Source organism: Heterodontus francisci, chromosome 5, assembly GCF_036365525.1.
Source record: "Heterodontus francisci isolate sHetFra1 chromosome 5, sHetFra1.hap1, whole genome shotgun sequence".
Taxonomy (NCBI): Eukaryota; Metazoa; Chordata; class Chondrichthyes; order Heterodontiformes; family Heterodontidae; genus Heterodontus; species Heterodontus francisci.
The window spans coordinates 182,918,021-183,062,199 of record NC_090375.1 but is presented as its reverse complement, the minus strand read 5'-3'; the positions used below and the strand labels follow the sequence as shown (position 1 = coordinate 183,062,199).

The window sequence follows — 144,179 nt, the reverse complement described above, 5'->3', positions numbered from 1 at the left end:
TTATGGGATCTTAGGTGACTGAATAGATCAATTCTGGATCCGCACACTCTGCTACAGGTGGGGCAGGTGGTACTTGGTGAGGTGAGTGAATGAGATGCTTGAAATTCCGAACGCCCCTTCTGCTGTTTGTACTTGCTCGCTGTCTGGGCATGTCAGCATTGTTTGAACTGGCTGGCACCGTCGTGGATAATTCTTCTCCATTTTGGGTGGTCTCGGGCAAGAGATTCCCACGAATCAGTGAAGTGTCACATTTTTTCAGGGAGGCTTGAAGGACATCTTTGTAGTGTTTCCTCTGCCCTCCTGGTAGCCTCTTGCCGTGACAGAACTCGGAGTAGAAAGCTTGTTTTGGGAGTTTTGTATCAGGCATGTGGACCATGTGGTCTGCCCAGCGTAACTGATTAGCCATGACTAGTGTCTCGAAACTGGGGATGTTGGCCTGAGAGAGAACACTAATATTGGAATGCCTGCCCTGCCACTGGATTTGCAGGATCTTGCGGAGGCACCGCTGGTGATACCTCTCCAAGGCTTTGAGATGTCTGCTGTACAGTGTCCAAGTTTCTGGTGCTTACGGGAGGGCAGGTAACACTGCGGCCCTGTAGACCATGAGCTTGGTGCCAGATTTGAGGTCTTTGTCATCAAACACTCTTTTCCTTAGACGACCAAAGGCTGCGCTGAGACACTGGAGGCGATGCTGAGTTTCATCATCAATGTCTGCCCTTGCTGAGAGGAGGCTCCCAAAGTATGGGAAGTGATCCACATTGTCCAGGTGGTTTGCCATGGATCTTTGATGGTCAGGGGACAGTGTTGCAGTGCAGGAGCAGGCTAGTAGAGGATCTTTGTCTTCCGGATGTTTAGCTTAAGGCCCATTCTTTCATACACCTCCATGAATGCATCGACGAGGGTTTGAAGCTTGGTCTCTGAGTGTGCACATACGCAAGCGTCGTCAGTGTGCTGCAGCTCGATGACAGGTTGGAGCAACCTTGGTTCTGGACTTGAGGCGACGTAGGTTAAATAGTTTCCTGCTCGTCCTGTAGAGTAGATCTACTCTGGTAGGGAGCTTCAAGGCGATGAGGTGGAGTGTTGCAGCGAGGAAGATGGAAAAGAGCGTTGGTGCGATGACACAGCCTTGCTGGATCCCAGCTTGCACTCGGATTGGGTCAGTGGTAGATCCGTTGGAAAGGATTACAGCTTGCATGTCGTCGTGCAGCAGGTGGAGGATGGTGATGAATTTCTCCAGGCAGCCAAATTTGAGGAGGATGTTTCATAATCCCTCCCGGTTGATAGAGACGAGGCCTTTGTGAGGTCAAAGAAGGCCATGTAAAAAGGTTGCTGTTGCTCCCTACATTTTTCTTGGAGTTGTCTTGCTCTGAAGATCAAGTCCACTGAGCCTCTTGATGGACGGAATCCACATTGTGTAGGAGCTCTTCAGCCATGGAGAGGAGGCGGTTGAGAAGGACTCTTACAATGATCTTCCCTGTGACGGACAGCAGGGATACCCCTCTGTAGTTACCGCTGTTGGTCTTATTGCCTTTTTTGAAGATGGTCACAATTACGGCATCGCAGAGATCCCCTGGCATACTCTCCTCCTTCCAGATAAGGGAGATGAGACCATGTATTTGTGTCAACAGTGCTTCTCCGCTGTATCTTAGAATTTTGGCAGGAATTCCGTCCACGCCGACAGCCTTATTGTTTTTTAGCTGTCAGATGGCCTTTTCAATCTCATGTCAGGCTGGGGTTGTGCTGAGGTTGTGGCAGGAAGCATGCTATGGAATGTGGTCAAAGGTACTCGCATCAAGGACTGAGTTGTGATTGAGGAGATCTTCGAAGTGTGCCTTCCAACAAGCTCTGACTGCCTCTCTGTCCTTGATCAGTGCCACTCCATTCTTTGCTCCCAGTGGGGTGGGTCCTTGGGTACCTGGGCCGTAAATAGTCTTGACTGCGGTGAAGAATTCACGCATGTCGTGGCTGTCAGCGAGTTGCTGCACTTCCTGCGCTCTTTCAGCCCACTAGCTATTCTTTAGGTCACGAGTTTTGTGTTGGACCTCGGCCTTCAATTGTCTGTATACCTTCTTTTTTTTCCCTCGAATTTTGGTGATGCTTCCAGTTAAAGAACGCCTTGTGCTTACAATTTATTAGCTCCTGGATCTCCTGGTTGTTTTCATCAAACCAGTCTTGATGTTTCCTGGTCGAGAAACCAAGAGTATTCACGCCTAATTCACCCTAACCCAGAAAAAGCACGCCACAGCCATCAGCGTGTACACCCCAACCCCAGAAGCAACAGATGAGGCCAAATAGGAATTCTATTCCAGCCTTGATCACTTGCTGTCCCATGTTCCCAAGGACGACAAGCTGATCCTCCTCGGAGACTTCAATGCCTGAATTGGGAGGGGCACAAACCTTTGGAAAGGTGTGATTGGCAAGGAAGGTATTGGAAGGACGAACACCAACAGAGTCCTTCTTCTGATGAAATGCCTTGAACATGGCCTGATCATAACGAACACCCTATTTCGTCAGAGAGACAAATACAAGACCTCATGGCAGCACCCTCGCTCCAGACATTGGCATTTGCTTGACTATATCATCATCCGAGTGAAGGACTGCAAGGATGTCCGCATCACCTGTGCCATGATAGGAACCGATGACTGCTGGACTGACCATCGCCTAATCCGAGCTACTATTTCCATAAACTCAGTCCAAAAACAGCAGCAGCAACAGAATCATTGCCACAGGAGAATCAATGTCGATGGTATCAAGAACTCTGCAGAGAAAGACCGATTCAGGTAGCGTCTTACAAGTAACTTGATGACGCTCAATGAACAGGAACCACAGAATGACCACAATGCCTGATCTACCATAATGAGCCCTTGTGAAAAGATGTACCTGGAAAAGGTGTGAATGACAGAATCATGAACAGCTGGCATCCAAAAGCAAAACAAAGAGTGAAAAACAAGAATGCAAAACCAAAACCAGCAAAGAAAAAGGAAACAAAATGGAGGAGAAGGTTACAATCTGAAGTGCTGAACTCAATGTTGAGTCTGGAAAGCTGTAAGGTGCCTAATCGGAAGATGAGCTGCTTTTCCTTGAGCTCGCGTTGAGCTTCATTGGAACACTGCAGCAGGCCAAAGGAGAGAAAGGTCAAAGTGGGAGCAAGGTGGACAATTAAAATGACAGGCGACCAGAAATTCGGGTCGCGCTTGCGGACTGAATGGAGGTGTTCCACAAAGTGGTCAACCAGTCTGTGTTTGATCTCCCCAATGTAATGGAGACTGTATCATGAGCAGCGAATAACGGTCCTGAATTTTGCAACATAACACTTCTGATTTTCACCTGCATGAATGAAAATAATCCCTTTACAAATTTCAAAGGTGTTTTTCCAGCAAAATGAACTTTACAAGTTTACTAATAAAAAAGTTTACAAGTAATAATACTGCCCTTAGATTGAATACCATTTTCCACATCCACCCAGCCCTACAGTTATTAACACAAAATATTGCAGCTGAATGATTTTTAAACTTGGTTAGTGTTATAATTTACTTCCAGTTCACCACATGCCATTTTGTCTTCTGGCATTGTACACAAATTCTGCATAAATTATGCACCAGGTGCTGAAAGCAGCTAGATATTGTCAATTACGCCATCACACATGCACTGAAAACTCCTCATGCATTCTTCACCCCTGCAGTTTGATTTACGATAATTAAATTTACAGCACAAATTTAATATAGAAAAAGTATTTGGTTTGTTGCCTGAAAGTGGCCATGTCCATGGGGATACATTTGAACACCATGGGGTATATTTTCATCGTACTACTTGGGCAAGTGATCTGTCAGAACTGATCATATGCCCAAAGTGGGAACTGCCTGTTTTCGCTCCATTGATATCAATTAAAATCAAGGGTGTACCAAAACAGACGGGTGATCCACTTACCAGCCAGGTGGTGATAACAAAAATTAGCCCTGAAGGGCTGTATTTTATGGACTCCCCTGAGGCAGGGTTGGAGGCAAGGGGGCCCATAGAATCGCAATGGAGGGTGGGGGCAGAGGGCCTGTTGCTAGGCGATTTTGCCAGGGATAGGCTGATGATGACGTTCCTGGCCAGAAACCAATTGAGGAACTTGTGGCCTATTCATGACCACTTAAGGGCCTCTTCCTGCCGCCGCTGGGATCTAACCAGCGGTGGGGCGGTGCCTCATCCACGCGGGGAAGGCGCCTTGTAAAGTGAGGCACCCTCCCTGCAGGCTTGGAAGGGGGCTCCCTCCTTCATGGGCAATCTGTGGCCCCTTTAAAGATGGCAATCCCGCCTCCAGGAGCTGCTGGCTAATCACCGGGCCAGACATTGCCCATGAAGGAGGGAGCCCCCTCCAAGCCTGCAGGGAAGGTGCCTCACTTTACAAGGCCCCTTCCCCACATGGATGAGGAACCCCCCTCACTGCTGGTTAGATCCCAGCGGCTGCAGGAAGAGGCCCTTAAGTGGTCATTGATAGGCCACAAGTTTCTCAATTGGTTTCTGGGCAGAAAAGTCATCAACAGACTATCCCTGGCAAAATCGCCTAGCAACAGGCCCTCTGCCCCCGCTCTCCATTGCGATTCTATGGGCCCCATTGCCTCAAACCCTGCCTCAGGGGAGTCCATAAAATACAGCCCTTCAGGGTCATTTTTTGTCATCACCACCTGGCTGGTAAGTGGATCACCCGTCTGTTTTGGTACACCCTTGATTTTAATTGATATCAATGGAGCAAAAACAGGCAGTTCCCACTTCGGGCATATGATCAGTTCTGACAGATCACTTGCCCAGGTAGTACGATGAAAATATACCCCATGGTGTTCAAATATATCCCCATGGACATGGCCACTTTCAGGCAACAAAACAAATACTTTTTCTATATTAAATTTGTGCTGTAAATTTAATTATCGTAAATCAAACGGCAGGGGTGGAGAATGCATAAGGAGTTTTTCAGTGTATTGACAATATCTAGCTGCTTTCAGCACCTGGTGCATAATTTATGCAGATTTTGTGTACAGTGCCAGAAGACAAAATGGCATGTGGTGAGCTGGAAGTAAATTATAACACCAACCATCTTTAAAGGGACGGGGATCCCGGCACGGGACACCTAGGCAGCAAAACAACTGAGGACTGCTCTGGGATGGGGGGCGGGGCACAAAAAGGCCAAGGCGGCGTTTTCCCTACCTTTCTGGCCAGGCGCCAGGTGCCCCGATTCCTCCACAAAATCCAGCCCCATGTTTTTCTAAGGATAAATTGGAGGTAGTCAATTCTGGTGAGGTAAGCAACTACCTACGAAATGAACTAAATAACAGGCAAAATACTGGATGATGAAATTCAACGTGGAAAACTCTAAGATGTTGCACTTTGGGGGAAAAATTGGGCAACATGTGAACTCTATGCATAGTGTCAAAAGACTTAAATATGAAGTTGAAGGAGATTTAGGGATGTCAGTAGACTTTTAACTTAACATGGGCTGCATATAGTGACATCACTATTCCCAAAAGAATGGAGATGATTGGGTAATTCCCCCATCCATCATTCTGAGGACTGCACTGCTGTAAGTGGCTAGGATTGATTTTAAGCACATAATGTGTATGTAAATATCCTCCACTCATTGCGTTTAGCTTGGAAAAAAATAATCAATTTGTATTATATAACCATCCTCCACTCAGTGCATTTTGCTGCAGAAATAATTAATTTGTATTATGTAACTATCTTCCACTAACTGCATTTTGCTGGAGAAATCATTGTGTTTTATCGGGAGGACTTGCCGTAGTTTCCATCGTGAGCTCTGTGCTGCAGAGTCTTTCTAAATAGACTTTATTTGATGTGTTGGTTGCTGACTCAATAGTGTGATGGAAATCACACCTGCCAAATGGAAACATATTAATTTTGTCATATGGGACACTACCTGAACTTTGTTTTACTGGACATTGCACAGAACTTGTTTAAATAAAACAGAACTGAGCCGCTGTAAACACGGTTGCATATTTGCATTCTGAGAGACAGTTGATTAGAGAGACAATGGAAGCGCTTACTGATTCAATTAACAAGTCTGGTCTGGGCAACAGTGATGATCCACATCTTGTCTGTGTAAGAGTTAGCACTCCACCCCCCACTGAGTGTGTCTAGTAAGCTTTGAAGTCCAGCAACCACCATCCCCCCCAACCACCACCCCCCCCCACCCCACCCAAGAGCCTGCTGGCCAACCTGGGGACTGTTTGAATTATGCCACACAGAAAGGTATCAGACTGCAATTTGAAGACCAAAGAGAAGGAAGCTCTCTCTTTCCCTCTCTCTCTCTCTCTCTCAAGCAAAGTCCCAGGGATCCATGGAAGCAACTTAATCCTCAAGACAGAGGACCTCTTCAGCCTTCTGGTACCAGAGAAGCAGGTTGAAAGTGTGCACTGGGCCCCAGCAAGAACTGCAAGATCTCAACTTCAATCAAGGACTTTACATCCAAACTGAATGACAGCAACTGAATTCTATTCATTGCCAACCCTACTTAAGCCTCCCCCTTTAATTCTTTCTCCCCCTCTGCATCTATTTGTGCGTGTATTTTTATCTTGTATGCATGCTAGTGTGGTTGTGTCACGTAGTTTAGTCATTTTAACCGAGTTAGAATGATAAGGCTAATAAACTTACATCTTTCTTGTTTAAACCTGAGAAAACCTGTCTGGTTGTTTCATTTACAATTACAATTAGAGAGTAGTGAGCAAGGACTCATTGAGGTGTTAAGCTAAAAACACTGTGCTTTAAAAGATAAACCCTGTCATGGCCAAAGCAGGAAAGGGGCAAGAGGGGAGCCTGAGACCCCTTCCTCACCCACTCTTAAAAATAGACTTTGTTTGCTGTAAAATATATTGTTTGCTGTAAGTCCGCTCCTGCAAGATATTGGCTGACACACTGGGCTAGATTTTAAGGAGTCCCCAACTTTAGGATCCATAGGCAGGGGGGGCCTGAAGATGGCCCTGGATGAGGCCCGCCATGGACTTTGAGGCCAACAGGGCCCGGCCCGATATTACCGGCGACGGCGAGGCTTTGTGGTGGCCCACCCCACCCCTTGGTGACTGGACCGCTATTTAAATATTTAAATAAGTTAAAATACCTGAATTAATTACTCTCCCATCACCTCCTGATCTCCCGCCACGATCTTCACCCCGGCGGCTGGCACAGCCGCTCCTTCGGATCCTCGTCTGGGGAAATGAGGCGCAACACTGTTGGGGAGGGAGGAGAAGGTAAGTTTCTCAGTGCAGGGGGGAGGGGGAATGGGGTCAAATTAACACTATGGGTGTAGGGATGGGGGGAAAGGTTATAGATTAAAGTTTGTGCTATTGGACGGGGCAAGGTGTTACGAGAGTTTCCATTTTTTGTTAAAATTTGAGAATCTATATTTTTAAAAACTGGAAAGGATCTCATGGACATTGAATCATCTGGAGATTGCTGAACTTGGTGGGTGTTTTTTTTTTAAAGGAAGGGCAACAGTAAACCAGTACTGGAAAACACATGATTTCAAGTAAAAACAGCAGGTATTCTAACCTGAAGGGACAGATATTTACAAGGAAATGATGGACCACGATATATAGCTGTCACAGGATTGTTGCTGAACTGCTTTTAGTTTCATTTCGAACTGTTAAAAGCCAGCTGTTTTTTGGAGTAAAAGAGGCAGTTGGAATTGGTTTATGGACCTGCCAGGAGATCAGAAGAAAATCCAGACAACTGTTACCTCTCTTTGAAGAATTCCTGCTCTTGAAAAGCAAAAGCCTGTATCAAGTTGTATTGTTGCTTCCTGTACTTTGATGAACTCCTGAATGTTTGCACAAACCTTGCAACTTTAAAAGAATTTTGCATCGAATGTGTGGGAACTGAAACCTTTGTGGCTACACACCTGATGGAAGACCTATGTGAAGACTTCTGTAGTTAGATTTCTTTGAACACCTACCCAAACAGACTGTTCATCATCATTACCTGGGAAGATTCCTAGTGGCAGCCATCTATTTGACTTTGGGACACTTCACCAAAACAAAGGACTTCCATCTCTTCTCTTTTTCATTCCTTCTATTTCTTTGTAATGGCTGGAAACAAAAATCTATATTTTTCCCCAATTAACTGGTTGTGTATGTGAGTGTGTGTGCGAGGGCTAGCATAAAAATAAGGGGCTTTAATATTTCAATTTGCGTAGATATTTACTTCATTATTGGTTAAGACTTAGTTTATAATAAATGGATAATTTTCTTGTTTATTAAAGAAACTTGGTTGGTGTGCTTTATTCTGGGCACAAATAGAGTATCTAATTGACTGTTTCGGTAAGTGGTAAAATTTATTGATATGTTGTGACCTATGGAGAAGTGGGACTAAATTAACAGTGTACTGCTCCCGCCTCAGTCGTAACAAAGGTCAGATGGTAAAGGTAAGTGTTTGAGGTGGGGGGAACAGGGCAAATAATTAATTTATTTGTTTCTGGGGGGTTGGGAGAGTGGAAAAAGAGATGTCTTCATTTCTTTCAATTCCATTTCACTTTAAATATTTAAATTTCCCAGTAGGGCTGACAGTCCTTTAAAAATGCATCAGTGCCTGCGCACAGGCAGGTGACTCCATTGTTGGGGACGGACAGCCCACCCCTCCACATGATTGGGGGCGGGGGCAGGAGTGGCCCTTCCCGGCTGGTGAAATGAGCCACCGCACTTGGATTCGCAGCGGCTCTTTGGCGTGCGGCCCACCCATTTCAACGGCCTTATAAAATTCAGCCCAGTAACTCATTGACTGACACAGTGGTGCCAATAGACCCTCCACTTAGCATTTCCGGTCACTATGGAGTAACAATCAACAAAGTAAATAGAACATTGAAATATACTGTTAACTTAGTAGAGTTTATGTCAGAGGATATCATACTAGTAATGCACAGTGCTCTGGTCAGACTACACCTTGTGTGTTGTGTCCTGTTTTGGTCAATGAGACACAGTAAAAGCATTCGAGCCACAGAACTAGAGCACAGGAGAGCCATGAAATTCGACTCCTAGCATCAGAGGATCGAGTTATGTGCAAAGACTACCTACATTGGCTCCTGGTCTGGCAACGCCTCAATATTAAAATTCTCTAACTTGTTTTCAAATGCCGCAATGGCCTCGCCCTTCTCTAGCTCCACACCCTCTTCCAGCCCGACAACCCTTTCAGATCTCTGCTGCCCTACAAATCTGGCCTTTCACACATCCCCATTTTAATCACTCCTCCGTCGGCAGCCGTGCCTTCAGCTGCCTAGGCCCTAACCTCCTGAATGCCCTCCCTAAACCTTTCCTCCTCTCTACCTCTCTATCCTATTTTCAGACACTCTTTAAAACCTACCTCTTCGATCAAGCCCTGTCCTAATATCTTCTTCTGTCGCTCAATGTCAAATTTTGTTTGATAAAGCTCCGGTGAAGCCCTTTGGGATGTTTTACTACACTAAAGGTACTATCTAAATGCAAGTTGTTGTTGTTGGTGGTGAGATGCGTCTGGGGGTTAGAGAGTTGTTAAAGGATACTGAGGCAAACATGCCAGGTCAGAAAAGCTAAACTGCTAAAAGGCTCTATTCTTTTTCCTCTAAGTAGCGTTAGCATTTAAAAAATACTTAACAGCCTGTTTGGCTTACTCCAGTTTCCATGACTTCAAGCTGTAGCTTGCGTTTTGCCTGAGGAAGAGAGCTTACATGTTTTTTTTTCTCCTGTTCTGGGAAGCAAAAAACATGACTGACTGGTTTCGACCTTAAGACTATGCTTGGCAGCATTTTACAGCCACTGCTGCAACAAAACCCAGAGGCAGTTTCTTAGGAATTCATTTCAAAAACTTACTACAATGATGGCTGAATGCTTCAGCTTTAGATCCCAGTGGTGACAAAATTAGTAAAAGTCTATCATCTGTGACACCTGAAGAATGTTGCCCATCTCTTTCTGTGTTACTCTCTTTTTGGGCACAATCCTGCATTAGCTGAAACTTTTCTGACCCATTATGGATTGTATAGCTTGCCAACCTTTTTAAACCTGTCACACTGAATCTATCAGTACAAGGGGCCAATATAATCATACTCAAAATGAGTGACAAGCTTGCAACATATAAGGAGAAAATTGAAATTTGAAAAACTAGACCGAGCAATGGGGTTTCAGATATGTTCCCGCAACTGATTGAGTTTCTGGACGTAAACACAATGGCAGCTGACTGTGTGAAGGAATGTTTCATCGCTCGTCTTGCATAGTTGGCAAAGCATTTCAGTGTTTATTTTGAAAATATAAACACAAATAAGTACGATTGGGTTTGGGATCCATTTCAACGCTTGCTATATCATTTTGTTGCCTAAGTGAAGCTGGTGGAACTGTCCTGTGACTGCTCGCTGAAAATTACGATTCAAGAACAAACACCTTCCCAGTTTTGGCCATCTGTTGCTTCAGAGTATCCAGAATTGGTAAAAGAAGCAATGTAAGTGTTGCTACTTTTCCCAACAATGTGCATTTCTGAAGCACCATTTTCTGCTATGGCAGAAATGTAGACAAAGCAAAGGTCCATCTGGAAGTGGAGAGCGATTTACAAGTGTCATTGTCAAACATCACACCAAGAATAGACAGAATCTGCAGTGAGAAGCAGTCATACATATTTCACTGATATGGGTAAGTGAATACCCATTTTCTTAAAAGAATTATTAAAACACTCTTTTTATACAGCACTTATGAGTATTATATAGTACTATAAATTAGATTGGGGGGGGTGCGTGATTACTAATCCATTTGAAAGAAGGTTCCCTCAACCAAAAATGTTTGACAACCACTGTTTTACGTCACCATTGATTTAGATATTAGGCAGAATAGGTCTGGAATAATTTTAAATCAACAATCCTATTTAAAGTGTATTACTCCCATCCCAGTTAGTCATACTAGGTGCTCACTGAAAGATGATGTCGTATCTAAAGAAGAGACAGAGCAATTGCAAAGCTTAATTGGTCAGTTGAACTGGTTAGGCACTCAGACTAGACCACATGCTAGCTTTGCTGTGTTGGAGTTAAGTACTACAATGAAACGCCCTAAAGTAGAGAATGTTTTAAGGGCCACTAAAACATTAAAAAAATAAATCTGGAGAAATGCATACTTAAGTTCCCATGCTTAAGTGACCCAAGGAACATGAATCTAGCCATTTTTTGTGATGTTTCACATACTACTCTTCCTGATGGGTATTCGAGTGCAGCTGGTTCAGAATATTTCAGAAAATAGGAAATGTCATCCTTTAGCTTGGGAAGCTAAGGAAATAAAATGGGTTTTTAAAAGTGCGCTGGCTGCTGAAACACTGGCTGTTGTGGAGTCAGTGGATATCACATTCTATTTACTAAATATTTAAAATGAGATCCTATACAATGGGCATACTGAAGATAGTATACCCATTGAATGTTGCTGAAGATAGTATACCCATTGAATGTTGCTGAAGATAGTATACCCATTGAATGTTGCTGAAGATAGTATACCCATTGAATGTTATGTAGATCATCATTCATTGTGGGATAATGTACATGCTATGAAAAATGTGAGTGGGAAAAGGTTATGAATTGGCATTGCTGCCTTGAAACATATGCTGAAGATAAAGGAAAGCTCAAAAATTAAATGAGTGGATGCAAGTCATCAACTGTCTGATTGTTTTACAAAAAGAAATGCATATATGAAGACATTGTTAGGAGTCTGCAATATAAATGCTTTGTACAAAATATGAAGCTTTTTGATTTAATTTGTTTTGAAATTTTGGTTGTACATATTAGCTTTAATTTTATATAAAGAGAGAAAGGGAATCTGTTAATTGTACATTAATTGTGTTTCATTGTATGCAGGTGGTGGGCATTAACTGGTGATTCACTTGAGTCCCTATAAATAGACATAGACTGAAACTGTTGTTGTGTTAGTATGTGCTTGCTTGTAATGTGTAACTCTGTAAATAAATATAGAAGTATGTAAAGAATGGTTCAAGTTTTATCCTTCATCAACTGGCTTTCTGGAATAAAACAATCCAGGCCATGCATCAGCTCAGATATTCACTCTTTGTGGGACTGTTAAGGTTGATAGTCGGGTTTTCACCTGGCTAAGTTACGGTGACATAGAGGGAGCAGAGATTCTGGGTCACACTCTGTTAATAAGAACTCCTTTCTGCTCTGAATGCCTAATAATTGCTAGGAGAAAGACTGCAATGTTAAAGTCACCACAATACTCAAATTTTTTTTTCTTTGGCCTCCTTATCTCGAGAGACAATGGGTAAGCGCCTGGAGGTGGTCAGTGGTGTGTGGAGCAGCGCCTGGAGTGGCTGTAAAGGCCAATTCTAGAGTGACAGGCTCTTCCACAGGTGCAGCAGAAAAATTTGTTTGTCGGGGCTGTTACACAGTTGGCTCTCCCCTTGCGCCTCTGTCTTTTTTCCTGCCAACTGCTAAGTCTCTTCGACTCGCCACACTTTAGCCCCGCCTTTATGGCTGCCCGCCAGCTCTGGCGAACGCTGGCAACTGACTCCCACGACTTGTGATCAATGTCGCAGGACTTCATGTCGCATTTGCAGACGTCTTTAAAGCAGAGACATGGACGACCGGTGGGTCTGATACCAGTGTTGAGCCCGCTGTACAATGTGTCCTTGGGGATCCTGCCATCTTCGGCTCACATGGCCAAGACATCTCAAGCGCCGCTGACTCAGTAGTGTGTATAAGCTGGGGATGTTGGCCGCCTCGAGGACTTCTGTGTTGGAGATATGGTCCTGCCACCTGATGCCAAGTATTCTCCGGAGGCAGCGAAGATGGAATGAATTGAGACGTCGCTCTTGGCTGACATACGTTGTCCAGGCCTTGCTGCCATAGAGCAAGGTACTGAGGACACAGGCTTGATACACTCGGACTTTTGTGTTCCGTGTCAGTGCGCCATTTTCCCACACTCTATTGGTCAGTCTGGACATAGCAGTGGAAGCCTTTCCCATGCGCGTGTTGATTTCTGCATCTAGAGACAGGTTACTGGTAATAGTTGAGCCTAGGTAGGTGAACGCTTGAACCACTTCCAGAGCGTGGTCGCCAATATTGATGGATGGAGCATTTCTGACGTCCTGCCCCATGATGCTGTGGTTCAAACAGTTAATTATACCATTAATACACTTCAAGAAAACAAAACACAGGTAATTGAAACTTAATTCTGTAAGACTAGAACACCCTTGCCCGAAGCTATATTGAAGAGTTTTCCTAGCTTGTTAAGAAACAAGAAACCCAAGAAGTTGCTGATGCAGGTTTTTTCTGTGAATTTATTTATCTATTAACAGTGAAAGCCTTGACAAGCAGGGAAGGGCACAGTGAGTCAGTATGACACTGCCAACACATTATTTTCATAAACGCATAACTGCTTGATCTTTCAACAATACAGATCAAACTGATAAGAATGTTGACAGGTTTTTCTCCTATCTCAAAACTTTCACTGTTTAATGTTTCTTCACTGAGGAATCTAGGGGATGCTTCAGTGGATTCCGTAATAGAGGCCGTACAGGGGTTTTTTAAGGCACGTATACTGAATGTGAAAGTTGGAGGGAGAGAAAACCTGGGGAGGTGCCAGATTTACTAACTTGATCAGAGCTCATGATGAGGTAACCAAGGACTTTCTGGTTGGTTACTCAAAGGACTTACTGTCTTGCCTTAGTGAAAAAAATCTGTCCAGAGACTCTTCAAAAGCTGATTAGTATTATATAATTTTGAAGTAACTGTAACAATAGGTAATGGCCTATTCCTGTTCCTACGTTCCTACTGTCTAGTTATTACAGCAGTTTATCACTAGAAACTCAAAAGGGCTGAATTTCTTCAAGCGTTTTCAATACATTATTGCTGCCCAAACAACAAAGGAAATTTTCAGAGCAAGGAATACTGAGTCAAAGTTGTTTCCACCCATTTTGCACCTTTGAAATTCTTCTTCTGAGTTCTCTGGTGCTCTGAACCTTCGCACAATCCCCCTGCCAAGTCCCCACTGGCCTCATTAGGGTTTGTCGGAGTGAGAACCAGTGGTGGTGTGTGCCAAGTTTCCTGGTTTTTCACTGCTTGTTGGTGAAGAACAATTTTGCCTCCCTGAATTCTTGATAGCTTGAGGTTAATATGTGCATGAGTTACACAACTCAGGAGGTGGGTTGGCATTTTAAACTTGTTAATGAGGCTGAAAGCCTTGGATTGACATGCTTAGCAGTTTTAACCGTTGTCAGCCAGGTTTCCTGGGCCTTGGGCAACTGAAGAAAGGTGAGGCCAGCCTTACAGAAAAGGTAAGTTCCTTCAGAGCTTGTGGGCCAGTCGTAGCAGGTGTGCTTCCTCCAGGAACCCCCACCTCCCCACCAAGCTCACCACCATCAGACCCCCCTCCACCCATAAAAAGGCCCTACCCCAGGGTCAGACCGCCATTGAGATCAGGGATTGGACCCTCCTCATATCTGGGATTGGACCCTCCTTCGGGATTGAATGCCACCGGGGTTGAGGATCAGACCCCACCCTCTACCTCGTGGTCAAGGATTGAACCTTCCTGATTCTGCGACCTCCTCTAGAGTGCTCCCACCTGACTGGAAGCCAAACCTGTCAACCAGGCAGACAGGGAACCTGCCAGGATGAAAACTCTGCAGCACGTGGGGAAAACCCAGCCTTTCAGCTTTCCGGTATGCTCCCAGACCACCCACCTATCCCAGTTCCAGCACTTGAACAAGTAACAATTCACGCTTTTGACTTCTCCTTTCATGTCCCTTCTGTCTGTGAAGAAGAGTCTGGAATGTGCGCATTGCCTCCCATTGCCAGAACTGTTGAAATTAGAAGAAAAGGAAAGAGAAAAAAAGAATGACTTTCATTTACGTAGCACCTTTCACAACCTCAAACTATCCTAACACTCATGACAGCCAATGGAAGTACTTTAGAAGTATAGTACTGATGCAATGGAGGAAATGCAGCAGTCAATTTGCACACAGCAATGTGATAATGACCAGATAATCTGTTTTTTTTGAGTGAATCCATGTTCTACTACTTCAACATATTGGATCCCCATGCTAGCAGTAGTATAGAATATGAATTGGCAGCCACACTTGGATCATGCCCTCTGCAGGAGTTCTCCACTGACCCCACCAAGATCGCATAGTAATTGGATCAAGGTCAAGTTTTTGGTGATGTAGCACATGCGTGCACCCTCTCCTGTTAAAGACTAGCATTTGCTGGCTGGTCTGCAAGAAGGGGTTGGCTTTAGGTTCACCCCTTCCCCTCCTCCCCACCATAGTACACTCTAGTTACCTGAGAAACCCCCTTACAAAGAAGGCTGCTTCAACCCCACTCTCTCCTAACAGTGTTTGGGCTCCTCATCTCCAGGATCCTGCCCCTGCCCTTCTTGTTTTATAGGACGTGAGGCTGACAAACTGCTGAGAAGTAAAAATATCTAATTTACATGCAGCAGGTTTTAATCGCAGTCTTAATGAAAAGCCCCAAAAGCAACACCTCTATTCGCAATTTTATGGAAGTGTTACCACAAAGGAATAAAATGAACTATAAAAATGATGTTGGCTAAAACCGTTGTCTAATTTACACATATATTTATATTCATATTTCCAAGTTATAAGCATTTCTGTTTGTTGTATTAAAATATACATTTGAGATGCATGCAAAGAGAAGAGAACAATAAGTCTGGTTAAATGAGCTATCAATGTCTGTGTTGCCCGCACCCTGCACAGGAAGTAAACAAGCAGAACACCAGTTTTAAATGACAAAATGTGAGAAAGCAGCTGCAAAATAGAAAAAAAGTGATGTAGAATGCGAAAGGGAGAAAATTACAGGTTGACAGCTAACGTCTCAAATTGCTAAAGCTAATGTTCAGACTGGTACTAGCACACAGCCAGGCAGATGAGGAGATTATACTATCTGCTTGCTTTTCCTACGATTGAAATGTTGCATTTAACATTATTGAGACTTTTTTTCATAGTTGTGAAATGCAATGCATTCTAAGCAGGCTGAAAGAGGACAAAGTATGTTGCTTTACCACTCAGTAAGCTAAAGAAAAGCACTCTTCATACTATAGTTAAATGCTGCTGAGACACAACTTTCAGAGCAATATTTTATAACTTTAAAACTTGTTTGAGCTCGTTTGGTATTCCTTTGCATGCCGCAGGCACACTGAACTAGAAACAGAAAGCTGGTCCCTCTCCACTGAAAGCCTGTTCTTGAAGGCCCCATTAACTGGCCCCAGGTAAATCGCACTATTGTGCTTCATAACGATGCTACATTTCATTTTCATTCTCACTCTCAGGACTGTCTCTCTTCCCCTACCTCTGTTTCAACCCACACACACATACACAAGCACACATACACAGAGGTGTACAAAAGGAGGGCACGAAGGAAAGGAAAATCAATGGCCCTGAATTTCTTCATTGTCCTCAGCACTTCTGTTGTAGTTATGCCATTTTAGCATGCGACACCACTCAGATGCTGTTATTACGCTAAGCACAAATCTTATACCTGTCAAAGTTCCTTGGGGCTTATTTGTATAGCTGAACTGGAGCTTTCCTGGATTTATGCAGCTGCTGCCATCGGTGTTACTTTACACCCAAAACTAAGTGTCTAACAGCTTCCCTTCACACAAGTGTAAGTGAGGAGTTGTTAATCTGAAGAGGCACTAACTTCACGTCACTGATTACAGATATCCAAGGAACTGTTTTTAAACTTCTTCCTTCATAAAGTTTTTTAATCATTGACTCCTGCACTTCATTTTACAGTAACTCTTTCCCCTCTTCCCAGAATGTTTTTGACGCTGATTTTAGGGCAGATGACCAAAAGCTTGGTTAAAGAGGCGGGTTTCAAGGAGTGTCTTAAAGGAGGAGAGAGAGCTAGAGAGCTGAAGAGGTTTAGGGAGGGAATTTCAGAGCTTGAGGCTTAGACAGTGTGTCTAGGTTCGGGGACACAAACTCACCTGGTACCACCCTCCCTAATTTATGTACAGGTCTCACTGGCCCTATGAAGAGAGCTTTGACAATGCCATCGAGCATCGCTGCCAACTTCATCACAAAGATATACAGGGCTGGATTTTACCACCCTCCTGATGTCTGGGTCGTGGCAGCGGTGTCTAGAAAATACCTCCAGGATAGGTCTGCCACAGTAAAGGCCTGCTCAGACCCGAACCCGACTGAACCACAGCGGACCGAAGCCCGATTCAGCTCAAGTCCCTCCGATTTTGCCCCAAGCCTGACCCGACCCGAGCCCGACTCGACCCGACCAAAGCCCGACCATCCCTTTACCTACCTTCAGACTCGGAACCTCCAGGAAGCTGCAGCGCATGCGTGATGACGTCATAGTGACGTCACTCGCTCACAGCTCAGACTCAGTATTGTCCTCGACTCCCAGCTCAGGTAAGTTTTTTAATTTCAATACTTACCAGCAGAGCACTTACCCGACCCAAGCCCGAAAGACGGATCCGGAAGAGGGACCTGACCCGACCTGAACCCGTTGTCGGGTCCCGTCGGGTTCAGGTCGGGTAGCAGGCCTATATGCCTCGGGCCTTGATGCCAAGAAGGCCCCGCCCCCTATTACCGGCAGCGCGAGGCCTCGTGGTCACCCCACCCCCAGTGCTGCTCGGCAACAGAAACTTAACTTAAAGATCTACATAAATGTTAATTAATGCATAATTACTTACCTTGTCGTGACGGCCGTCCCATGCCGATAGTCCGGCCGGTTGTCCGAACTCCCGCACCTTCGGATCTCCATTCGGAGATCTGAGGTGGAACACTGGTGGGAAGAGGGGAGGAGTGAAGTTTTCAGGGCGGGAGGAAGGGGAAAGGGGAAAACTCTTGCCATTGGTTGAGGGGATAGTAGGAAGGGGTTGTAGGTTAAAGTTAATAAAGTTCGGAGGGGAAAGTTCAGGATTGGAAGAAATGTTTTTTGGGAGGAGAGGGCAATTAATAAACCGATTAGTCATTGGGGCGGTGGGAAAGGGGATTGGAACTTTGACTAGAATTTTAATTGTAATTTCTTAAAAACTGTCACTTTAAAAATGTAAATGCTTCGGAACGGCCTGAAGCCCTTTAAAAATGGCTCTGTTGCCATCATGGTGGTGCCATACTCCGTTGCCGGGGACAGAGCGCCCGTCCCCATGACATCATCAGAGGTGAACGGTCCGCCCTGGATATGGAAATGAGCTGCCACGCGAAATATCGCAGCGGCTCCACAGCACACATCTCGTGTGTACTCCGAGCCGTATTTGAAGCTCGCTTCCGAGATTAAGTAGCGCATTGACCTGGTCAAAGTAAAATATATGATTAATTCACACAAATAATCTAGGCTGGTACATCAGAACAATATTGAGGGAGTCCAACTAGGGATGGGGCCATTCTGGACCTGGTATTGGGGAATGAGCCTGGCCAGGTGGTCGAAGTTTCAGTGGGGGAGCATTTCGGGAGCAGTGACCATAATTCCATAAGTTTTAAGGTACTTGTGGATAAGGATAAGAGTAGTCCTCGGGTGAAGGTGCTAAATTGGGGGAAGGCTAATTATAACAATATTAGGCAGCAACTGAAGAATTTAGATTGGGGGCGGCTGTTTGAGGGTAAATCAACATCTGACATGTGGGAGTCTTTTAAACGTCAGCTGATTAGAATCCAGGACCAGCATGTTCTTGTGAGGAAGAAAAACAAGTTTGGCAAGTTTCGGGAAGCTTGGATAACACGGGATATTGTGAGCCTAGTCAAAAAGAAAAAGGAAGCATTTGTAAGGGCTGGAAGGCTAGGAACAGATGAAGCACTTGAGGAATATAAAGACAGTAGGAAGGAACATAAGCAAGGAGTCAGGAGGGCTAAAAGGGGTCATGAAAAGTCATTGGCAAACAGGATTAACGAAAATCCCAAGGCTTTTTATACATATATAAAGAGCAAGAAGGTAACCAGGGAAAGGGTTGGCCCACTCAAGGACAGAGATGGGAATCTATGCGTGGAGCCAGAGGAAATGGGCGAGGTGCTAAATGAGTACTTTGCATCAGTATTCACCAAAGAGAAGGACTTGGTGGATGATGAGCCTAGGGAAGGGAGTGCACATAGTCTCAGTCATCCCATTATCAAAAAGGAGGAGGTGTTGGGTGTCTTGCAAAGCATTAAGGTAGATAAGTCCCCAGGGCCTGATGGGATCTACCCTAGAATACTGAGGGAGGCAAGGGAAGAAATTGCTTGGGCCTTGACAGAAATCTTTGCATCCTCATTGGCTACAGGTGAGGTCCCAGAGGACTGGAGAACAGCCAATGTTGTTCATTTGTTTAAGAAGGGTGGTAAGGATAATCCAGGAAATTATAGGCCGGTGAGCCTTACGTCAGTGGTAGGGAAACTATTAGAGAGGATTCTTCGGGACAGGATTTACTCCCATTTGGAAATAAACTAACTTATTAGCGAGAGACAGCATGGTTTTGTGAAGGGGAGGTCGTGTCTTACTAATTTGATTGAGTTTTTTGAGGAAGTGACGAAGATGATTGATGAGGGAAGGGCGGTGGATGTTGTCTATATGGACTTTAGTAAAGCCTTTGACAAGGTCCCGCATGGCAGACTGGTGCAAAAGGTGAAGTCACATGGGATCAGAGGTGAGCTGGCAAGATGGATACAGAACTGGCTCAGTCACAGAAGACAGAGGATAACAGTGGATGGGTGTTTTTCTGAATGGAGGGATGTGACTAGTGGTGTTCCGCAGGGATCAGTGCTGGGACCTTTGCTGTTTGTAGTATATATAAATGATTTGGAGGAAAATGTAGCTAGTCTGATTAGTAAGTTTGGGATGACACAAAGGTTGGTGGAGTTGCGGATAATGATGAGGATTGTCAGAGGATACAGCAGGATATAGATTGGTTGGAGACTTGGGCGGAGAAATGGCAGATGGAGTTTAATCCAGACAAATGTGAGGTAATGCATTTTTGAAGGTCTAATGCAGGTGGGAGGTATACAGTAAATGGCAGAACCCTTAGGAGTATTGACAGGCAGAGAGATCTGGGCGTACAGGTCCATAGATCACTGAAAGTGGCAATGCAGGTGGATAAGGTAGTCAAGAAGGCATACGACATGCTTGCCTTCATCGGTCAGGGCATAGAGTATAAAAATTGGCAAGTCATGTTGCAGCTGTACAGGACCTTAGTTAGGCCACACTTAGAATATTGCGTGCAATTCTGGTCGCCAGACTACCAGAAGGACGTGAAGGCTTTGGAGAGGGTACAGAGGAGGATTACCAGAATGTTGCCTGGTCTGGAGGGCATTAGCTATGAGGAGAGGTTGGAAAAACTCGGATTGTTTTCACTGGAACGACAGAGGTGGAGGGGCGACATGATGGAGGTTTACAAAGTTATGAGCGGCATGGACAGAGTGGATAGTCAGAAGCTTTTTCCCAGGGTGGAAGAGTCAGTTACTAGGGGACATAGGTTTAAGGTGCGAGGGGCAAAGTTTAGAGGGGATGTGCGAGGCAAGTTTTTTACACAGAGGGTGGTGAGTGCCTGGAACTTGCTGCCAGGGGAGGTGGTGGAAGCAGATACGATAGCGACGTTTAAGAAACATCTTGACAAATATATGAATAGGAAGGGAATAGAGGGATACGGGCCCCGGAAGTGCAGAAGGTGTTAGATTAGGCAGGCATCAAGATCGGCGCAGGCTTGGAGGGCCAAATGGCCCGTTCCTGTGCTGTACTGTTCTTTGTTCTTTGTTCTTGAGTGTTGCATTGTCAGATGAGACATTGAACCAAGACCTTGTCAACCCTCTCAGGTGTCACAAAAGATTCCATGGCACTATTTCAAAGATGAAGAGGAAAATCCTCTTGGTGTCCTGGCCAATATTTATCCTTCAATCAATATCTGGCTGTTGATTTAGTTGCTGTTTATGGGAGTTGCCATGTGCAATTTGGCTGCTGGGCATATAAGTTACAACTATGACTACACTTCAAAAGTACCTCATTGGCTGTAAAACGCTTTGGGGCATCTTGAGGTTGTGAAAAGCACGTGATAAATGGAAGTTCTTTTTTGATTACGTAGAATTACATAGACATGTGGACATAGGATGAGAGCAGTATCAGGGTCAGTTGTGATGTCCTACACGCTCAAACAACCTGCCAACACTCACTGTCTTAGCTCGCACTTGGGTGAGGTACCCAAGGAAGAATTAAAATTTGTGGAGTTGGATCACAGCACGTGTGTGCGCCTTCAGGAGGGGAACGTAATATGCATTACAACTTTCCTGAATTGTCCTGGAGTTTCTGGGAATGACAGGTTAATGTTCCGGGCACTGCTGTGAATAACCCAGGAGAAAACAGTGAAGTAGAGTTGATGGGCAGTGCCAGTGCACCAATGAGAGGAGATGGAGCTTTGATGAACGGACATAGCAGAGCAATTCTCAGTGGGTCAGAGAGCAACTCTCGGGGAGTCAGGGAGTAAATCTCAGGGGTTAAAGAGTAACTCTGGGGGTTGGTCAGAGAATAACTCTTGGGGGTGGGGGCAGAAAGTAACTCTTGGTGGTTCAGGGAGCAACTCTCCCTGGGGTAATACTGTTTGCAAACTGCAGGCAAATGTCATATGATCAAGTGCAACGTTTTGAAAAGTCACGTTATCAAACCTCAAGGAATAAGTCCAACCAGAGTTGGCAACCCTAGTACTGGAGGGACAAACAACACCACTGAAAATTTACTGAGCCTGCAGGAGTTTATCATAAAGTATTCCATCAGTAGACAATATTTGAAATACCACAAATAACATACACAGGCAACTTCCTATGATGTTCTCACAATGACCCACTTGTATTCTATTAGTTACTGGTGCTACAGGTTTATTATCCTTCATCTAGATAGCATTAATGCTAACTATCCCTGCCTATCCCCACCCATGTTTCCTTGGTTACATCTATGTATCAACCTGATCGCCCAGCCAACAAAGCTAAGTCAAATTTGTCACCTCGTAAATCATAAATTGCAGTGAAATATCTCAAGTTCTCTTCAGGTCAAAATTATTGCTTGACATGACCTTTAGTTTTGTTTGACTCTGACTTTATCTGTAAAACAGCTGCCATTGAGCTGAACAGTAATTTAAGGACAAAAATTCTCTCAGTCAGGATAAAAAGTTAAATCTTTCTGGCTCCAGATCTCTGTCTCTGCTGAACCTAGTGACTGATGCCAGGATACGGTTTTAATGGTTCTTTGCTGGTATCTTCTCCAAGTAGTCATTTTCATATGCAAGTCTAAATAGTGAGTGTTGGTAGGCTATTTCGCTGCCAATCCCAATTCTGTGCTCACACAATGTTCACTTTGTAGCAGGAATTACTAGATGATCATCAGGAATAACATTTTTGGCTAGTGTTCCCCACCCCTCCTCCCCACCCCACCCCCTCCCCCAGTTCAGGTGTACTGAGACCAATTGTAGTGCCCCATATCTGCCCTTTTTGAGACTAGCTAATTCATCATAGCTCAGGATTTGAATAGGGTGGCCTTCTTAGTCCCTGCGTTTCAGTACTGCACAACAACAACCAGCATTTATATACTGCCTTCAATGTAGTAACACATCTCAAGGTGCTTAACAGGAGCATTAACAAACAAAATTTGACATCAAGCCACCCAAGGAGAGATTAGGACAAGTGACCAAAAGCTAGGTCAAAGAGGTAGGTTGTAAAGGGTGTCTTAAAGGAGGATAGAGAGGTGGAAAAATTTAGGGAGGGAATACCAGAGTTAGGGCCTAGGCTGATGAAGCCAATGGTGGAGTGATGAGAATCAGGGATGCAAAAGAGGCCAGAATTGGAGACGGGAGTCACAAAGACAGAATACATCCACAAAACTACTAGGGGAAGATCAAAGGAGTGAAGTGTGAATGACTTTATAAATATACATAACATTTTCTACATCTTATATTTTCACAATAATGGAAAACAATAATACTTAGTGAAGAGATCATACATATAATTTAAAGGCTGTACCATAAGTCAAGAACTGATGCTGGTTGTCTTTACTAAAGGAATCAATCATCAATGTGCATTTCAATATGAAATTATTCCCTCATTACATCAATTATCTCAGGCTGGGGTTCCCCAGTTATAAGTTACCCTTTTTCTGGATGAGCTCTCAGTCTTCTGGCTGTTCACTTGCAGTTACTCCTACAACAACTCCTCAATGGTACACCAAACTGATGCAGTCATGCCTTTTAATCCCCAATCTCTTCCATCAATCTCTTCCTCATAAAAGATGTCATGCAGGACATAACCATGTTCCTAAGAGTCAGTTCCGAAGAAGGGTCACTCTGCTTCTCTTTCCACAGATGCTGCCAGACCTGCTGAGTGAATCCAGCATTTCTTGTTTTTGTTTCAGATTTCCAGCATCCACAGTATTTTGCTTTTATTCCTAAGAGTCAATGCTTGGGCTGTTCTGGGGATTTACTACCCATCTTCTAGTCGTGTCTGAACAATAGTGTTTGAGAAATGTGCAGGGAACCATTCCACATTCCTGGCTTTCACCACTACTTCTGTAATTTTCAACTGAAAATGATGTTCTTGTTTTGAATCTTCACACTCTCCCCTTGTAAAATAGTATGAAGTAGTGGAAGGATTTGTCGGCCAGTTAACAGTCTGACAGGCCACAAAGTAACCTTCCTATGCTGTAACCATCTTTATACCAGTCCATAGGGTTTTTATTCCTGAATGGCAGAAGGATTTTATTGGTTCCCACAGCCCATACGATGGGGAAAGGGCCACCCACACCCACCAGATGTGAGTAGCACACTGGTTTATTAATACAGCATTCAGAGCTGGAGCTCTCGTCACCATTCATTGGGACAGTCCAGAGTAGGGTATGAACCACCAAGCCAAAAGCTCATAGCCCTGGAAGTGATGGCAGATGCTGATTACACCTGTCTATGCTTGGGCAAGTGAGGGATATGCCATTCAATGTTGATATCATTGACGTTCATGGGGTAACAGGAAAACATTTAGTTCCTAGTGTTCAGTATTGCTTAGGGAGCAGAGGGGAGTTTAAAAATCATAGGCTGCAAAGCAGGAGCTATAAATAATAATGTAACTTTTTTTCTTTTTCTGATGGTGCAGTTATTATCAATCCCCTCCAGTTGGAGTGGAGACCTGGTGGGACTGGATAAACATTTGGGAACCCGTCAGAAAAACTAAAATACCCCTGAGATAAGGGCTAGGATCAGAGAACTGACAGACAGGTAATTCCCATTGGCTCAGAAAATCTAGGTTAATGAATAAAGCAGCGAGGTTTCGAGGAGCCAATTTCGTATCATAAAATTCCTAGTCACAAGATAATCATGGGTGAGATAGGTCATTTCGGCCATGTTAGCTCATCAATGCAGAATGACCCCTCACGGTGGCACCCAGTTCCTTAAATCATAGAAATCATAGAAATTTACAGCATGAAAGGAGGTCATTCAGCCTATTGTGTCTGTGCCAACAACAAGTAGCCATCCAGCCTCATCCCACTTTCCAGCTCTTGGTCCATAGCCTTGTAGGTTACGGCACTTCAAGTGCATATCCAGGTACTTTTTAAATCTTCTGAGTGTTTCTGCTTCTACCACCCTTTCAGGCAGTGAATTCCAGACCCCCACCATCCTCTGGGTGAAAATCGTTCCCCTCAAATCCCCTCTAAACCTTTACATTTTACCCTAAGTCTATGCCCTTGAGTTATGGACCCCTCAACCAAGGGGAATAGGGAATTCCTATCCACTCTATCTGGACCCCTCATTATCATACTTCAATTAGGTCTCCCTTCAGCCTCCTCAGTTAACAAGAAAACAACCCAGGCCTATCCAAACTTTCTACGAAACTAAAATTCTCCAGTCTAGGCAACGTCCTTGTAAATCTCCTCTGTACCTTCTGTGCAATCAGATCTTTCCTATAGTGCGGTGACCAGAACTCCAGTTGTGGCCTAAACTAGCATTTTATATATTTCCAGCATAATCTCCCAGCACTTATAGTCTGTGCCTTAGCTAATAAAGGCAAGTATCCCGTATGCCTTCTTGACCACCTTATCTACCTGTCCAGCCACCTTCAGGGATCTGTGGACATGCACTCCAGCGTCCCTCTGTTCCTTTATATGTCTCAGTATCCTAACATTTATTGTGTATTCCCTTGCCTTGTTAGCCTTCCCTTAACTATTTGCGGGGTCTGTTCCATGTACTGATCACTGTTTGTATGAAGAAGAATGTCCTAGTATCAGTCCCATGTTTGCCATTTACTTAATTGTGTCTGTGTCCAATTGTCCTACTCAGAATTAAGTTTGAAGTAATTTTCTAGATTTATCTTTTCCATACATTATCTTTTCCATACATCTTATATACCTCTATAAAATGTCTCCAGATACCTTCTTTCGAAGCTAAAGCGTCCAAGTTCCCCAGTTGTTCCTCAGAACTTAGGACCCTGCCCCTAGCGATTAGTCTCTTCAATGCACGATCTCTAGTGCTTGAATGTCCCTCCTGTGCCTTGACGTATAGAACTGGACACAGTACTCAAAATGTATTTTCAGCAGCAGAGTTATTAGAAATTTTTAATTTCTTATTATATTGCTTATAGACTTGAGGATTCTATTAGTCTTCATCGGGATCATTCTCATTGTCAGATTGTAAATTTGAAAGTTTCAATAAAGAGGAACAATGCTCCCAGAAACAATTTATCAGTTTTGACCAAAAGGCTCCAATTTTGCCAGATAACTTTTAATTTATTCAAGTCGGCTAACACAACGAGACACAACCTACAGCAGCCACAGCTTGGTTTAAACAATTTATTGTACCAAATTCGGAATAAATAATGCATTAGCATTAATTTATAATTAATGATGAGACAATTTAACCTCATCCATACTGTCAATCATGCAACAGTTTATGGGCTGCACTGTGCTTACTTCCACATCAACAAACTCTACAAAAAGCTAAAAATAGTCTGGCTTTGAGACTTAAGACCACCAAATAACAGGAGGATCATCCAGAAACAAATTCTTGCTAACACCACTTGTAGTAAAATATTTAAGAGTGAACTTAATTTATTTAGAGATACAGCACTGAAACAGGCTCTTCGGCCCACCAAGTCTGTGCCAACCAACAACCACCTATTTATACTAATCCTACATTAATCCCATATTCCCTACCACATCCCCACCATTCTCCTACCACCTACCTACACGAGGGGCAATTTACAATGGCCAATTTATCTATCAACCTGCAAGTCTTTGGCTGTGGGAGGAAACCAGAGCACCCGATGGAAACCCACGCAGTCACAGGGAGAACTTGCAAACTCTGCACAGGCAGTACCCAAAACTGAACATGGGTCACTGGAACTGTGAGGTTGCGGTGCTAACCACTGCGCCACTGTGCCGCCCATCATATATTAAATGTACCGCACCCATGTAAACTTCACAGATACTGCCTCTCTATATGTCATATTTTAAATATAAACAGAAAATGCTGGAAATACTCAGCCGGTCAGGCAACACAAGTGGAAAGAGAAACAGAGTTGATGGGCTGAATTTTGTTAGTGTGCTGCACTTCGCGGCAGCACTCTTTGTACTTGGCGGCCTTCCGACACAGAAGTACCGCCGCTAAGTCCCCGCGACATTTCGAGTAGGGTCTCATTTAAATGGAGGGGCGGAGTGGCCGCCCCCGATGACGTAGAGGACATTCCCAATGACATCCGGTCCCACCGCGCAGGCGCCGGCGCCATTTTTAAAGGGCTTCAAGCCCTTCAGTATCATTTAAATGTTTAAAGGGACAGGGATGTGCAAAAATGTAATAAAACTTTATCGACATTTCCAACCCCTTCTCCCACCCCCCTTCCACCAAAAGAATAATTGGATGATTTATTGTCCTATCCCCCCCAGAAAAGTGAGTTTCACTCACGACCTTTCCCTCCCGAACATTATTCCCTTTGACCCTAAACCCCTTCTCACCATCCCCACAACCAATTGGAGCGGTTTTCACCGCTCCCCCCTTTCCCACCAGTCTCGCCTTGGAACTCTGTACGGAGTTCCAAAGGCACGCGAGTTGCGGCTGTAAAATCAGCGCGTGGGATGACTGCCGGGGCCAGGTAAGTTCATTTGCATTTATTTGAATTGATTTTAATATTTAAATGAAGGGGGGGGCACACTGAAGCCTCGCCACTGCCGGCGATATGCGGTGAGGCCTGCTTGGCGTCGGGAGTCGTGGCGGGCCGCTCCCGCAAATATTTTATGGGCCTCCCCGCCATGATCTCTGCATCGAGGGGCTGGTAAAATTCAGCCCGATGTTTCAGATGAATGAACTTCTGTGAGAACTGGAAGAAGTTAGAGATGTAAGCAAGCACTTGGCATGGAAAGAAGGTGGGATGGGAGGAAACAAGAAAAGGGAAGGTCTGTGATCGGGTGGAGGGCAGGAGTGATTAAATGACAAAAGGGATGATGGTGCAAGGAAAAAGGGGATGGTAATGGGACAAATAAAGAAACAAAAGATGGGTCTAGAGGTGGTGTAAATGGTTACATCAGAATAGCAGAGGGGAGGGAAGCATGGAAAATCTGACTCTGGAATGTGGAGAAACATTTCCCTATCCCTTCCCTTTCAGCATTCCAAAGGGACTGTTTGTTCTGCAACACCCTGGTCTACATTTTCATCACCCCCAATGCCTACACCCCTTCCACAGCACCTTCCCTTGCAAGCACAGGAGATACGACACCTGTACTGATTCCAGGTTCCATATGATTCCATAAACGACTTTAAAAGGAAGTTAGACCAGTGCTGAGGATGAGAAACTTACAGGATTATGGATAAAATGTGGGCAGTGGGTGTAATCAAGCAACACCATTCTTTCAAAGAGCCAGCACAGGCACTATGGGCTGAATGGCCTCCTTTCTGTGCTGTAAGATTCTATGCTTCTAAGATTCTATACATCCTCAGAGTCCAAAAAATGTAGCATAAAAGAGGTATTAAAATAATCATTTTGAGATGTATTCTGCAGATCAGACAGATGCATTTTTTGAGGCTGTAACTAGCAGGGTAGATAAGGGGGAAATCAGTGGACATATTTCGATTTTCGAAAAGCATTCAATAAGGCACCACACAAGAGGTTATTGTGCAATAATAGGGCTCATAGGATTAGAGTAATATATTAGCATGGATTAAGGATTGGTCAATGGGCAGAAAACAGGGAATAGGAATAAACAGGTCATTTTCAGGTTGCAGGCTGTAACTAGTGGTCAGTTCTTGGGTCTCAGCTATTTACCATCTATATGAATGACCTAGGTGAGGGGACTGAGCGTAATGTATCCATGTTTGTTGATGATACAAAGTTAAATGGGAAAGTGAGCTATGAGGAGGACGCAAAGAGGCTGCAAAAGGATTTAGACAGGTTAAATGAGTGGGTAAGAACACGGCAGATGGAATATAATGTGGATAATATAATATAACCTCATATAAATGTGAGGTTATCCACTTCAGTAAGAAAAATAAAAAAGGCTGATTTTTTTTTAAATGGTGAGAGGCTGGGAAATATTGGTATTCAGAGGAACCTGGATGCCCTTGCACACAAATTACAGAAAATTAATGTGAAGGTACAACAAGCAAAGAGGAAGGCAAATGGTATGTTAACCTTTTATTACAAAGGGATTGGATTATGAGTAAAGAAGTCTTGCTTCAATTATATAGAGCCTTGGTGAGATCACAACTGGAGTATACTGTGTACAGTTTTGGTCCCCTTACCTAAGAACGGATATACTTGGCTTAGAGGATATGCAACAAAGGTTCAATAAACTGACTCCTGGGATAAGAGGATTGTCCTGTGAGGAGAAATTGAGTAGACTAGGCTTATATTCCCTAGAATGCAGAAGAATGAGAGGCGATCTAATTGAAAAATATTAACTTCTTGAAGGTTTTTTTTTAAAGTTCTTTTTTATGGGATGTGGGCATTGCTGGCAGGCCAGCATTTGTTGCCATCTCGAATTGCCCTTGAACCAAGTGGCTTGCTAGGCCATTTCAGAGGGCAGTTAAGAGTCAACCACATTGCTGTGGAGCTGGAGTCACTTTTAGGCCAGACCAGGTAAGGTGGGCAAATTTCCTTTCCTAAAGGACATTAGTGAACCAGATGGGTTTTTACAAAAATCAATGATAGTTTCATGGCACCAAGACTGAGTCTAAACTTTCAATTCCAGATTTTAAAAAATTGATTAATTGAATTTAAATTCCACCAGCTGCCGTGGTGGGATTTGATCCTGTGTCCCCAGGATATTAGCCTGGGTTTCTGGATTATTAGTCCAATGCTATTACCACTATGTCATCATTCTCCCCACCCCCTATTGGCTAGATGCTGGAATGATGTTTCCCCTGGCTGGGTTATCTAGAACTAGGGGGGTCACAGTCTCAAAATAAAGGGTCAGCCATTTAGAATTGAGATGAGGAGAAATTTCTTCACTCAAAGGGTTGTGAATCTTTGGAATTCTCTACCCCAGAGGGCTGTGGATGCTCAGTTATTGAGTATATTCAAGACAGAGATTGATAAATGTTTGGGTACTGAGGGAATTAAGAGACATGGGAATAGTACAGAAAAGTGGAATTGAGGTAGAAGGTCAGCTATGAACTTAGTGAATGGTGGAAGAGATTTGAAGGGTTGAATGGTTTACTCTTGCTCCTATTTCTTATGTTTTTCTGTATTCCCTCGACTCTCCTCATAACACTTCAGGAAACCAGTTGTACTCCGCAATGTTATTTGTACCCCTCAAGCGCTGTCAAAAAATGGCACAGACTATAGACATTAAGCCACAAGGAGTAAGTTGATCTTGCCAGCCTGCAATATATTTTGAAATTTTTATTGAATAAATAAACAAGATTTTTAACTCTGAAAAAGGTACTTCATGAAAATTTCAAAAGCTTGGCGGGTTAGTAATTAAGATTTTGTAGTCAGAGAAAGTTGTTGCTGCAACACTATATAGGATCCTGTTTTTGCTGTTTATTGCCTTCCTTTTAGTATTTAGTTGAGGTTTTATTATGTGTTATTTTGCTTATAAACATTAAAACATTGTATCCTACTGTTATGGATAGCAGTTAATTAACGTTGCACATTGCCACCCTTCCATGCTGCAAGAAATGATTCCTGGGATTCATGTCCATATTTACTCTAGTTTCAAATACTACTGAAAGCGAGCTATTGTGCTTTCTGCAGCAATTCATTGTCAGATCTGACATATTCCAGGTGTGTCTGGTGCCATGGTTACCGCACTAAGATAAACAAAGCATGATAAGGGACTTCGGACTAGGAGAGAGCATTAACATAGTTTATTGATAACCTTTTTAAATTGTAGCTGATTTTATTGGAAATAATATGAACCACAACCATCAGCTTTGGCTGAAATATAAACAGCTTCACTTTCAACATTAACAATGCAAGGAGTAGTTAAGATATCCTCAGCCACTCCCTGGCAATAAGCATTTAAAAGTAGTATCATTTCCCTTTTTATTCTGGCGAACAGGAGTTAGATTCACTGAGGCTACATCACAGAAATTTGTTTTTAAACAAGCTGCAGTAAAATAAATGGATGCCATTTGAATATATTATCTATATATTCTCCTGTTTTCAACTTAAGATAAACTGATTTATTCTAATTTTGCCCCTCTGCCTGAAGGCAATGATTCATAATAGGTGCAGCTCAATAGGCACTGGTAACCCTAAGGTATCTCACCTAAGTGCCTATTCTCTACAGACAAGTCCGGACATTGAACATATTCAAACATGCTGGTGGGAATTACAGCCATACCTGCTATAGTTCTCACATGATATCCACCCATGCATTTGTCAGCAGAAGTCATTGAACAGTGCTCACAAGTGTGAACCCAAGCCAAAATTCTTCTTTCCCACATTTAGGTCACTGAAGCCAATTGCAGAGCCCAGCAAAGATCAGATAATTGAGCACAGACCAAGAATCAAACCTGGAACTTGTCTGTGTGGCCAAATACAATACCAGATCATGCATTTACCTAATTACCTATCAGATTGGAAGTGTGAGGCTTAGCTTATTCAACAAGAATTGCATTAAGGGGAAATGTTGCATCTTTTCCTTTTTTCTACCTGAGAATGAACCATAGTTAGCACAGTAGCATTGAGCATTCGCACATGAATACACAGAGTCCAATGTTGAGGCATATAGGTTTCATTGTCTCATTTGGCTGAGTTCGCAGTCTGAACCGCACCTGCACAGGGAGGGGCTGAGAAAGGATCAGATGTCTCCTCGTTCAGGGAAGAAAGGTCAAAGGGTGTGTCACTGCCAGACTAACTCACAGGTGGAAGCCAGAGCAAATCAGCTGCTTACAATCTGAGCTGCATTTGGTACAAGACCTGATTAGACTTGAGCAAGGAAATTGGAATTAAGATAGATTTTCATCTAGTATGCATCTTTCAAATTTCAGTTGCCACCCTTTCAGTATGTCTGATGAGGAGTAGAAAAAAAGCAATTCATTTTTTTATGCCTTTTCTACCTTAACAACTTTATTTCTTCTCAAATGTATACGCTGAGGTTTTATAAGCAGCTTCAAATCTACAAATACTTTTCTCAGCAATCAGGATGCACCTATTTCTATATCTTATCCATGGTTCAGTGGTCTAATACTTGCATATGTTGTTGGTTCAAGTCAGAGACTTGAGTACATAATCCAAGCCGACATTCCCAGTGCAGTATTGAGGGAGTCCTGCACTGTTGGAGATACCGCCTTTTGAATGAGATGTTAAATTGAGGTCCTGACTCCCCTCTCAGGTGAACGTAAAAGATCCTATGGCACTATACAAAGAAAAGAAAGGGAGCTTCCCTTGTGCCAATATTTGTCTTTCAACCAATATCCTTGGAAACATTATCTGGTCATTTTTCTCATTGCTATTTGTGGGAGTTTGCTGTGTGCAAATTGACTGCTGCATTTCACTACATTACAACAGTGACTGCACTTCAAAAGTACTTAATCGGTTGCAAAGCACTTACAGATCGTCCTAAAGTCGTGAATGACACTTTATAAATACAAAGTCACTCATCTAAAGTAAAAATGGAAAATACACCATAGGAGATTTTTATGGTGTAACTGATGGAGAACAAGAGGTTTAGGGGAGGCAAGAACAAAGATATTTGTATCTGAAGCAAGTTTAATAAAGTGATAGGCAAATAGTAGGACAAGAATAAACTTCAATATAGATAAGTACGAGGTGGCTCATTTTGGTAGGAAAAAGAAGGAGGCCACATACTCCTGGGCAAATAAGTGTCTCAATGGGGTAGAGGAACAGAGGAATCTGTGGGTACAGGTACACAATCACTAACGGTAGTGATGCAGATTAATAAGGCCATAATAAAAGCAAACAAAACACTGGAGTTCATTTCTGGAGGAATAGAACATAAAGGCAAAGAAGTTATGTTTAACTTGTATAGAACCTTGGTTAAACTACATTTGGAGTATAGTGAAGAGTTCTGGTCTCCATATGATAAAAAGGATATAAAGGCTCTGGAGAAGGTACAAAAAGTGGGGATGGCTTGGCCATGTGAGCCGCATGGAAGATGGCAGGATCCCCAAAGACACATTGTACAGCGAGCTCGCCACTGGTATCAAACCCACCGGCCGTCCATGTCTCCGTTATAAAGACGTCTGCAAACGCGACATGAAATCGTGTGACATTGATCACAAGTCGTGGGAGTCAGTTGCCAGCATTCGCCAGAGCTGGCGGGCAGCCATAAAGACAGGGCTAAATTGTGGCGAGTCGAAGAGACTTAGTAGTTGGCAGGAAAAAAGACAGAGGCGCAAGGGGAGAGCCAACTGTGCAACAGCCCCAACAAACAAATTTCTCTGCAGCACCTGTGGAAGAGCCTGTCACTCCAGAATTGGCCTTTATAGCCACTCCAGGCGCTGCTTCACAAACCACTGACCACCTCCAGGCGCGTATCCATTGTCTCTCGAGATAAGGAGGCCCAAAAGAAAAGAATGATAAAAAGGATATAAAGGCTCTGGAGAAGGTACAAAAAGATTTACTGGGATGACACCAGACTGAAAAGTTATACCTATCAGGAAAAATTGAACTTTCTCAAGAAAAGAAAAGACTGAGGGCTGACCCGATAGAGGTCTTTAAGCTAATGAAAGGGTATGATAGGGAAAACAAAGGGAAAACACTTGCACTTGCAGTTGAGACCAGAAGTAGGGCTGTAAATATAAGATGGTCACTAATAAATCCAATAAGGAATTCAGAAGAAACTTCTTTATCCAGAGAGTGGCTGAAATGTTCAACTCGCCACCACAAGGAATACTTGAGGCAACTAGTACAGATACATTTAAGGGGAAATATGAGAAAGGAATATAAGGATATGTTGATGGAGCTAGATAAGGAAGGGTGAGAGGAGGCGCTTGTGGGGCATAGCCACTGGCATGGACTTCTTGGGCCGAATCGCCTGTTTCTGTGCTATAAATTCCACGTAAATCTTTCTTTCTAATTAGACCAGTTTCCCACAGAGAGTACCTGGATAGTGTCATAAAGGGACAGTTCCAGTTAAATATGCTATCTCGGAAGCTAAGTATTGTGACGATTATCTAGACTGCTCATAAGCAACACTTAATTACATCAGTTATTAAGCTTAAAGGAAAAAGAGGGATTTGTATCTCAGTAAAAATGTAAAGTGAGTCAGGGACTGAAAGGTGCATTGTTAACCACTGACCTAGGTTTGATTCTTGGTTCAAACATGGACTAAAGAGCTGAACTCCAGAGGTGAGGTGAGCGTGACTACCCTTGACATCAAGGCAGCATTTGAGCGCAAAGGAAGATGGTTGTGGTTGTTGGAGGTCAATCATCTCAGCTCCAGGACATCACTGCAGGACTTCCTCAGGGTAGTGTCCTAGGCACAACCATCTTCAGCTGCTTCATCAATGACCTTCCTTCAATCATAAGGTCAGAAGTGGGGATGTTCGCTGATGATTGCGCAATGCTCAGCACCACTCGCGACTCCTCAGATACTGAAGCAATCCGTGTAGAAATGCAGCAAGACCTGGACAATATCCAGGCTAGGGCTGATAAGTGGCAAGTAACATTCATGCCACACAAGTGCCAGGCAATGACTATCTCCAACAAGAGAGAATCTAACAATCTCCCCTTGACATTCGATGGTATTATAATCGCTGAATCTTCCACTATCAACATCCTGGGGATTACCATTGACCAGAAACTGAACTGGAGTAGCCATATAAATACCATGGCTACAAGAGCAGGTCAGAGGCTAGGAATCCTGAGGCGGGTAACTCACCTCCCAACTCCCCAAAGCCTTTCCACCATCTACAAGGCACAAGTCAGGAGTGTGATGGAATATTCTCCACTTGCCTGGATGGGTGCAGCTCCAACAACACTCAAGAAGCTCGACACCATCCAGGCCAAAGCAGCCCGCTTGATTCGCACCCCATCAAGAAACATTCACTCCCTCCACCACTGACGCACAGTGGCAGCAGTGTGTACCATCTACAAGATGCACGGCAGTAACACACCAAGGCTCCATAAACAGCACCTTCCAAACTCATGACCTTTACCATCTAGAAGGACAAGAGCAGCAGATGCATTGGAACACCACCACCTGCAAGTCCCCTCCGAGTCACACACCATCCTGACTGGGAACTATATCACCGTTCCTTCACTGTCGCTTGGTCAAAATCCTGGAACTCCCTTCCTAACAGCACTGTGGGTGTACCTACCCCACATGGACTGCAGCGGTTCAAGAAGACAGCTCACCACCACCTTCTCAAGAGCAATTAGGGATGGGCAATAAATGCTGGCCTGGCCAGCAATGCCCACATCCCATGAACAAATAAAAAAAAGACCAATTGAATGAAAGTCTCCTCTTTCAGGTGAAAGGTTCCAAGTGAAACTGTTTGATAGTATAAATCCTGTTTTCAGTGAGCATGGGCTTATGGCACAAAACTGCTTAATTCTGCATTAAAATGTGTGAAATGTAGAAATATCACAGTAAGGGTGTTCTTGTTGTGGCATATTATTGGACCAGAGTAGAGGGAGATTTACTCTGCAATTAATCCCTACAGAACAGTCATGCTGACACTGGGTGTGTACAATGGAAAATGCTCCCTGCTCCAAAAGCAACATTGCTCATTTTAATGAGCACAGAATTCACCAAGAAGTAAAAGCAAGTCACAATCTAACTAGATTAAATTTCACCATGAATACATGTGAAGAGCACTGAAGTGTTGAATCATCAATATTCTTAGCACAGTTTCATTTTTTAGGAAAGGCTTTTAGAAGAAAAAAAATTGCCTTCATTAAGAGACTCATGCTGTTGTTTCCTTCAAATGACCACAATATTCAAAATAAAATCTGTTCTGATTACTGAAGGGGGAAATTTTGCAGGGCCATGGAGAAAGAGCACTGAAGTGGCACTAATTCGATAGCTCTTTCAAAGGGCTGGCACAAGCACAATAGGCCAAATGGTCTCCTTCTGTACTGTATCATTCAATGATTCTCAATCCTAACTGCCTAACCTTTGGCCAGCCATTTGCCACAATACTTTTGCAGCTGTTGATCTGCTTATCCGTTCCCTCATGTCCACCTTTGATGTCAGTATTCTCAGCAAAACCTTTACTCTCTCCCATCTTGAATGGAGAGACACCCGCTGCCCATGCCCCTCCTATCCCCCATCCCCATCCCCCCTCCCCCCCTCCACCGCTGAACCAGCCACTCTCATTCCCTCAATCCAAGGGGAGCAGACTTCAGTATATCTAGTGCACAACTGATATAGGCATGCATTACCAGATCTATCTGGACCACATCATCCACACGTGAGCCTCATTCTCCTCTGCCACTGCTCCAGGATCACCCTGGAGAAGAAAGATAACCCCCAGCCTCTACTGCTTCCCCTTACCTCTGAGCCAAGCCTTTGTCTCAGGCTCCTCTCTATCCCAGACTTGAACCCATGTCTTTCTCCACGTTCTCTCCTCATAACTACTCTGAGCTCATCTTATTCACAAGAATCAACTCCTGCTCCCTTGCAATTCCCACTAAACCTCTTTCTGGCATTCCTCCATCCCTTCCCCTGATGAATTTTAACTGTGCCTTCAACTATCTGAGTCTCATGCTCTGGAATTCCCCCTAACCTCTCTACCTCCTTTAAGACCTTTTTTGAAACTCACCTCTTTGACCAATCTTTAGGCCACTCCTCCCAGTACCTCCTCTTTGTCTTGTCCATTTTTGTCTTATTATGCCTTTGTGAAGTGGCTTGATGTGCTATGTAAATTTCCATTGTTCAATCTCAAAAGAAGCGGATGTAGAAATGTCTGAACCAACACTGCCACGTTGTGGCCTCGAATATTTAGGCAATCCACAACCGCATACTATTCTCATCACGTCCTAGAATATAGAGCTGTTCACTTTTTTCCCAATATCTAGTGTATGGATTAGATATCTATAGAGAGATGAAAAAGTCATTTGTTCCAGATGAAAGCTAACATGAAGGTGCAGCAAGCAATTAAGAAGGCTAATGGTATGTTAGCCTTTATCACAAGAGGATTTGAGTACAGCAGTAGTGAAGTCTTGCTTCAATTGTATAGAACTTTAGTTAGACTGCACCTGGATTACTGTGTGCCGTTTTGGCCCCCTTACCTTAGGAAGGATATTATTGCCACAGAGGGAGTGCAACGAAGGTTCACCAGACTTGTTCCCGGGATGGCGGGACTGTCCTATGAAGGGAGATTGGGGAAACTGGGTCTGTATTCTCTAGAGTTTTGAGGAATGAGAGGTGATCTCATTGAAACCTACAAAATACTTAAAGGGATGGACAGGGTAGATGCAGCTAAGATGTTTCCCCAGGTTGGGGAGTCTAGAACCAGGGGACACAAATCAAAATAAAGGGGAAGCCACTTAGGACAGAGATGAGGAGAAATTTCTTTACTCAGAGGGTTGTGAATCTTTGGAATTCTCTAATCCAGAGGGCTGTGGAAGCTCAGTCAGAGTATGTTTAAAGCAGAGATTGACAGATTTCTAAATACCAATGACATAAGGCGATATGGGCTTCGTGTGGGAAAAAGGCATTGAAGTGGATGATCAACCAGGATCGTATTGAATGGCAGAGCAGGCTTGGTGGGCTGAATGGCCTACTCCTGCTCCTATGTGGAACTAGTTATTTTTGTCAAACCAGCAGAAATGCTTCCTTGGTCATTCAAAGTGGAGCAGGTTGGGCAGAGTGAAATGGTGAGAATGTAAAATATTGTGGCCAAATTAAACACAATGGGTGCTAGAAATGTAGAGATATATCCCCCTCAACCAAAGCTCAAATGTGTGGCAGGAGAAAAAAACAGAAAAATGCTGGAAAAATTGAAATTTTGTGGTGTTCCAGTACTGCATTTTAATGGAGTTTAATCCAGACAAATGTGAGGTAATGCATTTTGGAAGGTCTAATGCAGGTGGGAGGTATACAGTAAATGGCAGAACCCTTAGGAGTATTGACAGGCAGAGAGATCTGGGCGTACAGGTCCACAGGTCACTGAAAGTGGCAACGCAGGTGGATAAGGTAGTCAAGAAGGCATACGGCATGCTTGCCTTCATCGGTCGGGGCATAGAGTATAAAAATTGGCAAGTCATGTTGCAGCTGTACAGAACCTTAGTTAGGCCACACTTAGAATATTGCGTGCAATTCTGGTCGCCACACTACCAGAAGAACGTGGAGGCTTTGGAGAGGGTACAGAGGAGGATTACCAGGATGTTGCCTGGTCTGGAGGGCATTAGCTATGAGGAGAGGTTGGAAAAACTCGGATTGTTTTCACTGGAACGACGGAGGTGGAGGGGCGACATGATAGAGGTTTATAAAGTTATGAGCGGCATGGACAGAGTGGATAGTCAGAAGCTTTTTCCCAGGGTGGAAGAGTCAGTTACTAGGGGACATAGGTTTAAGGTGCGAGGGGCAAAGTTTAGAGGGGATGTGCGAGGCAAGTTTTTTACACAGAGGGTGGTGAGTGCCTGGAACTTGCTGCCAGGGGAGGTGGTGGAAGCAGGTACGATAGCGACGTTTAAGAGACATCTTGACAAATATATGAATAGGAAGGGAATAGAGGGATATGGACCCCGAAAGTGCAGAAGGTGTTAGATTAGGCAGGCATCAAGATCGGCGCAGGCTTGGAGGGCTGAATGGCCTGTTCCTGTGCTGTACTGTTCTTTGTTCTTTTGTTCTTTGCATTTGTTCCAGAAGTGATAAAGTACTACGAAGGTGATATTGATTCATCCCTCCTTGATTTAGATTTGAAATTTTTCAGCAAATATAGCTATATATTTTCAACTTTTGATGTAGTACTTTAAACACTGCTGTGTTTTCTTTTGAGAAACGAAAGGAAGGACCCATCGGACAGGACATCACCAAGGTTAAAAATAGTAAAAATATACTAGAAAGTCTTCTTCTCGAGAGACAATGGATAAGTGCCTAGAAATGGTCAGAGATTTGTGAAGCAGCGCCTGGAGTGGCTATAAAGGCTTGTTCTAGAGTGGCTGACTCTTCCACAGGTGCTGCAGATAAAATTGGCTGTCGGGGCTGTTACACAGTTGGCTCTCTCCTTGCGCTTCTGTCTTTTTTCCTGCCAACTGCTAAGTCTCTCCGACTCGCCACATTTTAGCCCCGCCTTTATGGCTGCCCGCCAGCTCTGGCGATCACTGGCAACTGACTCCCACGACTTGTGATCAATGTCAGAGGACTTCATGTCGCGTTTGCAGACGTCTTTAAAGCGGAGACATGGGTGGCCGGTGGGTTGGATACTAGTGACGAGCTCGCTGTACAATGTGTCCTTGGGGATCCTGCCATCATCCATGCGGCTCACATGGCCAAACCATCTCAAGCGCCGCTGACTCAGTAGGGTGTATATGCTGGGGATGTTGGCCACCTCGAGGGCTTCTGTGTTGGAGATACGGTCCTGCCACCTGATGCCAAGGATTCTCCAGAGGCAGCAAAGATGGAATGAATTGAGATGTCGCTCTTGGCTGACATACATTGTCCAGGCCTCGCTACCGTAGAGCTTGATACACTTGGACTTTTGTGTTCCGTGTCAGTGCGCCATTTTCCCACACTCTGTTGGCCAGTCTGGACATAGCAGTGGAAGCCTTTCCCACGCGCTTGTTGATTTCTGCATCGAGAGACAGGTTACTGGTGATAGTTGAGCCTAGGTAGGTGAAATCTTGAACCACTTCCAGAGTGTGGTCACCGATATTGATGGATGGAGCATTTCTGACGTCCTGTCCCATGATGTTTATTTTCTTGAGGCTGATGGTTAGGCCAAATTCATTGTAGACAGCCGCAAAGCTGTCGATGAATCTCTGCAGACACTCTTCAGTGTGGAATGTTAATGCAGCATCATCAGCAAAGAGGAGTTCCCTGATGAGGACTTTCCATACTTTGGTCTTCGCTCTAAGACGGGCAAGATTGAACAACCTGCCATCTGATCTTGTGTGGAGGAAAATTCCTTCTTCAGAAGACTTGAACGCATGTGAGAGCAGCAGGGAGAAGATGATCCCAAACAGTGTAGGTGCGAGAACACAGCCCTGTTTCATGCCACTCAGGATAGGAAAGGGGGTCTGCTTGAGTTGTGTATCTATCACAACCTCTGCATCACCAACTCGTTCTTTCATACTAAACCCTGTCACCAGGTTTCTTGGAGGCACCCAAGACCATGTCGTTGGCACCAGCTGGACCTCATTGTCACAAGGCGAGCCTCTTTAAACAGCGTTGAAATCATACGCAGCTTCCACAGTGCAGACTGTGACACCGACCACTCCCTGGTGTGCAGCAAGGTTATACTCAAACCAAAGAAGCTGCATCACTCCAAGCAGAAGGGCCGCCCACGCATCAACACTAACAGAATTTCTTATCCACAGCTGTTACATAAGTTTCTAAATTCACTTGAAAAAGCCCTTCAAAACACTCCTACAGGGGATGCAGAGGCTAAGTGGGCCCACATCAGAGGCGCCATCTATGACTCAGCAATGGCCACCTATGGCAAATGTGTGAAGCAGAATACAGATTGGTTTCAATCTCACATTGAAGAGCTGGAACCTGTCATAGCCGCTAAGCGCATTGCACTGTTCAACTACAAGAAAGCTCCCAGCAAGTTAACATCCATAGCACTTAAAGTAGCCAGAAGCGCTGCACAAAGAACAGCCAGGCACTGCGCAAATGACTACTGGCAACACCTATGCAGTCATAATTCAGTTGGCCTCCGACACCGGAAACATCAGAGTAATGTATGATGGCATTAAGAGAGCTTTTGGGCCAACCATCAGGAAGATCGCCCCCCTCAAGTCTAAATCAGGGGACACGATCACTGACCAACACAAGCAAATGGACCGCTGGGTGGAGCACTACCTAGAACTGTACTCCAGGGAAAATTATGTCACTGAGACTGTCCTCAATGCAGCCCAGTCTCTGCCAGTCATGGATGAGCTGGACGAACAGCCAACAAAATCGGAATGCCATTGATTCTCTAGCCAGTGGAAAAGCCCCTGGAAAGGACGGCATTACACCTGAAATAATCAAGAGTGCCAAGCCTGCTATACTTTCAGCACTCTACGAACTTCTTTGCCTGTGCTGGGATGAGGGAGCAGTACCACAGGGCATGCGCGATGCCAATATCATCATCCTCTATAAGAACAAGGGTGACCGCGGTGACTGCAACAACTACTGTAGAATCTCCCTGATCAGCATAGTGGGGAAAGTCTTTGCTCGAGTCACTTTAAACAGGCTCCAGAAGCTGGCTGAGCGTGTCTACCCTGAGGGACAGTGTGGCTTTCGAGCAGAGAGATCGACCGTTGACATGCTGTTCTCCCTTTGCCAGCTACAGGAGAAATGCCGCGAACAACAGATGCCCCTCTACGTTGCTTTCATAGATCTCACCAAAGCCTTTGACCTCATCAGCAAATGTGGTCTCTTCAGACTACGAGCAAAGATCGGATGTCCACCAAAGCTGCTAAGCATCATCACCTCATTCCATGACAATATGAAAGGCACAATTTAGCATAGCAGCACCTCATCAGACTAGAAAGTAATGACCAGGTAATACTAAGCTTGAATTTCAAAAGTATTGCTTCACATGCTATGTTCTCGAGCACTGTAACTGAATGAATCTTCTACTCTGCTGATCATGCAGTGGTTAAAGCAACTGCCTCCAATTTCTCTTCACAGCAAGGCTTATTTTTGGAATCAATGCTTCGCTATGTCATACATTTGGCTCTTCTTAGCATTTTGGATTGCCTTTTGATAATGCCATTCCATGTAACTTGTCATCATTATTCCTGCCCATTGCTTTTCTTCTCTTCTGAAGTCAGTAACTCACACTGAGAAACAATTCCCCAGATGAAGATAGCTCCTTAGCAGCTTGGCCAAATATTTGGGTGGTGGGCAAACATTAAAGTCAAGCCTTCTCTTATCTTCTTCCAATTTTAAGACATGAACGCTTTCCAGCTTGGCCACCTGGTAGGAAATTAGGAGGAAAATCCAAGTAACTCAAGCACATAGCAGGAGTCAAACCTGAGATTTTTCTGGTCTGTCCTATGCAATGTTATGCTTGTACTCAATTGGGGGAATTGGTAATTGGGTGAAGCACTATAATTTTTGATCATTTAATTTTTTTTCAGCATAGACAAAATATGATCAACAAAAAGAAACATCTTCACAATGCGTTTATTAGATTTACAAATCACCAATGTATCAGCCTTTTCACATTAGACACAATTGTCCAATTAAAATTGGTTACACATTAAAGACTTGCAGGTTGATAGGTAAATTGGCCATTATAAATTGCCCCTAGTATAGGTAGGTGGTAGGGGAATATAGGGGCAGGTGGGGATGTGGTAGGAATATGGGATTAGTGTAGGATTAGTATAAATGGGTGGTTGATGGTCAGTACAGACTCGGTGGGCCTGTTTCAGTGCTGTGTCTCTAAATAAATAAATAAATAAATTATTAGGTTTATATACTGCTGCTTTTAAAACAACTTATATTTATATAAACATAGAAAATAGCAGGAGTAGGCCATTTGGCCCTTCGAGCCTGCTCCGCCATTCATTATGATAATGGCTGATCATCCAACTCAGTAGCCTGTTCCGGCTTTCGCCCCATACCCTTTGATCCCTCTAGACCTAAGAGCTACATCTAACTCCTTCTTGAAAACATAAAATGTTTTGGCCTCAACTGCTTTCTGTGGTAGTGAATTCCACAGGCTCACCACTCTCTGGCTGAAGAAATTTCTCCTCATCTCAGTCCTTAAAGGTTTACCCTGTATACTTGGGCTATGACCCCTGGTTCTGGACTCCCCCACCATCAGGCACATCCTTCTTGCATCTACCCTGTTAAGTCCTGTTAGAATTTTATAGGTTTCTATGAGATCCCCCCTCACTCTTCTGAACTCCAGTGAATATAATCCTAACCGACTCAATCTCTCCTCATATGTCAGTCCCACCATCCCAGGAATCAGTCTGGTAAAACTTTGCTGCACTCCCTCTATAGCAAGAACATTCTTCCTCAGATAAGGAGACCAAAACTGCACACAATATTCCAGGTGTGGTCTCACCAAGGCCCTGTATAATTGCAGCAAGACATCCCTGCTTCTGTACTCCAATCCTCTCGCTATGAAGGCCAACATACCATTTGCCTTTTTTACCGCCTGTTGCACCTGCATGCTTACCTTCAGCGACTGGTGTACGAGAACACCCAGGTCTCGCTGCATATTCCCCTCTCTCAGCTTATAGCCGTTCAGATAATAATCTGCCTTCCTGTTTTTGCTACCAAAGTGGATAACCTCACATTTATCTACATTATACTGCATCTGCCATGCATTAGCCCACTCACTCAACTTGTCCAAATCACCCTGAAGCCTCTCTGCATCCTCCTCACAACTCACCCTCCCACCCAGTTTTGTGTCATCAGCAAATTTGGAGATATTACATTTAGTTCTCTCGTCTAAATCATTAATGTATATTGTGAATAGCTGGGGCCCTAGCACTGATCCCTGCGGTACCACACTAGTCACCGTCTGCCATTCGGAAAAAGACCCATTTATCCCTTCTCTTTGTTTCCTGTCCGCCAACCAGTTTTCTATCCATCACAAAACACAACCCCCAATCCCATGCGCTTTAATTTTACATGCTAATCTCTTATGTGGGACTTTGTAGAAAGCCTTCTGAAAGTCCAAATAAACCACATCCACTGGCTCCCCCTCATCAACTGTACTAGTTACATCCTCGAAGAATTCTAGATTTGTCAAGCATGATTTCCCTTTCGTAAATCCATGCTAAATCTGTCCGATTCTACCACTGTTCTCTAAGTGCTCCGCTATAAAATCTTTGATAATGGACTCTAGAATTTTCCCCACTACCAACGTCAGGCTGACTGGTCTATAATTCCCTGCTTTCTCTCTACCTCCCTTTTTAAATAGTGGGGTTACATTAGCTACCCTCCAATCTGTAGGAACTGTTCCAGAGTCTATAGAATCTTGGAAGATGACCACCAATGCATCCACTATTTCTAGGGCCACTTCATTAAATACTCTGGGAAGCATACCATCAGGCCCTGGGAATTTATCAGCCTTCAATCCCATCAATTTCCCCAACACCATTTCTCTACTTATACTGATTTCTTTCAGTTCCTCTATAGCACCTTCAATGTAATGAAACAGCCCAAGGCACTTCACAGGAGCATTATAGAACAAAATATGACACCAAGCCACATAAAGAGATATTAAGTCACATGACCAAAAGCTTGGTCAAAGAGGTAGGTTTTAAAGAGTGTCTTAAAGGAGGAAAGCAAGGTAGAGGCAACGAGGTGTAGGGAGAGAATTCCAAACCTCAGTGCCTAGGCAATTGAAGGTACAGCCACCAATGGTTGAGCAATTAAAATTGGGAATGCTTAAGAATCCAGAATTAGATGTGTGCAGATAATTTGGAGTGTTGTGGGGCTCGAAGAGGTTATAGGGAGGGGTAAGGCCATGAAGGAATTTGAAAATCAAGGTGTTGCTTGACCGAGAGCCAAGGTATGTCAACAGGGACAGGGTGATAGGTGAACGGGACTTTGTGCAAGTTAGGCCACGGGCTGTAGAGTTTTGGATGACCCCAAGTTTACTGAGGGTAGAATGTGGGAGATCAGCCAAGAGTGTTTTAGGAATAGTCAAGTCGCGGGGTAACAGAGGCATGAAAGAGTTTCAGCAGCAGATGAACTGAGGCAGAGCAAAGTCAGACAATGTTACGGAGGTGGAAATAGGTGGTCTTAGTGATGGCACAAATAACATGCTCAGAAGCTCATCATGGGATCAAAATTGACTCCAAGGTTGTAAATAGTCTGATTTAATCCCAGATAACTGCCCAGGAGAGGGATGGAGTCAGTAGCTAGAGAACAGAGTTTGGAGTGGGGTAAGAAAACAATGGTTTCAGTCTTCCCAATATTTAAATGGAGGAAATTTCTGCTCATCCAGTGCTGGATGCCGAATAAGCAGTCTGATAATTTAGCAACAGTGGAGGAGTCGAGAGAGGTGGTGGTGAGTTAAAGTTGGGTGTCATCAGGGTACATGTGCAAACTAACGATGATGTCGGCTAGTGGCAGCAGGTAGATGAGAAATAGGAGGGGGTCAAGGATAGATTCCTTGGGGGACACTAGAAGTAACAGTGCAGGAGCAGGAAGATAAGCCATTGCAAGTGAGACTTTGGATATGGTTTGATAGATCAGAATGGAACAGCTGGACAACAGTGGAGAGGTGTTGGAGGAGGATGCTGTGCTCAACCTCGTCAAAGGCTGCAGACTGGTCAAGACGAATGAGGGATAGTTTACCCAGGTCATAATCACATTTTATTTAATTCATTCAGGGGACGTAGGCATTGCTGGCTAGGCCAGCATTTATTGCCCATCCATAATTGCCGTTGAGAAGGTGGTGGTGAGCCACCTTCTTGAACCGCTGCAGTCCATGTGGTGTAGGTACACCAACAGTGTTGTTAGGAAGGGAGTTCCAGGATTTTGACCAAGCGACAGTGAGGGAACAGCAAATATAGTTCCAAGTCAGGATGGCGTGTAGCTTGGAGAATTTGCAGGTGGTGTTCTGCTGCCCTTGTCCTTCTAATTGGTAGAGGTTGTGGGTTTGGAAGGTGCTGTCAAGGTAGCCTCGGAGAATTGCTGCAGTGCATCTTGTAGATGGTACGTACTGCTGCCATTGTGTGACAGTGGTGGATGGGGTGCCAATCAAGCAGGCTGCTTTGTCCTGGATGATGTCGAGCTTCTTGAGTGCTGTTGGAGCTGCATTCATCCAGGCAAGTGGGAAGTATTCCATCACACTCCTGACTTGTGCCTTGCAGATAGTGAGCAGGCTTTGGGCAGTCAGGAGGTGAGTTACTTGCCACAGAATTCCCAGCCTCTGACCTCAACTCTTGTAGCTACAATCCTTATAATGGCTGACTCCTCCACTGGTCAACGATAACCCCCAGAATGTTGATAGTGGGTGTTTGAGCAATGGTAATGCCGTTGCATGTCAAGGGAAGATGGTTGAATTCTCTCTTGTTTGAGCTGGTCAATGCCTGGCACTTGTATGGCACAAATGTAACTTGCCATTTATCAGCCCAAACCTGACTGTTGTCCAGATCTTGTTGCAGACATTGGATATCATTTGTGACTGTTCCCGTATTGTGGCAGGCGTGGAAGCCAGATTGGAGGGATTCAAACATGGAGCTTCTGGGACAGATGGGCATGGACTTGGGAGACAACAGCACGTTGAAGGACATTGGCGAGGAAAGGGAGGTTGGAGATAGGACACTAGTTTGCAAGGACATGGGGTTAAGAGTTTTTTCTTTGAGGAAAAGGGTGATACCAGTGATTTAAAGGACAGAGGAGCAATACCTGAAGAGAAAGAACCATTAACAATACTGGCTAACAGGGGGACCAGGAGGGAGAAGTTGGGTGGTCAGTAGTTCAATGGGAATAGGGTTGAAGCAGCAGGAGGCAGGTCTCATGGAATAAATGAGCTCAGAGAAGGAATGCAGTGAGATAGGACAGAAATTGGAGAAAGATGCGAGTTCAGGGCTAGGACCGGAAGAAACTTTAGAAGAAGTTTGGCTCGGTGAGCTAGTGGAAGGGAGGGATGCAGCACAGATCAGATGGTCTCGATCTTGGAGGAAAAGAAGTCCATGAACTCCTTGCACTTATTGTTGGAGATGGTGAAAAATAGAAATAGCAATATAGTTCATTTTACAAAAGGAACAGATGCACTTTTGGTGATCACTATCTGTAATTGTTTAAGTTAGCTCTGCAAAACAGACTAGCCTTGTTCATTATGGCTCATTTCTTTTCTATATCTTGCATTAGCCAGCTTTGAATAGTTATAGTTTAAACGCATCCTGTAAAACCAGCTGTTAGAAGTTCTTATCTGAATTTTTAGCATGATATTCATCTACTTGGTACAGTTGCCATAGTTACAGTCTTCATAGAGGCAACTTTGCAAAGGTTTTAGAAAAGAATTGGGTGGGGTGGGTCATCATCTCATTCAATTGAAGAGTTAAGAAGCTGTTATGAACTGAGCAAACAAAGTTTGTGAACAGTCCAGATCTGGAGATTGAATTACAATTTTGTACCTCAATTGCACATTCCATACTTTCTGCTATAAAGCTGGGGCAATGAGGCATAGCTTACAAGAGATCTCACATTCAAACAAAAGAGACAGAGATGCTCTAATATTAAGTTTTATTTTGCACAAGCATTGGTTTAACCTGTAAACTAAGAAACTCAATTGGAAATGCATATAAAGTGAGAATTAAGTTTCCTATATTCTGCATATAAAAATGCAGCATATAGTCAATTAATTCATACCTTATAAACATTTGAAGTGTAGAATGTATGTTGGAATTCAAAAATAAATCACATTTTTGTTTCTATAAGCACAAGATTTACCAAAACATGTTGGAAATTCTTCTGTAGTTATAATGGCTGGAAATCTTGCTGAGGAGTTTAACAGTGAACAAGGATTTGCCGTGGGCTCAGAGACATTATAGCGACGGCACCATACAACAGCTTCAACAATGGAAGAAAACTGGATACACATTATTATTAATAATGAGCCTTGGTTATCCAAAACAATTTGGAACAATCTGTTCTCTATTTTTTTTTCACATGTGCACCAAGCAAAGGGATGTCAGTGATGTGGAAAGGTATCTTGCTACTTTTTAACACATGTTAGCACTAGACACTCCAAGGGTAGCTACAACATAGCCAAAAGCTGAGTAAAGAACTCCCGCTATCTCATCCAAATAACATGATTAATCTCAACTTCAAAAGGCAATTAATTCCCCATTAGAATTTTTAACATTCCAATCATCTCTGCTTAAGACTCTCTGAATGTGGTCATCAATTTGTGTTGAATTTTAGGAAGTTCAGTGCCATTGACCAGTATCTTTCAAAAACGGAGTTTAAACTGATAAATTTGATTTAGGATAGAGCAGCCATCCTCTCAGTTTAGGCTTAATTTGAACCCAGCTCTCCCTCCGACAACAATGCTCCTAAATGTTGTTTCCTGCAATCATATTCTATTTACTTAAATCATTTGCTGATTGAATAGGTTTTCCAATACATGCACTGCATCAAAAAGTCAGGTAGTTTAAGTTTTGGGGAAAGTGCAATCAAGACGCCTAGTGTTTAGGGCCCACAACATCATAAAAGGTTTGTTGCTAAATTCTGATAGCAAGTGGCTTTTCCAACCAGTTAGCTCAATTTCATATTCCTTCAATTTACACATGCATAATGCTGACATTACATGCTGCTCATTCATTAAGTCATGGATAAAATATAACTTACCTCCCTCATTTGGTTATACATCAAGAATATATTATTTTAAATTGCTAGATTAGGATAAGTGGGCACAGGATCAACTGGTAAAAAAGGTAAATTTAGGACAGGTATCAGAATGTTCACGCAAAGAGTAATGAACATGTGCAATGCACTTCCAGATTGAGTAATGGAGGAGAAAACACAGGAATTATTTAAAAAACAATTAAGCATTGCAATGTGGGGAGCTGAAGGGTTTTCCTGAATGGTAAAAAACAAGGGGCTGCATTTTTGTGAAGACACAGAGACGGTAACAGGAGGTGGGCATGCTGGCAACTTCCTGCAACCAGTTGGCGAGCTGCTCTGCCACTACGGTCCTGTCTCTGGGCTATTTTGAGGGAGGCTGCATTGGGGCAGATGGGGTAGGGTGGAGAATGTGTCTGACAGCTATCCGTTTGCCAGCGGCCCCTCCTCCACAATGATGGTCTGGCAGCTGTGGCTACTTCTTATTTTTAAACTTTGAAAATTCGTCAATGGGCAACTCCATCTTGAGGTATCCTCTCGTTCCCCTACCTACACGGCCGAACTCACCTCTGACGATGGGGCTTTCAATCTTCCAGTGCTGGACGGCATCCTATTGGCCCTCCTTAATTGGACAGGGCTCCGGGAAGCGGACACTTAATTGGCTGCCTCCTCCAAAATCTCCCAGAGTCCCGACACTGGCATTTGTGGGTTCCCAGCCCACATTTCATCCGATGATATGATGGGGACCCATAAATGAAAATCCTGCCTAAAATCTGCCAGATGGCGTTCCTTATTTTATAATCTTGTGAATGGTTGTCAAACAATAAACTCTGTAGTCACCAACAGCTTTAATACAAAGCACAATTCCAATTTCTATGCTTTCCCTTTTTTCATTTTAGCAACCTTTTCTTTTCTTTTTTTGACATGTTTAGGCACTTTGTTTTTTCGTTTTTCTCGTTGGGCTTCTTTAACTATTCTTTTTCTGTCCTATAAACAGAAACAACATTGTTCAGATACATGTCATTAATAAAATAAGATAAATCAATAATACATTACTTTTGTTTTTAAAAGTGTATTCCATTCTATGTAACTTATTGACAATTTACATTACTTCATTCTCAACAGCACAAATAATGCAGTTGATAATTACATCTACAGAAGTAATATTTACAGGAATACAAGTTTACTGCCAAAAAAAGGCACACCAATTATAAAAGCTAACACCCCAGTACTTGCACTATTCCCCACAATCAAAATAAACCTCTGTCATGGCTCATTGGTGATCGGGGGCCCAGCTCCAAAATGGTCCTGGAATGTGATTGGACCCTGAACATATGTAAAAGGGAAAGAATCAGGCCCATCAAACCCACACAACCAGTCAGTGGTGTATTCTTTAGCAACACTAACAAACCCATGCCCCACAAACCCTGAAACTCCTTAGTCCTGATTGCACAAAGCTACTTTCTTCTGGGTGGATAGAGAGGGGGTTGGGGTAGAGTCCAGTTATTCTAGGTCACTTTTTTGTGTTCTCTCAAAATCCCCCTCTAACATCTCCATCACTGTAGTTCGTGCTCATTCCTGGTTGAGTTATACCTTGCCTCTAACCACACTTGGACTGAATCCTGGTTTTCATCTTCAAAGTGATTCCTGACAACGCACCGGCCCACTGACGTCATCAGGGTGCACCAAGCTGTGCATATGCACAGCGACATTTTGCCAGGACTTAGTGGCGCATGCTTGGGATGACCTCATTGCGCAGTGCCAACATCATTGCATATCCGTACAAAGTCCATGTTCGCTCATGCGCGATAAAGCGTCATTGGGTATCCAGCCCCCCATTCGGCTGTAGGAAGCCACTGAATGGCAGACTTTGAGGCTGGAGTTTTCTCCCCTTACCAACTCGCTCCAGGCCTCGACGCTTCCTCCCCTCAGCCGCTTGCTGCAGACCTTGCGGCTCCCCTCCACTCCCCTGGCCAACTGTTTCTCACTTCGCGCCACCCCGCTCTCTGGCTGCTCGCTCCCCCCTGCCCCCACTTCTAGGCCGCGCCGCTTCTCTCCTCTCGGCCACTTGCTCCTACGTCGACCCATCATCCCTTGCGGCCCACCTGCTTCTTTGGACAGTGCCTGGTGACTGATGAAACGTGGGAGCGAGTGACCGAGTGGAGGGAAGTGGTGCTGCAAGAGCTAGCGGCTTTTTGGGGGGGGGGGGGGGGGGGGGGGGTGGGGTGGTGGAGGGCAGGGAGCGAGTGAGCGACCAGACAGTAGGGTGGCGTGAGCGGGAAATAATCAGCCAGGGAAGTGGGGTAGGGAGAGCGTTCGGTAGGAAGGAGGGGGAGAAAGCGAGTTGCTGTGGGGGAAGAGCAGCCGGTGGGGCGGGTACTAGTAGCTGCGTTCAGCTGAAATCAGTCCTGGTCAGTCATATAAACGAATCACAATAACGAATTGGCAGCACATTTTGTACTCTGCCCGATTTTCCTTTCCATCGATCGGGGTGCTAATTCACTATATTCCAATAGAAATTCAATCATAAAATTCCTTTTGTATTTAATAGGATTACTGGAATGTTAAATGGATCTGAGGATTATAGTCAGTATCCCGTGACTACATAGTAGCATATTACTGGGCTTCCATCCAACTTACTGTAAGGTTAGTTGCTGGAACGATCTAGCCATGAGCATTTCCTGTGATAAATTGAGCAGCGCCATCTTTAAGCCTGGCAACTGCCTAAACGTTGTAGACACTGACGTTCCAGTTGAAGAGCCTGCATTTGCGCATGTGCAAGTACTGCGCTACCTAGTGGTTGCATTGTCAGCAAACACAGCCTTTCATCTTTACTCTCCATGGTTGTCAACTAGTATTAATAAATCACAAAGTAATAAATTGTTCAAGGTTTCTAAATACTAGTTAGTTCAAGTTTGCTTTGCACAGCTGCATTGTACAGTGCACAACAGCACTGAAACCTAATTTGCTGCACTTAACATAATAATCAAGTACAGCAAAATTAATCGGCAGTTGGAAACTTTAATGCTAAAACCACAGTCTGCATCTTAAATGCTTGGACACCAATAAGCCTAACAAGCTGCTCATTCAGCCATGAAATTGCATGATTTCTAAAGGTACCTGACTGACAAATGAAAACTAACCTTTTTGGTAGTTTTGTCTTCTTGTGTATGTTCTTTAGTTTGGACCATTTCTCGATCTTCTTCAGAATCAAGCTCTGAGCCAGAGCTATCATGTTCAGAATTAGATTTTTCTTCAGTTTCTTCCAAATTCTCAAGAAGAGCAGGTACCTAGTGTAAATAAAAAAGAATTAACTTTTTGAATTAATGGAATATAATCTGCCATCCACAATCTACACAAATTAACAATTTACTGACAGGTTCATTATGTTGCAGCCAAGTGTACAGTAATTATTCAATTTCTATGATTTTTTTTTGAACAACAGGAAAAGGCAAATTGGCTTACAAAGCCCAAATATCTTGTCTCTAGAATTAGATTCAATCAGCTCAAATCCAAATGTTTTATTTATTTAATAGCCTTTGTGGAAAGTTAGTCCTCCCCCAAAATGAACATTTTTCCCAAATCAAATTTGCCAATCCCCTTTATAACCTCGAAAACTTGATCTTCCCATTTCCATATAAAATAAGCCCAACTTCCTTAACCTTCCCTCACAATTTAAACCAGATCCTGGGATCCCCTTCAAAGAATTACTGGACATACAAGATTTTTGACTTCTGAATATATTTGGCATAATAAGCACAAATCGTACCTGTTGTACACCAGTCAAGTCTTTCTTCATTCCTGTTACTGTCTGGTACAGAATCTAAGCAAAATAAAAGTTCAGATTTGTGAATTAAATCTATTAATGTAAAACATTTGTAAATATTATGCTTTTCTGATGGTATACATTATAATAAAGGATGGCTATAAACATATACAGAGCCTTTTTTCATATACAGTTATTTTCTAAACAAAACATTCTGATCTATTAAGTATGCCATATAAGTCAAAGAAAGGTGCAGCTGGCATTTGTAAGCAGACATATTTTAAAACAGCAATTAATTTAGAATGTGTATAACCAGCACTAAAGGGGCACATTTGCACAATACAGCATTAGCTTGGAACTATTTGAGAATAACTTGAAGGCCACAAAGGCAGTTTATATCAGATATGGAAACGTTACATTTTGTTAGGTCAGAGTGGAGGAAGTTTCACTCTTCAGCTGGTGGTCTAATCCTGCTTGATGCTGACATGGGTGCCTGAAGTAGGAAGGTGCTCCATACTAACGCACCACCTTCCGCGTTGTTTCAGTCGCTGTGAGGCAACTATGGAGTGACCTCTCCATGGTGCATGCCTGGGCAAGTTTATGGAGGTTGAGAGTTGCCCAGTCGTCAAAACCCCCCTCTCGGTCTTTCTGGTGGGGTCCAAAGGAGCGCAGGGCACGACGTTTGGCACCAATATGGCTTCAGGAACTGCCGGAAACATGCCAAAGGTGACACATGACCGCCTACGGGGTTCCGCTCCGGATTATCTGTTAGGGTTTACTCCCTTAGCCTTGGTCTCTCCCGAGACGCCCACAAGGCAGTGGGGTTGTTGGGGCCCCTACACAGGTGTAGGATGGTGCCGGTGGGAGGAGGGGATGCGAGGGGGAGGGGTAGAGGGAGGGGGGTGCGAGGGGGAGCTGGGAAGGGGGCTGTAAGGGGGTGGGGGGGTGCAGGGGAAGGGGGTACAGGGGGAAGATGGTGCGAGGGGAGGCGGGCTGGGACGGGGTTGTGAGGGGGTGAGCTGAGAGGGTGGAGCAGGGAAGGGGACGGGGGGTGGAAGGGGGGAAAATGGGGGGGTGGGGGGAGGGGGGGAAAGCGGGTGCAGGTAATAAGCCATTTCCTCAGTGCCCACCATCGACGTCCGGAAAGCTCATCCACGTCCTTCGGGAGGTGAAGCATCTTTTGGCAGACTTACAGAGGTGGTTACATTCGCTATGGGTTTTTTTTTTGCAGTGGTTTAAATAAAGGCATGCAGCATTGCCGACAGTGCGCTGCAGATGCTCTCCGAGCCATCTCCCACGGGCACTTTGAAGTTGCGGCTGGGGGGGCCGTTCGTGGATTTTTTGGGTGATCGGGGCACCTTTTCTCAAGACTTCCCTAGGGTTCCGCTGCTCCTTCTTCACCTCAATGGACTTACCGCACGCCATGGCTGCTGACACTCTGGGCGGTGAAGCACCACCACACACAAACTTAACACATACACATAATTTGTAACATAATAGGTGGCTTGTTTCTGAAGCCAGGTGTAGAAACATAATTTTCTTTTGTGGATTTCCTCATACTTAATCGATTCATCTATGTCTCTCAGCATTTTAAGTACAATGACCCCATTTTTCTCTCCGTGCTGTTCATGTTGAGTATAGTTGCCCACAGACTTTTTGCAGGCTTGTCAGTTTTCTGCTAATTCAATGTCTACTTCAATGTGGCGCACTCTACTGCTATCTGTGAGCAGAACAAGCAATGCGAGACATTTCAACTAATCAGGTTGAAGTATCCTCACCAAGACACACAGATTATAAACCAATAAGTTAAAAAAAAATTCAAATTACAAGTAAATTATTGTACAGGAAGCAAAATAAAGATTGGGCTATAAAGGTGGGATTAAGGATGTGAGATAAGAGAAAAACAGAAAAATTATTTTTTTTAAAAATGTGCAACATTAATTTTCTTCTGAGGGAATGAGACTCATTTGTAAAAAAATTTTCAGCGCCATATAGGTTGTTTAGCAGTGATCATCACTTATTACGCTGTTCAAAACCTCACTTAATACTGAAGGCACTAGCCCCAACTTTTTAAAAAATCTGTCTTTAGTGTGGAACTAGTGGGTAAGTACCACATGCTTATGCCATTACAGTGACTTCAATGCTGAGTCTAACTGCCAGTATTGCAACATCGCACCCCGAGGAGGAGCAGGATATCTCTAACAGTAACCACTGGATCTCCGCACTTAGCTGTGCATGTGTGGATGCTAGAAATTGCTGTCAGAACTGGGCGTAATAATAGTGAGCAATGATAGCCTCGTTATTACAGAAAAAGCCAGACCAGTGTGTTCACACCCACAGCCAAGCAGAACAAAAAAATTCAGTGTTCCAGCTGAAAATCTGTGAAAATTACAATTTCTGTTAGAAGAACTACTTGGTGATAGGAACTTGGAGAATTCATGAAAAAAAACTGATGAGGTGGTGTCCACAAATACACAAGGATAAGGCCAATATCTTTCTATGCAGCATTCTTTTAACCAGCAGCATAACATTGGAATATTTTCACAAACTCAATCTATTTTCCCAAAGCAGATCACACTGACTATCACTCACATTGTCATGCTGTCTATCCGTAATTACATTTTCTTTCTTGAGCTTCATCATTATGTCAACATCTCGTTCATAATGTTTCACTTCATTCAGGGTCCTGGGAATGTAGGCCTTTTTGAAAACCTACAGAAAGAGTAATAAATATATTTAAAAATAACCTGAACCATTGGACAGAATGGACAGGAAATATCCAATCCAATATAATTCCATACCAAATTAAGTTGTTGGTGTCAAAATGCATTCTTCTACCTCTCCCCATTCTAATACTCATTGCAATTGTTAGAAATAATATTTAATCTAGAAACCAAAATATTGAGGATAATTCAATGCAATAGTTTCTTTAAAAAATGCGTGTTTATTTTATTGATATTTATCAACACTTTTTTTCCAAATTTTGTTTTATAAAAAATTACAGTGCCAGCTTGATCAGCAGGTAGTGCTCTCACCTCTGGGTCAGAAGATTGTAAGTTCCAGGCCCACTTAAGTACTGTGAGAGTGCTGCATTATTAGAGGTACTGTATTTCAAATAAAATGTTAAACTGAGGCACCACCTCAAATGTAAAAGTTCCCATGAACAGTACAAAACAGCAGGGAGTTTCCCAGTATTCTGCTTATCACCAGAAATTGGTGTTTTGTAACATATGCTGTTTGTGAGATCTTGCTGTGTGCAAACTGCCTGCTTTGCTTATCAATGTAATAACAGTTACTACACTGCAATAGTAATTCATTGAATGTGAAGTTCTTTGAAATTTCCCAGGATGTGCTAAGGCACTATAAAAGTACTAATTCTTTCTTACTTATGTAGTTTATTTTTCAGTGTACTAAAACAAAACACTATAGCCAACATCACACACTATTTCCATGTATATACAGTTCAAAGTATACAAAAAAAAGAGACACAGCACCAAATGTCATGAGATGCGCAGAACAGTATTAAATTTGTAAGTCTGCAAATTTCCAGGTGAAAACTATAAATTGGTTAAGAACATTAAGTTGGCAGAAATTATCAATGAGAAACTAAATCAAAACTGAAAGCAAAGAACCTAGAATTTAATTCACTTTAAATTTTAAACAAGAAAAACTTGCATTGATATAGCAACATTACTATAGAAAAACAAAAAGCGGGGAGAGGCTTCACTTCAAAAAGAGCGCGAAGAGTGGGGAGAGGCTTCACTTCAAAAAGAGTGTGGACAGCTGGGTAGATTCTTGATTAGCAAGGGGGTGGATGGTTATCAGGGGTAGGTGGTAATGTGGAGAAATCAGTTCAGCCATGAACTTATTAAATGGTGGAGCAGGCTCCAGGGCCCACTTGCCTACTCCTGCTCTTAATTCGTATGTTTGTAAAATAAAGTGCTTCACAAAGGCATAAGGAAAGAATGAAAGCTGAGCCACAAAGGGATATGTTAGGAAAGACCAAAAACATGGTCAAAGATGTGAGTTTTAAAAAAGAAAGGTGGAGAGGCAGAGGGCTTTATGGAGGGAATCTTGGAGAATGGCCTAGGTGGATAATGGTGGAGGTGAAAGGATGACAGAGTGCACAAAAGGCCAGAGGCATAGCAGCAGATTCAGTAGGAAGGGAAAGTTTCAGCGAGGGGCAAAATACATAAGAATTTAAACAGAATTTTGAACATTTAACATTTGAGGCATATGGGGCAGGGAACCAAATGTAGGCTTGCAGGACAGGGATAATGAACAAATGACTGGTGATTGGTGCAGGAAAGGATAAGATTCACCTCAACCAAAACTCTGCTTATGAATAAGGATGGTGAATATGAGGCCCTCCAGGAAAGCACTGGAGTGCTGGAGTCGACAAAGGCATGGATAAGAGCTTACGAACATAAGAATTAGGAGCAGGAGTAGTCCACTCGGCCCCTCGAGCCTGCTTCGCCATTCAATAAGATCATGGCTGATCTGATTGTAACCTCAACTTCACATTCCTGCCTAACTCCTTTTCACCCCCTTGCTTGTCAAGAATCTATCTACCTACCTCTGCCTTAAAAATATTCAAAGACTCTGCTTCCACCGCCTTTTGAGGAAGAGAGTTCCAAACACTCATGACACTCAGGGAAAATGTTTTTCCTCATCTCTGTGTTAAATCAGTGACCCCTTATTTTTAAACAGTGACCCCTAGTTCTAGATTCTCCCACAACAGGATACATACTTGCCACATCCACCCTGTCAGGACCCCTCAGGATCTTCTATGTTGCAATCAAGTTGCCTCTTACTCTTCTAAACTCCAGCGGATACAAGCCTAGCCTGTCCAACCTTTACTCAGAAGACAACCCAACCATTGCAGGTATTAGTCTCGTAAATCTTCTCTGAACTGCTTCCAAAGCATTTACATCCTTCCTTAAATAAGCAGACCAATAGTATACACAGTACTCCAGATGTAGCCTCACCAATGCCCTGTATATCTGAAGCATAACCTCCCTACTTTTCTATATTCAATTCCCCTCGCAATAAACAATAACATTCTATTAGCTTTCTTAATTACATGCTGTACCTGCATACTGACTTTTTGTGATTCATGCACTAGGACACCCATATCCCTCTGCATTTCAGAGCTCTGCAATCTCTCACCATTAGATAATATGCTTATTTTTTATTCTCCCTGTCAAAATGGACAATTTCCCATAATTATACTGCATTTGCCAGATTTTTGCCCACTCACTTAACCTAGCTATATCCCTTTGTAGCCTCCTTACGTCCTCTTCACAAATTACATTCCTACCTATCTTTGTTCCATCAGCAAATTTAGCAACCATACCTTCGGTCCCTTCATCCAACTCATTTATATAAATTGAAAAAAATTGAGGCCCCAGCACTGATCCCTGTGGCACACCTCTTGTTACATCTTGCCAACCAGAAAATGATCCATTTATACCTACTCTCTGTTTTCTGTTAGCTAGCCAATCTTCTATCCATGCTAAAATGTTACCCCCTACACCATGAGCTTTTATTTTCCGCAATAACCTTTTTGGCAGCAGATGGACTGAGGCAGAGATGTGATGTTATGCTGGTCTTTGTAATGGAGAGAACATGGGTTTGGAAGCTCAGCTCAGAATAAGATTGCAAACTGTCTGGTTCTGCCTAAAATAGTGACCGAGGAGGAGTAGGATTAAGTTAGTGGAACAGTTTGTTGTAGGTACAGAGACAATGGCTTTAGTCTTCCCAGTGTTTAACTGGAGGAAACTGTGGCTCATTGAAGTACTTGCTCAGGCAAGTAGTCCAACAGCATGAAGGCAGTGGAACAATGGAGAGATAGAGCCAGGTGTCATCAGCATACATGTGAAAGTTGATCCTACGGTCACTGATGATGTCATCAAGGAACAGCATGCATGAGGAAAAGGAGGGACCAAGGACAGATCCTTCAGTGCTCCTGAGGTGACAGTGCAGGAATAGTTTTCTATGGATGCCATTGCTAGAGATACTCTGGCTAAGATTAAATAGGCATAGAATATAAGAGCTGGAACTGTATAAATCATTGATTAGGCCACAGCTTGAGTACTCTGTGCAGTTCTGGTCACCTCATTACAGATAGGATGTAATTGCACTAGAAAGAGTAGAGGAGATTTATGAGGATGTTGCCAGGACTGGAAGAATACAGATATGAGGAAAGATTGGATAGGCTGGGTTTGTTCTCCTTGGAAGAGAAAGCTGAGGGGAGATTTGATTGAAATGTACAAAATTGTGAGGGGCCTGGATAGAGTGGAGGTGAAGGACCTATTTACCTTAGCAGAGAGGTCAGTGACTGGGGAACAGAGATTTAAAGTGATTGGTAGAAAGATTAGAGAGGAGATGAGGAAAACATTTTCCACCCAGAGGGTGGTGGGCGTTCCGGAACTCACTGCCTGAAAGGATAGCAGATATAGAAACCCTCAACTCATTCAAAAGGAGTCTGGATATGCACATCAAGTGCCGTAACTTGCAGGTCTAAGGACCAAATGCTGGAAGGTGGGATTAGGCTGGGTGGCCCGTTTCAGCCGGTACAGACACGATGGGCCAAGTGGCCCCTTTCTGTGCCGTAAACTTTCTATGATTCTAACAGTGTTGGAGGCTATGGAGGTCAAGGAGAATGAGGAAGAATGATGTATCAATTACAGAGAGGATGCTAGCATGACTTAAAATTAAGATTTCTGCTCCTCCCATGGCTTTGAAAATAGTTTAATCAAAGCAACAGTTACGTGACCAATGGGCAGGATGTGGGAAACATCAACACATTCAAGGACTCTGGCAAGGAAAGAAAAATTGAAAATGGTGTGATAGTTTGCAAGGAAAAGGCTAAGGGTGCTCTTTTTGAGGAGTTATGTTTTAACAACAGTTTAGAAAGGAAGGCCAGTCCCATAGAAGGGAAGGCATTTACAATGTCAGCTACACATGGGGATCTGGAAGGTAAATTCCTAAATTTAAGCTCTCGCTTTAAAAAGTTAATTGTTTCACATTTATTATCTCCAGCTTTTGTGCAGCTTTCCTTACTTTTCTACTGTGACAAAGTATTCAGAACCTGTTTAATTTTTGTAAGTAGTGTGAGCGAGGAGCTTCCTCACAGGCTTCCTTTGTTCTCCCTTTTCACCACATTTATATACCTGTGGTAAGTTGGGAAGGCAGTCGTGTACATTTGTGCAAACGCAGATGGAGTACTGCTTACCGATATTCAACTCAATGTGAGATTAGGAACTGAAAAATTAGTTTGTACCTTTTGACCTTTACAGAGCATTCATATTCCACAATCTTTGCATTAGTGCAAAGTAGAAACTACTTTGCAACACTAAGCTTGGAATACAAATCAGACACGAAGATCTGACCTGTCTCCAAAGTGGAATGGAGTGAGATTATTTTCTCCAGGAACTCTTGTTCCATTTCGATTATGAGGTTAGACCCGACACTGAATTCAGATTGCACTGGCACTGTAAGTGCAGCATTGGCCCACTATGCTGCAGTTGTGGTGTTAATGCACCCTAAAATGCAAATGAGGGTTACTAGAATTTATCAAACGAAATCTTTTAAGCAGTTAACCACAATGGCTATTTTTGCACTGAAGCTAATGCACACCATTATGTGTATGAAATCACCTCATCCAGATAGTCATACTAAAAGCACACTAACTATCCAATTTATTATGCATTTTTGGTGTCATGATGTGCCCAAGAGGAAACTACAATGGTACTGGAAATACATACGAAAACCTGTGCAAGAAAAATCCAAAACACAGGCAACAACATTCCAATAGAAGATACATACCTCTTCATCTACTTTGTCCTGGTTGGATCGTTCTTCTTCTGTTCTCTCTGCAGCTATTTCCATTGCCTGATTAATATAAGTACAACAGTGGTGACGTTCGAGATATAAAATAAAAAAATAATCTTTTAACTGCTCAATTATTTATACAGTAAATTTTCATTTTTATTTTTGGAATGCTATCTTGCAACACATTTGTTTGTTCAGTAAGGTTATTCATGACTGAAAGGATTTTGCACCAATTATCCAAAGTCCAAAATTTGTCATCAGTTACACTTCTTTGAAAAGACAAAGAGAAAAAAGGCCAGTAGTCATCAGAGATAATAATTCAAAGAAGCAACGAAGCAATAAAATGTATTAAATAGTGAGGAGGACATAGACTGGTGAAATAGGCAGACACATGGCGGATGAAATTTAACACAGAGAAGTGTTAAGTGATGCATTCTGGAAGGAAAAATTACTATAGGCAATATAAAGTAAATGGTTCAATTTTAAAAGTGATGCAGGAACAAAAAGACGTTGGGGTTCAAGGTGGCAGGTCAAGCTGAAAAAGTACAAGGGGTTCTGCATATCTTCTGAGAGCAGGTGTCCCCTCTCTCTCTCTCCCTTGAGATTGCCATGGCTGGTTTCCTTCTTACAGCCTGGCTGCCTGCAGAAAATCTGGAATCGCAAGTGAATAGCCTATTGTCCTTTTCCAATATGCAAAGTCCATGGCCGGAATTTTTCGTTTGGCGGGACGCCCCGCCCACCTGCCAAAAAGTCAGTGGCGAGCCCGCCACCACTGGGCCTGGGGAGCCAGGCTGGGTTTTTTTGCTCCCCAGGCCTTTAATTGGTTTTGGGCGGGACTTCCACCTCCTCGAGGCAGGATGTCCCACCTAATGGAGCACTCAGTCAATCAGCAGGCCGAAAGATCTTAGTTCCAGCCACGTCGTGAGTGGTGGCCACTGCTAGGACTACACAGTGGGCGGCACAGTGGCGCAGTGGTTAGCACCGCAACCTCACAGCTCCAGGGACCCGGGTTCGATTCCGGGTACTGCCTGTGCGGAGTTTGCAAGTTCTCCCTGTGTCTGCGTGGGTTTCCTCCGGGTGCTCCGGTTTCCTCCCACATGCCAAAGACTTGCAGGTTGATAGGTAAATTGGCCATTATAAATTGCCCCTAGTATAGGTAGGTGGTAGGGAAATATATAGGGACAGGTGGGGATGTGATAGGAATATGGGATTAGTGTAGGATTAGTATAAATGGGTGGTTGATGGTCGGCACAGACTCGGTGGGCCGAAGGGCCTGTTTCAGTGCTGTATCTCTAAACTAAACTAAACTAAACTAAACTACACCCATCCATCAAAAGCGAGGTGAAGCACAGCCCCGGAAGTCAGCTAAGTTTTTAGGGCCTTGCCGGGGGACAATTGGCCAGGCTCCGGCGAGGCAAGCGGGGGCGGGGGGTGGTTGGCAGGGGGTGTGTTGTGCATTGGGAGCTGTTGGGGCTTCGGGGCCGGCCCTCCGTGGGGCACAGGGCGCCCGATCAACAGGGCCATCCCCCCGTCTGCAAGAAGGGTGGGGCTCGAGGCTTTTGCTATGCGGCCACCGAGGATAAAATACCCTCGACGGTCGGAGGAGGCCCTTAAGTGCCAGTTAATTGGCCTGGGATGGGCAGGCCATTTCTCGGCACCACTGCCCCGTGTAAAATTGCAGCGGGGATGGGAGGGGCCTCCCCTCCACTCAATTTTACGTCCCTCCCCCATCCCCACCACCAGCCTGCTTGTTTGGGGGCTGTAAAATTACAGCCTACAAGTCTGACTTCAGCAACGCTACCTAGGCTTTTTATTGAGTCCAGGTGTTAGCAGCTGCCATGTACATTTGCATCCTCAGAATCACTGACTCCTTGTTTACAATCTGAAAGTCTGGGAGGGTGAAACCCATTGCTCTTCAGGTGTTATACCCCCCAGTCTCTGCTTTTCAAAATATGTCTTTGACCTGTGTTCTCTGTTGTCCTGGTAACCAAGATTTCTGTCTTGTCGTTAAGCAGAATTGATGCAAGATCACATGACTTCTCAGATTCCATGTTAAACCTTTAACAATCACAGTTTTTAAAAACATAATCGTGTTACAAAGTCCAGCGTTAATCACAGTATAATTAAAGATCAATCTCCCTTTCAGGATCTTGCTGCTCAAAGAAATACAGTTTCATTTTATGAAAGTACAAGTGTATAAAATCTTACCTTCTGAAGGTAAGCATCAAGATTATCTTCCATAATTGAAGGGTCCGTGACAAATTCAAAAAGTTCTCGCACAGTCATCACAGCAACATCATGTTTACGGAAAAATTCTAACAGAGAATAAAGGGTGCAATGATGAACGACATTTCTATATTGACAGAAATCACACAAACTTCTTTAAATCATTATGGATCATTATCAGTTATAAAGTCCAAGCATGTAAATCCAGAAAAATCTACAAATCTATGAGGTCTGATTTAAATTTCAGATAAGAAAAGTTCTTTTCCTGTATATCTGACACAGTCCACTGTTAATGGGCAGTTGATAGATGAAGATAGGGTAAATACAGAACAAGAGTACCGTGGAATAATAAATACCTCAAAACTGCCCACTTAGAAATGACCAAATTAGTAATAATGTGAACATGTTGTCCATTGAATACATAAATGTTACATTTTTTAAACACTTTCAGTTTTACAAAGTATACCAAATTGCAGCCTAGACTAAACCAATAAAAATAGTGAATAATAAAACAATTACATCATGAAAATCGCATCAGTTTAAAAAAAAAGATATCCTGGGTTGAGACACTCCGGAATAAAATATCTAGTTAATTGGACAATCTTTGTTTAAAATAACCACAATTTTGAGCAAATCTCAAAAATGATTTTGATAGTGACAGTTTTAACATACCACCACTGAGCAGTGCAACACTGGACGCACATTAGACAATGTTTTTAATTTTATAAACATCATCAAATAGTAAATGGATTACCATTTGGCACCAAGGACAAGGTATCAACTTATTGTGCACTCTCAATTTATGGATGGTAGTTTGTTTGTTCTCACATTCAAAACTCCAGCCAGTTACATTAGTGGCTTTATGTATATTCAATGTTCAACTTACATAAATATGACAGATTTATTATGTAACCATTGATCATGTTCACAGACTTAGCAAGGAAAAGTTCTGAGCAAAAGCAAAAATAATTGTGGCTTTTGACTCACCATTAATGTTGAGACAGTCTTTTCGGAGAAACTCCAAGGCACTCGGATGATCATGTTCCACCGACTGTGATACATCAATTATATAAATGCCGCCATTGTGGTACCTGCAGGATGGCAGAAAAACAAAGTTCATACAAATGACCTCCTTCCTCAAAGTCTTGACTATACCAAGATAATTTCACTTTTAAATAAATTTACTTTTACAGGCAAACTAAGTCATTCTGAAATGAATTTTAGCATACATACAGCAAACATTGTAAAAAGTATCCCATCAGTCTCTTATATAACCATCCATACATTTATACATACAAATCCATAATAGTTTGTCAGTCACACTTTTCTGATTGGTCGGTGGGCTGACTTGGTGGACAGAGCCTGGTGCACATGGAGGCAAATGGGACGTGTGGACGACTGGAGCACATGATGCACAGTGGCTGCCAATGACTGGTGGCAGTGGCAAAACACCATGAGAGGGACGGTTGGTGGCAGCTGCAGCATGTGAGGGGTTAGTGGAGCAAAAAAACAACAGCGGAAAGTAAGGGGAGCCCAACAAAGTTACCCTGACTGGAGGGACTGGGGACAAGGGGGCAAATTGTATGGGATGGAGGGAGGGAGCAACATGGGGGTGGCGCAGTGACAATATGGTGGGATGGAATGGGGGATGGGACTGGCATAGATTAAATGGAATGGGGATGATGAGAGGGATGCAAAGGACAGGTATGGCATGAGAGGGATAGCATGGGATAGGGATTTAAAGAAGTACTGTTGCAATGCCAACAGTTGGTGTGTCACTGTCGCCATACAAAGATAGAGTCTGTGCATGCGTGAAGTGGTGCAGAATCTCCCTGACAGTTATGTAGGTCGGTTGTTGTCTTTTTCAAAAGCTAGGGTGGAAATCAGAGAGAAGCATCAGGACTCGTCCTTTCCTCTCACTGGTGGTGAGAACGTACAGTAGCTGGGTATGTGCAAGCATTACTTAGAATCACGTCGACAACATTGGCTGGCTTGATCTGCAGCTCTGCACTGGCCATGATCAGCAGTCAGGATTGCAGCAGGACTGATCCTTGAAGGTACACCCCCCACCATCCCCCTCCAACCCAGAAATGAAGCTGAGATCCTGTTCCACTTTGTGAGTCAGCACAGTCTTGTGTTTAGCTCATGCATAATCTATCCTACTGAATTTTAATTAGGTGATTTTCAAAATGTTAGCCAAGGAACTGCTGCCTGTGGGGGCTGGAGGTGGGTGCGGGGTCAATACGGAAATGTGGTGGGATGGGGATGGCATAGGAAGGAAACAAAATTTACATAATTCACAATCATGTTGAACCCATGAACTATTTCCCCAAGTTTCATTGCTTCCAGGTCATCCATTTCTACTATATTTGTGTGCAATATACAATGAATATTGGATTATCATGTGGCAATCATTATGGCCACATTTCGCTCTCCACCATTAACACCCTCCTTAAAACCCATGCCTGACTAAGCTTTTAGTTACCCATCCAAATATTCTACATCTGCTTCTTTGGTTCTGTGCCAATTTTGATTGATTGCATCCTTGTGAAATATGTGGTTATGTTTTCCTACATTAAAACCACAATAGAAATGTAAGTATTTGCTATTTCAGTTACTATACATTTCAAAATATTTCTGTAACTTTTGGTGTAAAAGTTTACAGCTAAAGTCTAATATTTACAGAATTACATACTGGTGTTGCTCATTTCAGGATAGGTAAGTGTTATAACATTAAGGTAACATGATAACAATTGGCATTATAAAGTGCTTTTAAAATAGAAAATAGCCCAGATTGCATGTGGGTGAGGTGTTGGGAGGGAAATTGAGAGGAATAGATAAAAGGTATAAAGTAACAAATGCATTAAGAATCACTAACCACTATCAAGATTCATCAAGGTAGCAACTTACAGCAGGTTAAATTCACTGAGATCAGCATGTACCAGCCTGGCATCCTTGTACATTCTTCGCATGTACTGAATAACAAATAGGTATAGTTCACGGGCCTTGGATTCAGACAAGTGAGCATTCTTCAACAGTGGTGCCGGCCTAGAGAATCAAAGGAAAAACAATTAAAGCACAGGATATTAGTTCCCTTACATCAAAATATGTGTGTTCTCTAAAGCAAAAATGGAACTGAAAGAATTCAAACCTTCAACAATTTTTATCTAAACTAGATGAAGAAATTTTGAAGTTTTAAAGTGAGACCTTGGCATATACATTGCCGTGAACTTACATGTCCACTGACATTTTTATTACTCTAATATAACTACTTAAATACAGATAGGTATCTGCTATTATTTTTCTGAATAGATTCTAACAAGCAGTCTTTAAAAACTGAGTAGCTTAAGAAATGAAACAAAAATTTATATAATTTTCTTATATAGAGTGTCTGGCTGCGCATCTAACACATGGTGAATCTAAATGACATGATCAACAGGGAAAATGAGATTAGCAGTTTATAGACTTTTGAATTTTGGGATTGTGTTCAAACAATTAATTTATTCATGATGTACAATATCTCTGATTAGTCTTCATTCACGAGCATTTTGATTATGTTTTTGTATTGTCTCTCAATACTGCGAAGTTTTACAAAATGTTTTTACATTTTTAAGTAAGGTTATCATACAAGAGGGTTGACTTAATGTCAATTAACTTAGTGAATAGATAATAAAAAAAAATCTCGAAGGCATCTATTCCTTTTTGGAACTGTTTCAGGTGCCATACACTCTGCTACATTGCTCCATTATCCATGTTTCAGCAGTGAGCATAGGAAGCTCTTCAACCAATAGGAGCCTCTCAGATGAGCTTACCGAGACCACACATGTTGAACACTCTGGTAAGTGATCAAGCGCAAGTATCATTTGCTGATTTTTCCCTCCTAATGTCTCAAGGACCGAGGCTAATAATAGCGCCTTGTTGTGGTCCTAGCTGAAATCAGCCTACTTGCTGCGGGCTGAGATCAATCCTGGAGCTTTCCTGATTTGTGTAGTTCAGCTACTCACTGAATAAATTCACCCAGTCTTTGGCTGAGCTAGACTGCTGAATTAAAAATAAATGGGGTATCCAAATGCCGGTAAAAGTTGCACTTAATTCAAAATAATTTATCAAGAATCAAATGCAGATTATACACAGATCAGGGAAGTTACAGTAATAGATTTGTTTCAGAATTTTATAGCAATATAAAAATTAAAATAATAAAGTAGAAAGAAATATAGGAAGTACATTTGGTGTATAACAAATTTTGGGAAGGAGGATAGGCCTTTAGGTCCATTAAGCTGGTGCCTTTCTAGAAAGTAAAATCAGCATTCTCCACCCTTTCTCAGCATATTCCTTTATCTCCATTGTCAATTTCCTTTTGAAGCCACTTATTTTGTTCTATTACCCATAGGATGAAAATGTTCCAATGACATTTTAATGATTAATCTTTGTACTGTGCAGCTGAGCAGGACTGCCCTCGCCCGATTCCACTCAGCTATCCACTCACGGTCAGATAATCTCCTGAAATGGTTTCTCTTCGCGGCCCTGCAGTTACCTCTGGAGTACCCATGGGTATAACCTTATCCTCCTATTTCTGCTGCTCACCAACACTGAAGACAACAAAGCCACGTTCTGTATGTAAGCCGATGAAATCCAGCTCTATCTCACCACCACTTCTTTCAACCCTTCCACTGCCTCTTTGTCAGCCTGTTTGTCCGACATCCAGCCCTGGATGAGCTGCAATTTCCTCCAATTAAATATGAGGAAGGCCTTCACCACAATCTCCATTCCCTTGCCACCAATTCCATCAACCTCCTTGACCACTATCTCATCTGAACCAGATGGTTTGCAACCTCAGAATCCTATTTGACCCAAAGTATAGCTTCCAACTCCTCTCCTTCACAAAGACCTCAATAACATCAACAATCTCCACCCCTACCTCAGCCCATCTGCTGCTGAAATGCTCATTCATGCTATTGTTACCTCCTGACTCATCTATTCCAATTCTCTCTTGGTTAGACTCCCAGCTTCCACCCTCCATAAACTTGAACTCATCCAAAACTCTACTGCACAGAACAAACCAACCCCATGTTCCACTCACCCACCACCCTTGTGTTCACTGACTACACTGAGGTGTTGGTGAACCAGTAGTCAGTTAAAATTTGCATCCTTATGTTCAAATCCCTCCATGGCCTCACCCCCCACCCCGCCATCTCTCTAACCTTCTCCAGCCTTACAACTCTCCAAGAGCTCTGCATAATTCTAGTCTTTAGTGCATCGTCCACTTCCTGCTCCCTACCATTGGTGGCCATGCCTTCAGCTGTCTAGGCCCCAAGGTCTAGAGTTCCCTCCCCAAACTCCTCTGCTTCTCTACCTCCCTCTCCTCCTTTAAGCTTACCTCTTTCACCAAACTTTCAATCACTTGCCCTAATATCTCCTTTGCTTGGTGTCAATTTTTATCTGATTACGCTCCTCTGCAGCACCATGGGACATTTTCCTACATTAAAGTCTATGTAAGTCCAAGCTGCTGTATTAAACTTGTGCTCCCTGTTACTTAAATCCTTTGCCACACTAAATAATATTTATGAATCATTTTTGTATTTCCTTTCATAACCATGCTACATGTATTTGAAACCACCGAAGGCTGCATTAACAATTTCCATAAAATTAAGGGTTTGTTCCATGATACGCAAACACAATCACCACCATAATCCAGTTTAAATATAGAATGTTGCCTCTCGGCTTTCTTTTCCTTTTAACCATTTTATCTTTTTCCAGTCCTAGAAGATCAGTACAGTACATTCATGACATATAGCTTTGTTAACTAAATTATTCCTTTCAGAATGCCTCTTAAATAAAAGTACTGGTTTGAATTCCACAAAATGAAAAAAAAACTCACATATCATCTTTACCAATAAAACCCATAACAAGCACGTGACTCCTGAGCATGATTGGCTTTGGACAAGGTATTTCCGCTGTTTGCAACCTACATCCAAAATAAACAGCATTACATTTTTATTGTATTAAAATATATGACTCAGCATTTCTGTTGTGCTATCAAACAGTTAGCATGTTTCCATTGGATGCCATCCTCTATTTTAGCAGATAATAAAGGCTGCGTTTGCTGACAATGCAACCGCTAGGTGGTGCAGTACTTGCACATGCGCAAATGCAGGCTCTTCAACTGGAACATCAGTGTCTGCGACATTCAGGCTGTTGCCAGGATGCAAGATGGTGCTGCTCAATTTATCACAGGAATTGCTTATGGCTAGATCGTTGTAGCAAACTAGCCTTACATTAAGTTGGATGGAAGCCCAGTAATATGATACTATATACAATACTAAATGTAATCCTCAGATCCATTTAACATTCCAGTAATCCTACTAAATACAAAAGGAATTTTATGATTGAGTTTCCATTAGGATGGTGAATTGGCACCCCGATTGACGGAAAAGAAAATTGGGCAGAGAATAAAATGTGCTGCCAATTCGTTATTGTGATTCGTTTATATGACTGACCAGGACTTATTTCACCACTGGCCGCTCTCTCCTCTCGGCAACTCGCATTCTCCCCCTCCTTCCTACCAGCCGCTTCCCATCCCCCGCCAGCCACTTGCTCCAGACCTCGCTGCTGCCCCCCACTCCACCGGCCGATTGTTCCCTACTCGCGCCACCCTGCACTCCGTCCGCTGGGTCTCGCTTCCCCCCCTCCCCACGCTAGCTCTAGGCCGCACTGCTTCCCTCCTCTCGACTACTAGCTCCCGTGTTTCATCAATCACCATGTGCCGAAGAAGCAAGGCGGGCTGCAAAGGGTGACGGGATGACATAGGATCAAGTGGCCGAGAGGAGGGAAGCGGCACGGCCTAGAACTAGTGGCTGGAATGAGAGTGGGGAGCGAGCGGCCGGAGAGCAGGGTGGTACGAAGCGAGGAACAATCGGCCAGGGGAGTGGGGGGAAGCAACAAGGTCTGGAGCGAGCAGCTGAGGAGAGGAAGCGTCCAGGCCTGCAGCAAGTTGCCAAGGGAGGGGGGGGGGGGGAGAAGAGCAGCTAATGGGGCGGGAGCGAGTGACGGGGATCGAGCTCCAGCCTCAAAGTCTCCCATTCAGCCGCTTCCTCCAGCTGAGTGGGGGGCTGGAAACCCAATGATGCTTTATCGTGCATGTGCGAAGATGGACTAGGCACGGATACGCGATGACATCGGCGCTGCGCCATGACGTCATCTCATGCATGTGACACTTAGTACTGGCAAGATGTAGCTGCGCATGTGCACAGCTTGACGCACTCTGATGACGTCAGCGGGCCGCTGCGTTGTCAGGAGTCACTTTGGATATTAAATTTATTTTAAACAAGCTTTATGGAGATGCAGTCAAGTATTCAAATGCTAGTATCCCACAGCTTAATTATCAGGTCAAGAGAATACATAATTTAAGTGACAATAATGTGCATTAGCAATTATTTCTTCGTAATTCAGATTTTAAATCATTCTTTGACATCCAATGGAACATTGATGGTGTGGACAAATAATTAACTATTTCCTTTAAGGTTGAGAATTATATTGGTTTCTTATTTTCAATCACCAAAATCATATTTACTATATTATCATTATATACAACTGTTGGAACAATTAGTTGATCTGTCTAAAACAGGTGTCCAAAGAGGGGGGCCAAATCATTCAATTCAAACATCTTTTGGAAACTGTTTCAAATATGTTATGACTGTCAATTCCTTTTTGAAATTAAGTTATTTAAATTTGTTTGGTTCCAGTTTCTTTTTTTGAAGCTATTTATCGGACTTCTTCCAAATCAGGAAAATCTGTAATGTGAAAAGTTAGTCAAACCATATATTTTCTGTAGGTGACAGTAAAAGAACTTCCACATAAAAATTACATGGATCACAGTTTATCACAATAGTTGCAAACTGCTTAAGGAGCTATCTAAGCTTAACTACTTTTAAAAAAAGTCACATTACCATTTTAATTCACTTGTTTTGTTAAATTTGTCTAGCCTATGATACAATCTACTGCAGTGTTTTCTGCCACCTTCTGATGACAATGATGATCACAAAAGGGGGATGTGATAAAACGAGTAGCTAAACTAAATTGGAACACTTCCAGTTTCCATCATGGTCCTGCTACAAATTCAGCTTAATACCTGGGCACCCCATAAGACCATCTGAGACATGGAAGCCATATGCGTGCAAGTATTGCCTTTTTAAAAAGTGCTTCATGAAGGGAAAACGATCATACAGGATTTAAATCTTGTATCTTAAAAACAAGTAATTGGGGATAAACTACCTGCATGCTTAACCAGATGGATCAATGCTATAACATGAATATCACTAAAACGTCTAAAAATATCCTATTTCACTATTTAAAAATGCAACAGGATTCTACTTGTATCCTAACATCTATCCCCTAACCATGTTTATCTTACTGTTGTCTGAGAGACCATGCCGTGTGCAAATTGGCTGCCGTGTTGCTTATACAACAGCAATGAGTACAGTTCAAAAGTAATTTTCTCATTTTGTGCAAGATATTGAAAAGCTGGACCTATTCATCACAGGGATATTTAAACTAGCAACAAACCTAAGAATTGAGGGAAATTATAATTCTTTGCTGTGAACACAAATGTGTTTTTTTTACTAGTATGCATTTCTGACTCTAGCCTTAAAGAGTTGGCCAGCCTGAGGCAATGAGATTGTCGCAGCATTAATTTGTTTGGAGAATCAATTTTGTGTGGGCTGTACTTCATAGGAAATAAGAGGAGTGGCCCATTGAGCCTGCTCTGCCATTCAAACAGATCATGGCTGATCATCTACCTCTACACCATTTTTCTCCACTATCCCCATATCCCTTGATGTCATTAGTATCCAGAAATCTATCCATTTCTGTCTTGAACATGCTCAATGATTGAGCTTCCACAGCCCTCTGGGGTACAGAATTCCACAGATTCACCACTCCCTGAATAAAGAAATTCCTCCTCATCTCATTCTTAAATGGCCTGCCCCTTATTCTGAGACTGTGTCCCCTTGTTCTAGGCTCACCAGCCAGGGGAAACATCCTATCCACATCTACCCTGTCACGCCCTGTAGAATTTTGTAAGTTTCAATGAGATCACCTCTCATTCTTTGAAACTCGAGAGAATACAGACCCAGTTTCTGCAGTCTCTCCTCGTAAGACAATCCTGCCAGCCCAGAGATTAGTCTGGTGAACCTCCATTGCACTTCCTCTATGGAAAGTATATTCTTCCTTAGATAAGATGACCAAAACTGTACACAAAAATCCAGGTGTGGTCTCGAGGCTTTATACAATTGCAGCAATACATAATTACTCCTGTACTCAAATCCCCATGCAATGAAGGCCAACATACCATTTGCCTTCTTAATTGCTTGCTGCACCTGCATACTAACTTTTAGTGAATCATGAACAAGGACACCCAAGTCCCGTTGGACATCAACACTTCCCAACCTCTCACCATAACAAGAAATACTCTGCCTTTCTGTTTTTTCTCTATCAAAGTGAATCACTTCGCACTTATTCACATTATATTCCATCTACCTTGTTTTTACCCATTCCCTTAGCCTGTCCAAATCCCCTTGAAGCCTCCTTGCATCTTTCTCACAACTTACATTCCCTCCTAGTTTTGTGTCATCAGCAAATTTGAAAATATTACAATTGGTCCCCACATCCAAATCATTTATATAGATTGTGAACAGCTATGGCCCAAGCACTGATCCTTGCGATATGCCACTAGTAACAGCTTGCCATCCTGAGAATGACCCATTTATTCCTACTCTCTGCTTTCTGCCTGTTAACCAATTCTCAATCCATTGCAATATATTACCCCCAATCCCATGTGCTCTATTTTGTTTCCTAACCTCCTGTGTGGGACCTTATCAAAAGCCTTCTGAAAATCCAAATACTCCACATCCACTGGTTCTCCTTTATTTATGCTACAAGTAACATCCTCAAAAGAAAACTCCAACAGGTTTGTCAAACATGATTTCCCTTTCACAAATTCTTGTTGACTCTGTCCAATCATATCACTACTTTTCAAGTGTCCAGTTATCTCATCCTTTATAATAGATAAAAATTTTGAAAAATATAGGCCTAGGTTTTGTGGTCAGTGGTGAAGCAACGGTACCCACCACTGACTTCAAAGTAAGTTGTCCACAAAGATCTGGTGAATCTGGCAGGAAGTCCGGGAGATCTCCAGGCATCCAGCAACCATGATGTCATCAAGTAGGGTAAGTAGCCAATCACACTGAAGAATTCTCACAAGACAGCAGTCCAGGAACTTAAAAAGCACTTCACTTTTTAATATAATTTTAGAGTAAAATAAAGATTTGGTGTACACACAGAATTAAGGTGAAAGCTGAAATATCAAACTTTAAATTTTTTTAAATATAAAAGCGAATTTTTTTTTTAAATCACAGCAGAGAAATATGACAGTTTTTCACAGCCAGAGAGCTTGTTTTGCAGCAATTATAAACTTAATGCACCGTTTAAAACAGTTACAAGGTATAACTGTTTTCAAGGATTTTTACAGTATGACTAATAGCATAAAAATGGAAGTTCTCATCAGTTTAATGATTTCTAATTGATTGCAGTCCATGTGGACTTCAACAGCACAACCTACGGAGAAGCATAGAATCACTGATTTCTGTGTTTAAGTGCATACGTACAGACTTCAGCAGTTGCTATCAGTTTCAGAGCAGTAATGACAGTGAACGCTAACATTTTTGCTGCCATTACCCAGGCAAAATCTGGGCCACAATGGTGAGGAGAAGGTTACATTTTCTAATCAAGTAGATGAATAGTGACATTGGGGAATGGAATATTTCCTTTGCCACTATGACAATCAAGCATTCCCTGGACAGACACAGCACAAACTGGATGCAGCTTATAATACCAAAGTGGCAATGCATGTTGGAGCACCAAAGCACAGCACTGTGGGAGAACCACAGTCCAATTTCAAGTCTGCTTAATTCACAGCAGAGACAGGAAACACGATTGATATTGGAAGAAAATTTGCAAAGCTGCCATAACTGCAAAACTTTCCAATTTAGTTACAAAAAGCATTAGGTTTATTTTCTTATACATGACTAAGGTTCTAAGGTTCAGGCACTATATAAAAAATAGCAAAGCGATCTGAAAAGTACCTGATTAAATTTCTCATCTCCTTCTCTGCCCAAGTCCTCACCATTTTTCTCGGATTTCCCTTACAGTATCCATGACGGAATCTAAAAAAGAGTTACTGTTCCTTTCAACAATTTTTTTAAAGTTTAAAAAGCACTATAAATACAACACGTCTTAGTAAAAAGAGATCTTTTTTTTAAAAAAAGTTATTTCCAACTGCATTATTTAACCTTTGTCAAATTAATTTCTTTTAAATTTTTCTATAACTAATAACAGTCCTGCTGCAAGTTTTAAAACATTAAAATGTTCTTGATGTATTTCATGTTAGTCAAGAAATAGTGAACAATAAATAAAGCTTAGATCCTGCCTGTAATATTACCGGCTTTAAACGGTGAAAATGCACTAGATTCATAGATTGTAAGCAGCTGTGAGAAATACTGCACGTCTAACCACTTGGATGGCACTGAAGATGATCTGGGAAGGACAGGAGACTTACCTTGATCAGGTGGAAGACACTGATGATAACAATTACTATGTGATCACTGAGCATGACAGACATAGTCAACGTGCAGACTCAAATTAAAAGTCCAATGATAACTTTGAATTTGCAGCGTTCACAAAGTTTTTAAACATCAATAAACTATTACTGATTTTTTTCTGCATTACCTCCTGTACTTCCACTGCTTTAATTCATAAGTTATACTTTAAGTAGCTCAATGAAGGCTGGTTTCTCCATTTTAGAGTTCCTTACAAGTAGCTTCCACTTAAGTATTTGTGTATGACATGCAGCAATTACTTTAGGAATTTTTTTTGGGTGGCAAGAAGTGGCTACAATAATTGAATGTTACGGTATGCAAAAATAAAATTAAAATTTGGATCTACCTAAGTAGATGCAATTCATGAAATGTTGCATATGACTGCGAGGCAATAAACATTCCTGCAGTTTCTACAGTTTCCAAATCACATTTAGGATACTGTACCTATAAATTAGGAGATCTAATATAGAAAAAAAAAAGTACATATCAGAAAATCTTACCTGAATTCACCACTAACATATTTATCACGATCTTTAAAAATTAAGATTGAAGTTTTGTAGATCTTTATTGCTCTGCTTTCTCCAGTGTTTGTAGTTGCATGATATACATTTGCCTGTTAGCAAATAGAGACAAAAACTGAACTGTTGAAGGAGGCTTGAAACAACAACATAGATCATAGATCAGTTTAAAAAAGTTTATAAACCTGTATTCTTTTAAGGAGAAATGCAATGGGACTATAATTTCCTATATTTTAGCTAAACGCTGATACTTTAAAGTATAAAGACAGGCTGTTTTTGTACTAGGGTGTCCATTTATAAAGGTAATTAATTCATTCATATGAATCTGAAAAGTTTTAAATATTGTGTACTTTTGATAACAGATTTGAAGCAGACAAACAATTAGTGGGAAACTACACAAACCAAAAGGTCTGAAGTTTGTTTCCCAATCTGTGCTGACCTAACAGATCTTATCTGGGGTGTTAATTGCACACAAGGTCAGTATTATAATAAATAAAAGCAAAATACTGTGGATGCTGGAAATCTGAAATAAGCACAAATTGCTGGAAATACTCAGCAGGTCTGGCAGCATCTGTGGAGAGAGAAACAGAGTTAATGTTTCAGGTCTGTGAGCTTTCATCAGAACTGGCAAAGGTGAGAAATGTAATACGCTTTGAGCAAGTGAAAGCGGGGCGGGTGGTGGGTGGGGGGGGGTGGTCGGGCGAAGAACAACAAAACGTAAGGTATGTGATAGGGCAGAGGCCAGGAGAGATGCCACGGAACAAAGGTAAAGATAGTGTTAATAGTTGTATGAAAAGACAAAGTATTAGTCCAGAGAGTGTGTTAATGGCAGAATAATGAACAGCTCTGTCCAAAAGCAAAAACCTGAAAAACAAATTTAAGACAGGCCCCTGGTTTAAAAATGGAATAAAATAAAACAAAACAAAATAAAATAAAATGAAAAAGGCAGTCATTCACTGAAATTGTCAAACTCAATGTTGAGTCCAGAAGGCTGTAGAATGCTTAATCGGAAGATGAGGTGCGGTTCCTCAAGCCTGCATTGAAGTTCACTGGAACACTGCAGCAAGCCAAGGACAGAAATATTGGCATAGGAGCAGGCTGGTGAATTAAAATGGCAAGCAACCGGAAGCTTGGGGATTATGCTTGCGGACTGAGCGGAGGTGTTCCGCAAAGAGGTCACCCAATCTGCGTTTAGTCTCCCCAATTGGCTTTGACACCCCTGTAAGGGTGAGAAGCGAGTAGGAAATGGGTTAGGAGATTGGTAAATACAATAGAAAAACAAATAGTGAAGGGCTCCACTTCCAAAGGCAGCATCTCCAAAGTAGCAGTAGGTTAGGCCACTGCTGGGAAACAATGGCCAGGATTTTATTTGAGCGACAGGGATCTCGGGCACCGGCTAAAGCGCCGGCAGTAGCCCCGATCGCCTTCTCTGGGGAAGGCCCGCTACATTACGTGCCAACTAGGCACTTAAGTGGTCAGTGGCAGGCCTTCTTTGGGATTATGGACCCCGGCAAAAGAAGTCCTGCCTGCTGAGACCTTTTGGCCAAAGGCCAACAGCTCTTTCACTGAGCAGCACCACCGTTGAGGCGGTGGCTGCTGCCAGTGCTGGACTCACTGGAGGTGCTGCACCCAGACCACAGCTGAATCAGGGCTGGAGGGGATTTGCGGGGTGGGGGTCAGCAGTAAGTGCAGGGGATTGGCTCTCAGCAGGGCCCCCAACCGTTCCCAATATTGGGTCCCTCCATCAGGCACTAAATGCCTTTTAAATGAGGGACCCCCTCCTTCCTCTACCACCTTCCAAAAGCCAGTAAGCAACTCGCCGTGGGAGATAGCATAAAATTCCCGCTAATGAGCTGCGTCAAGGAAGCAGCCACCCAAAATGTGTAGCAAGTGTGAGGAGAGAATAGGGAGGAGTGAGGGAATGGAACTGAGTAAATTGCTCTTTGAGAGCTGGTGCAGACACGATGGGCTGAATGGCCTCCTCTGTACTAACAATTCTGTGAATAAAGTGAAGGAATGGGGGTGGTGGGGGGGTGGGCGGGGAGGGTCGTTGGAATAGGAGATTAGAGGAAAACGGCAGGTCAAGAAAGCATGAGGGCTAAGTGTGCTGGGTGGTTTCTGAATGCAAATTCTGCCTCAACGGGGTCTGGACAGCTAATTTTACTTCATGTGGATGTTGAAGTTGAGACGGGCTCCAGTCTGTGCAGCAGTCAATTTCATTTTGGGGTGGCAGGGGAGATTAGGCTGTTATGATAACAATAATAAAAAAAAGCAAAATACTGTGGATGCTGGAAACCTGAAATAAAAACAAAGTGCTGGAAATACTCAGTAGGCTTGGCAGCATCTCTGGAGAGAGAAACAGAGTTCCTAACCTTTGCCAGTTCTGATGAGAGGTCACAGACCTAAGATTAAGCTGCTGACTTGTCATAAAGCAAAGCAGTTTTATTGTAATTATTCTGGTATATTTCCCATCCCATGGAATAATTTATTTTAATTGTTTTTTCCCCACTATCATCTGCTCTGTCTACAGGGTTCCCATTAGCACATTGCATTTGGCTTTTTGTCAATATTTTTGGCCTTCCTTGTCAACAGTTTGTTAATTCAGAGACTTCAATACAACCTTAGGACTGTGCTGGGGTCAGTGTTAATTTTGTGTTCAGTCCCTGATATTTCTGTCTTTTCTGAGTTGGCATTTGGCCATGGCCAGCCACGATTGCCTTAATGCTCATTCCTAAAATTAATTTCATCGCTCTTTTACTAGTTCCAACATCCTGCTTTATATTTTATTTCCTTTGTGTTTTTACAGAAAGCACTTTAGATTTCTGTTTATCCTGTGTCATTCCAAAGGAGGGAATTACTTTTCCTTTAGCTGGCCCCATTCCATAACTATGCTCACAATGCCATCTACATGTACACTTGAGACAAGAAGAATAGAAAATGCTGGGAACACTCAGGAGGTCAGGCAGCATCTGTGGAGACAGAAACAGACTTGACGTTTCAGGTTGATGACCTATCGTCAGAACTCTGATAGCTCATCGACACTATTTCCCTTTAGAGATGCTGCCTGATCAGCTAAGTGTTGAAAATTGTCTGTATTTATTTCAGATTTCCAACATTGGTAGTATTTTATTTTGTAGATATAGAATAGTTATGTGAGTGTACGTTACATATTTTTGTAATTGCACTGCATGCTCCTACAGGACTAGTCATGGAATCCAGTTGGCACATTTTTTAAAAAATCAGTTGATCCAGTTATCTTGTGATAAAAATATATATATTGCACAGTATATATTTATCATTCTAAAATGATTTTCATCACTCTTCAAAGAACTTTACCTCCTTGCCTGTACTGATACATCCATGGATTTGTGAAATCACTCCTCTGCTCAGCATTTTAAACAGAATCATTCGAGTTCTTGGATCTAATACCTAAGAATTAATAAAAACTCGAGTTTACATAAACTGACCAGGACATTTGCATAATGCAGAAGGCACACCACTGTGCACTAATTGCAATCTCTCCAAAGACACAAACCTGTAATGTTCATCATGGAGTGGCTGAGGATGGAAGTGGGTTTTTACAAGACCAGAAGAGTCCATGTCATGCACAACAGGCAAAATACCACATAAGATTTTATCTGATTTTATTTTAGAGCTGGTAATGCTTTTGAACAGAAAATAATCCCCAAACTTTTCATTTCCTCTCATTACTCATTTTCTGAAAATAAATTATTTAATATTTGTTAGTAACCTGATCCTGGATACACGATGAATATGCTTTATATCAAATTAAAAAGAAAATCTGCTCATGTCATTACTCCTGCTGCCTAAAAATGAGCAGACATTTCTGTTTTAACAAACAGAAAATTGTATGCGGCAGATTTAAAATGTCAGATAAAATAATTATGAAGGTAATTTTTCTGACACTATCTTAGGCATTTACTTATGTCCACATTTTTGTACTGGGGCCCATAAACTATAGATTATACACTATACTAAAAAACCCCCACAAACTTTCAAGCTTTTACAAATATAAAATGTGTTAAGCACCTTGAGATGTTTTATTATGTTAAAGGGGCTGGAATTTGTTGTTGTAATACTTTTGATGCATATAAGGTGTTTTTTTAAACTTCTTTTTTAATTTACAGAAACAAATTACCAATGTCAAATACATTCTGAAAAGAAGTAACATTGCAAGATATATAATTTCCTCGAACTACTCAAACATGTCATGTGTATTTTTAATTAGTATAACTGATTATTACCTGTTCTACAGTGGCTCGGTCAGATTTATCTTTAACTCGATACCTAAAAAACAAACAGCCAAAAATGAGAAGTTTGAACCAGCTCAAATGCACTACATTTCAGGTTATTTGGAGTTCTAAGCAACATCTGAAGTATAACCCAACTGTGGCAAACCACATTTAAAAAAAAACTGCGTACAGCTTATTTTAAATATAATGCCTATGAGGAAAAAAGGAAAATATCCCATATGCCTTAACTGCCTGATCTACTTGTCCTACTACCTTCAGAGATCTCTGGGCATGCATTCCAAGGTTTCTCGACATATCTCAGTATCCTAACATTTATTCCCTTGCCTTGTTTGCCTTTACCAAATGCATTACCTCGCCCTTCTCCAGACTGAATTCCATTCACTTTTCTGCTCACCTGGCCAGACCACTGATATCTTCCTGCAGTTCTTCATGGTCAACCCCATGGCTAATTTCTGTATCATCTGCAAACTTCTTAATTATGCTCCCTACATTTAAGTCTAAATCATTGCTACATATCACAAAAAGCAATGGACCTAGTATTGAGCCTTGTAGAAGCCCACTGGAAACAGCCTTCCAGTTACAAAAGCACATGTTGACATTCAGGTATGAAAACACGGGCCTAAATATTGCTGGAGCAGGGCATCTCATGGTATGCACTGATAAGAAGACTTATTAATGCACGTGTAAGTTTTAAAACGTTTTGCCCCATACTTGCTGGAAGTGCGAGCTGACAATGGCATAGCGAGGGCAACAGGGTATCTGGAACATAGGTGAACAATGGGATTAATAGTGTATTTCCTTAAGCAATGAGATTAAGGAATTGAGAAATAAACATAGGAAGGACTGTGAAGAAGGGTGCATTAAAGTGAGCAAATTAAATATCAAATCAGGTACAGAAAGAGAAATAAAAGATAGGGAAAGAAAGATTGAATTGAGAGAGAGTAAAATGACAATGGAAAGGTAAGAAAAAAATGTGAATTTAAAATGACTTTAAACAAAATCTCCTGCAACAGTTCACTATTTGAAGGAATGAGACTCCACTTATAAATGCTCACTTTTTGGATCAGAGAGGTCGATTGGCAGTCGTTAAAGGTAGTTATATTATTAATTACGAGACAACTTTGTGGTAAATTTAATGGACACTTAATGTGCAAATGCAGAAATTTCATGACAATCATGCGGATGTTAGGGATGGGATGCTGTTTTCGCAAAGCTAATGGGAGGTTGCGGGGCGGCGTGCAGAGTACTGCACAAATAGCCAGCAATTTACAATTTACAGAGTATCTCTTCCTTGTCACACACTGCTGGCCAATTTGCACATGAATAATGAACATTCTGATCAAATTTTCTTTTCAGCAATATCCTGGCCATTATCTAACTTTAATGAAAGGCATTACCTTGACACCGAAAAAAATGCTGGAATTCCTTAACTACCATCACCATTAGGACTACAGCAGTCCAAGAGGAAGCCTTCTCGGGGGAACTAGTGATGGCAATAAAATGTGGTCATGCCAGCAATGCACACAACCAGAGAACAAATTAAAATTTAAAAAACTCAACTAAGGATGTATTTTTATTTCCTGCGATTTTTCTTCCTTTCTCTCAGGGCCATTGACTTATTTTTGGTTTCTGTTACATGGATACTGAGCATTACAGCCAAGCTCAACATCTAAACATTTGTACTTCCAGCAGGAGTCAATGGCCAGCTAACAGGAATAGGAATCCTGGTTGATTCATCTATCCCTAATCACCTGGCTTTGAGATTAATTATAGCATCCTGATTGCTGCTCCAGTTGACCTCACCGAAAGCACCATAGACTCAGGATTGAACTTGGAATCTGCCAAAATGACTCAGTTACTCACTGGATAAACTAGTTCAGCCACTAGTGGAACTATACGAACATATGAATAAGAGCAGGAGTAGGCCACTCGGCCCCTCGAGCCTGCTTCACCATTCAATAAGATCATGGCTAATCTGACTGTAACCTCAACTGCACAGTCCCGCCTGCCCCCAATAACCTTTTACCCCCTTCTATCAAGAATCTATCTACGTCTGCCTTAAAAATATTCAAAGACTCTGCTTCCATTGCTTAGTGAGGAAAAGAGTTCTAAAGCCTCATGACCCTCACAGAAAAAATTTCTCCTCATCTCTGTCTTAAATGGGAGACCTCTTATTTTTAAACAGTGACTCCTAGTTGTAGATTCTCACACAAGAGGAAACATCCTTTCCACATCCACCCTGTCAAGACCCCTCAGAATCTTATATGTTTCAACCAAGTCGCCTCTTACTCTTCTAAACTCCAGCGGATACAAGCCTAGCCTGTTTAACCTTGTCGCCTCTTACTCTTCTAAACTCCAGCAGATACAAGCCTAGCCTGTTCAACCTTTCCTCATATGACAACCCACCCATTCCAGATATTAGTCTAGTAAACCTTCTCTGAATTGCTTTCAACACATTTACAACCTTCCTTTAATAAGGAGACCAATACTGTACACAGTACTCCAGATGCGGTCTCACCAACGCCCTGTACAGCTGAAGCATAACCTCCCTACTTTTGTATTCAATAAATTGGTTAAACATGATTTCCCTTCCACAAAACCATGTTGACTCTGCCTGATTACCTCAAATTTTTCTAAATGCCCGATCGTTAGCTATCCATAACTGTACGGTAGTAAGAATGTGAACTTTAAAATTAGAATACACATAATATTTGCATGTATAAAAGCTGCTCAGAATGTAGTACTGATTAGTTTTAAGTTTCTCCCAATACAGGTTTTACTTACATGTCTGTATGTTTCTGCCTTGACTTTTCAGTTACTCTGTTTATCACAGAGTCCTCAAAATTTAGTTTATCTAATAAAAAAAAGTCAAAAAAATCAGAAACTGTTCTTTAGAGAAGACAATCCTGTTCCCATCACTATGACCTATGTTCTTTTGATGATGGTAAAGTGCAGACTGTGTTACCGCTTTTAGACACTTCTTCCTAACAACATACACCATTCTAAAGCCGCAAAGATAGCAAGGTTGCCTGTCCCTTGGCTTCTGACAATACTACTTTGCAATTGGCCACTAGGAAGCGCATGATACTGACCCAATTAGTCTCCAATTTCCCTCCAGCTTTCCCTGTATAGATGCATTTTGGCTTCACTTAGTGTGCTGAGATTAGGAATTCAACTTTTGAGGAAATCGCAAGTATGAAGTCACACGCTACCAATCTGTGGTGTGGTGCACTGACATACCAAGTTGCTATGTTACAAAAGGTTTTTTAATGCATAATAAATTAACAGAGGGTCAAAAACTCAAATTAAAATGTTATGCTCATTTTGTTGGACTTCAATTCAACTAGATACCATAATACAACTGCTCATTTTGTGTAAACTGAACTAAACAATATAGGTAGCATAAATATAGGTTAAAAAAACTTGCTGCTTTAAGTTTAATAGAATTTACAAGTCTTCTACATTTGCTTGACAAATAATTTGCAGTCTACAAGTTATAAAGCTGGAAACCCCACTCACGCAGGCACTGAATATTCCAGGCAAATTTTTAAAATATAAAATAAAATTTTTGTCTTTGTCCACTTTTACTATAAAGTTTTATCAAATTATTTTACCTACCTGTAACTGGCTCTGTGACAACAAACTTACCGAGATTAATTTTATGCTCAAACTTTCTGAGAACTTTGTCTGTGGGAGTGGACATCTTGGCTGAATTACAGGAAGTTTGTCTGTTTGCCTGAAAGGACACAACATTGCAAAAGAAACTATAAATCATGAATTCTCATGGACTTAAATCAAGCAAGAGGTGAACAGTCTTTGTAATAAACGTGGATATATTAAAGAAACTATACAGAGCATAAAAAAAGATTAACATTTTAATATGCAAAGTTAATGCAAGAAAATACTAACTAGCTTCCACTATTATAGGAGATTTAAAAACAAATCAAGTGCCTAGTTGAACTTTTCTAACAATTAAAGCTCAAATACATTTATGCTTTATTTAAATAACAAAAAAATGCAACGTGTGTTAACAAAATGGTTCACTTAAATTTGTTTTTAGAATGATCACAAAAATTCTCATTTATGATGAGCTCTGCTTCTGGGATACACCTATGAGCATTCAATAATAAAAACTGTCCTGTCAATATATTCCTGGTTAATTTCATCAATAGATATGGTGAATGCCTTCCAATAGTGAAGTTATTCAGAATTCTTCAAAATTGATAGTATCAGAATCATATGTGTTGCCTGTTATAAATGTAGATTTTGGGACCAATTTGTCTTCCATTTCCCACTGTAAGCAACCGAATAATTTAATTCAACACAGATTGAAATAACAAAAGCACTGCACTACCTGTTGGTTGTAACCCCTGGAAGCAGCATAACGCTTGGTGAGGTTTCCATCACAATCGTCCCAGTCCCAGTCTTCACCTTCATCGCTCTCAATAGATGCTTCCTCTTCGTTTGAGTTGTTTAGATGCAGCCACTTAACTTTTTTCTCTGCCCCTCTCACTTCCTCTTGTGTTTGTTCAGGACAACCACCATCACTAAACAACAACAACAACTTGCATTTATATAGTGCCTTTAATGTAGTAAAACATCTCAAGATGCTTGACAGGAGTGTTATCAAACAAAATTTAACACCAAAGTAAAAGCAAAATTCTGCAGATGCTGGAAATCTGATATAAAAACAAGAAATGCTGGAAATACTCAGGTCTGGTAGCATCTGTGGAGAGAGAAGCAGAGTTAACGTCAGTGACCCTTCATCAGAACTGGCAAAGGCTAGAAATGTAATAGGTTTTAAGCTTAAAAGGTTATTATTTAAATGGAGGGAGACTCCGAAAAAGTGCAGCACAGAGGGATTTGGGTGTTCTTGTGCATGAAACACAAAAAGTTACCTTGCAGGTGCAGCAAGTAACTAAGGAATCAAAGAATATGGGGCGAAAACAGGAACAGGCTACTGAGTTGGATGATCAGCCAATTTCATAATAAATGGCAGAGCAGGCTCAAAGGGCCGAATGGCCTACTCCTGCTCCTATTTTCTATGTTTCTAAGAAGGCAAATGGAATTTCAGCCTTTATTGCTAGGGGGTTGGAGTTTAAAAATAGGGAAATCATGTTACAACTGTACAGGGTGTTGGTGAGACTGCACCTGGAATACTGTTTGCAGTTTTGGTCCCCGTATTGGAGGCAGTTCAAAAGAGATTCACTAGGCTGATCCCTGGGATGAAGGGGTTGACTTATCAACAACGGCTAAACAGGTTAGGCCTTTATTCATTAGAGTTTAGAAGAATGAGGGGTGATTTTATTGAAACGTACAAGATTCTGAGGGGGCTTGACAGGGTAGATGTTGAGAAGATGTTTCCACTAGTAGGGGAATCTTGAACTAGGGGACATAGTTTCAGAATAAGGGGACACTCATTTTAAAATGAGATGCGTAAGAATTTCTTCTCTCAGAGAGTTGTGAATGTCCGGAATTCTCTACCCCAGAGAGTTGTAGAGGCTAGATCACTGAAAGTATTTAAAGAGGAGGTAGATAGATTTTTGAAATATCGGGGAGCTGAGGGCTATGAGAAGCTGGCACGAAAGAGGAGTTGAGGTCTGGGGCAGATCAGCAATGATCTTATCGAATGGCAGGGCAGGCTTGAGGGGCCGAATGGCCTACTCATGCTCCTATTTCTTATGTCTTAAAGGAGGAAAGACAGGTAGAGAGGCGGAGAGTAGAGAGAGGAATTCCAGAGTTCACAGCCTAGACAGTTGAAAGCATTGTTGCCAAAGGTGGAGGGATAAAAATATAGGCATGTGCAAGACACCAGAATTGAAGGAGTGCAGATCTCTTGGAGGATTATAGGGCTGGAAGAGGTTACAGTGACATGGAGAGGCGAGGCCATGGAAGGATTTGAAAAAGAGGATTAGCATTTTAAAATTAGGACCTTGCCTGGTGGGCTGCCATTGTAAGTCAGTGAGCACAGGGGGGATGGATGAAGAGGATGCTGCGCGTTAGGATACAGGCAGCTGAGGTTTGGATGAGCTCCAGTTATGAAGGACAGAAGATGGGAGGGCAGCCAGGAGAGCGCCGGAATAGTCAAGTCTAGAGGTAACAAAGGCATGAACGATGGTTTCAGCAGCAGATAGGCTGAGTCAGGGGTGAATTCGGATGAAGTTGCAGTGTGGATGTGAGGTCGGAGGCTCATCGCAAACCATCAAACTGATAAATATATTAAGAATTTTCAGGAAAAAGATCAGTAAACCCAAATAAATTCCCAGACTATAATACAGTAGTCAGGATCATAACCCCAGATACAGGGAAGTATACAAGTGTTAAAGGGAGATCAGAATTTTCTACAGGAAATGCCTCACCTAGTTAAACTCCCATCCTAATCCTGACAGAACTAAAGTATCAAAAAAACTGAACGAGAATTAACTATTCCTAAAAGTTTATTGATTAGAGTTTGATAAACTCACTGAACTGTAATGAATTATTCTGAAATTTGGTCTCCCTTTCATTTGCACATGCTATTATAGTAAGAGTTTAAATAATTTTCCCAGACTTAGCATTTGAATGCAACACATCATGAAGTTGCCCTGTTAATGCAGCCTGATGGCTCTAATGTTATAATCACTAAAACAAAGATACTAGAGAAGCTACATATACAATTTTTTTCCAACTGCATTAAGCTAGAAACAGATACCAAGTAAAGACAAAAAGAGATGCCAAGTAAAGACAAGAGGATATAGGTGGATGAATCTGGTTGACTTAAATACTGGAAGGAATCCACATCGGCACCAAGATTGTTCTCATCAGCACTGATGCTAACTGACAAAGTAGTAGTTGCAATAGTTTATAACAACATAGGAATTTAAATTTCCAAAGGCATAACGAGATGAACATGTTAACTTAAGCACTCAAACAAGTTAATCATTGTCCCTGGATATAGATGATTTTGTAATGGTAATATAACGTAGTCAATTCAAAAATATATCTACGGTTTTACTTTGGTACAAAAGACCAACATAGGAAATAGAAGCAGGAGTCGACCATACAGTCGCTTGAGCCTGCTTCATCATTCAATACAGATCACGGCTGATCTACTTTAACCTTCGCATAATTTACTATAATTTGTTCACGGGATGTATCTATCACTGGCAAGGCCAGCATTTATGGCCCAACCTTTACTTCCCTTCAGGAGGTGGTGAGCTGTAATTTTGAACTGCTGCAGTCCATGTGATGAAGGTACACCTACAGTGCAGTTAGTGAGGGAGTTCCAGGATTTTGATCCAGCGACAATAGAGGAATGATGATATATTTCTAGTCAGAATGGTGTGTGACTTGGAAGGGAACTTGCAGGTGGTGGCATTCCCTTACGCCTGCCTTCTTGTTCTTCTGAGTGGTAGAGGTCACGGGCTTGGAATTTGCTGTCAAAGGAGCCTTGGCAAGCTGCTGCAGTGCATCTCATCAATCCCCATATCTTTTAATTCCCTTAGTACCCAAAAATCTACCGATCTCTGTCTTGAATATAGTAAATGACTGCGCATCCACAGTCCTCTGCGGTTGGGAATTGGAAAGATTCATAACCCCGAGGTAAGAAATTTCTCCTCATCTCAGTCCTAAATGGCCAATCCCTTATTCTGAGTCTGTGACTCCTAGTTCTAAACTCCCCAACCAGGGAACACATCCTCCCAACATCTATCCTGTCAGGCCCCTTAAGAATTTTATACTGCAACGAGATCAGCTCTAATTTTTCTGAATTCCAGGGAATACAAACCTAATCTACTCAATCTTTCCTCAACGGACAATCATCTCATCCTGGGAATCAGTCTCGTGAAACAAAAACAGAAAATGCTGTAAGTACTCAGCAGGTCTAGCAGCATATCTGGAGAGAAAAGCAGAGTCAACATTTCAGAACTAACTCTGTTTTTTCTCTCCACAGGTGCTGCCTGACCTGCTGAGTATTTACAGCATTTTCTGTTTTTGTTTCAGATTTCCAGCATCCGCAGTATTTTGCTTCTGTATCAGTCTAGTGAACCTTTGCTGCACTCCCTCTAAGGCACGTATATACTTCTTTAGGTAATGAGACCAAAACTGTACACAGTACTCCAGGTGTGGTCTCTCCAAGGCCTTCCACAAATTTGCCAAGTGCCACTCATTGGCAGCGACAGTCACTCATTTTGTTTTAAAAATGAAAGCTGTTTCCATGCATATCGCTTTTGAATTGCAACCCCTCAAGTTTAAATGCCATCCTTTATGATCATGAGTTTCAGTTTGAAGATGTTCCTTGATGGCTCAGTACAGAAAGTGCATGATGGCTCAGACCAGTAAGGTCCCAGGTTCAATCCCCATTCTGTGCTGAGTTAACTGGTCTTGGACAATACTGAATTAGAGGGAGAGAGGAGAAAATTAACTTGATGAGAAAGTCCAATGAAGGTGGAATTTTGTGGGACGATGCCCTCCATAACTCAACGGTCACTTGGGTAAACTACTGGAGGGCATCAGCAAAACTGTTGCTCAGCAAACAATCAGTAGTGCACCCACAGATTGTACCCAGCAGGATCAGGAGAGCACCCACAGGACTGTGTCCAGCAGCTAAAAAGCCAGCAAAGCAGCTGTGGGAGGATTTAGGCAGGGAGCCTGTATGATTGTACGCAGCAGGGCACACGCGGTAGAGTCGCCAGCAAGGCACCCAACCTGTGACACTATACCCAGCAGGGCACCCATGGGCCTGTATCTATTTGACCACCTGCAGAAACATCCCCCAATGGGCACCCACACCTACAGGAAGGAGCAATAACCGGTATTAAATAAACAGCCCGGGGCCCCTCCGGTTTCTGATCAGGATCCCGGCCGCTCGTTGTTTACCTGTCACCGGACACGGCATCATCAAACTGCCCGGGGACCGGCGAATCGCCTCGGGAACCGCACGCGTTCATCCCACACAAACCACGGCCCACGGCTACGGCTGCCGCACTGCCCCTTACAGGACGTGACGTCCCACAATAGCGCCAACTGAACGCGTTTTCGAAATGCCGACAAAAATTTAACAGCTAAGCTATGAATGAATACCCTCAAAATTACGGGTGCTCGCGACTGCAAATCCACCATCACCTGTCGTGATAATTGCCGCTAAAGAGGTTGCATTTATTGCTTTTTTCAAGGAAAACATTTCCCAATATTGACAGAGGAATAAAGGAAACGAGTCAAAGAAATTGCACAAAGGGCGACGGAATGGGAAATGGCAATGACTGCATAATATTTCCACAAAGCTACTTTCATTTGACTTTTATTTTCATTTCACACAATGCTACCAGTTTAGCTCTTCTACGAGTAAATACTTCAACTCAACCTAAAAAAAAGAGCTCGGAATACAAAAAAAAATAGATAGCTATTTTAAAATATCTGCAAAACTTGTTACAGCGAGTGGCCACAGTTATTGAGCGCAGGTGAGAAAAGAGTTAAATAAAAGCAAAATACTGCGGATGCTGGAAATCTGAAATAAAAACAAGAAATGCTGGAATCACTCAGCAGGTCTGGCAACATCTGTGGAAAGAGAAGCAGAGTTAACGTTTCGGGTCAGTGACCCTTCATCGGAACGAAAAGAGTTAAAACCTGTTCCTCGGCCGGTGAGTGAGGGATGCAGACATAAGGCTAATAAAATGATTTCATAAATTTTACAGTTTTTTAAAGTTAATTGTGCCCCTTTTTTATTTAATTTTTTCAGTTGGGGACATTGGGGCTATCCTGTGTCGCCTTTAATGCTTTTTTAAAAAGAAAAGAATACTCCTGGGACTATAGAAATGCAGGTAATAGTGACTCCTGACCCACTCCCGCCATGCACAATGTTGCCACTGGGTGACGTCATGGAACGCGCAAGGTGTAACGAAATTGGTACTTTGTGACGTCACAAAGGAATGACCTCACCGCAATCAAAGCCGGGTGTCGCGCGCGAAGCGGGACGATCCCAGGTGTGAATGATGAGCTAGGGAAGGAGCGACTGCGTTTTGGCGGTGGAGATGGACAAGACTACTTGGCACTCTTTCTGCGCCACTGAATGTGAAACGGTGAAGGGCCGCAAATGGTGAGCATTGAACTGGCAAGAAAAGCCAGCGACCTTTCATCACCCTACCCCCCCCCCCCCCCCCCAACCCACACAGCAACAGGAGTGATGTGACGCTTTATTATCCATTATTTGCTCTCTGCGTGTGCTGTCAGACCTTGTGGTAGGCAGGTGAGGCCGCAGTTTGCGATCTCACCCAATCAGCGGTGCCACCTCTGACAATGTGGCTCTCCTCAGCACTGCTCGAAAGTGTCAGCCTGAATTGGAAGTGCGGAGTGGAGCGAGAATCCACAACTTCCTGGCTCAGAAACAAGTGTGTCACAGAGTCATAGAGTTATACAGCCCTTCGGCCCATCATGTCTGTGATGGCCATCAAGCACCTAACTTTTCTAGTCCCGTTTTCCAGCCCGTAGCCTTGTATGCTATGGCATTTCAAGTGCTCATCTAAATACTTCTTAAATGTTGTGAGGGTTTCTGCCTCTAACACCACTTCAGGCAGTGTGTTCCAGATTCCAACCATCCTCTGGGTGAAACTTTTTTCCTCAAATCCCCTCTAAACCTCTTCCCCCTTACCTTAAATCTATGCCCCTGGGTTATTGACCCCACCACTATGGGAAAAGTTTCTTCCTATCTAACCTACCAATGCCCCTCAATTTTGTAGACCTCAATCATGTTCCCCCCCCTCCCCCCCCCCCCCCCCCCCTCATCCTTCTCTGTTCTAAGTAAAACAACCCTAGCCTTTTTAGTCTCTGTTCATAGCCGAAATGCTCCAGTCCAGGCAACATCCTGGTGAATCTCCTCTGCACCCTCTCCAGTGCAATCACATCCTTCCTATAGTGTGGTGCCCAGAACTGTACACTACTCCTTCTGTGGCCTAACTAGCGTTTTATACAGCTCCATCATAACCTCCCTGCTCTTATATTCTATGCCTCGGCTAATAAAGGCAAGTATCCTGTATTCCTTCCTAACCACCTTATCTACCTGTGCTACTGCCTTCAGTGATCTATGTGCAAGTACACCAAGGTCCCTCTGACCTTCTGTACTTCCTAGGGTCCTACCATCCATTGTATATTCCCTTGCCTTGTTAGTCCTCCCAAAATGCATCACCTCATACTTCTCAGGATTAAATTCCATTTGCCACAACTCCACCCATCTTACCAGCCCATCTATATCGTCCTGTAATGTAAGGCTTTCCTCCTCACTATTTACGACACCACCACTTTTCGTGTCATCCGTGAACTTACTTATCATACCTCCTATATTCACGTCTAAATCATTAATGTACTAACTGAGACAAATTGGCAACTATATTAAATGTGTTTTGAAACAATGCTAGTTTGTATAAAACCCCAAATAATTGAAAGGCAGTTTGTGATTTATTTACTTCTGCAATTTCAATGCAGAGCTTTCCAAAACTTTGAAAAGACTGATGACCCTTGTCAGCTTGTTCCTTCTTGCCTGTACAACAGTTTTGAAAATGATTTTTTCTCCTCAGTGCCAACAGTATGCTGACTGGAGGGACCATCAATAGCATTGCAGAACAAAACAAGCCTCATGGGGTGAATATTGGCTTTGCTGAAGGTAAGCCTTTCTCAGGATACAATTGACCGGGAATCATTTATCTTGATTTGCAATTTGCCCGTGAAACAAATCTCTAAATCAACTTTTGTTGCAGGGTTTTGAGCCATTTTTTCATATTTTCTATGGGCTGCACATACCATGGCCAAATGGGACCAAAAGGATTGCTGCATAATTTAATCCAAACTACTAAGAGCCAGCTGCTGGAAACTATATGAAAGTGGCCTGGTGATGACTTGTCCTCCCTCTGTACAAACAGCAATTCCTCGTTTGTGATTTCCCTGCTGTAGCATAGTTCAGATCGCAAACTTAGCAATTAAATGTTTTGTGTATGTAAGCCACCATTCTGTAGTTCCTTGTGTTGATTTTTTTGTTGCATCTTTAAACATGCTAGCTAATAGGTGCAGCAGCCTGGAAAAGGAAATATATTCTCAAACAGTGTTATCCAACCTTTTAGCGTGCGGGGCCACATTACAATTTTTGTCTTATATGGGGGGTTGGTGAGACAATTTCACAAAGATAAAGGCATTAAAATTTATCTTACCATTAATCAAAACAAAGACAAATGTATATTTTTGTGAAGAGGCTTTAAATGAGAAGACTAATTTTTTGACTTGCTTTCTATTCACTATGTTCGGCACTGATTTAGTGAGATACCTGGCATTTTTTTTGCTTGCACAAGTAGTCAATGTTTGCCCGCACACTTGATGTAGCAATGCGGAGTACTCTGGATAGATGTCATTCTGTCAGGAGTGATCTTGATTACTCTCTTCCTCTCTCTCTCTGTCTCCCTGTGTCCTCCCCCTTTCTGTGTTGTCCTTGCTCCCTGTCCCCCCGCCCTACCCCCTTTCTTTCTCTGTCCCCCCCTTTCTTTCTCTGTCCCCCCCTTTCTTTCTCTGTCCCCCCCTTTCTTTCTCTGTCCCCCCCTTTCTTTCTCTGTCCCCCCCTTTCTTTCTCTGTCCCCCCCTTTCTTTCTCTGTCCCCCCCTTTCTTTCTCTGTCCCCCCCTTTCTTTCTCTGTCCCCCCCTTTCTTTCTCTGTCCCCCCCTTTCTTTCTCTGTCCCCCCCTTTCTTTCTCTGTCCCCCCCTTTCTTTCTCTGTCCCCCCCTTTCTTTCTCTGTCCCCCCCTTTCTTTCTCTGTCCCCCCCTTTCTTTCTCTGTCCCCCCTTTCTTTCTCTGTCCCCCCCTTTCTTTCTCTGTCCCCCCCTTTCTTTCTCTGTCCCCCCCTTTCTTTCTCTGTCCCCCCCTTTCTTTCTCTGTCCCCCCCTTTCTTTCTCTGTCCCCCCCTTTCTTTCTCTGTCCCCCCCTTTCTTTCTCTGTCCCCCCCTTTCTTTCTCTGTCCCCCCCTTTCTTTCTCTGTCCCCCCCTTTCTTTCTCTGTCCCCCCCTTTCTTTCTCTGTCCCCCCCTTTCTTTCTCTGTCCCCCCCTTTCTTTCTCTGTCCCCCCCTTTCTTTCTCTGTCCCCCCCTTTCTTTCTCTGTCCCCCCCTTTCTTTCTCTGTCCCCCCCTTTCTTTCTCTGTCCCCCCCTTTCTTTCTCTGTCCCCCCCTTTCTTTCTCTGTCCCCCCCTTTCTTTCTCTGTCCCCCCCTTTCTTTCTCTGTCCCCCCCTTTCTTTCTCTGTCCCCCCCTTTCTTTCTCTGTCCCCCCCTTTCTTTCTCTGTCCCCCCTTTCTTTCTCTGTCCCCCCTTTCTTTCTCTGTCCCCCCTTTCTTTCTCTGTCCCCCCTTTCTTTCTCTGTCCCCCCCTTTCTTTCTCTGTCCCCCCCTTTCTTTCTCTGTCCCCCCCTTTCTTTCTCTGTCCCCCCCTTTCTTTCTCTGTCCCCCCCTTTCTTTCTCTGTCCCCCCCTTTCTTTCTCTGTCCCCCCCTTTCTTTCTCTGTCCCCCCCTTTCTTTCTCTGTCCCCCCCTTTCTTTCTCTGTCCCCCCCTTTCTTTCTCTGTCCCCCCCTTTCTTTCTCTGTCCCCCCCTTTCTTTCTCTGTCCCCCCCTTTCTTTCTCTGTCCCCCCCTTTCTTTCTCTGTCCCCCCCTTTCTTTCTCTGTCCCCCCCTTTCTTTCTCTGTCCCCCCCTTTCTTTCTCTGTCCCCCCCTTTCTTTCTCTGTCCCCCCCTTTCTTTCTCTGTCCCCCCCTTTCTTTCTCTGTCCCCCCCTTTCTTTCTCTGTCCCCCCCTTTCTTTCTCTGTCCCCCCCTTTCTTTCTCTGTCCCCCCCTTTCTTTCTCTGTCCCCCCCTTTCTTTCTCTGTCCCCCCCTTTCTTTCTCTGTCCCCCCCTTTCTTTCTCTGTCCCCCCCTTTCTTTCTCTGTCCCCCCCTTTCTTTCTCTGTCCCCCCCTTTCTTTCTCTGTCCCCCCCTTTCTTTCTCTGTCCCCCCCTTTCTTTCTCTGTCCCCCCCTTTCTTTCTCTGTCCCCCCCTTTCTTTCTCTGTCCCCCCCTTTCTTTCTCTGTCCCCCCCTTTCTTTCTCTGTCCCCCCCTTTCTTTCTCTGTCCCCCCCTTTCTTTCTCTGTCCCCCCCTTTCTTTCTCTGTCCCCCCCTTTCTTTCTCTGTCCCCCCCTTTCTTTCTCTGTCCCCCCCTTTCTTTCTCTGTCCCCCCCTTTCTTTCTCTGTCCCCCCCCTTTCTTTCTCTGTCCCCCCCTTCTTTCTCTGTCCCCCCCTTTCTTTCTCTGTCCCCCCCTTTCTTTCTCTGTCCCCCCCTTTCTTTCTCTGTCCCCCCCTTTCTTTCTCTGTCCCCCCCTTTCTTTCTCTGTCCCCCCCTTTCTTTCTCTGTCCCCCCCTTTCTTTCTCTGTCCCCCCCTTTCTTTCTCTGTCCCCCCCTTTCTTTCTCTGTCCCCCCCTTTCTTTCTCTGTCCCCCCCTTTCTTTCTCTGTCCCCCCCTTTCTTTCTCTGTCCCCCCCTTTCTTTCTCTGTCCCCCCCTTTCTTTCTCTGTCCCCCCCTTTCTTTCTCTGTCCCCCCCTTTCTTTCTCTGTCCCCCCCTTTCTTTCTCTGTCCCCCCCTTTCTTTCTCTGTCCCCCCCTTTCTTTCTCTGTCCCCCCCTTTCTTTCTCTGTCCCCCCCTTTCTTTCTCTGTCCCCCCCTTTCTTTCTCTGTCCCCCCCTTTCTTTCTCTGCCCCCCCCTTTCTTTCTCTGCCCCCCCCTTTCTTTCTCTGCCCCCCCCTTTCTTTCTCTGTCCCCCCCTTTCTTTCTCTGTCCCCCCCTTTCTTTCTCTGTCCCCCCCTTTCTTTCTCTGTCCCCCCCTTTCTTTCTCTGTCCCCCCCTTTCTTTCTCTGTCCCCCCCCTTTCTTTCTCTGTCCCCCCCCTTTCTTTCTCTGTCCCCCCCCTTTCTTTCTCTGTCCCCCCCCCTTCTTTCTCTGTTTTCCCCCCCCCCTTCTTTCTCTGTTTTCCCCCCCCCCTTCTTTCTCTGTTTTCCCCCCCCTTCTTTCTCTGTTTTCCCCCCCCTTCTTTCTCTGTTTTCCCCCCCCCTTCTTTCTCTGTTTTCCCCCCCCCTTCTTTCTCTGTTTTCCCCCCCCCTTCTTTCTCTGTTTTCCCCCCCCCCTTCTTTCTCTGTTTTCCCCCCCCCCTTCTTTCTCTGTTTTCCCCCCCCCTTCTTTCTCTGTTTTCCCCCCCCCTTCTTTCTCTGTTTTCCCCCCCCCTTCTTTCTCTGTTTTCCCCCCCCTTCTTTCTCTGTTTTCCCCCCCCCTTCTTTCTCTGTTTTCCCCCCCCCTTCTTTCTCTGTTTTCCCCCCCCCTTCTTTCTCTGTTTTCCCCCCCTTCTCTCTCTATTCCCATCTCTTTCTTTCCCTATCCCCCTCTCTCTCTCTCTCCGTGTCCCCCCTCTCTCTCTCTCTCTCTGTCCCCCCCTCTCTCTCTCTGTCCCCTCCGCTCTCTCTCTGTCCACCCTCCCTCTCGCTGTCCTCCTCTCTCTCTCTCCGTTACCCCTCTCTGTTTCCTCTTTCTCTCTCTCTCTCTCTCTCTCTCTCCTCTCTTTCTGTCTCTCTCCCTCTCTCTCTGTTTCCCCCCCCCCCTCTCTCTGTGACTCTCTCTCTCTGTTCCCCCTTTCTCTCTCTCTCTCTCTGTCTTTGTGACAGGAACACTCAGCAGTTGGTTGGTCAGTTTAAAAAAAAATCACAAGTCCGTTTCACAGCTGACAGCTGCTGACATCGGGGACAGTGGTTTCCCAGCTTCAGACAGATTCGAGGTTTTTAAAAAAATGTCGAACCCACCGAAAACCCCAAATCTGCCCGAAGTTGGGAAACCGCTGTTCCGATGTTAGCAGCTATCAGCTGTAAAACTGACCTGTAATGTTTTTTAAAAGCTGGTCTGACAATGGGAAATTTCTCGTCTGCAGTCACGGACCCCTGGTGAGGATGAGGAAGGGCCTGGTGCAGTTTACACCCGTGGGCCGGATGGAAACCTTTGGCAGGCTGGATCCTGGCCCGCGGGCCGTATGTTGGACAAATTTGTTCGGGAACATCATAAGGATCCTTCCTTTTGTCCCCTTGATGACTTTGTCTCTCTTTTCCCATTTTCCCTGTTTGGATAGTTCTCTCTAACAGATTTTCATACCAATCTTACTGTCTTAAGATATCAGAAACAGTGACCTGGAATTTCCTCAGAGCTGCTCCAGGTCCACTGCCATAACTTTGGTAGAAAAATTACTTGTGTAATTGGGATTTTTGCTACTCGTTGGGGGAAGTTACAAAAATGGAGCGGCCACAGCTCAGAGGAAATTCTGGGGCAATGTTTTACTTCATGACTTTGGGATATTCAGTCCACTGAAAAGAGAGAAATGCTTAGGTTGCTTTTCACTGAGAAAAACAAATTAATTATTTGCCTTTAGAAGTAGGCATAATAGAAAAAGGACAGCTGTTGTTTACCTTCCCCTCTCTCTGAGGGAAATTTAAGCAGTTTAATTCAGTGTTGCTAGTAGTTGCAGTAGCCCCCAAATTCTACAGATGACAATCCCGAGGGTTGGGCTGAGATGATGTCAGCCAGTTCCCTCCAACACTGACCCCTACCAGAATTTGTGGGGTCAGTGGAGCAGACAGGTGTAAATGTCACTTGTGTCGTGTCTTTGGCACCTGCCTTCTTCCATGCCAATGGAAATCTGGACAGCCACCTGTTCCGTGGGAGTTGCTTGGGCCCCTGCCAATCAACACTGCCCACCCTGATTACACCCCTGATTCTGGAAATGCTCTGATTGGCCAATTTGCTCAGGGACTGGTCCAGAATAAATTAGCCGGGCATAGACCCCACTATTGGGGCCATGGACACCATTGTGGAGACCTGTATTGCCTCACCTTTCTCAGAATTCAGCTGCCACTGCTACAATGAATCTCAGGAGGAAGAATTCCAATATAGGGAGTTCCCAACACTGGCTGTACCCCCACCAGCCCCCCTCCCACCCAAACCCAGCCTTACCATTTGCCTTCTAAGGGAAGGTTTCTTTGGATGTGGAGGTGGCGGCGGGTGCGGGGGGAGGTGGTGTTCTGCTGGTTTCCTGCCAAAGCTGCATTCCAAAAGAACCCCCTTTGGAATTTTGAGGCCAACGCAAACGTTACGTGATTAAAAAAAAAAGAAAATTTGTTATCCAACATCTTTTGGAATTGCTTGGAATAAAGAAAGAAATGTAATCAGAGGACAAACAGTAATGAGAAAATCCTCTTAATGAATGGTAGGGTTTTGTGTAAACTGTATATACTTAGATCTGGCATCTCTCTGGAGCTAACTGACTGTGAGAGCTCAAGGTCAAAACATAAAATTCCAATGGCAGGCTTTTAACAGAGGTAGAGGTTATTAATGAAGTTACTTGAACACGCGCAAGACAACTTTATAGGTACCATATAATTTTTTATCTTTTTATTAAATTTAAAGACTTATTTTGGATTTTAGAAGTTCTGAGATTGAGGAGAAAATAGCAGATGAAAGTATTTGGAATTTTTTGAGCAGTTAGCGTTTCTTGGCTAATCTTCTGTTCTAATAAAGTGAGTGCCATAAAAGATTTCTTTTCTGGGATTCAGTCAGCTAAAGGAAGTTTCATTGAGGTAGATTAAATTTCTGTATCACCCAATCAACAGCAAGGCATTAGTAGCATAAATTAATATATTTAAATAAATTTGACTGTGATACAGAAGCGTAATGCAGAAGCATAATAAAAACATTATAGAAAGTGTATTTCCATAATTATCTGATGGCACACACTGTGAAGCAAAATTTTTTGCCAAATGCAGGAAAGTGCAGCTTAAGAGTGGGATAGTTGCTATGACTTATGGGAATGATTGGGCTCAGTCATCTTGCTCTCCATTTCACCATTCAATCTTAAATACCCATCCACAATGATGGTTTGGGGGAAAAATAATTTTCACTTGGCTTGTACATACTGTTACGACCAGGTGAGAAAGGTGTCTAGGGTTCCCTTTTAGCCTTCACCTGCTCTTGCTGCAACAGGGTTTAATTTTAAACACACCATGTTTTTAGCTCCCCCTTGGTGAATCCTTGTTCACCGCTTTCCAATTATAAGGCAAAGAAACCAGCACAAACAGACTTTCTTAGATTTAAAGAAGAAAAGTGAAATTCTATTAAACAAACTCTATTTCGGTTAATGCCTGCGGATACATGACGCGCCCATGCTAGCATGCATATGCGATTCACACATGCAGATAGGGACAGAAAAGAGCAGAAGAAATAAAGTGGAAAAGTTTGAGGCAATATCTGAAGAGTTTTTGTTATGGGTCTTTGAGCTCACTGTAGAGTTATTGCTGGTAGGTAGATCTTGCTTTTCATTGGGGCCCAGTATTCTTCTTAAACCTTGTTCACTGTAGGAGACTTTTCTCTCTTGGGGTTCATGTGTCTTCAGTAGATTCAGAAGCTGGTGAGAAAGAGATGGGAGCATGCAGACAGACAGGAGGTCGTCTTCAGTCCAGGAGCATTCTGCTTTCTGCAGGGTCTGTGGCTAGTTCAAACAGCCAGTTAGTCATGTGACTAACTGGTCTGACCACGTCTGTTTGAGGATTGGATTGGAGCAGGGGATAGCTCCTTTGTTCCAAACATTGTCTATTAATATGCAAGAAAAGTCTTTCCAGTCAGGAGCCTGGCAACCCCTTGTCACAGGCCTTCGATTCTCCCCAGCTACAATTTGAAATTTAATGTCTATGTGGCGAAATTAATGTGCCTCGTTCTTGGCAGGTGGGGGCCTGCATGACAATGCATATTAACCATGCTTCTTTTTTCCAAGCTAGTATGGGTTTTTATGAAACACTCTTTCTGGGAGGGCATAAGGGTAAATTAAATCCAGCTTCAGTGGCCAACTACAGCGGTGAAGTGGTTAGCCGAGTTGCCGTTGAACATAGTCCTGTCACTTGATCTCGCTCTTTACTAAAGTCCCTTGCCATGTGCTGATAATTTAAAAGTAGGATGCAGCGCACACCACAAATGGCAGCTTGAATGTTAGCATTGGCGATATGTGCATAACATTGCTCAAATTCACAAAATGAGTGAAAAATGAATGTGTTGAGTACAGCTGTACTTATTACCTTGCCAAACCTGTCAGTAATTATTAATAAAACAAAAATAGTTATCACTCAGTATGAGAGTTAAAACGTATTTATTTTGGTGATTATGGAACATTTTTGCATTTTTTTATATTCATCATCAGTATCAAGCACTCTCCGATCAGATATGGTACAGACCTCTTTATCTTCTCTCTTTGGCCTCCTTATCTCGAGAGACAATGGGTAAGCGCCTGGAGGTGGTCAGTGGTGTGTGGAGCAGCGCCTGGAGTGTCTATAAAGGCCAATTCTAGAGTGGCAGGCTCTTCCACAGGTGCTGCAGAAACATTTGTTTGTCGGGGCTGTTACACAGTTGGCTCTCCCCTTGCGCTTCTGTCTTTTTTCCTGCAAACTGCTAAGTCTCTTCAACTCGCCACACTTTAGCCCCGCCTTTATGGCTGCCCGCCAGCCCTGGCGAACGCTGGCAACTGACTCCCACGACTTGTGATCAATGTCACAGGACTTCATGTCGCGTTGCAGACGTCTTTAAATCAGAGACATGGACGGCTGGTGGGTCTGATACCAGTGGCGAGCTCGCTGTACAATGTGTCTTTGGGGATCCTGCCATCTTTCATGCACAGACCAGATGCACATTAAATACCCAAGTATTCTGCCTGCAGAATATTGTTTATTCCCAAACTCAGATGCGAACTCCCAATGCACTATATGGTAATACATAGTATTTACAGCACAGCAACAGGCCATTCATCCCAACAGGTCCATGTTGGTGTTTATGCTCCACACGGGCCTCTTTCCCTCTTTCTTCAACTAATCCCATCAACATGTTCCTTGATTTCGTTCTCTCATGTGTTTATCAAGTTTACCCTTAGATGTTTCCCCTTAGCTGTATCTATGCTGGCCATCTCAACTACACTTTGTGGTAGCAAGTTACACATTCTAAACTATTCTCTGGGTAAAGAAGTTTCTCCTCAATTCCCCATTGGATATATTTTGTTTTATTTTGTTTTAGAGATACAGCACTGTAACAGGCCCTTCGGCCCACCGAGTCTGTGCCGACCATCAACCACCCATATTATACTAATCCTACACTAATTCCATATTCCTACCACATCCCCACCTGTCCCTATATTTCCTTACCACCTATCTATACTAGTGATGATCTTATATTTATGCTCTTTAGTTCTGGTCTTACCCACTGGTGGAAAGATTGCTATGTCTACCCTATCAAATCCTTTCATAATCAACAGTGCACACTGGGCAGGAGCTGGGAATCAAATTGACAGCAACTTCTGGATTTCTGTGTTTAACTGTACATGTGCAAATGCCAGAAGTTGTTGTCAGTTTCAAAATTCTACAGATGGCAAACACTGACAGTTTCTTTATCATTACAACCACAAAATTTGTGCCAGAGGCTTTTTGGCCCTTTTAAAATTTAAGTGACCACTCTGTCAACCTTAGTAACACAGGATGCAAGGCATAAGTGGACTCATTTAGTGGTGCGATGGTGCACATGATGGAAAATACAATAGGTAGCCGATATCTCTAATTTGCATAACGTTACAATACAACAGCCCATATATGGTCAGGTGTAATGTATATCCCCATTGCTTCCGGTGCAAGATTCTAGAAGTGGCAGAGGAGAGTCGGGAGTTAGCTGAGTGACTGCTGAAGAAATGCCTGCCTAAGCCCATTTGAGTTATACCTGGAAGATGGCACAACGTGAGAAACAAATTGAGGCCATGGCATTTTAAATATACCCATGTATTAGAGAGAAGGGAGCAATAAAAGTGGAGCCCATTGGAGTGAGTAGCAGACTGGGAGATGGAGTAGTAAGCCCTTTGGTTTTATGTTATATGTGAGACGTGGATTTTTGGGAGGTTTTAGACTGAAAATTTAATCAAGTCACCATATATGTAAACCTGTACAGTACATATTGTTAGGCAGTTGCTTTGAGATGTGAGTGTGGGCATAAAATATTTTGGAAGCAAATGTGCACAACTATAATTTGTTAAATCGAATGTATGATACTTTTGTAGAAATTTTCCTGCAGTTGGGAATGAGTGATGAAAAGATTCAAAAGTGGAATCATAATATGGATAACATAGAAATGAAGGAAGCTAGCCACAAGCAATATCAGTTTGACAGTGTTTCTCCGTTGGATACTAGCTCAATAAGCAACACAAAAGATGAGCTTTCATTTGCAACTGAAACTATCAGTGCATCTTCAGAGCTAACACAGGTAAGAGCACTTAGATTTACCTCAAAGATGAATGTTGGAAGCAGCAAGATATATATATATTTATTTGTTTGTGTATAGTGATATTGTTTATATTCCACAGGTAAGGCTGACTGGATTCATAAATGTGAATGTGTAAACAGGGCATGGATTCTATTTCACAGTTCCTATAATAAAATTCATCGATACTACATCTTAAGGATTACATCTTTAAAAGTGTCTTTTTTATTTCCATCCCCAGTCTATTTGTAAGGAGAGTACAATGAAGCTCATCTGTTGGGAAATGTGAAATATTATTCAAAATTATGAGTCCGTCCATCTGTCGTTTTTCTGTGATCTGATTGGTCCTTAATGGAAGCCAATATGGAGGCCGTATTTTCTGTGTTTTGGTTATGTTACCCGAAGTGAAAATCGTTTTAAAGAATGGACTGCAGGCATGGGAGCTTTCCATTTTATTACAGGGGAATGAGGCCACTTTATTCCATTATTGAGGGAAGTGAGGGTGGAATTCGCAGACACACTGCCCATAATTTTTCAGTCTTGCTTAGACTCGGGGGTGGTGCCAGAGGACTGGAGAATTGCAAATGTTACACCCTTGTTCAAAAAAGGGTGTGAAGATAAGCCCAGCAACTATAGGCCAGTCACTTTAACTTCAGTGGTGGGGAAACTTCCAGAAAAAAATAATTCGGGACAAAATCAATAGTCACATGGACAAATGCGAGTTAATTAAGGAAAGCCAGCATAGATTTCTTAAGGGAAAATCATGTTTAACTAACTAGCTGGAGTTTTTTGAGGAGGGAACAGAGAGGGTTGGTGAGGCCAATGCTGTTGATGTGGTGTACATGGACTTTCAAAAGGCTTTTCATACAGTGCCACGAAACAGACTTGTGAGCAAACTTGTAGCTCCTGGAATAAAAGGGATAGTAGTAACATGGATACAAAATTGGCTGAGTGACAGGAAACAAAGCATAGAGGTTAAGGAATGTTTTTTGGGCTGGAGGAAGGTTTGTTGTGGAGTTTTCAAGGGATCAGTGTTGGGACCCTTGCTTTTCCTGATATATATTAATGACCTAGACGTTGGTGTACAGGGCACAATTTCACAGCTTGCAGATGATACTAAACTTAGAAGCATTGTGAACTGTGAGGAGGATGGTATAGAACTTCAAAAGGACAGAGACAAGTTGGTGGAATGGGCAGATAAAGTTCAATGCAGAGAAATGTGAAGTGACTCATTTTGGTAGGAAGAACATGGAGAGACAATATAGAATAAAGAGTACAATTCTAAAGCGAGTGCAGGAGCAGAGGGACCTAGGTGTAAATGTGCATAAGTCATTGAAGGTGGCAGGACAGGTTGAGAGAGCGGTTAATAAAAGATACAGTATCCTGGGCTTTATTAATAGGGGCATAGAGTACAAGAGCAAAGAAGTTATGTTGACCTAGTATAAGACACTAGTTCGGCCTCAGCTAGGGTATTGCATCCAATTCTGGGCACGAGGAAAGACATGAGGGCATTAGAGAGAGTACAGAAAAGATGCACGAGAATGGTTCCAGGGATGAGGAATTTCAGTAATGAAGATAGATTGGAGAAGTTAGGACTGTTTTCCTTGGAGAAGAGAAGGCTGAGAGGTGATTTGATAGAGGTTTTCAAAATCCTGAGCGGTCTGGACAGACTAGGTAGACTGTTCCTGCTCGTGAAAGGATCAAGAACAAGAGGGCACAGATTTAAAGTATTTGGTAAGAGAAGCAAAAGTGACATGAGGAAAAACTTTTTCACGCAGCGAGTGGTTAAGGTCTGGAATGCGCTGCTGAGAATGTGGTGGAGGCAGGTACAATTGAAGCATTCAAAAGTGAATTAGACAGTTATATGAAAAGGAAGAATGTGCAGGGTTATGAGGAGAAGGCAGGGGAATTGAACTGAGGGAATTGTTCTTTCAGAGAGCTGGTGCGGACACGATGGGGCGAATGTCTTCCTTCTGCGCTGTAACGATTCTGTGATTGCATTACAGATTGAGTTATCAAGAGATCACAGTAAAATCAGGAAAAATGTTCTGTTAAATGATTTGCTTCTTTGTTTGCTTGTTGGCGCCTTTTCTCTCCTCCTCTTCTGAAGATAGATATCAGCCTAGAATTTGGTCTGCACAACGCCCATTATTCAGATGCTACTCGGATTACTAAGGTCCCAATATGACGAGCTGAAAACATGCACATATTTCCAACTATGTTTGCTGCCGTTTCCTGACCCCTCAACAATTGTCACTACTGCAACACTAGCAGTGGCCTGATTTTGCACTGCTCCTGGTTCCATTATAATGAGGTCAAGCTGCAATATCTGGGGGAGCCTTGGGCCTCACCATTCATACACAGGGAATGCACCCTGTGCCCATCGTTGGCCCAAAAATGGGCACTCCTGAATTTCTGGGTCATTAACTCTTATTGAGACATTTTTCTATATTGCCATTCCCCACTGAACCATTGACTGAGCCTTTATTATTTGTGTATGAGTTTCAATGGTGCATGCCAATCAGTAAGCTGTTTGTCTGCAGGTAAAACTAAAGCTGTGCTCACAGAACTTCCATAACAATCAAGAGTGGGAACCCTCACTGATTTTTGCCCTTCTAACCCAGGGCACTGTGCGGTCAGCTATAACGCAAATCCCACTGCCTGTGTGAAATCAGTTTAGCACAGGCTAGGGATTGAACCGGGAATTTTATTGGTTTGTATCGCTGAGTTACTTGCAAAATGAACACACAAAGTTATAAACTAAGATTATTTTTAGTTAACAAAAGTGAATACTATGGTATAGGTAGAAAGAAAAGTCCTTGTGAATTTCTTTCTAATCAACATACAATGAACATTCAGTTATCTATTAAATGGGCTGAATGTTTGGCTTGGTAACACAACATAATTTACATGTACATTTAGCTGAACAATCAATATAATGATATGCTCCATGGCCAAAATAGTGGCAGTTCTGAGACCAACTTTCTGACAGCTGTTGTCATGTGTATCCTCTGTTCCAACAGCAATGAGCAAAACTAGAATCAGAATCAAATTTCAATTTTTTGACTCAACAGTGCTAATGGTGGAGTGTGCAGGAATTTTTATTCATGAATTGATGCCCTTGTGATTAAGATATTATTTGCATATCTGGTACATGCACTACTTCTCTGTTTCTGCTTGGGCTCCAAACCAGGATGAATTGAACAGTAGTGACTACCAAGAGGAAAAGCGGAAAGCAGATTGTGGTAGCTGTCTTCTTGGCATGGATGTTTTAGAAGAATTTTCGCAAAATCTGGATTTATCATCTTTATCTGAGACGTTTTCCTGTGGTAAGTTTACCAAACCAGTGCATTCGCCTCATTATGTGAATGCACACCTTAGATTTTCATGAAATACTGAATGTCGACACCCCTGATTTCTCAATTGTGCTTAAAGTGTGGTGTGGAGCTGAGCCACGTAGATTAAACAGGCCCCCAGGTTTGATCCCTAGAGTGTCCACTAGTCTCTGCCTGGTGAAGGTGAGGGAATGTTGGTTTCAGTATCTCAGATAAAGAAGGAAAAGATTATCCAGGACTTTCCACCCTTGACCAGGATGCTATGAAAAGTGTGTGCATGCACATAAGCAGAGTATCACACTCAGCTGCCATGGCGATTATTGCCAAATTGCCCACCAGCATTGACTTGCCAAACTTGGACATGAATATTGAAAATGTGGCCCATGTACTGGGAGGAAGGACACTGCTGCCATGCGGCAAGATGAGTCACAGAGCTGGATTTTACATTAGCCGGACGGGAATTTGCCACCAACGTGAAAGTCGGGGGCGAACCTGCTTCCACCTAGCCCGGGGATCCGTCCCGCATTTTATGGGTCCACGGGCTTTAATTGTACCGAGGCGGGACTTCCACCCATTTGAGGGAGGAGGTCCTGCGTCAGTGAGCTGCCAGCCAATCAGCGGACCGGCAGCTCTTATTCCCACTAGGGAGCGGTGGCCACTGCAGGGACTGCAGCCCAGCCAATGCCAGGGACCTTGAAGGGAAGGTAAGTTGGGGTTGCCTCACCAGGGGGATCGGTCCTTCCCTGGTGAGGCTGGAGTGGTCATTTGGGGAGAGGGGGTTGTCGGGTCCCGGGAGTGGGTTGGGAAGCAGGGGCAGCCCTCAATCAGGCACCCTGTGCTTGACTGCCATGCGCCCCGCCCTCGCTGTTGCTGGGCGGCCTTTCACATCTCCACCATGCCCACTTGCCACGGGTAAAATACCCGTGGAGGCGGGCAAGGGCCCTTCAGTGGCCGTTAAGCGGCCGCTTAAGGGCCTTGATTGGCCTCGGGTGGGCAGGCTGTTTCTCACCCCCCACCCGACGCTGTAAACGTGGCCGGAGGCAGAAGTGAGGCAGGTAGGCCTCCCTGAGCCTCCCGCTCAATTTTACGTCGCTCCCACGGCACCATCCGACCCACTGGGGCGGCGTAAAATTCAGCCCACTGTATCAGGACAGTGGGGGTGAAGAGAAAAAAACTGGAAGGAAATGTGAGGGGGCCGGGGAAATAAACCAGAAATTAGTATGTCCAAAATATCTGAGAGTAGGACTGGTAAATATTTCTTGTTAAATTTCCTGTGGCATTGATCATGGTATGTTGTTTTATATAATGCTAGGACAAACTAACCATGCAAAATCCAATGTATTATTTTACAATGCAAGTGGTATTGTGTTTAAGCAGCCTGTCCTTCTCAGACCACACTGTCAAATTGGTACAAGAAGACGCTTGGTGAGGGAAGTTTGCAGATTACACAGGCTGTGATGCAGCTCCATCAGATTGCTACTTAACCAGAATCAAAGCTTACAGAAACTAATAACCACTAACATAAATGTTAACCTTTTTAATTAATAATAATCAGTGGATTTAGAATTCTAAATAAACATGAAATGCTGAAGGTGCATCAGCATCTGAAAAGAGAAAAGATTAAGGTTTTTGCTGTGTATGCCACCAAACTAAGCTAAGTTACTGTTTATTCTTTACAAATGCTGTTGTGTACTTTTGCTATTTTTATTTTTTATTTAAATTTCCAGGATTTGCAATTTTTTATCTTGATGAATTTGTAGTCAGGTTGGTCATGATACCGCTGATGACTGCTTTATAGCTTACAAATTAGAAAAATGCTCATTTTTCCTATCATTTGGAGTAAATAATAAATATAGTTACTTAATATGGGTTTTTTGAAATAAATTGATCTTATTTCTGTAAAATAATAAGTGTAGTGTGGGACTCTCCTCTTCTTTCCCTCTTTGACCATTAATGATTGTGACAAAAATGAAGTATTTTTATCTACATTTGACTTAATAGCTGTCCCTATGAAACCATTCACAAAACATAAGAGCCCATATTTTCTCACTGGTTACAATAAGCTTAAAGGGGGCGGAATTCTTAAAATGCATACAGGAGAGCTTTTTGAGCCAGTACGTAGAAAGTCCTACAAGAGAAGGGGCAGTACCAGACTTAATCCGAGGGAATGATGCTGGACAAGTGGTAGAAGTGTCAGTGGGGGAGCATTTTGGGGATAGTGTCCATAACTCTAAGATTTAAGGAAGTTATGGAAAAGGACAAAGATGGACCAGAAATAAAGGTACTGAATTGGGGGAAGGCTGATTTCAATATGATAAAACAGGATCTGGCCAAAGTGGACTGGGAGCAGCTACTTGTAGGAAAGTCTACATCAGACCAGTGGGAGTCATTCAAAGAGGAAATAGTGAGAGTTCAGAGCCAACATGTACCCGTTAAGGCGAAGGGTAGGACCAACAAGTCCAGGGAACCCTGGATGTCAAGCGATATAGAGAATTGAATCAGGAAAAGAAAGGAGGCTTATGGCAGATTCAGAGCGCTGAAAACAGAAGAGGCCCTAGAGGAGTATAGAAAGTGTAGGGGGGTACTTAAAAAAAGTAATTAGGAGAGGGAACATGAAACAACACTGACAGGCAAGATAAAGGAAAATCCTAAGGCATTTTATAAGTATATTAAGGGCAAGAGGATAAGCAGGGAAAGAGTAGGGCCCATTAGGGACCAAAGTGGCAATCTGTGTGTGGAGCCGGAGGATATAGGTGAGGTTTTAAGTGATTACTTTTCATCTGTGTTCACTATGGAGAAGGACGATGTAGGTGTAGAGATCAGGGATGGGGATTGTGATATACTTGAACATATTAGTATTGAAAGGAAGGAAGTATTAGCTGTTTTAACGGGCTTAAAAGTGGATAAATCCCCAGGTCCAAATGAGATGTATCCCAGGCTGTCATGTGAGGCAAGGGAGGAGATTGCAGGGACTCTGACACAAATTTTCAAATCCTCCCTGGCCACAGGAGAGGTACCAGAGGGACTGGAGGACAGCGAATGTGGTATCATTATTCAAGAAGGATAGCAAGGATAAACCGGGTAATTACAGGCTGGTGAGTCTAACATCAGTGGTTGGGAAACTATTGGAAAAAATTCTGAGGGACAGGATTAATCTCCACTTGGAGAGGCAGGGATAGTCAGCATGGCTTTGTTAGGGGGAGATTGTGTCTAACAAACGATTGAATTTTTCGAGGAGGTGACTAGATGTGTAGATGAGGGTAAAGCAGTTGCTGTAGTCTACATGGACTTCAGTAAGGCTTTTGATAAGGTCCTGCATGGGAGATGGGTTAAGAAGGTAAGAGCCCATGGGATCAAGGGCAATTTAGCAAATTGGATCCAAAATTGGCTTAGTGGCAGGAGGCAGAGGGTGATGGTCGAGGGTTGTTTCTGCAAGTGGAAGCCTGTGACCAGTGGTGTACTGCAGGGATCGGTGCTGTTTGTCGTGTACATTAATGATTTAGACGTGAATATAGGAGGTATGATCAGTAAGTTCGCAGATGACAGGAAAATAGTGAGGAGGAATACCTTAGATTACAGGACGATATTGATGGGCTAGTAAGATGGGCCGAGCCGTGACAAATGGAATTTAATCCTGAGAAGTGTGAGGTGATGCATTTTGGAAGGACTAACAAGGCAAGGAAATATACAATGGATGGTAGGACCCTAGGAAGTACAGAGGGTCAGAGGGACCTTGGTGTAGTTGTTCATAGATCACTGAAGGCAGCAGCACACAGGTAGATAAGGTGGTTAGGAAGGCATATGGGATATTTGCCTTTATTAGCCGAGGCATAGAATATAAGAGCAGGGAGGTTATGATGAAGCTGTATAAAACGCTAGTTAGGCCACAGAAGGAGTACTGTGTACAGTTCTGGGCACCACACTATAGGAAGGATGTGATCGCACTGGAGTGGGTGCAGAGGAGATTCACCAGGATGTTGCCTGGGCTGGAGCGTTTCAGCTATGATGAGAGACTGAAAAGGCTAGGGTTGTTTTCCTTGGAGCAGAGAAGGCTGAGGGAGGACATGATTGAGGGATACAAAATTATGAGGGGCATCGATAGATTAGATAGGAAGAAACTTTTTCCCTTAGCGGAGGGGTCAATAACCCGGGGGCATAGATTTAAGGTAAGGGGCAGAAGGTTTAGAGGAAAAAATTGTTCACCCTGAGGGTGGTTGGAATCTGGAACACACTGCTTGAAGAGGTGGGAGAGGCAGGAACCATCACGGCATTTAAGAAGTATTTATATGAGCACTTGAAATGCCTTAGCATACAAGGCTAAGGGCCAAGTGCTGGAAAATGGGATTAGAATAGGTAGGTGCTTGATGGCCGGCACAGACATGATGGACCGAAGGGCCTGTTTCTGTGCTCTATGACTCTATGATAGTAAACAGCACTTCTGGTATTTCTCTTGGGTACCTACGCACCCCAACATGACTGGGTATATTACAATGCGAAACAAATAGTGAAAGTAAAACATATGACATATTTCTTAATGTGTGCTTCCTCGAAACACAGGGTTCAAGAGGCATCCTTGTGCCCAATATTACTGGAGCTTGTGATGGGGTGGGGTCCAGGGGGGTGGTGTTCGATAGTGAAAGGGGATGTTTGAAGTCCAGATGGCCCATTTTTATAACACAATTGATTGGAGAGTGGAGGTATCACTTAAACTGCAGGAAGGTGCCAAAGCCCTTTTCCTACACATTCAATGATCAACCAAGGAAATAGGTCAGGGTTACAGTGGGGTTGGGGCAGTGGGCAGAAGTCCTTCTCCACGGCAATGCCACCAGTTGATGGGAAATTCCAGCACCAAATGTCAATTATGAAACCATACAAGCCATAGCAACTGGTGAAAAAGTTATTAAGTGGGTGGATCTGTTTATTAAGCTTCTTTATTGTACGATACTCAAACCAGTTAGAATATTCACCGGAAAAGATAAAATAGTTGAACTATTTATCTATACAAGAATGGTTTTACACTATATTGTGACTCTTCTATTGTTGCTTTTCCATTGAGTAAGTAAATACATGATTGTATTTTATTACCATTCAATAAATTCACTTAATTTTTAAATTTAGAATGAGATCTAATTTGATGGCTCTACCACTCTCTGGAGAAAGATCCTTTGAAGGCACAGGATAAATTCCATTGTTTCAAAGTAAATACTAGACATGACTCGCCGCTAGTTATCTAGATTTCAGGATTAAGGTAGACACTCTCAAAAACTACTGGGGCTCACCTTTGAGAGTGATCTAAAATAAAAGTGCCAAAATGATCTATGGTAAGAAATGTAGAAAAGGCCCAAAAATGTAGTACTGATGGGGACAATTACTCCTAATTTATTTTAACTTTGTTGTATTTGAGCTTTTACTATAGTGTTTGAAATGTTGAACTCTGTACCTTGCCATCCTGTTGGGGGAAGGATAAGGCACTATTATGACACCTCAGTTTACTGTCTTGAATAGCCATATAATGTATTGGGTGAGCTGATTGATTATTTCAGCGCTGATGTAAAGCCACCTTATTTGTAAAAATGCAGGTTGCTCTTTGATGTTCAGGGGTTTAGAAAGGAATTGTTTATGTTCTGGCCCAAAGGCATCACTCCCCAGTAGAGAGAGAGACAGTTGGTGATGTATAGCTTGAGGGTCACCACTCCATAAGTATGGAGCAAGGCGAGGAAGCAGGCCTCCAGGAACTATCACAGCTGGCATGGGGATTGAACCCATGCTGTTGGCATATTTTTGCATCAAATGCTAGTCGTCTAGCGAACTGAGCTAACTGACCCTCCATAAATCAAAAGAAAGAAATAACCTTGTTTAATAAGCTGGAATTGTAATTGCTAAAAATATAAAACGGCCTGCAACTCTGTCAACTTTTAGCAGTTTCTCATTACTGAAGTATCCATTGTAGAAATAAGGGATAATGATTTGAAAGATCAGTACAAGGCTAGAAAAAAGTGAATTGTATAAAGTATTTTTCACCCTGTCAGAATATGTATAGTAGCTGTTGTCAGCTACTCCAAAGTGCGACCTTCTTTGTGTGCCTTCTCTAGGTATCCTAACCCTAAGCAGTCTGCTAGTGGAGGGAGTAGCTCAGTACAGTTTGACTGCTTGCAATCTATAACCCTTGGCATCTGCATTGCCGTGGGATCAGTGTTTTTGGAGGTAGCATATGGAGCCAGATGTGCAGTGTTACATGATGTCACAGGCCTACTGATATGAATGCCAACCTGCAGTTGCTGTGCTTCTCCATGTATGCAACTGCTTGAGGCCATATCTGCATGAGGTCAGCTGTTTTTGCCTGAGTGTAGAACAGTGGCCAGCTATGACTTCTCTGAATTTCTCCAACATGGTTGGCTAGCCATTAGTACTTAGTACAGTTTTTCCATCCTAACTTACCTTCGCGCATATATAGAGGCAAGTGACTGCTCCACATTATCCGTGAATTGTAAGATCTCTTGTTGGCAAGCAAGCCCACCAAGGTCTGACTCCCCCAATATAAATCAGCACAAGGGACCTTTGTCTTAGCCCTGCTTGCTCTTCATCAACCATCATGTTCTTCTGCCTCTTCATCATTAGTGTCCTCTTCTTCATCCAGTGCTTCTTCATCTAGATCCCTGTGTAGATGTCTTGAGGTTTCTACATTTGTGCTGGTGCTTGGTGTGAATGGCGATGCTTGGTGCACTGCTAACTGTTCCTCTACTGCTGATTGCTCCAGACCAATTTTATTCTTGATGAACAAAAACAACATTGATTGCATGTACAGTTATTTGGATATTGTAATGTCATTACATGAATCATGTGTACAAGCGGTTTATCAGTGTGTATGGTGCAAATCATAAAATATTTGATTAATTTAGTGCATATCACTTGCTTTGCACGACTGTTGGACCTCATTAGGAGCAATGATCTCTTCATATCTGTACTTTGCTACTACTTCAATATTGTGGCCCTACATTTATGATTTCTTTTGTTTCGTGAAACTTCTCGACCTCCTTTCAGCATTGGACGCTTAGTTCACTTGGGAATACATTTTCCAGTCCTGATGCTTGGCTTGTCGGATTTGTGTGCTGCAAACTTTAAGTTTGCCTAATATGGAGTGACTGATCCTTCTGATCTTCTGAGGTTATCCAAATGAGATAATGCAGATCGGAGCTTGCCAAAGGAAGAAGGATAAATTATCTGCCCCAGTTCAAACTTCTAAATGGCTGTAGCTGGCATTTAATGGCATGTGGTCATGTAAAAGTATGTTGGCTCATGGATGGGCTTGGGGGTGGGGTGGGGGGGGTGGGGAAGAGAAGCTGGCAAATATTTTCACAGTCTTTCCAAAGATACTGAATTTGGAGTAGTTTAAAAACATCCCAAATCACTAATTTGACATTGACTTGCTAACTGCCACAAAGGAAGATGGTTGTGGTTGTTGGAGGCCGATTATCACAGCTTTAGGACATTGTTGCAGGAGTTCCTCAGGGCATTGTCCTACGCTGAACCATTTTCAGCTGCTTCATCAATTACCTTCCTTCAATCATAAGGTCAGAAGTGGGGATGTTTGCTGATGACTGCACAATGTTCAATTCCATTTACAATTCTTCAGATAATGAAGCAGTCCATGCCTGCATGTAACAAGACCTGAACAACATTCAGGCTTGGGTTGGTAAATAACAAGTAACATTTACGCCACACAAGTGCCAGGCATTGACCATTTCCAACACGGGAGAGTCTAACCACCTGCCTTGACCTTCAGTTGCATTACCATCTCAGAATTCCCCATCATCAATATCCTAGTGGGGGGGGGGGGGTCACCATTGACCATAAACTTGATTGAATCCTCCACTTAAATCCTGTGGCTACAAGAGCAGGTCAGAGGCTGGGTATTCTGCAGCGAGTGACTCTACTCCTAACTCCCCAAAGCTTTTTCATCACCGACAAGGAGCAAGTCATGAGTGTAATTGAATACTCTCCACGTTCCCAGATAAGCTCTAACAACACTCAAGAAGCTCAACACCATCTAGGAGAAAGCAGCCAGGTTGACTGGCATCCCATCCACCACCTTCAACATTCACTCCCTCCACAACGGGCACATAGTGGCAATAACGTGTACCATCCACAACAGGGGTGTCCAACCTTTTCGCGTGAAGGGCCGCGTTACAAATTTTCACCTACATAGGGGGCCAGTAAGTACGTTTCAGAAGGATAAAGGCATTAGAGAGTTATTTTAACATTAATCAAAACAACAAAAATGTGCATTTTGTGAATAAGCTTTAAATGAGAAGACTAATTTATTAATTTAGTATGTTGAACATTGATTTAGTGAGATGCCTGGCATTGTTTTTGCTTGCACAAGTAATCAATGTCTGCCCGCACACTTGATGTAGCGATGCAGAGCATCCCAGATAGATGTCCATCTGTCAGGAGTGATCGTGATCGCTCTCTCTCCCCCTCTCTATATCTGTGTCTCTCTCTCTTCCCCTCTCTGTGTCTGTCTGTCTGTCTGTCTCTAGCTCCCTGGGATGGATTTTAAGAGCGCGACGCTGACCTTGGCAGCGAGCTTAAAAAATGTCGGCCCGTGTGCCGCACACCAAAGAGCCGCCGCAATCTCCTGTACGGCGGGTCGCCTTCTCCAATCACAAGGAGGGGTTGGGCTGTCCGTCCCCGGCAATGGCGTCAGCTGCCTGTGCGCAGGCGCTGGCGCCCTTTTTAAAGGGCTGGAATATTTAAATTTTTAAAGCTACACCACACCCAAAAGTTATCAAATAAATTTCTAATGGCCCTGTCCCACCCCTCAATAACAATTACATTAACTGTTTGCCCATTTCCCACCAAAAACACTTACCTTTTAAATCTGACCTTTCCCCCCCCTCCCCCCAGACTGCACAAAGTTTAAAGTTAATCCCTTCCCACCATCCCCTACACCCATTACGTTTATTTGACAACCTCTTCCACCACCACACTGAAAATCTTAACTCCTCACCCCTCCCCATCAGTGTCATTTCGGCTTTCCCTGGGTGGGGAGTGGAAGGTGCGGGAGTGCTGGCCGCAACGCCGAAGATTGCGGCGGGCCCAGAAGATTTAAGGTAAGTCGATTAAAATTTTTGCATGTCAGTAATTAAAGTATTTAAATCCAGGTCCCGTCGCCCAGCAATGGGGGGGGGGGCCGCCACGGAGCCTTGCCGCCACCGGGAGGATCAGGTGGGGCCCTCCGGCATCGGCCTTCGTGGCGGACTGCTGCTGGAGCCATCTTCTGGCATCCCCCGCCACGGAGCCCGACGTCATGGCCTTGGTAAAATCCAGCCCTCTGTGTCTGATTGTCTCTCAGTGTGTCCATCTCCCCCTTTCTCTGTGTCCATCTCCCCCTTTCTCTGTGTCCATCTCCCCCTTTCTCTGTGTCCATCTCCCCCTTTCTCTGTGTCCATCTCCCCCTTTCTCTGTGTCCATCTCCCCCTTTCTCTGTGTCCATCTCCCCCTTTCTCTGTGTCCATCTCCCCCTTTCTCTGTGTGTGTCTCTCTCTCTATCTCTCTCTCTCTGTCTGTCTCTTTCTCCCCCTCTGTGCCTGTGTGTGTTCCTGTGTGTGTTCCTGTGTGTGTTCCTGTGTGTGTTCCTGTGTGTGTTCCTGTGTGTGTTCCTGTGTGTGTGTCTGTGTGTGCCTCTCTCTCCCCGCTTCCCTCCTGCCAGACCTAGGCCACAAGCCTTGGGCTCACCTTCACTTTAATCAGCATGCTGTCGATTCCTCAGGCTGCCTGCAACTGCGTCTCCGTTGTGACCTGCTACGCTCATTAACCTCTGGGGTCAGGCCACAGCCAGTTGCCACGTTGGCATGTGGTGCTCTCTGGCAGTTTTCATCCCGGATTATGATTCCGTTCATATGGACTGGGGAGCAGGGGACTACAGTTTGCAGCAGGCGCTCACGCAACGAAAACAGCAGGGCCGGCCAGTTATCAGTCATAGAAATCTTTGGCGGGCCAGAAGAAATTTCACATCCCTGAAGCTGAAAGCAAACAGCCGAGGGCAAAAACTGCACTGAAAGGTGGAGGAACGACCGAGTACAGTTTTCATCCGTGGGCTGGATAGAAACTTTGGTGGGCCAGAGCCTGGCCCAAGGGCCGTATGTTGGACAACCCTGATCGACAAGTGTCATAAGCGCTTTTGTTTTTTTTAAAAACTAGGAGGTCTGAGTGCTTTTAAGACTGGAAAAAACTATTTGGACAAGAACTTCAGAGGTTTGGTGTTTGAAGAGTCCAGGCTGTAGGGCAATTTGTATTCAAGCAACCTGATGGTTTTACAATGGTCTTATGACTCCTATAGAGAAAGGCTTTCAGTTCCATTTTGACAGTGAAAGAAGGAACCAGCGGGCTGTGAGCAACTGAAAGCGTTACTGCTGGAAACTGGCCAGGAATACAGCCCAGAGAAAACTCTTTCTCTTGGAAAATAATTCCTGTATCAAAGATGAAGAGACACAGAGAAAGAAGGAATCGCTGCACTCTGTGGAGAGACACTGTTTTTGGAGAAGGCTGCTTTGCTAAGAGTAAGTCCTGTTGAGTTTAGTATTTTTGGAAATTCCTGAACTCTCAAGAAAGTTTCTACTGTTAGACTGCTACTTTAAAATTTAAATAGACCTGTTGCTGCAACCTGTTGCTAAAAGGTGTGTGTGATGCCTGCTGCAGACAAACTACCTTGAACGCCTACCCATCATAGACTGTTCATTAATTTCACCTGGAGACACTTCGAGTGGCATCTGACTATTCAGCCCTGGGACACCTCACCGATCCAGGAAAACACTACCAAAAGTTACAACCCAGTTATTTATTTATTCCTAAGAAACTCTTGTAAAGACCATTTTCCCCAGTTAACCGTTAGTAATTGAATATATGTGTGTGCATGAGGGTTAGGAAGATTAAGGAGTTATAAAATCTTTTCATACATGTAGATTCATCTCATTTAAAACTTGGTTTATTAATGACTAATTAATTGTGTTGTTGTTTAAAGAAACCTGGTTTGGCGTGCTTTTATTCTGGGAATAAATAAAGTGATTAATTTGGCTATTTTTCTGGTAGGTGGGAAACTTTACTAATATGCTGTGACCTGTGGAGTAGTGGGACTGAATTAACTTGCGCCTCGGTCGTAACACAAGATGCACTGCAGCAATTAGCCAAGCCGCCTTCAACAGCACCTTCCAAACCCGCGGCCTCTACCACCTAGAAAGAAAAGGGCAGCAGATGTATGGGAACACCTCCATGTGAATTTTCCCTCCAAGTCACACACCAACCTTATTTGGAAATATATTGCTGTTCCATCACTGTCACTGGGTCAAAATCCTAGCACTCCCTAACTAACTGCACTGTGAGTGTACCTACACTGCAGCGGGTCGAGAAGGTGGCTCACCACCACTTTCTCAAGGGCAATTAGGAAAGGGCAATAAATGCTGACCTTGCCATCAATGCCTACATCCCATGAATGAATTATTTTTTTTTTAGAAGTTCCCAAGCTGTGTGCAAGTTTATATTTTGTGAGCCCCTTTCATAAGCCCATTATGATCCAGTTTTAAATTCTTGCAGAAATTTCAGTTAAAGTGAAGTATTTCAGGCAATATTCAACTGTTTTTCCTTTGCATTGCCTATCTGTTTTGATGGCTTAAAAAAAAAAACTTGAGGAAAACAGAAACTGATAAATCTCTCCAAAAAACTTACCTGTGAAGTCATTGAAAACAAAAAAATGGATTTTTAAAAAAAGCACCTCCTGTAACACCACCTTCATATATGGAGCTTTCATTTTCAGCATTAGCAAGCAGAGTGCACAGCATGATCCCATTCTCAACAGACAAGAAGCTAACACCAGGAGCCATCAGCATGCGTCAGCATATTAAAATTAAGCTCTTGTACCTGGTGAAAGCTTGTGCACTGCACGAATGGGGCAGGTATCCAGCAGAAAGGATTCCACTTTTTTTCACCATTTCTTGCATGCACTTTCCATACTAGTGAGAGGGCATTGCAGGTCGGAAACTCTTCTTCCAGTCTGTTATGTGTTGCCATACTCTGTTGTATCATACCATCAGCACCTCCATATAGTAATTTGTAAATTAAGCTTGCTAAACTGCTGGCAGCGCATAATTCAAAAGTTTTTTGTACTGCAAAACTGACTGAATAAACATTCATGAATTAATGCTGTTTATAAGTGACTTAAAAAGTGTGGAAGGAATGTTATTACAGGTAGTTTGGGATGGGCTGGGGAGAAATTCAGCACTACGAAGACTCATGTGGATTTCCTGCAGGTTCTTCTTTATTACTGCTCGCTACATCAACAGATTTCTCCCCCACCTGTTTTTTCTGTCACAAACAAATTGTGTTTCACAAATTGACTGCAGAAAATGGCACCTAACACAATTTTAATTGTCAGCCATTAAATCTGACCAAAAGTCAGGTTATTCATTTTTTTAAAGTTAGATATTTGTCTACTGTTGTGAAAAATGAGTGATGATGGGTGTTAAAAGTGGTCAGGCTTCGTAATGAAATTCGGTGCCTTTTATAGGACAAGACAATGTGTCGTACGAAACATGCCTGTTTTTTTTCATTTTTATTCTTAGATAGTGATACCGAAGAATCCATAATGAAGGATGAAATCTTTAGTTCAGTTAAGCAGACTGGTGATGGTGCTGGAGCTCAGGTCAGTTGAAGATATTACTTAGACATAAGTTTAAAAAAAAAATGATACTTATAGATTCCCTAGTATGGAATGCAAGTGCATCAATAAAAACAAAATTGCAAACTCTACATGACTTCTGCTAATAGTCAACCAATCAATGTGGCCCTCACAACGTATTGATCCAAACACTCAATCACCAGAGCTAAATGCGGCTCTGCAATCATCACAGATCTGTCCACTTCACTGATAAATCTCACTTTCACTTCCATAACTTGAGAATACCCCAAGGACTGATCAGGAACTTTGTGGCAGCCAATGGCTTTGCCTAATAGGAATGTGCGAAGCTATGAAAAGTGCAGAAGTACCATCTCTGGGAGGGCAGTGAATCCCCTTATAATAAAATGTATCTGCACTTGGGGCTTGGTTCAGTTCAGAAATTGGGAGAGGTCTCTAAAAATTGTGAACTTACTGTGGTTCTTTCTGGGTACTCTGCTACTTCTTGTCAGGTTTCTCTGGCAGCTTGCTATCAGCCAAGCCTCCTGCAACCCCCACCCCACAAATGTTCCATTAAAAATAGCTGTGCAGTGTGCCATGTTGACACAGGCCATGACTTCTACTTTGTAATTAGGCCTCTGCCTTTCCTCGGTTGACTTGAAAGTTGGCAAAAATAAAATGCTGCTGGACTGAAGCAGAGCAGCCCAGCCTGGTAAGTCAACTTGTTCAATTTTTAACCCCTCCTCTGCACCGTTCCCACCTGGTGAAGGGTTTAAAATCCACCCCAATGTCTCAGAATACTTAGACTCATCTGCTGGTGGTGCCAGATGCTAAGCCCTTGCTGTAATGGTTTGAAATTGTGCAGCTGTGTTCACTTACAGCAGTATTATGGAAAAGCTTTGTCATTCAGCCCATCCTCCACATTGCTTATCACAGATCTGCTACATTTTGTATATTAGCTGATGGTGAGGAGAGTTCTGTGTTTTTCTGCAGATCCATCCAAAACAACTCCGAGTGAGATGAGGGGAGTTTTCCCTTATTTTCTTTAACACTTCTAAGCATCGGAGGAAAGCTGTAGACGTTGGTTAATTGCAAAAGAACTAACACAGTTTTCTCTAATCTACTTTTCTGTTAAAGCATCCCAGAGAGAAAAATATGTCTGTTGAAGACAGGAGAATCTGTTTGTTATTACATTTAGTCTTTCACTATTATTTCATATATACTTCATTAGCTGTGAAGGGCTTTGGGATATCCTAAGGTCAAAAGTGCAAATTCTTTCTTTCTAAATTAATGCTGTGATTTTCATCACTGTTATTCGGTTAGGCAATTTGTACCAAATTGTTTCAGTCCTGACCCTAACTTCTAATTGTTGAAATAATACAACATGCACAAAGTAAATTTTCCTCCCAAAAGATTCTTTTTTTGTCAAGCCAGTAGCTTCCTTTTTTTGAAGAAAACTTTCTCAATTGCAGCCATTCTATCAGTTTTTCAAACATGCACAGATACAATCAACAAGTATTATGTATAAATCCCCCAGGAGCAAGGGGTGGGGGAGAAGCGAGAGGGAGCAGCGGGGGGAGAAGCGAGAGGGAGCGGTGGGGTGAAGAGGCGGGAGCGAATGGCTGATGGTGATGAAGCGGCAAGCGGGAGCAGGTGGACGACAGGGGTGGGGTTTGAAGTGGTGAGTGAAGTGAGCGGCTGATGGGGATGAAGCAGTGAAGGGGAGCGAGTGGCCGACAGGTGCGGTGGGGGGGGGGCGGAGAGATGGGAGTGAGCGGCTGATGGGGATCAAGCAGTGAGCAGGAGCAAGTGGACGACGGGTGGGGTTTGAAGTAGTGGGTGAAGTGAGTGGCTGAGGGAAGGCAGCGGTGAGCTGACAGGCATGGGAGGCAGCGCCAGGGAAGAGAAGAGGAATATTGTTTGGGGTGGGATCGCAGTGATTGAATTTAATTTGTTTTTTGTGATAAATTGAGCATTGCCATCTTTAATCCTGGCAGCTGCCTGAAACGTCACAGACAATGACGTTTCAGTCCATGAGGCTGCATTTGCGCATGTGCAAGTACTGCGCCACCTAGTGGCTGTGTTGTCAGCCAATGCAGCCTTAATTATTTGAGTAAGACTGAGAGGGAAATAATTGGCAACTGTACTACAGAGCGGTCAGAATCCTTCAAGTGGAGTCGCATGACTAACCTGCTGGCTAACCTGGGAATTGATTGAATTGTGCATCATAGAAAGGTTTTGAGACAGACTGCAATATTGAAGACCAGAGAGAAGCAGATCTCTCTGTCTCTCACGCAAAGTTCCAGGGACCCACGGAAGTAACTTCAGCCTCAGGACAGAAGACCCCTGCAGCCTTTTGGTACCAGCGAAAAAGTTTGAAGGTGTGTATGGGCTCCAACGAGAACTGCAAGACTTCATTTCAATCAAAGACTTTATAGCAAAACCAAAAACAGTAACTGAATTCCATCTACTACTTCAAACCTTCCCCCCTTTAATGCTTCCTTCTCCTCTCCATTTATTTATCGCATATGCATGCTAGTGTGGTTGTGTCACACATTTTTAGTAGTTTTAACTAAGTTAGAGTGTTAAGGTTAATAAACCTACACCTTTCTTGTTTAACCCTGAGAATGCCTGTCAGATTGGTTCCTTTACAATTGCAATTAGAGAGTAGTGAGCAAGGACTCACTGCGGGGAAGCTAAAAATACTGTGTTTTAAAAGTTAAAACCCTGCTACGGCCAAACCAGGAAAGGGATGAGAGGAGAGCCTGAGACCCCTTCCTGACCTGGTCATGATAGTATACACAAAGGTTTTCCGATGTTTCACTTGAGGTCGTGGATGAGGTGGAAACAAGGAAAGTTGTCCTGTATCTGCAGGGAGCCAGGAGACCTTTCACGTACATGGTGAAAAGGCAATGAGAGATCAATTCCAGGAGTCTGGCCCCGAGGACCTGAATGCAGTGCTGCAATAAGTTTGATGGCCTCACATGAGTGGTCAAGGCTCCTGAATGCATCTTCAAATGCCATATCCCAACAAGTGCCTCACATAATGCTCAATGCACTGCACCCCTATTACTCACCTTTCAACAATCTCAATCATTCAGGACTCATATCTAACATTCATTTCTTCACCTTGCCCTTACACACTTAGCACTGTTGCAAGCCTCACTACCACATCCCATAGCGCTCACCCTGCCACAATTCAACCATTACAGCCACATCACTCAAACAGATTGCACTACACTCACTGACACACTTCGTCTCTCTTACAGGAGTAGGTGGCACATAACCAAAGGCAACAGGACCTAACCAGAGAGGGAGAGCATGCCTGCATGCTCTAACCCCCATGGAGGAGACCGTGCTGGCCGTTAGCAAAAATGCTATTGCTGAGGCCGCTGCCAGTGGTGGGACTGAAACCATTGAAGATGACAGTATTGTCATGCCTAAATCTCCTCACATCCCACTTCCAACTCATCCCACAATCTCTTCTGACTTACAATTTGCAGATGGTGTAAGCAAACACCTCTTACTCCCCTGTCCTGGTTTGTGCAGAAGCCTTAAAGTCAGCATAAAGTACTTCACCACCTGCCACAACATTTCCTATAGACTTTAGAAACTTGAAACAACTCTGGAAAGCACAAAAATGTGTATAATTGTAGCAACAGCCAGAAGAAATCAACTAGTAGCTTACCTGTATGTAGTTGATAATCCTTTTAAATGGCAGTGGTAGGGTGAGTCCTTCCTCCTGATAAAAGTGTATTCAGCCATACAAGCTTAAGAAAGGGTATTGGGGTTGGAGCTATGAGCTGCAAAATGGAAGTGCTGGTGTCAAATCAATATTTCACTCTGATTGACATCATGATCTAATGCCTGTAGCATGATGGCATCCAGTGTGCTTGTGTCACAAGTGTGTGTGCATGCCATGGATTCCTCTTTGGAACTCAAAGAACAATTGTAATGCCCAAAAAAGGGTGTTATTGAGCCTAATTTCTTGCCCCTTGTAATATCCAGTCATCAATTAAGCAATCCTCAGTAATTATATACTGACAGCAGTACTGATCATTTAAAAATATGATTTTCTTTCAGAAGAAAGGTAACCCCAAAGAAGATGAGTTGACGAAAGGACTACAGGGGTTTAATACAGTGGTCGCTGAAAATTCACAGATGCAGCAGCAACATGATACTGTGGCAAAACAGCTTGACCACGTTAAAGCTTTAATGCAGGCAAATCAATTATTGACTGAGGGACTTCGAACTAAGTTGCTTCAGATATGGTTCCAGATGCCTAAAAATGAAGTAAGAGGTTCATTAAAATTGTTTTTCCTGATTTTCTTTTCATCAAAGCAATTGTAGCAACAATGAACAAAAGGTATGAATGTTTAGTTTATAATTCACATTCCCTACGTATGATTACTACAGTTGCACAGGGTTTTGATAAGACCACATCTGGAGTACAATGCACAGTTTTGTCTCCACATTTAAGAAAGGATATACTAAATTGGTCCGTGGGATGAGAGGGTTGTCCAATGATGAGAGGCTGAGTAAATTTTGACTATACTCTCTCGAGTTAGAAGAATGAGAGGCAATCTCATTGAAATGTTTAAGATTCTGAAGGGGCTGGATAGGGTAGACACTGAGAGATTGTTTCTGCTGGTCAGGGAATCTAAAACACGGGGGCACAGTCTCAGGATAAGGAGCCGATCATTTAAGACTGAGATAAGGAGAAATTACTTCTCTCAAAAGTTGTGAATCTTTGGAATTCTCTACTCCAGAGGGTTGTGGATGCTCCATCGTTGAATACATTTAAGGCTGAAATAGATTTTCGTCTCTCAGGGAATCAAGGGATATGGCGAGCGGGCGGGAAAGTGGAGTTGAATCCTAAGATCAGCCATGATCCTGTTGAATAGCGGAGCAGGCCCGATGGGCCATATGGTCTACTCCTGCTCCTATTTCTTGTATTCTTGTATACACTTGTGATGCACTAAATTTATATTTTTTCCTGTATTAAATATAGTATAGACAAAATCCCTTCGACATTATATAGAATTACATAGGATTTACATCACAGAAACAGGCCATTCAGCCCAACTGGTCTATGCTGGTGTTTATGTTCCACATGAGCCTCCTCCCACCTTACTTCATCTCACCCTATCACCATATCCATAAATTTCTTTCTCGCCATGCACTTGCTTAGCTTCCCCTTAAAGGCATCAATGCTGTTCTCAACTATTCCTTATGGTAGCAAGTTCTGGATTCTCACCATTTTCAGAGTAAAATAGTTCTTCTGAATTACTTGCTGGATTTATTAATGGATATCTTATAGTGATGGCACTTAGTTTTGAACTCTCCCAGAGGTGGAAACTTCTTCTCTGCACCTACCTTAATGAAGCCCTTCATAATATCAAAGACTGGGCAAATTACATAAAGTGATAATACTTTAAAAATAGTAGAGGAGCACACAGACTTAGTGGGTCAGATACACATCTTTAAAAGTGGGAGACAAGTTGATAAAGTTATATTTCCAAAATAATAGCATATAGGATCTGAGGTTTTATGAGTAGACATGTTGATTTTAAAGGCAATAAGGTAGTGCCACACATCTACAAATCAATGATTAGCTGGTTAGCCCACAGTTAGAATATTGTGTCCCATTTTGGGTGTTTGACTTTTGGTAAGATCTCAAGGCCTTGGTGGAGATAGAGAAGAAATTCCCTAGAGAATATACCAGAAATGAGAGTTATGAAGAGAGCTGAGAGAAACTCTTTATATTCAAGCAGAAAAGACCAAGGGCAGGATTTTCCTCCAGGTTTCTGAACCCTGCCATCAGGCTCAAATAGGGGTCAGAAGCCCGCATTGTGTGGGAAATACCTGTGACTTTCCCCGAATTAACCAATTAATGACCGAGAGGGTGGGCTTGCCCTCCAGTTAAGGACGGCGGGTGGGCTCTCTTAAAAGCAGCAGCAAGATGCCGTTGCAGATAAGAGAGAGAAAGGGTGCCCCAAAATGGAGGCAAGCTCTCTCCAAACTTTTCAAATATGAAATAAAAAAATAGATTTAGCAGCCGCATCACCACTGTTGAGGGGTGGCGGGGAGCTGGGGGGCGGTGGGGGGAACCTGGAGGTCAATGGGAAAATCCACCGATAAAAGGCCTCAATAGACCTTAAATTAGTTCATTTGGCCAGCTGCCACTTGCGGGCAGGTAGCCCTGCCACCCCCACTTCTCTGCCCCACCAGCACACCCCATTCAGCCTCCGGGAAAATGGCCTGGGGGCAGGATGGAGCCACGAAACCGGCTTGGTGGCCAACGGCACTATTTGTAGTGCCCACTGTGTCTGTTCCTGGGCCCCGGCAGGGCTTTAAACTGCCCCCCCTAAAGATATTGGATAGAAGTATTCAAAATTATGAAGAGCTTTGATAAAATAAATAGGAAAAACTATTTCCAGTGCCTGGTGATTCGGTAACAAGAGGGCAATTTAAGATCAACTTGAAAAGGGGAATATTCCATCAAAAGCAGTGGAAGCAGAATCCAAGATCGCTTATAAATAAAGTTTAAGAAAAAAATGAAGGAAGAAACTTCTATTATGGCCCTAATATATTTTCTATTTTTTGAAAAAGGTGGGAAGAATCCAGGATGATGAGATTAGTGAAGTTGACACTGAGAGCCTTCTGGCTTTTCCTGGGGAGGAATCATCTGTGGCCAGTTTTAATGAAGATGATCAGAATTTAGTGATGGAGCAACAAAGCAATTTGTTAAAACTACCTGTGGAGAATGCGCAGTGTGAAAGAACCAATGGATACTCTGAAATACATCACCCAATGAGTGATGTGAATTGCCTTAGTGACCATGTTCAGACTGTAAAACTGCAAGAAGGGAATAGGTGTCTGGATGAGAAAGTGCCAAATCTAGAAAAGGACTCAGAGCAGCGAAATGAGGCTCTTCGGAATCCGGTCACAAGTCCTAAATGTGACAGTTCCAGAACAGAACTCATGGACAAAAATGCGTTACAAAAAGCACAGTTGGTCATTAGTTTGAAAAACTTGGAAGACGCCACAAAAGAAATGCAAGAATATAACCAAAAGATCAAACTGGCAAAAGATACAATTGAAGATACTGCAGAGACAGTTAAGATTAGATTGCAAAAAATTCAGTGGCAGCTTGCAGAACTAGAGGCTGCCAACAGGAATCTTCACTTGCAAATTGGAAAGCTAAACGCTGATTACAGCCAAATACAGGAACATCACCAATGTGTGGTTTGTGAGAACAAAAACTTAGCAAACCATTGTGTTGATCTGCAAACAAATTTAAATAATACAGCAGCAGAAAATGATCAAATGCTCACTGTAATAGCCAAACTGGAGAAAAAGATAGAAGCAGCACTTGAGAATTTAGCTGAGATTAAAACAGAAAAAAATAAATTGGAACAGCAAGTCCAGTCCTTAAAAGTAAGAAAAGATTACAGTTTATTTGAAGTTTTATGCATTTTTCTTATTTCTCAAATGGAGTGCCACATAGAATCATAAAATCATGCTAACAGAACACTCTTAGCTTGGAAGAGGAAAGCATTATAATTATCCACCAGAATTGTGCTTGATTTCTATTTATCATTGAATAGCATTAGCAATGGTGATTGGCTATTGATGGATAAAGAAATATGAGTTAGATAGTGCCCTAAGCTTATCATGCAAATGCTGACTGCCAGTACAGTTATTCTGCTGAAGCCTAAAAATGTCGATGCAACAGGTTTACCAAGACCTTGTCTGGCTAATATATATTGTAAAGTAATGGCCTTGTCCCTTAAAAGAACTGGAATTACATATTTCGTGCACATTCTAAATTTGCACAGATTCAAGGACTGGGACATTCATCTCGATAGACCCATTTGTGTATGGCCCGATGACATCTGGTTATTGTTCGAACCTGTTCACTTTCCCAGCTGCATTTAAGTGAGCGTTCGTCTCACTCCAGGTTAAATGTGTTTCGAGCAATATATGGTAGATGTGCACACTTTAGCTATTTTTCAACACTGTCTCATTGTTGATTGTTTTGAAACTTTCAATTCAAAACAACAGGGCAGGATTTTGGTGTCAATATGGAGGCAGGTTAGGAGGCAAGCAGGCGCGGAATTTCCCGATGCCTCCTGGCGTGCCGGTTCTCTGCCACGGTCCCGACTCCTGCCATTTTCTGGGAGGCCGGAGCACCCGCCCATCTGCAAGCAGTGGGTAGCTTGTTAAACCAAATAAGGCCATTGATCATTGGAATGGTAATCTGTTAAAACAGAATTTTCCAAATGGTGTTTAAAAGTCATCAGGAGTTTACATTCTTCATCCAATGACAATTACCAATAATCTGCTGTTAGCGTCTAACTTGGTGAAAATTGTGCTTATCCCTAGCTTTTATAAACTCTCATCTACTGATGACATTGGATGTATTTCTCTTTCCATTGCCTTATTCAGTTGTGTGAGGTCAACACAAATTCAAATGGACCCATTAGGTTTCTTCACTGGAACCACAGCTAGGCACCATCCTGTAGATTTTGTCACAGGTGAAATGACTCCCTGTTTTGTCACTAATTTGATTTCTTAACTTTCTCAAGAATGAATGCAGAACTTTTCTAGCTGTATACAAACACACAGACTCTGCATCCTTTCTCAAAGTGATGTGGTGTGCTGGTTTTAATTTTCCCAATCCTTTGAAATTCAGCCCTAAAGTTTCTAGGCTGTTCCTCTGTACCTTTAAGCTCTTCTATTCTACATAGCTGTAGGTATATGCAAGCCTTTCTGCTTAGGAGTGAATGACTCTGATTCTTGATAAGATATAAGGTTTCTGGCATTTCTTTTCCCCGGTAACTCAGAATCGTTTTCAACTCTCCTATTACCTTCAACTCTATGCTTCCTGACCCATACAATTTTTTATCTATGGGTTTAAGGCTTATCTTCTTCAGACAGGACTGAAACTGCTACTCCAGTGTCCAGTTTGAACATTGTCTTGTTGTCTTCTACAAAAATTTCTGCCATCCAGCTATTTTCACTTGCCCCTTGGGTTTCTCCTAGAAACGGTATTTCAACATATTTTACATCCTGTACTTGATTAACTTTTTTATTTTCTTTGGATTTCCCTTTTATATGTTGCAGCACTGGTTTCTTACTGCGGCATACGAATTGGAAGTGTCCTGTCTTTTTACATAAACACTCCGCTTCTCTGGCTGGGTAATTTTCCCGTCATTGCCTCACTCGGCCACAACTACTGCACTTAGATGCTGCTGCCTCTGGATGCTCTCCCACCTTTCCAGTCTTTGACCACCATTTTTTGCTTTTGCTTTCTTTGCATATTCAATGAAGTCTGCTGCTTTCGAGATCGGACTCTCCCTGTCCCCTCGAGCGACAAATCGGTTAAATTTTCTAACGTCTGCTTGCCTGCTTAACTGAATCGTTTTCATTAACGTAAGATCATCCCTTAGCTGTAGTTGATCGGAGAGGCTGTCAGCTACTACTACGACCACAATCCTGTCTCTAATTAGCTGTTTCTGCAATGTGCCGTATTCACGATCTTCCTCAAGTTTATATAAATCGTTGATAAACGAATCAATGCTCTCTCCTTTCTGCTGAATATACTTATTAAATTTGGCGCGCTTGATGATCTTGTTTTTTCTTACGTTAAAGTCTCCAGTGCCTTAATGACTTTTTCATATGCAGCCTTCTCTTCGTCTATTCCGTTAAGGCCTGGTGAGGAGGGGGACGGGTCACAGGCTCCCCTCTTGCCCTTCCTCTTATTTGACCGCAACATGGTTTATTCCTTTTTTAAACAGTGGATGTGATTTCCACCTTAGTGAATATTTTACCTTTTACCTTTGTTGTTTTTTAAAATTTGCTCATGGGATGTGGGTGTCACTGGCTAGACCAGCATTTATTGCCCATCTCTAATTTCCCTTGAGAAGGTAGTGATGAGCTGCCTTCTTGAACCACTGCAGTCCACGTGAGGTAGGTATACCAACAGTGCTGTTAGGAAGGGAGTTCCAGGATTTTGACCCAGCAACAGTGAAGGAACGGTGATATAGTTTCAAGTCAGGATGGTGCGTGGCTTGGAGCGGAACTTGCAGGTGGTGGTGTTCCCATGCATCTGCTACCCTAGTCCTTCTAGGTGGTGAGGTTGTGGGTTTGGAAGGAGTTGCTGTTTAAGGAGTTTTGGTGTATTGCTGCAGTGCATCATGCAGATGCTGCCACTGTGCGTCGGTGGTTGAGGGAGTGAATGTTTGTGGATGGGGTGCCAATCAAGTGGGCTGCTTTGTCCTGGATGGTGTCTAGCTTCTTGAGTGTTGTTGGAGCTGCACCCAAACAGGCAAGTTGAGAATATTCCATCACACTCCTGACTTGTGCCTTGTAGATGGTGGACAGGCTTTGGGGAGTCAGGAGGTGAGTTACTCGCTGCAGGATTCCTAGCCTCTGACCTGCTCATGTAGCCACGGTATTTATATGGCTACTCCAGTTCAGTTTCTGGTCAATGGTAACCCCCAGGATGTTGATAGTGGGGGATTCAGTGATTGTAATGCCTTTGAATGTCAAGCGGAGATGGTTAGATTCTCTCTTATTGGAGATGGTCATTGCCTGGCACTTGTGTGGCGCAAATGTTACTTGCCACTTATCAGCCCAAGCTTGGATTATGTCCAGGTGTTGCTGCATTTCTACACGGACTGCTTCAGTATCTGAGGAGTCGCGAATGGTGTAACATAGTGCAATCATCAGTGAACATCCCTACTTCTGACCTTATGATTGAAGGAAGATCTTTGATGAAGCAGCTGAAGATGGTTGGGCCTAGGACACTACTTTTTTATTTATTTAGAGATACAGCGCTGAAACAGGCCCTTCGGCCCACCGAGTCTGTGCCGACCAACAACCACCCATTTCTTCTAACCCTACAGTAATCTCATATCCCCTACCACCTACCTACACTCGGGGCAATTTACAATGGCTAATTTACATATCACCTGCAAGTCTTTGGCATGTGGGAGGAAACCGGAGCACCCGGAGGAAACCCACGCAGGCACAGGGAGAACTTGCAAACTCCACACAGGCAGTACCCAGTCGCTGGAGCTGTGAGGCTGCGGTGCTAACCACTGCGCCACTGTGCCGAATAATTGTGAAAGAACCAATCGGACAGGTTTTCTTGGGTTTAAAAAAGAAAGGGGTGAGTTTATTATACTTAACAATCTAAACCCGATCTAGAAAAAATAGTAAATTTACGCTACACATTGACGTACACATTCACATGAGAATCACACACACACCAGAATCATGCACACACAAATAGATTACAGAGTGAGAAGTAGATTTGTTGTTGGATTGGAGTCCAGAATAAATAGAAAATTAATACACTGTCTGAGAAGTTGGATGATTCCGTGGTCTTCCGGTTGAAGTTATATTCTTTAAGTCTCTGGCTAGTCGAAGTGCACTTTGTGGCTGGCCCACTTGACTCAGGATTTTCTTGGAGGTGGTTCTTCTTCCCTGATGTCTCTCAAGCAATCTGTAGGCTTAGAGAGTCCGCATTCGCAGACAGTTTTCAAACTTGCGATGTTAGCTGGAGAGAGAAAGAGAGAGACAGGGAGAGGGACGCAGCCCTTCCACTTCTGCATCGTTTCAGTCACTGGTTTATCTGTCTTTGTCCGAGGGAAACTTCCAGCTTTCATAGAGATGGACAGACTGTTACATGACTGCCTCAGTGCATTCTCTGGAACTTTCTAATGAGATTCAAGATTTGAAGTTTCCATCTCTTCAGGCCTCAGGATGCCAATATTTACACTTGGAGGGGTTTGCTCTCTCAAAGTCAATGTCTCAGGATGGCTTTGAATTCATGCTATTGAAAGCAATCTTAGATAATTCAATCACTAGAGTAAACCATTATTTTGGGTACAGAGTGCCTGTTGGAGACCTGGAATGTGTAAGGTGTTCAAATGCAAATTGCGGTGGCCACCTTGGCTGCCATATTTAAAAACAAGCTAACTAGGATTTTTTTTATTAAAAGTTTAATGTAAATTTCCAACTGATGAATTAAAATTCCTCATTTGGCATATCATGTTTTCTGGACAATACCTTGAGTAATGAGGATATTGTCTGTGCACTCCCCCATTGCGTACAATAACATACTGATCTGCTTCTTGTCTGGCTTCTGCGCGAGACCCGATGCAGTACAATACCTTGCAAACCTCCAGACCCATTTTGGCCACGTCTCGGCTTGGTTCAGTCCATCTACTTTTTTGAACTTCTCTGGTACGGGGAATGATTTTTCCATCTTTTTTAGTTTGCCGTTGCCACCATATAATCTGATAACTATTAAGGCTTAGCACAGAATATCTAAAAGACTGACAGTTACAGGAACAGGAGTTTATCACATGTCTTGCATCTATGGCTTCCACTTACACTCTACATGAGGTTCTGTGCGAGTTCTATTACATCACTTCCTGTGATGATGCTCACAGACTGTATATTCTGCTGAGTGCCAACCCTATATTACATTATACTACAAAGATCTGTCACTATCTTGTTGAATGGTGGAGTGTTCAAGGGGACTGTATGGAATATTCTTGCTCCTATTTCTTTTGTTCTTATGCATTAAAGTAGTCTCTCCTGTGGTGAAGTCGCTGGGCCCCGGTACTTGATAAGGCTTGACTTACATAGGCCTTCTCTGGCTACGAACATATGCTGTTTAAACAGAAAGTTGCTGATGCAGGCTTTCACCCAGGCTCCTAAAGTTAGGATGCCAGAGGGTAAATAGAGGTAAGGTGACCGACTCATATGGGGGAGTGTAGTACTTTTGTTATTTTGTATTATTTCATGGTTTGAATTCAGTGAATACATTCATAACTATAGCTTACTATGTTAGCTAACTGTCTATGAAATAAAACAGGTGCATGTTTGTCCTGGCTTTATCTCGCTAAAATGTAAACAGTCTGCCTACGAAAAGATTAGAGAAGCATGGTGAGGGCTTGTGCGAAAGACATGCTATCCAGTTTCTATGTTGAGGGAGAATATTATTACATCACCTGGTTTATAGCATCATACAAGTAGATATTGGGCAATGTGAGTCAACTTTGGATCCTAAGCGACCTTTGATAGCAACTCGTGAGAACAACTGACACCACTAAACCCAAGAGGTTATCTAAGGTGGACCCAGATGTATAGCATCGGACCATCCCTCATTACAGGACTTCTGTCCTATAGCCTCCACTGCCTGGTTACTTGTAAAGTAGGGTTATTTTAAGTATATAAAAGTGAACATAGTACGCTAGCGACTATCTGAAGCTGAACCAGATTTTTAACAACCTTGATGCGCTATTTGACCCTGAGCTGAGCTTCCAACCCCATTTCCTCTCCATCTGCAAGACTGCCTACTTCTGCCCCCATAACATTGTCTTTGCCTTTACCTAAGCTCATCTGCTGCTGAAATACTCATCCATGCCTTTGTTACCTCCAGATTTGACTATTGAAATGCTCTCCTGGCTGGCCTCCTACCTTGCACCCTCTGTAAATTTGAGCTCATTCAAACTCAACTGTCCATTTCCTAACCTACCCCGAATCCCATTTACCCATCTCTCCCTGTGCTCATTGACCTACATTGACTCCCAGTCGAGCAATGCCTTGATGTTAAAGTTCTCATCCTTGTTTCCAAATTCTTTCATGGCCTCACCCCTCCCTATCTGTGTAGCCGTGCAGTCCTAAAACCCTCCGAGATCTCTCTCTTCCTCCAACTCTGGCCTCTTGCGCAACCACGGTTTTCATTGCTGCACTATTGTTGGCCGTACCTTCAGCATCCTAGGCCCTAAGCTCTGGAATTCCCTCACTAAATCTGTCTGCATCTACTTTAAGACTTTCCTTATAACCTACCTCTTTGACCAAGCTTTTGGTCTCTTCTCCTAATAACTCTTTATGTGGCTGAGCATCAAGTTTTGTTTGATAATTGCTCCTGTGAAGCCTTGAGATGTTTTACTATGTTGAACATGCTATATAAATGCAAGTTGTTAATTCTGTTTTAGAACAAGAAACGTCATTCACTTGCAATCAAGCTCATTCGTTCCACAGATCATGTACGATGTCTTCTTTCACTGCATCTCCTCTTTGCCTCCCTCAACTCACCCTTCCAAAACATGACAAACTGCAGTATATGTCGAATCTTGCACTTTACATTATACATGCTGGTCCATCCTGAAGCAGTCCGTGTCCATATGCAGCAAGACCTGGACAATATCCAGGCTTGGGCTGATAAGTGGCAAGTAACATTCATGCCACACAAGTGCCAGGCAATAACCATCTTCAACAAGAGAGAATCTAACCATCTCCCCTGACATTCAACAGCACTACTATTGCTGAATACCCCACTATCAACATTCTGGGGGTTACCATTGACCAGAAACTTAACTGGACCAGCCATATAAATACTGTGGCTACAAGAACAGGTCAGAAGCTGGGTATTCTGTGGCGAGTAACTCACCTCCTGACTCCCCAAAGCTTGTCCTCCATCTACAAGGCACAAGTCAGGAGTGTGATGCAATACTGTGCATTGGCCTGGATGAGTGCAGCTCCAACAATGCTCAGGGAGCTCAACACAATCCAAGACAAAGCAGCCCACTTGATGGGCACTTCAACCAGCACCTTAAACATTCACTCCCTCCACCACTGATGCACAGTGGCAGCAGTGTGTATTATCTACAAGATGCACTGCAGCAACTCACCAAGCCTTCAACAGCACCTTCCAAACCCACGACCTGTACTACCTAGAAGGACAAGCTCAGCAGTTGCATGGGAACACCACCGCCTGCAAGTTCCCCTGCAAACCACACACCATCCTGACCTGGAACTATATCGCCATTCCTTCAGTGTCACTGGATCAAAATCCTGGAACTCCCTTCCTAACAGCACTGTGGGTGTACCTACCCCACATGGACTGCAGCAGTTCAAGAAGGCAGCTCACCACCACCTTCTCAAGGGAAATTAGGGATGGGCAATAAATGCTGGCCTTGCCAGCAACGCCCACATCCCACGAAAGCATAAAAAGTTCATTTAAACTTAAGGACCTCAAAGGAAATAATGTTTGTTAGTATAGCATTTAGCTATTCCATGAATTTATTTCCACCAAGGATGGACCTTGCTGTCAGTTCAACACACCCTACAGAATGTGCCAAGACTGAATTGTATCTCTGAACAATAAAATATAGCAAAGTTTCTGTGATATGCAGGATGTGCACACGGCCTCAGTGTGTGGTAACAGTCTCAATAAATTGAAGTAAAAAGTTCAATATTAATGTGAAATGAAAGTAGCATTAATCTAAGGTATTAGAAATATTAAACAATGTTAACCTGCATTTTATTGCCTGTCTGTGTTTTGTTAAATGCCCCTATCACAGGAACCTGTTGTATACAATCTTTCAACCTTATCTGGGTTTAGATTCTCAAAACAATTTTTAATAAATAAATGTTTTTTTTCCAAAAGAAATATGAACACAAAATAATTTCATTTCTTCTTGCAAGGATGAGTATAATAGCCAGGAGGAAGCAAGAATTTTAGAGAGGGAGCAGATTAACAAAAAATACAGCAGTCTGATTGATGAGATTGAAATCCTTCGAGTGCAGTCTGAAAGGGAGCACCTAGACACACAAAACCTAAAGCATGACATTTCAGTGGTGAGAAATGAGAACCACCGGCTTCAACAGGTTACAGAGGAGGAGATTAAAAAAAAGAAATCAGCAGAGCTGGATGCCAGGAGGTGGAAGAAGGAGTTTCATAAACTCACTGCAGAGCAGCAGGAGAAGGTACGTTCTCACTAAGTGACTACATGTGAAGAGCAGATTTGGTAATTTACTGGAGAATTAATAAGGATAAAGAAGAGGTTTGAGTTATATACATTTATTTATGGCTAGTCAATGCCAAGTATAACCTTCAGGTGAAGTGTGGTAAGAGGTGGGAGATAATTGGACCAGGACATGCAGAAATAATTCAGTCCCTGTTTTAACATTTTTTTTCGTCTTTATTTCTGTGTTATTTCTATAATAAATCCCTGATAAATTTCTATGATAAATTCACTTATAATGGGAACTGCCTGTGCAAAGTTGACATGCTGTCACTTTTTTTGTATTCATTCATGGGATGTGCGCATTGCTGGCTAGACCAGCATTTATTGCCCATCTCTAATTGCCCTTGAGAAGATGGTGGTGAACCACCATCTTGAACCGCTGTAGTCCAGGTGGTGTAGGTACACCCACAGTGCTGTTATGAAGGGAGTTCCAGCATTTTGACCTCACGACACTGAAGGAACGGCGATGTAGTTCCAAGTCAGGATGATGTGTGGCTTGCAAATGTAAAGTCCTAATTTTAAATGTGGTGGGAATTAGAGAGGCAGAGCCAAGCTGTCCTGACCTTAGCAGCATGAGGCCTGGACGATTTAACTCTGGGCCTTGTCTACATACCCTTGATCAGTTGCTTGCCTGAAGCTGGTAGGAAGCAGCAGTTAGCTAGTGGGCAGGAATAGAATCTAAGGCAGCAGGCAGCCGAAGCATGTTTGCTGCTATCTTGCATTCTCAAGTAAAAGTGGGTACAGAGTCCCTGATAGTATGCCAAAGAGAGAAAGTAAGGTGCATACAAAAGGTAGTCATAGTCTGCTCCGAACAGTAAGACTCATAGGATTTGTTGGCTGCAAAACTATTTGCTGTAAGAGTGTGGTTGACTAGTTTCCTTGAATGGGACAGTGTGTATTGTTTGCACTGCAATTGTGTATACTGTGTACCAAGTCATTGAGCACAAACTTGTAGATCTTGATCGTTATTCTACCCCCATACTAAATATGAACTGCCATTATAATGTGGCTACCCATAGAAGGTCCAAACTGGAGCTGGTATTCTAGGGAAGAGCTTCAAGGTATCTTTAGAAATCACAGGCTTAGAAGAGTTGGCCTAACAACACGATTCACTAACTGAAGGTGCTGCAGTGATCTAATAGCAGTCCAATTTCACGGTGCTACTACATTTCCAAAAGGTTGGGGGGAGGGGTCATAAAAGGCAGCATGTGACCATCTGGACATCTGTTTCCTAGTCTTCTTCTGGCTACACTACTTGCTGCTCCTCACCGGTGCACTACCTCTTCCAGCTGACATAACTATGTTGCTGCTTGTAAACATTAGTGAGAGGGGTGTAAAGTGCGGTGATGTGCTGGTTGTTCAGGGCTATGGGTACTACTGGGGTATTGCTTTTCCAGGCTGCAATGGCAGAAACCATGGCATATTATCTAGGCTGGCACTCCAGTGCAGTACTGAGGGAGCTGTACTGGCAAAGGTGCTGCCATTAAACCGATACCCCATCTGCTCTATCAGGTGAATATAAAGAATTGAAGGAACTATTCAAAGAAGAGCAGGAGAGTTCTTCCAGTGTTCCAGCCACAATTTATCCCTCAACCAAAAAGATTATCTGGCCATTTGTCTTGTGCTGTTTATGGGACCTAGATGTGTGCAAATTGGTTGCCACATTTTCCAACCTTACAACAATGAGTACATTTCAAAAGTAAGCAATTTGGGATGTTCCAAGATAATATTGGGTTTGTTCTTGTTGTGCAACAAGGCTGTATTGAAGTGACTTGATGTTTGAAGCATCTTGCAAGATGTTTGCATGCCAAGGCTTTCCATTGTAAGCTGCAGCTTAAATATGTGCCCTACCTGAATATAGGCAAGGTTCATGTATAACCAAATGTAAAGTAGCATTCTCACCTATGAGTTATGTTATGTTTAAGCTGGGTTACTGGATTTAGTTTGTAATATCTGATTTAACTCAGAGCAATGCACATATCACACTTGTGCTAAATAACCAACTGGTTTATTTACAAGACTTTAATTATAAAGGTTCTTACAGGATTTCAGTACAATGTCGTGAGAGCAGCCAGTATTCTATGGAAGCTTCTAGCTGTGTGTCTGTCTTAGATTCACTTTCACTATGCAGCGCCACCAAGAGGCTTAAACAATCAAACACAGTGAACACAGATAGTGGACAGACTGATACAATTGAATCCTAATCGATCAAACACTACATTTTTCCTCCTTTTGACTAAAGACATTATTTTTAAATTAATGTATTCTAAACATCAAACATACATAGATCAAATTGTTTCTTAGCATTTGTCTGTTTTCTCTAAGTACAGAAATAGTCTTTCAGATAGGAAGGTCTTCGATTAGATCTACAAATTTGAGGTTGTGGATCTGTTTGATCAACTCGATGAGGCAGATTATCAACATCGTTCATAGGAAAAGGAAATGTATCCTCATAAACACTATCCTCAAAATATCCTGATCTGCTCCCTATCAAACTCTCCTCTGTATCATTTGTCATCTCTTGAACCTGTGGCGTGAGCTTGTTCAGGATTCTTCTCACTTGTCGGAATAACTACTGTGTTTTTTGCACGTCAGAAACATCAGAAACATATCGCGTTTTTATATAGGTTGCCATGCATTCTCAGGCTTCTTCGTATGGATATCATCATTTACAGTTATATTTGCAATAATCTGCCTTGGCTCTTTCCTTTGCCCGTGCTGTGACCTCCTTGATCCAACATTTAGCACTGCTCCTGCTCGCCCACTTTGTGGCTGCCTTCCAAAATCTGCGTAGCATGGTGTGAGGTCTGGGCCACAGGACAGGAATTGTGAGAGGTCTAAAGGTCTTGCAATTGGTCTGGACTGCTTAATCTTGTCAAGAACAACATAGCTGAATGCTGGCAATCCATCTGGCTTCTGGGTACTAGCCGCTGCAAACTGGAACCCAAGGAGAAATTCCCAGTCATATCACTTCTTGCCCTCTGCATTTAGCAATTTCCACTGCTCTTCTTTGATGCCTGACTTCAGGCTGTTATCAGGGCTTTCTTTTGTGCTGGTCTTAGTGCTTTCATTTGGAAACAGACTCTGAACCGTTCTGTTCAGTTTTAGCTCCTGATCCTCATTTTCTTCCATGTCTGCATCATCAATCACATTAATATGTGCTCTGGTGGGGTCAGCGAGTTTGAATCCAAACCTATCGAAAAGGTTTACCCCCCTAAGGTTTCAGCCTTCAGCTACATAGAAAGTGAACCTGTCTAGGGTGACATTTTTGTAGCATGCTGGAACTGTGATCATCCCCAAAACTGGAATGATAGTGTTGTCATAAGCTTGAAGAGTGTCTGTTGCAGGAGTGAGAGAGAATTGCGAAAATACTGATGGTCGAGTTTGTCACTCAGAATAGATACTTTTGCGCCAACATCGATAAGAAGTGACACTGAGATGCCTGCAATCTTGACTGAGCACTCCTTAAAGTGACCTGGTGCTTTACTTTTTGCGATGGAATGCACATGTTGTACCTCACTCTCAGGAAAAGACTCCCCGACGTGTCGAACTGATGAAGTCTTTTTCTTTGATGACCTGCACATCTTTGCAAAATGGTTCCACTTTAAACATGAGTTACACTTTTCTCCTTGAGCTGGACATGGCATTGTGACTTGATGAGCATTTCCCCAATTTGGGCACAGTTTTGCAAGTAACTGACCATGATGGGGCACATTTTGATGAGGTTGCTGAGGTCTACTTGTCCTTAACCCTTGCACTGAAGCTGGTTGGGCAAACTGTGTCTGCAACCCTGTGTCTAAGGGTGCCTGTGTGTGTAACCTCTTTGAATCTAACATGGCAGATTCGATTTGGACTGCTAAGATTATGGCTTTTTCCAAGGTTAAATTATCATCTTCCATGAGGAGACGTTCCCTAATTCGTGGAATTGAAGTCTTTTCAATTAATTGGTCACGAATCAGTTCATTGGTTAGTGTGCCCAATTTACATGTAGATGCCAATTGCTGCAATGCTGTCACGTATTGTTTGATGGACTCACCATGTCCCTGGGATCACTGGTGGAATGCGTATCGCTCTATCATCATACAGTTCTTTGGCCCGAAGTATTTTTCGAGAGAATTTACCGCCGCATCAAACGTTGACTTATCTTCTGTGAGCTGCTCAAATACACGCTGTCCTTCTGCCCCTAAGCAATGTACCAGTATTACTTTCCTACGGTTTGCTGTATATCTGAGCTGTGCATCCCCGTAGCGAGCAAGAAGGCCTTGAACCCCGAAATCCATCGCTCCCAACACAAAGGAGGATTTCCTGGTGTTGGAAGGAAAAGTTCTGGAGTTGGTAGCATTAGATGTTGTTGAATCATCTTCGTCGCCACATTATTGTTATGTTTATGTTGGGTTACTAGGTTTAGTTTGTAATATCTGATTAACTCAGAGCAATGCATATATCACACTTGTGTTAAATAACCAACTGGTTTATTTACAAGACTTTAACTTTAAAGGTTCTTACAGGATTTCAGTACAGTGTCTTGAGAGTAGCCAGTATTCTATGGAAGCTTCTAGCTGTGTGTCTGTCTTAGTTTCACTTTCACTCTGCAGGTCCACCCGGAGGTTTAAGCAATCAAACACAGTGAACAGAGTTGGTGGACAGACTGATACAGTCAAACCCTGATCGATCAACAATACAAGTTAGTAAGTCAGAAAATCATAGATTCAAACACCGTTCCAAGGACCTCAATGCATAAACTAGGTTGATATTTCAATGTAGTACTGTGGGAGTGCTGCACTGTTGAGGGCATTGAAATGAGATGTTAAACTGAGACACTGTCTGCCTGCCATAGCACTATTCGAAGAAGTGCATGAGAGTGCTGGTGTCCTGGCCAAAATTTATCCTGTGATCAACACCAGAAAGAAAACTAGCCATTTATCGCATTGCTGTTTGTGAGAGCTTGCTATGTGCAAATTGGCTACTATATTTATCTGCAAAACGGTGACTGGAGCTCAGAAAGTAATTTTGTTGTCTGTGAAGTATTTTAAAATGTCAAGGGGATGTAAAATGTAAATGCTTTCGTTATCATAATTTAATGAAAGAGCTGTAAGGTTATTGGAGCTCTTTCCATAGGGAAGCAGTAAATGTCTAAAAGTCTGATGGTAAAGACTTTGTGACATGCATATTGAGCCAGCAACCAAATCTCTGCAGCTTTCTTAAGGCCTGCTATCTTCTGCATCTATTCACAATTTCAGTGGGGCACTGTATGTAGAGTTTTCTCTGACCACCATCTTCTACCATCCTTTGGGGAACGTGATTGGAATGCCAAAGAAAGCACTGTTCCATCATTGTCTATGCAACAGGTGGTTCAGCTGCTGCACTCTCCACAGAATCTCCTTTCCGTCTCCTAATCTGCTTAGCTATCTGCTGTTTTTTCCCCCCAGTATGGCCTTTTGCACAGTGTTACGACCAGGTGAGAAAGGTGTGTAGGGCTCTTTTCAGCCTTCACCGGGTCTTATTGTAACAGGGTTTTATTTTTTAACACAGTGTTTCGAGCTCCCCCTTTGTGAATCCTTGTTCACAGCTTTCCAATTATAAGGCAAAGAAATGAGCATAAACAGGCTTTCTTCGGTTTAAAGGAGAAATGTGAAATTTATTAAACCTTAAACTTAAACTCTAATACGGTTAACGCCTACGGATATACAGCGCGCCCACACTAGAATGCACACATGATACACACATGCAGATAGGGACAGAAAAGAGGAGAGGAAAATATCAGCTGAACGGTTTGAGTCAGTCTCTGAAGGGGGTTTCTGATTACTGTTTCTGTGGTTCCAGCTCACTGTGGAGTCTTTGATTGTAGGCAGCTCTTAACTTTTTGTTGGGGCCCAGTATTATTCTTAAACCCTGTTCAACGTACGAGACTTTTCTCTCTTTGAGTTTCTTGTGTCTTCAATGGTTTCTGAAGCTGGTGAGAACGAGATGAGAGCAGACTGGAGAGAGATGTTCTGAGTCCAGAAGAAAAGTGCTTTCTAATTTCTTTCCCTGTTAGAAGTTCACATTCAAAAAAACTCCAAAAGTCAGTCAGTCAGTCAGTCATGTGACTAAAACTGGTCTGATCACTTCTTCTGTGTATTGGGGAAGCAACGACGGGGTCCCCTTGTTCCAACACTGTATATTACTATGTAAATGTCTTTCTAGTCAAGGGCTTGCAATTGTAAGTTTTAATGTTCATGTGGTGAAATAATGGGTGCCTCAGTCCTGGCAAATGGTGCGGGGTGGTGGGGAGGGGGGGGGTGGCGGCGGGCGTGGTGGTTAGTGAGGGAGGTTGCCTGACAACAGCCAGAACCAATGTTTGACTCCATATATGGTAACTTACCAGCAAATGGCCACATCCCTTCAAAATGCATACTGCAGTCCTTTTGGAGCTGTTACTGTGACAGATATTCTGCTGCTCTCTTTTTCCAATTTGTCAGTGGGAGGCCCAGTTCTAACTGGGAATTTCTCACCATGCATATTAAATTAGAATTGGCTCTGGAAGATCTGTCAGGGTTGGCTGTGCACAGTTTGTGCAGGAGCACATCTGAGGAAAACTTACTGCACTGAGAAATTGTGGGTGTCAGAATGAAACAATACTTAAATCAGATATCAGCATGAAACTAAGATATTTGAACATAAGAAATAGGAGCAGGAGTTGGCCATATGGCCCTTCAGGCTTGCTCTGCTATTCAATAAGATCATGGCTGATCTTTTACCCCAATTTCACCTACCCCCACTATCCCCATATCCTTTGATTCCATTAGTATCCAAAAATCTATTGATCTCTGTCATGAATATACTCAACGACTGAGCACCCACAGCTCTGTGGGGTAGAGAATTGTAAAGAGTCACAACCTGTTGAGTGAAGAAATTTCTCCTCATCTCAATCCTAAATGGCCGACCCTTAGTTCTAGATTCCCCAGTCAGGGTAAACATCCTCTCGGCATCCACCCTGTCAAGCTCTTTAAGAATTTTATATGTTGCTTTAGGCAACTTTTTCTCTTCCTGGTGATTGACTGACTTGAAGTGACTGCTTAATAACTGTTTCTTTGTCCCTGGATTCCAACAAAGTTGAACTTAAATGTTTTTTTAAAAAAAAACAAAATGTTCAATTTAGACAGAATTTTTTGCACCTGATTTTTATGGAAAAATTACCTTATGGACTAGACTTCTACCTAAAAGGACAAGTCACAGCATTTCTTCAAATAACCATGTGGTATTTTATATTAATTTGCTAAGTTAAGTGGTCAGTAAGCCAGCCATTGGCTGTGGATTTGTACCTTAATAGTAAAAGACTATAAGAATTAATGAAAAGTATTTGTCAAGATATTTAACAGAGCTTCCATGATTGGGGATATGTTGAAACTGAGATTTACGATTGAAACGTGAGACAAAGGGATATTTAATTACATTGAAGCTCTGTTGAATTTTAAAATATGTTACATTTTTAAACCACAGTGAATGAGTTTGACTCCAAGTACCCTCACTTTAACCTCAGCAGTTCTGCATGTTTACAGGACTCCTAAGTTAATTTTGTATCTTCTTGCAGATTCAAAAAAGTAAAAGCTTTACACATATGCATTGTTTGCAGACAGAATCAAAGAAATGCAGTAACTACAAGAAGGAAAGCAAAGTTATGTGGAAAATGTAAACAACTTTTACATTTCTTCCTCCTCCCCCTTTATTGCGTTGTGTTTTGGTTAGGAAAGGCAAACCAATATTGTGGTGCAGACGTTGAAAGCTGAAATGAATGCATTGAAAGATACTTCCAAAAAGAAAGAAAAAGAAATCAAACAAAACATGAAAATGCTGGCTAACATTATTCTGGTGAGATGTTAAATTTTTTTTTTAGAAAAGTGCAACTGGGAGTTTTAGGCAGTGGTGTTTTACTCCTTCCTTACACTTTATTCAGAAAGTTGTTGGTTTTTCTACATGTTAGAAGGAACCAACAACAACGACTAGCATTTATATAGCAACTTCAGTGTAAAATCATGTCCCACGGGTGCTTTACAGAGGGGAAAACTAAAAATGACCAGTCGTCAAACTAATGTGGAGGAATTAGGATGTGTGGCCAAAGGGTTGGTGAAAAGAAATGGATTTTAACAAGGCTTTTAAAGGTCTAGAGAAGTGGAGGCCTCAGCGAGGGACTTTCGGAAAGTAAGGTCAAGGTGGCTGTAGAGGTCACTAATGATGGGGAAAGTAGGGGGATATACACAGAAGGCTAGATTGTAGGACCAAAGGTTTTGCCGAGGATATTAAGGCTGAAAGGTTTTATAAAGTTATGGCAGAGCAGAGTTGTGGAGGGATTGGAAAACAAGGGTGATGACTTTAAATCCAATGTATTGGGGGACAGGGAGCTTGTGCATGATGGGTGAGCTGGACTTAATGTGGGATAAGATACAGCCAGTTGAATTTTGAACAAGTTAGTGTTTATCACCGGCTGAAGCTGGAGGCCAGCATTTGGAGGAATCAAGTACAATGGTGAAAAAGTGTGGTTAATAGTTTTGCTGGCAGCAAAGATGAAATACTAAGGTTGATACATAGGATTCGGCTATATGGTGTTCCTTGCACAATAAGCCGCTTCAGTGATGAATTTTCCGCCTGCGCCATGATGTGTTCTTTTACGTGGAACTAGATTCTAGTTTCTGAAGATGGCAGGCTCAAAGTTCTAACTTTTCACTCGTTAAGTGACAAAAATGTTATTAAAAATGTGTTTTCATTTGATACTGTAAAATTCTGATGGTAGCAGATTACCTTACAATGGCATTCTCATGGTTGGGTGCTAACTGCACAATTATTGTGTTATTACACTCAATGTACCCTCATCATGTCAAGACATGAGAATTCTGGCCTTGTTTTTAAATAGAAATACAATAGTTTAGTGGTTATATACTGGATTAGTGACTTGTAAATTATGAATGCAACACCCCCCGCCCCCCACCCCCCCCCCCCCCGGCCACCTCATGCCAGGTTGTGAAATAGAATTAATTAGATTTGGTAATTTGTGGGCTAGGAAAAATCTTCAACCAGTTCACTAATGTCCGGAATCTGCCACCTTTATCCAGTTTGTCCTGTATGTGATTCCAGTCCTTCACTGCATGATTGACTCTTACTTGCGTTGCAATTGCTCAATGGCACAAACAATTGCTTTCACAAAGATGACCAAGCATTAATTTCTCAGTCAATAATCGCAGCTTTGCCAGTTTGGTCACATCCTGAGAATTAAAAAAGAAATTATAACTTGCTTTCATTCCTGCCATTGTTTGGCTATCCTGCAAAAGTGTATTGTTAAAAATTCTTTTGCTTTGAAGGACAACTAAATTTGTTTAATTACTAAATTTTCACATAGGATATGAAGTTGGTGCACTCTGATTTGTCTACCAAAGGACCATCTGAAAAAGGAGATTGTGCCAATTCTGTGTGCGTAAGGAGAACCAGCCAAATACTCTCCAAAATAGATGTCATTCTCTCGTCAATGGAAGGAATAATTATTTGCCGGGTAATTAAAACCAGAATTTGGAATTTTGTTTATTATACCAACCCATAAGTCTAAGCTGCATATTCAGGTAAACCAGCTTTCAGTTGAAGAATGCCTACTATTCCTTGGTTGGTTATTACGAAAGATTTAAATATGAGTAAAGAGGAAAGCAAGAGCAATTGAAAGTACAGACAGACTTTTTCCATTTTATGGCAGCTCTGAGTCATACTTCCATGCTGATGTGTTTACAGAAATTAGTGGAAAATATTTTGCTCGGTATGGTCTGTTAAAACCTTCTTGTAAGCCAGTCAATTCGTACTGAATTGTGCAATGAGAGATAAAACCAAAAATTTAATTAAGTGCTCATATTCAGACTTTGGAGGCTAGTTATTTGAAAGAAGGGCAAGAATTCAACAGGTCACTGATGGAAGTAAATATGTGTAACAAGACATCACAGGAGTTGGTTGCTGTACATATGTTGCTATTTTTACCTGTGAAGATGTTGATATGTGGGGACAAGCAGGTGGATGCAGAACATCTCTCATACAGCCTGACCCGCCATAGATTCCCCTGGTTTCCCTCCATAGTTTCCCCTCTTTTTTTCAGATATGTAGGAGAGCGGAATTACCATTGAGATGCACATTGTTGTTGGTAAACGTGCAGCTCAAAGTAAATGATTTAGAACAGTTGGCACAACTGGACTAAGGGCCAGCAGAAGAGAAGAAAATAGATCCAAAATGGGTCAGAAGCGTCTTTGTATTATTGTGCTCTTTACATGAACTGCTACATGATCTCTCAATGCCTCGCAACCTTGGACATAAGGTTTCCTGGACATGGTTTGCACTGGATGTCCTGCATACTTTTAACAGAGAAATTTGATGCAGGATGTTCCCCATTCATATATCCATATTTTAATTAAATTCCTGCCTATGTCGGACATGAGCTTCTGCTGACTGCCCCTGTATTTCAGTGAGCTACACAATAGGCAAAGATCAGTCGATACCGATCATTACCAAAATTTACACTCCATTACTACCTGCCTGTACCTATTCCTAGGGCATTACAAAGACTGAAATCAGCATCCATATGGGTCAATGGATTGGGACAAATGTATTCCCACCTGTAGCACTGCAGCAGTCCTGGCTACGGTGAGATACGTCAGCACGGACCTGGAGCCTTCCTGCTCTGTACTTGAATGCTACTTGCCGGGGAAATGTCTTTGTCTTTAAGAGCCCAGGCACAGAACTTTGCATGCCAAAAGTGTACATTAGAAAACTGGTCAAAAATCAGAAGATCAGCACTGTGGGACACATTTTCATGAACCGCCTGGCAAATAGATAAGAGTGGAATTGGTGTTTCATTCACATCTGTCACGCTCACGCAAGGAGCAATCATGAACTATAAACTGATGAATTAATCTCCCAGAATGGACACACATTTGCTGCCAGACAAAATGGAGTAAGAGGCCAGTTGACCTCTCCTGTCCTGCGAGTATACATAGTGACTGCTGGCGACTGAATCCATCATCATGTCTGGACCAGCCTTGAATAAAGCACTAGAAATGCTAATGGCCCCCTCCCTCTCCAGGGCTTTCCAGACTGACCCTGACGACCTCGCCTCACTTACTTGATGTCCGGGTCTCCAGTGCTGGGCGTGGGTCGAAGGTCTCTGCAGTTCCGGCAATGGCCACTGCTGCGGGTGGTGCTGCCAATACTGCTGAGTTGCCGGCCCTCAGATTGGGACGGGGATCCCAGCACTGGCCACTTCAGTGCCGGAACAACGCAAGATCGCACTGGGCTACTCGCAAAGGCTGAGGCCTGGCACCCCCTGCCTTTTCGGCGTGGCACCAGCATCACAAATTCCAGCCTAAAGACTCCAGACCTAAAATCAGGATAATAGGTGTGACCAAACACCAATTTATCAAGATAAGCAACATTCAAACACCATTGTCTGACAATGGCCAAACATTCAGAGACATAGGGTGCCCATTAAACTCAGCGGGGTGCCTGCATTTAGTGGCCGCTGCAGAACCCCGGCGATATTACGCACGGGGGCTCATTAGCATCACAGCGCCGAGCCGCCCTCCCCATATTACATGGGGAGAGGCGGGACATTCAGCGCAGTGAGGAACCTTTGACAGCTGTGCAGCAGGTGCTGGGGCCCTATTTTACGCGCCCCAGCATCTGCTTCCTGACAGCTGCCAAAGAAATTCTTACCCAACTGCTGAAGAGTGGGGCTGCTGTCAATCTGGCAGCAAAGCAGGAAGTGCTGCAGAAACCCAGTAGGTCAGGTAGCATCTGTGGAGAGAGAAGCAGAGTTAACTTGTCCAAGTCCACAGACCTGAAAGTTAACTCTGCTTCTCTCTCCACAGATGTGCCTGACCTGCTGATTTACCCCAGCACTTACCACTTTGCTGTCACATACTTACCCTGCTGTGTCCCAGTGTCCTGTGAAGTTGCGATCCTCTTCTTCCACTCAAGTGTAACATTCCTTCTTGTAGGCGTGCTGCACCTGGGTGAATAATCTTAATTTTGCACATTCCAGGACATGAGACTTAAATATACCATAAAAGGTATTACAGAGGTTGACCGAGAACACCCTGACACAAATGGGAATGCATGGGTGTCACAGCAGTGTTAATACATTTATTTATTTATTTTTATTTAGAGATACAGCACTGAAACATGCCCTTCTGCCCACCGAGTCTGTGCCGACCATCAACCACCCATTTATACTAATCCTACGCTAATCCCATATTCCTACCACATCCCCACCTGTCCCTCTATTCCCCTACCACCTACCTATACTAGGGGCAGTTTATAATGGCCAATTTACCTATCAACCTGCAAGTCTTTAGGTGGTGGGAGGAAACCGGAGCACCCGGTGAAAACCCACACAGACACAGGGAGAACTTGCAAACTCCACACAGGCAGTACCCAGAATTGAACCCGGGTTGCTGGAGCTGTGAGGCTGCGGTGCTAACCACTGCGCCACTGTGCCGCCACATCTTTCGCTAAATGTTCCTCACCAACATGTGTGTCCTTTTCTCTGTGTGAATGATGTGTGCCAGCATGTAGCGCCAGTGTCACATCCCTTTGCACCGTTGGCCCTTCAGGAGAGCCAACATATGCAATAACATCATTGCCATGCCACCATTACTCATGAGCATCTCCACGGATACAGTGACATGGACATTGGCTCAGTCAGTTGCTGCCCTAAAGGTTTACACAGGGATGCTGCAGATGTGGACTGGTGCACAGCAGGTGAGTGAGGTTGATTTGTGGCTTGCAGAGCTCATATCGGTTCCAATGGAGCAGACAGCCTTTGTCTGATAAGCCACGGCCGTACATCCCTAGCTCACTGCTAGCCCTGCATGCAGAGCCTGGGTGCCATCTGCTCTTCCATGCGTCTTTCATGTTGTAGATCCTCAGGGTCCTCACAGTC

At 43.0% G+C, this 144,179-nt stretch overlaps 2 protein-coding genes across 3 annotated transcripts; one reads left to right on the top strand and one right to left on the bottom strand.

The window, feature by feature from the left end:
* Positions 1-48,183: 48,183 nt before the first annotated feature.
* On the bottom strand, positions 48,184-87,012 carry riok1 (RIO kinase 1 (yeast)). The gene is made up of 17 exons (XM_068032444.1): positions 86,913-87,012; positions 82,411-82,603; positions 81,705-81,792; positions 80,841-80,910; positions 78,048-78,090; positions 77,119-77,211; positions 73,765-73,877; positions 72,752-72,832; positions 67,492-67,578; positions 64,524-64,661; positions 62,601-62,704; positions 61,596-61,702; positions 59,382-59,447; positions 54,144-54,263; positions 51,555-51,608; positions 50,929-51,075; positions 48,184-48,772 (listed from the first exon to the last, which is right to left on the bottom strand). The coding sequence occupies exons 1-17, from the start codon at positions 86,981-86,983 to the stop codon at positions 48,659-48,661; spliced, it is 1,689 nt and encodes a 562-aa protein (XP_067888545.1). The 5' UTR covers positions 86,984-87,012; the 3' UTR covers positions 48,184-48,658.
* Positions 87,013-87,587: 575 nt separating this feature from the next.
* Positions 87,588-123,194, top strand: LOC137369650 (putative leucine-rich repeat-containing protein DDB_G0290503). 2 transcript variants are annotated; one of them, XM_068030986.1, is made up of 7 exons: positions 87,588-87,673; positions 89,603-89,688; positions 99,193-99,395; positions 102,586-102,721; positions 115,345-115,424; positions 119,481-119,690; positions 122,010-123,194. In XM_068030986.1, exons 2-7 carry the CDS (start codon positions 89,613-89,615, stop codon positions 122,913-122,915), a joined length of 1,611 nt encoding a protein of 536 aa, XP_067887087.1. In that variant the 5' UTR covers positions 87,588-87,673; positions 89,603-89,612; the 3' UTR covers positions 122,916-123,194. The 2 variants fall into 2 exon arrangements, with proteins under 2 accessions (XP_067887087.1, XP_067887086.1); XM_068030985.1 differs by lacking the exon at positions 87,588-87,673 and adding an exon at positions 87,972-88,128.
* Positions 123,195-144,179: the final 20,985 nt, after the last annotated feature.

What these genes read in the sequence shown, in the direction of transcription:
- riok1 (XM_068032444.1), bottom strand. Translation starts at nt 86,983, where the DNA reads ATGAACGCGTGCGGTTCCCGAGGCGATTCGCCGGTCCCCGGGCAGTTT. An exon ending in AGGACAAAGTAGATGAAGAG is followed by an intron (nt 54,264 to 59,381) that starts GTATGTATCTTC and finishes CTCTTTCTGTAG; the next exon opens with GTTTTCAAAAAGGCCTACAT. An exon ending in AAGACAAAACTACCAAAAAG is followed by an intron (nt 48,773 to 50,928) that starts GTTAGTTTTCAT and finishes TTCTGTTTATAG; the next exon opens with GACAGAAAAAGAATAGTTAA.
- LOC137369650 (XM_068030985.1), top strand. Translation starts at nt 88,064, where the DNA reads ATGGACAAGACTACTTGGCACTCTTTCTGCGCCACTGAATGTGAAACG. An exon ending in GAATATTGGCTTTGCTGAAG is followed by an intron (nt 89,689 to 99,192) that starts GTAAGCCTTTCT and finishes ATACTTTTGTAG; the next exon opens with AAATTTTCCTGCAGTTGGGA. An exon ending in TCCAGATGCCTAAAAATGAA is followed by an intron (nt 119,691 to 122,009) that starts GTAAGAGGTTCA and finishes TTTTTGAAAAAG; the next exon opens with GTGGGAAGAATCCAGGATGA.